This window comes from Ascaphus truei, chromosome 12 (genome assembly GCF_040206685.1).
Source record: "Ascaphus truei isolate aAscTru1 chromosome 12, aAscTru1.hap1, whole genome shotgun sequence".
NCBI classification, from domain to species: domain Eukaryota; kingdom Metazoa; phylum Chordata; class Amphibia; order Anura; family Ascaphidae; genus Ascaphus; species Ascaphus truei.
The window spans coordinates 24,588,397-24,729,503 of record NC_134494.1 but is presented as its reverse complement, the minus strand read 5'-3'; the positions used below and the strand labels follow the sequence as shown (position 1 = coordinate 24,729,503).

Here is a 141,107-nt window from a genome sequence, read left to right as displayed (position 1 = left end):
CGCAGTGTCCATAGCGCGATATGCTAATGGGGGCTCTGGGATCTCTGCGCATGCGTGGACACTCGTCGGAGCAGTGACGTTAGGAGTGATGCAGCATTCGCGCCGTGGGACACCTGTAGCGAGGTTACAGGTGAGTACTGGGGGTATATAGACTTCACTTTGGTGCATGTTATTTAGCCCTCACCTTGATAAAGACTGCGTATGCAGTCGAAACGTTGGTACTGGATTTGCTAATAAAATAACTTTTTTTGTGAGACCGAGTGCCTGGTTGCTTCCCTTCTGCTTCATGACTTCCTTGGGGGCAGTACAGGATCTCCCCCATCTCCATGTGCACCGGCAAATTGCCTTTATTACCGCCTTCAATTGTGTGCCTGTAACCCTCTCTGCGTTAGCGGGGATAAAGAAACAGACCCAAAACACAAGTGTACTGTAAATGTGACCAGAACTGTAAAAATGTGCTCCAAATTGAGTCTGATAGTAGTGTTGGGATAACACCTGTATGTCTATACTCCGTAATAAGAGGAGGGGAGACACGGGTTTCCTTCGTGGAAATAACCTGCAGAGGCAAAGTTTATTTTGGTAACTTTTTGACATTCCTTGTTAGAAACATATTGTAAATGATTTTAAAAAGCACTCACTGTTTCAACATGTAATTTCCAGTTAGCAACAACAGATGCACTTGAAAAAATATCTCCTAAGCTGATCCATATGCTTGCATATGGCTGTGCATTGACTAATACATATTGCACTTTGTAATAGCTTTATAAATATGCTTCACGGTAGCTCACACTTTGCTTGACTTCAGTATGATTTGGTGTTACTTTTATTTCCATAGATCAGTTGTATTAGGATTTATTTAATAGAATTGGTCATTCTGGGATGATCGTTTTTTTTTCATGGCCACTGGACCGGCACCATTAACTGACCTCTCCTTCAACAAATGGGTTCATTGTGTAGCAACGCTGCATGCTTTAATTAGAGAAACAGATCTATTTTCTACATAAACATGTCCCAGAGCACGTAAGTAATATGGAAGCACAAGGAAACTTTTCAATTCAGTCTAAAGGTTAATGGAGGTTATGACTCAGGGTGATGCAGTTTTGCATCTTGAGCAAGTTCAAGAATGTCCCCATTACGGAACCAACACCACGTACACCATCTGAATCACACAAGTAAACATTCCCCACGGGAAAGCGCTTCAGTAAAACTTGAAGGGACCCAAGTTCAGTAACCGCTTATAGTTTATTTCAACAACAACACATCAAACACAGAGACCACCGACGCGTTTTTTTTATCCTTCGTTGCTTTCTCCAGGAGAACCATCTGAATACCTTTACCCCCAAAGGGACTGTTAACGACTTGGCACCATTTCTTTTAATGTGCTTTAGCCATACAAAAGGAAAGCAAATGATATTTGATCAAATGTCAGTGCATTATGAATCGGTGTCTATAAACCTAATTTCCCTAAGCCTGATGTCTATTATAAGGGTAGATGTATGGCCATAGTCAGTCTGTAATGTATATTATTTATTTAGAGAATCAGACATTTCTGTCATGTTTACAAAATAAACTTTTTTACTCTTTAACAACTAATAGTTTGGTGAATTTATTAATGTTTTTTTTTTTTAACCTACCATATCCATATTCCAGAATTGTATTTTGTTTTATATTTTTGTTCATTACGGTATGTAAATAAATGATGCTTTTCAAGATTCTCCTAGGAAATTGGCATTATCACACTTAATGCACAGGATTTAAAATACGTTGTTGAAGGAAACAAGAAGGTTTCAATAAAGCTCCTTTTGTCCTTTCCAACTCTGCTTTTAGTTTTAAAACATGATGCTCAGCTCAGGAGATATAAGCGCTTGAAATAAGGTGTCCGTGAGGTAAAAATGGAACCAGAGATTAAGAAGATCATGCTCATGGGGCACGAAAGTAACATTATTTGAGTTAAATTCATATAGGCTTCTGGGGGAATTGTTGATTTAATGGAAGTTGAAGTAGAAAATGGTGTAAAACAACACACATCATTTTGACTTTCATGCCAACGCCACCTTCAAAGTCAAGTTGAGTCATACAACAGTGCAGTTGACATGCAAGCTTGCATTCGTGTTAAAGCTCCAGTTCAAGCGATATCCTACTGTACATGTGTTTTTTTTAATAAATCAGTTCTGTACCACGAGAAAATACTTATAGCATTTAAAAAATGTAGTGATTGCCTGGTCACATGACCTTCCCCACAGAACTTTGCATCTTGGGCCCTCTTCTGCTGCACTGACAGCCATTTAGTGAACCCCCGAGCTGAATCTTCGCCGATTGATCACAGGAGAACGGGCCGATCAGCAAATTAGCTAATAACTTAGCATTGTGTGGATTGTATTGATGCATTGATTGAATGGGGAAATATATATATATTCTTTAAAACGGCACCTTGAACTGCTGCTTTAAGGGTATTGCACTGATACACAGGGACGCCGACAGGGGGAACAGCTAGGACTTCTGTCCCGTGCCCGGTGAGTAAAGGGGACAGGGCCCCCTGCCGGCAAAGCTAAGCTGGCCTGATTCGCAGAGGTGACCTGCTGGAAGATGTCTGTGGGGGTGCCTGTCCAGGCAGCATGCTGTAGACTGGTAGAAGGGAGGCACCTTCCAGCAGGCAGCTCGCCAGGCTCCATCCACAGGCCTCTAACTCTATCCTCCAGGGCAGCCGGTAGGAAGTGGGGCATACTCAGATCCTCTCCTTTCTTCCAATATCCCTGTTCTTTCTCTCCTCTCTTCCAATATCCCTGTCCTGTCTCTCCTCTCTCTTCCATCGTCTCTCGCTTCCACCACTCTCTCTTTCTCTCCCATCTCTTTCCTTCCTCTCTCTTTCCTTCTCCACTCTCTCTCCTTCCCCCTCTCTTTCCTTCCCCTCTCTCTCTTTGCACACCCCTCTATTTCCTTCCCCCCTCTCTGTTCCCCCCACTCTTGCTTCCAATTCTCCTCTCCTCCTTCCCCCTTTCTCTCCCCTCTGTCTATCCCCATATCTCATTCTCCCACCCCTAAGGAACACACAATACGCTGTGGGGATTCATGGGGGTGGGGGGTGAGATGTGGGGGATTAATCAGGGGGGGGCCTTGCTCCTTTAATTTGTCCTGTTCGGCAAACTGGCATCGTTACGTTAACTATACTAATGGGGATTTTTGTTGAGCAGAGACGCGTTAAACAATACACAGCACACGTGCATTGGAAAAACTATATTATTCGTTCCAATTAACGCACATGCGTAAGGCCGAGTCCATAGAAGGACAGGCCGTGCTGAGGCGTGCGGACGCTCCGCGCTGAGCTCCTGCATCCTCAATGAGGATGCCTTGAGAGGGGGCTCACGCGAGCGTCCGCAGGCGTGCTGACAAGATGGAGGTTTCAGCCGAGCGCCAAGCTGTTTTTCAGCGCGCTGTCGGCTGAAAACCTCCAATCCCAGCACAGCAGTGTCGACATCACGACGTCAGTGCCCCGCCTCCAACCACCTCCCCCCGGCTCCGATCGCGCCCGCTGGCTCGCCTGTATGGGCATTAAACCACCCAGATTTCAGCAGGCGAGCCTCAGCGTCAGCGTGGTTCGGATTGCCTCACCCCTCTATGGCCCGGGCCTTACAAGACGGCGTAGTGAGCCTGGCAGCTCTGCTCCAAAAAAAGAAGAGGAGATGATTTCTTGTACATAGTTTTGATGATATTTCCCCTTACCATTATTTCTGAATTTATTTTTCACACAGTGAATTAACGATATGTGAATAAAAGTTTTGTTCACAACTTCTGTCTCTTGATAATTATTGTTATAATATGAAGGCGCATTATTGTACACCCATACTTCATAGTCAAGAGGACATACCATATTAGGTGAGACAAACATACGGCATCTTACATTCACTTTGATCACTAAAACCCATGGTATACTTTATTACATGAACTTCATGAGACATTATCAGATGCATCTGTTCATGTGTTTCAGACATTTGTATGATCCATAATATATTATCGTAACGTTACTAACATGCGCTAACATTAACGGGGGTTTTGTGGATATGCCATGTTAGGTTAATGGCTCATTATCATATGATTTGCATATCAGTAAGTGTAACGGGCAAAGCCTGTTTACTTTGGCTAGAGCTTTTGGGTGTCGGCCAGGCAGTGGTTTATCCCTGCCAGGAGGAAGGCAGGACTGCTAATGAGCCCAGCAGAGTCTAGAATGGGGTTTAAAGGCAGGAAAGGGAACTCACGCAACGCCTACAGTAAGCCAGTTCAAAAAGTTAGCTATCTGGTACGCGAGGGCATCGTAACGCTAACCACCTTTGTGGATATGCGTTAGGACTATCGATATGTTAAAAGGGGGTAACGTCACAATAAAACAGTTATGGACATCTGAGGATCTACCCCTAAATGTTTTCCTTCTGGCCCCTTTGGAAAACTAGTTAAAGAGCGCTGCCCCTCACATTCCTAAGCAGGAACGAATTCTGCATTGACAATTCCCAAACAGAGAATACAGTTTGTCACTAGGTGGCAGCATTGCTGTTTACAATATAGTCTGCGCTGTGTGTTCAAACTAGTAAGAGCAAAAGTAAGGTTATCTACCTGACACAAATCCTACTTGATCTATATGAATGAGCCGTGGGAGAATTGGGTTGAGCCTGTTTGCCAAGATCTTGCTATAGAGTTTTAGATCGGTATTCAGAAGGGAGATTGGCCTATAGTTGCCAGAAAGGAGAGGGTCTCTACCCTCCTTGTGGATAATTGCCAGGTTTGCCGCGGTGATTGTAGAGGGGATCGGTTCCCCTTGCAGGAAAGAGTTGAACACATCTAAGAGGTAGTGGGAGAGAATCGACAAGAATGTTTTATAATAAGCGTTGGTGAAACCATCCGGGCCGGGCGTTTTGGCTAATTTAAGGGAACCAATGGCTCCCGATAGTTCCTCCTGGGAGATTTCTTTGTTTAGGTTATCTAGTTCCTCATTCGAAAGGGATGGGAGGTTACAGTGCTCCAGGTATTGTGTAATTGTCTCGGGGGACGTCGGGTCATGGTTAGGGGGGTGTAGGTTGTAGAGGTCAGAGTAAAAATCCGCAAATTCCTGAGCTATCTCTTTCGCCATATATGAAATTTGACCGTTTTTAGTGCAGATTTGGGATTTGACTCGGGTGCCTCTGAGTTTAGTGGCCAAGAGCTTATCGGCCTTGTTGCCCTTGTCATAAATTTTTTGTCTGGACCAGCTCAGTGCTCTCTCTACCTCTTCGAGTTGGGTGTGTTTGAGGGCTACTCTAGTTTGGTTTAGTTGTTTGAATATTTTTTTGGAGGCTGTGTGCTTATGCTGTTGTTCAAGTTGCGCAATCTTATCTGTAAGGTCTTTTTGAAGCTTGAGTTTCTGTTTTTTCTTATGGGCCGCGACTGAGATTAGGTCGCCCCTGATTGAGGCCTTATGGGCCTCCCACAGCATTACAGGGGCCGAGACTGACCCCTTATTAATTTGAAAAAAGATAGAGTTTTTCTCTGACTAACATCTCTGTTTCTGGGCAGTGGAGCAGGGAGTCGTTTAGCTTCCACTTGTCTGGGTTATTCTTTACGAAGGGCAGAGAGAGAGTGAGTTCAATGGGGGCGAGGTCAGACCAGGTGATTGGGCCTATATTTGAGTGGGAGGATGCCTGGAGGATGTTGCTGGTGCCTAGAAAGTAGTCGATCCTCGAGTAGGACTGATGGGGGGAGGAGAAGAAGGTATAGTCCCTTTGACAAGTACAAAAAAAGTGATAGTGCGCATCTAATAACATGGTCTAATGGTATAGTACACAAAAAAGTGAATACAATTTCTAATAAACAATAATGATGACCTAATAGGTATAAGTGCACAATAAACAATAAAGGTGACCTTATAGGTGTAGGAATAGTGCGTCTGCAGCCTTTCTTGGGGGGTGGCTCGACACCCCTAGAACTAGAGAAACAGAGAAAGAACAAGGCGCACAACACACATAGTGAAATACTGTTTAAAAAGTTAATTTTACTAGAAAATAATAAGTTCTGCGTACATCAAAGTGTATAAAATCAAGCATTTGGATAAGTGGGGTTACCACACAGGGAGACAGCTGGACTCGTCAGACTTCATCTGCTATCAGGAGAGGAACAGGAAACCCACGATCATCCGACCAGGTAGGGGGTGGCCCTCTGGATCCGAAGAGGGCACTCACTCCGTTCCTGGATACTGAGGTGTTGAATCCGCAGTGTGAATGATCACCCAAGTCCCAAGATCAGTCGTCTCTGCTGGTGCCTTCCGCTGCTGCACGCCGACAGAACGCCGTTGCGTGGGACGCCCGCTGATGACGTCACTGGTTGCTCCTTCAGTGCAGAGCCCAGGGCAAAGTTCACAGTGTCCACAGCATTAGCGCAAAGTGCTGATCAGCAAACCCGGGTTTAGGGGAGGGGGGGAGATCAGCAGAGCAATGAGATATAAGCAATGCTCTGCTGATCTTTGATGTACACAGAACTTATTATTTTCTAGTTAAATTAACTTTTTAAACAGTATTTCACTATGTGCGTTGTGCGCCTTGTTCTTTCTCTGTTTCTATAGTCCCTTTGACCCTGGTGCTGAGCCCTCCATATGTCTGTGAGGGAGAATTCTGCCATTATGTCCCTAAATTTTTTGGCTTTCTTTTGGGCTTGAGTAATGTGGGATGTAGCTGGAGCAGGGGGAGGAATGCTAGGGGTTGTTGACCTATCCTGCGTGTGGGAGGCCACCATGTTAAAGTCCCCTCCGATAATTAGGGAAGAGATGGCCTGTTGCTCCAATGAGTCAAGTAGTTTCTGGAGGAACAAGGGTTGGCGACAACACCCGCAAAATTGTGGATATAATAGACCATGTGCACCTCACAGGAACCAGAGCGATGATTCTTAGCCTCGACGCAGAAAAAGCGTTTGACAGAATCAAATGGTCCTTCCTAGATCAAACAATGCTGAAATTTGGATTCAGTGGCCCCTTCCTGCAGGGGGTTAGAGCCCTCTACCAAAACCCAACAGCATACGTAAAAATTTCAGGTGGCTACTCGGACCCAATTAAGATCAGAAATGGGACCAGGCAGGGTTCGCCCCTATTCGCCCTGACAATCGAACCATTAGCGGCCACAGTTAGAGAAGATCAGAGCATTAAGGGTATTCGGATTGGTGAAACAGAATACAAAATCTCTTTATTTGCTGATGATGTGATCCTGGCCCTCGCGGACCCCCACATCTCCCTCCCCAATCTCCAAAGATTGCTATCCCAATTCGGCACAGTATCTGACTACAAAGTCAATATGGACAAGTCAGAAGCTCTAAACGTATCCCTATTAGACCAGGAATGGAGACTCCTACAAGCTAACTATAAATATCGATGGAGCACTACCCATATTAAATACCTCGGAATCAGAATCTCAAGCACCTATAGCTCCCTATACCAATTCAACGACCCCCCCGTTTGACCAAATCAAAAAAAATCTGGAAAAATGGAAAAAGTTCCAAATTTCCTGGTTTGGAAGAATTATCTCAATAAAAATGAACGTCCTGCCGAGACTTCTTTATTTCTTCCAAACACTCCCTGTCCCCGTCCCAATCGCAGCCCTGAAACATATCCAGGCCCTTATGTTCCAATTCATCTGGAATGATAAACGGCCAAGAGTGCCAAGGTCTGTGATGTTGTCCCCCAAAACAAGAGGAGGTGTGGGAGTCCCCGACGTGATTAGATACTATTCGGCGGCCCAGTTGAAGCAGGCTGTAGTTTGGAATTACGACCCGGCCTCCACCTGTTGCTAGCGCTCGAATCACATCATGCTGCACCTGCCACCCTCCAGGTCCACCTCTGGTCTCCTGCAGGAAGGGAGGGAGGACCACGGCGATTTGCTCTGGGGGCAATGAGATGCACATGGGATGTCTGGCTCAAGAACAGAGGGAAATACGGCCTGCTAGCTACCCCATCCCAACGTACCCCCATCTTTGGAAACCCACACTTCCCGCCTGGGTGTTCCAAAAAACAATTCAACCAATTCCAAGGTCTAGGAATAAGGCTGATTGCCGATCTGCTGAAAAATGAGGAGATCCTCTCCTTCCAGGAACTCCGCGACAAACATAAACACCAGGGTCTCCAGCTGGTCAAGTTCCTGCAAATTAGGCACTTCCTTTTATCCCTAGCCCCAAACGCTAAATTCCCCCCATAAACCAGGTTTGAATCCATTTGTATCAAAGGCTCCGACCAGAGAGGTTTGATCTCAGAGATCTATAGGGGGATGGAGTCGGCAACCAGCCCCCCATCCCACCAGTATATGCAAAAATGGTCCGAGGACCTCAATGTACAGATTTATTTATTTATTTATAAAATATTTTACCAGGAAGTAATACATTGAGAGTTACCTCTCGTTTTCAAGTATGTCCTGGGCACAGAGTAAAACAAATAATACATGGTTACAGTTACATAAATGAACAGGGTATACATTATATACAAGACATTGCATGCACAGTTAAAGAAAATATATATTATGAGCGTATGAAACAGTTACAGGCCAGGTTAAAATGTGAGACAGATAGATATGGACGGGTGGGAGGATATCTGGGAGTTGGCTACAAAGACCTCAATCTGTACAGTGACAAAAGAGAACATATATAAAATACTATTCCAGTGGTACCTGACCCTGGCTAGGCTGAGCCAGATCTTCCCCGGCACTCCTGACCTGTGCTGGAGGGGATGTGGCCAAAAGGGAGACACGGCCCACATTTGGTGGTCATGTCCGGAGATTCAGAGGTACTGGACCAAGATCCAGAAGCTCCTACAAGAGACTACGGGGCTTCTTTCCCCCCTGGACCCCTTGACCTTTGTGCTGAGCAAACCCATAAATTACCTGTCCCCCCCTTGAGTAGACAAGTATCAGCTATCCTAACCGCAGCCAGATGCTCAATAGCGGCGGCGTGGAAACACACCAAAGCCCCAGCGAGAAACACGGTGTTGAGAAGAATAGACAAAGTCATGGCCATGGATAAACTTACAGCTATGCTCAATAAAAAAATGCCACAGTTTCGGGATACCTGGGACCCCTGGGGCGGCCCGCTAGGACTAGGCCTGCATTAGGCCGTTCGTGAACAGATGGAAAAGGAGGAAAGAAACAGAGATCCCCCCTCCCCCCAAACCCTTTCCAGTATGTCTTCCCTCCCCCCCTTAGACCTTTCCCCCCCCCCCCCCCACCAATTGAAAAACACCTATTGTGGGACAACATGTTGTTTAACTCAGTTGAAAAGTCATGTCATGTGCCTATGACATTGTCGTTATCATTTGGATGTATGTTGTTCTCAATAAAAAAAAAAAGTGATACAAAAAAAGTAAGGTTATCCAGCCGACACCTATGCGGTAAATGGAGAAAGCTATTGCGATTGTTAAGAGCATGTATGAAAAATATTTATAACCAAGGTTGTGCTCTTGCATTCTTTATGTTTGATGTCTTATAACAGGGGCGATCAGGCATCTTCGACTGTCTTGCGCTCTGCGAGAGGCTGAATAGTGATTCGCTCATATACTCTTGAATGTCACATACTGTAGTGATGATAAATGTATGAAAAGTCCATCCAACTATAAAATACTCAAGACGGATTCTGGTGGAAGATATGGAATAATATTACCTCCTATTGTAAACCCGAAATTGATAGTGCTTAGGTGGTAATCCGCGCAGTGGTGTCTGCTTGCTCTGCAGCGGTCTGGACTCCTCGTGATATCCCCGATTGCATGCGTCTTGGATAAATAACGACGTGAATAAACAAGGAAGAGAATCCGGAGCAACAGCAGTAGGAAGCAAGTAAAAATTAGCACGGGAACCCAGGTAAGTGACAAAAATCTAAAAAGCTTTATTCGGATATACACATGTGGTCTCAAAAAGAGAAAAAACTCCCACGCGTTCTGCACCTAAGTGGCGCTTTCTCACCTTGACTTGCTTCATACTGCAATTGCTCCGGAATCTCTTCCTTGTTCATCTTTGACTGAGCCCCTGATTGAGCCACTTGTGCAGAACAAGGGACTGATTGAGAAACTTGTGCTGAAGCAAGGATATCCTGAAAACCTGACCTGTTGGACGCTGGTACTCACCTCTCACGGGGCCCAGCACTAGAGTGCCCACTGGCTCTGCAGCCTTGCGAGACCCCATCTCTGTCTCCTCCCCCCCCCCCACACATCTCTCTCTCATCCTCCCACCTCTTTCTCTCGCACCCCCCACTTCTTTCACTTTCACCCCTGCACCTCTTTCCCACCCATCATCTCCCCACCTCTCTTTCTCTCTGACCCTCACCTCTCTTTCTCTCTGACCCTCACCTCTCTTTCACTCATCCCCATCTATCTTTCTTTCCCACCCCACCTCTCTTTCTCTCCTGCCCCTCACCTCCCCACCTCTCTTTCCCTCCCACCCCCCCAACTCTTTCTCTCCCACCCCCACCTTTCTCACCTTCCCCCACCTCTCTTTCCCTCCCCCACCTCTCTTTCTCTCCCACCACCCTACCTTTATTTCTCTCCTACCCCCCACCTCTCTTTCTCTACCCCCATCTGTCTCTCTCCCACCCACCCCCACCCACCTCTCTCTCCCCCCACCACCTTTCTCTCCACCCCCCCACCTCTGTCTCTCCAACACTCAATAACCCCCCTCCCCAATTCACATTAACCCCCAATACACAATAACCCCCAAAACACAACCGACCTCCCCCAATAACTAACACGCATTTATTGTAGAAACCTGTTGCTTGACACATATGCCTAAACTTTTCTGTTCTCTACTGACTCATTCTATTAATACAGCCATTACCAGCTTCAGAAAATAAATGGATGCTTATTATTCTGCCAATAGCTTCTTCATTACAAACTACATTACTAATGGGAAGATTTACTGTTAATAGATGTAAAAGCTATGTGTATTAAAATAAAAATTATTAATATATAATAATATAATGTATTAATATATATATATATATATATATATATATATATATATATATATATATATAAACAGTGCTTCCCCCACCCTGTGGGAGATTCTTCCATTACTACGTATGTGGTGCATGATACCTGCTGGTAACAGGAGGGCTGAGCTGTACGCCGATGGTAGTGGGGACACAGGATAAGGTTTATGGGGTGCATTAACCACGTGGTTCTCTAGCAGTACAGCGCCTCCATCTGCTGTAGGCTCCAGGTAGGGGAGATGATCTCCTACAGTAGAACTATCACCTCTCCCCCCAGTAAGATCACACACTAGGCGGGAGTATAACAACAGGAACGATTTATTCTCTCACTCTGTGCAGCATAGTACACGGCAGTGCAGCAACTGTCAGCTACTCACTAATGGATGGTCCCTGGACCTTCACTACAGGCCAAGGGCACCCGCAGCAGTCCCAGCTCTTCCCTGCCCCTCTAACAGGGACAGAGGTATGGTACACACTCACTTTCCCCCCGAGGGGAAGAGGCCCAATTATCAGGCTCTTGGCTGTGTGACCTGCCCATCTCAAGTAGGTAGAGGCTAAATTTAGGGCGGCACTGCCCTTAAGAACAGCTAGGAGGGCACCAGGACTGTTCCAAGATTGGACATGCTCAGGCCGGGTGTCACCACCTCCCACTGTCACTCAAGTGCATCACCAGTGAGTGTGGAAAACCCATATTGACTACTGTCTAGCAGGACTTAATGCCAGGAGTAGGGCAGGTTAGTAGCCATTGGTGGCATGGCTACATATATACTGCTGCGGCACAGTTTATTCGAGCATTTGCCCGTTCTGTGCCGCAGCAGTAGCCTGGCGCGCGCCCGAGTGTGACGGGCGCGCGCCGAAGCAGCGGAAGAGCGCCCTCCGATCGGGGCGCTCTCCCTCCCGCTGCCGGGTCCGCCGGGTCCCCCGGAACCCCCTGCCGCCGTCCCGCAGATCGCGGGACACCAGGGCTCCCTCAGGGAGCCCTGGACGCGCGTGCAGGGGGCGCAGGCTCCCGAAGACGCGTGACCGCGCGTCTATGACGCGCGGCACGCCGAGGGGCGGCCACTAGCAAGCCGGGAAATCTCCCGGCTTGCGGATCTGGCCGCACTGCGATAAAGTGTGTCGCCAGTGTATACTTAGACATTATTGAAAGCTTCTTGCAGAGGAAGAGCAGAAAAAGAGGGTGGCGTTAGGGGTTGTTCCCCCTAACACACACACACTTCCCCCCTCTAAGGCCAAGCTCACGGTGGTGGCGCCGCTAAGTGCGTCCGCACGCACTTCAAGGACTCTTACCTGATTGTCTAAGGTAGTTCCTCAAGTGCCCGCGGCGACGCAGCTACATTTTTCTGCCACAGCAGAACATGAAATTGCGGGCTGCAGTCGCATGACGTCAGCGTCACGTGAGCTGGTTCAGCCAATGAGGGCGAACCAGCTCTGTGACGCATCCGTGACGTGGTTGCCACGCCCCGACACGCCCCTGATTGCCGCGACCCATCTCCTGCAGCTAGCGCACGCATCGTGGCTGCAGGAGTGCGCGCGGAAGCGCTCACGCCACCACCGTGAGCTCGGCCTAAGAATTATACCTGGGGCGGGGAGGTGGGGGGGATAGGACTGCTCTAGTCTGTTTGGAGCTGCTCTGCAGAGCTCAGCTATGTGGGGGGGCAGGGAAGGGGATTGGCTGTGTGCAGTGATGGCCCCGCCTCCTCAGCATGCAGGAAAAAAACCTGCAGCAGCGGAAACAGACATGCTGTCACTGAGTTCCTGACAGTAGCATCACAAAAAAAGCCCTGGTATATTATATATTAACCTCCTATGTGCCAGAAACGTCTGAAACTCATTGCGCTGCAGGGCTGCAACAGAGACAAATCTAATTGGGGCCGACGAACTATAAGGTGGATATTCTATATTCACTGAAGCTGCTATTTGGTTGGTTTCCAGCCGAAAATTCCCATTCATTTCAATGGGGATTTTCAGCTGAAAATGGCATTAACTGCTATTCCGGGCTACATACAGTACTGTAGAATTAACCCTCGAAACGGGATACAGGTTTGCTAAAATCACCAAGACCATATCGTTGTTGTAGAGGTAAAACTGATTAAATGCACTTTTGGCAAAAACACACTAAATGCACTTCCAGACTTGGAATGTCTTGTTATTTCTATTGAAAGAAAAATTAAGTGCCTATTTAGTCCTAGTTCCAAGTTACCAAAACATAAAATTCATTAAGTATGATTTTGAAATAATGTCAAAAAGAACATTTAATCGTCTTTTCCTCAGTACTCAAAGAATTTAGTTAATGACTTTTACCACTACAATGACGATATTTTCTTTTAAATAATAAAAATGCCACTTGTGAGCACATTCACGTCTCAAACCTGCCTTTCCCTACAGTATAATATCTTAGCATACAATGCTTCCACTGCAGCCAGGGTTTCTGGGTAATGACATGCAAATGAGCCCTCACAGTGTGTCACTTTACAGCCATTCTCCACAGATCCTTCATCCCAATGCACGTCAATCTTAAAATAAAGAGCTCTCCCTCATTTTCCTCCCTCAAATCTCCCTGAATGGAGTGCTCACCCTTAGCCAGTTAGTCCGATGTGGGCGTCCGGGCCTCTTTTAACCAAAAATTCCTATTGAAATCAATGGAGATTTTCACCCGAAAATAGCCCAAACTGCCGCATCGGACTATATACAGATGTAGCTAACCTTACTGTCTCCGGTGCCACTGCTACCCACGGTCAAGCGACTGCTGTACTCGTGGCATTGGGGGTCCCACTTTGAAGCATGGAGCCCTAGCAGCGCGATCGCTGCAGGCCCTGTCTCAGGCACCGCAGACTTCTGCTTCTTCGACCATGGCGCCGGGTACAATGTGTCTTACTACATCTGCAGAATTATACCTGCTCTGACGGGGGCGGCAGCACGGTCCGGTGACACCATCCTCACTGTAAGGAATCCACTATCGGCTTTGACTATAGCCTTGCAGACCTATGCAGTTGCAAGCTTTCTCTGGCAATCAATGGCAAAGTGCTGCCTCTCATTGCAGCTTCTGACCTGTGCTCCATCATTGGAGGAATACTCACACACCCTCCTCCTGTGATTGGATCTCCGCCCTTTATATCCTGGGCGTTGGCACTGAACCAGTGCTGAGCATAACTCCTACCTTGGACGTTACCGTCTCTGCCACAAACCGTCCAGGCCTCTCTCCTAGTGTTCTAACCTTCCTAGTTTCTGAGTATCCAGAGGCCTGTTCCTGTCTCCTGTGCTGAAGCGTGGTTAGCCAGCACTGGTACCTGCTGCATTCTCTCCTAGCAGTGGTTACCCTTAATTTCCTGGTACCTGCTGCATTCTCTCCTAGCAGTGGTTACCCTTAATTTCCTGAGGCCTGCTGCTAATCTCCATGCAGTGGCCTGCCTTGGACTTCTGCGCTGAAGCGTTGGTTTCCCCGACGCTGCCCTGCGGTGTACTTCGGCCAGCCTGCTGTCTCCCCCTGCTGAGACCGGCGTCATGGGCCGAGGCCGCTCCTCTCGCAGAGGCCGCTCACGCTCCTAAGCTGAAGCGGGGAACTCCTGTCTGCCTGTTGCCGATTCCTTGCTACGACTACGACCACCCAGATGTCTTCTATCCTGACCCAGCTTCGGCCATCGATTGTCCTGTCTTCTCCTACCCCGACTTTGGCTTCAATAACGACGATGCTGCCTTCTCCAATCCTGACCCTGCGATGTACGACTACGAACTGCGCACTCCGGATCAGTCTGCGCGGACTAAGGTCGGTGATTATATTACCCCACCCCAGCCCCGCGGTCCGGTCCCGGTTTGTGGCGAGCATCGACGTAACACTCACGATGTAAACTGCAGGCAGGAGACAAGCAGAGGAGACGGAGGCATGGCGGAGGCGTGGCCGTGAGAAGTTCACCCTCATTGGCTGAACCGCTCACGTGACGCGGCCATCGCCTGAATTACACACATTTTCAAGTCTGCTCACCAGTCTGCCGCTTTGCAGTTTGACGCTGCGCGTGCCTCGCGCGCAGTATGTTTGCTTGAATTGGATTTCTGTATTTTGTTTTTCAGCCGGGCGGCCGATTTTGGTATAATCACGGCCTAAGTCTCATAAAACGTGCCACAGTACCACTGATGGTTGAAGACATAGAAGATTTGATATCAACTTCCAAATCAGTGCAATCTGAGGCATCTAGACCCCAAAATGTAAATTTTCTGGGGCAAAACTACTTCAATGAGTTAAAGTCTATCCCCTCTCCTCAATATGGCCCATAGTTTGCGTAGCTAATGATGCAGTGACATCTGTTCGCTGGAACGGAATTGTATGCATTGTTTACTGCGCGTTACTTTCATTTTCATAAGAAATGGGGATCCGTGAAAATGAGGATGCTAAATAGGAGTGAGACCGACTCCAAATAACTTTGGCTATAAATAAGTCAGACTTGGAATATAGCTACTTTTTTAATTTACAAAATGACAGCTCCATTTTTCCTTTTTTTGCAAAAGGGATTTATTTTAGAAAGAGATTCTTTACCTTAACAACAGCATTAAGGATTATAGCGGCTGTCTTACACATCTTCCAAATAAAACAAGTAACACCCCCCCCCAAGAAAAGCTCTGTAGAAAATCATAGCTGATTTTATTAATGCATATCTCCTTCTCTCAGCAGAGCAATCCATGCCCCATCATGCAATGGATATAAAACACAATTCTGTAATCAATAATAATTCAAATGATGCTGCATCTCACTAAACCACTTAATAAAAAACAATATAACCCACTTTTACTCTAATTACAAACCCCCTTGAAAATATATAGATGGCAATTACAGCCAATGGTAATCAAGGCTTGCAATGGGCACCTCGCTAACGTCTTAGTCACATTTATATCAATATGGTTGATACAATACAGTATCAGGATGATTACTTAACCTGTCCGCACTGTTCATCATGCACCAGCAGACACCTTTCAGCGTAAGTGATAGAGTTCAGGCAGCAAGTGCAGAAAACAGAGAACAGGTGTCATGTGGCAAGAACGGGTCTGGTTAAGTAACAACCTGGCCGCAGTCGTCTGCACAAACTGCAGGCGACGCAGATCTTTCCCCGGAAGACCAAGGACCGAATTGTCCTAGAAATACTGTTTTTAAACTTTTTTTTTTTTTACCATGACATGCCCCCTCTGTGTATATTTACAGGACTGGACACTGTTAGTAAAACTACAGGCATACCCCGGTTTAAGGACACTCACTTTAAGTACACTCGCGAGTAAGGACATATCGCCCAATAGGCAAACGGCAGCTCGCGCATGCGCCTGTCAGCACGTCCTGATCAGCAATACTGGCTCCCTACCTGTACCGAAGCTGTGCGCAAGCGGGGAGACTATAGAGCCTGTTACACATGCCTTATTTACATCAGTTATGCACGTATATGACGATTGCAGTACAGTCCATGCATCGATAAGTGGGAAAAAGGGAGTGCTTCACTTTAAGTACATTTTCGCTTTACATACATGCTCTGGACCCATTGTGTACGTTAATGCGGGGTATGCCTGTATCCCCAAATATCCTGGTCTTGATCCTGCCCCATTGGAGTAATTTAGGGAATCTCTTCGGCATTCACTTTTTCCACCACCAAGAATGCAGACTCCACTTTTTTTTTTTTAACTTATTTGTTGTTATAATGCATCATGGGTTAAGGTGTATTGCTGTACTGGACACAACCGTCCCACTTAAAACTCTTCACCTCTAGTCTGTTATTCCAGAACATCCCACACGACCCCTCAGGTCACGTGCCCGCTTTGAGGATCGGTCACGTGATCGCTCTGTCCCTGGTGATGCAACGTAAGGGGAGGAGTCATCCCCGTTCCGTCCGCGATCTGCTGTAGCAAAACTTGCAGGATTTTGGGAGCCTACTGGGTTCAAATCTCACCTTTCTCTCTATATATTTACCGATTATTTTAAAGGTTCGATGGTGAGAATTTTCACACCATAAAGCGAACTTTAAAAAAAAAAATTAAAAAAAAAAAAACGTCAACAAAATAGAGACGTGGTTGGGATTGCAAGGATTGTGCATGTTTTTCGCATTTATTTTTGCAGGTTACTGAAGAATTTGAAAAGTTAGTAAAATATTTTGCGATAAGTTCGCCCATCATTCATGGCGACCACTGAGAGGGGGGGAGGAGAGGGGGAGGGGGGAAGGCGGGGAGGGGGGGAGCGGGATGGGAGGGGGGGAAGGGGGATGGGGTGGGAGGAGAGGGGGGAGGGGGTTTATGATTCCTTTCTAAGAATGTTTGAGCCGCCTGTGAGAGGCTGATCTGCTGCTGCAGTACACTTGTAGATTCTTGTCAGAGTTCAGCTGTGGAGAAGCCGCGTGTCTGCCTCTGCTTTGTTGCTTCTCAGCTTTTATATTCACTCAAGTTCTGGTGAGTTTCTGATGGTGCGGAGGGGAGAATATTATGTGTAAAAAAACCCCCAACACATATATTGTCACGCTGTGCAGCCCATAGACCAGGCCAGTCCCCTGTACTGAGGTGGGATGTTGAATATACACACCGACAGCAGAGGGAGCGGGTCCGGGATGTGGTTGTAGCGTGGCCAGGCCTGGGTTAAGATTTAGAATAGTCGTTGTACTTGCCGAGTTCAGGAGTATAGAGAGTTCCGTAGTTTAAATCCGTTTCCGTGTCCAAGGGTCTGAGAGGTAAGAATCGTGATGGGTAAGCTGAAGTCGGGAGCCAGAGGGGTAAGTCAGACAAGCCGGTTCAAATCTGTAGGAGAAAAGACAAACAGGAGCACGACACAGTTTCCAGGCTACACAGGAAGCAAGGAGCTATGCAGAGCAAGGAAGTGAAGTCACAGCCGGATATTTAAAGCGACAGTGACCAATCCGGACGAGGGGCATGGCGGAGGCGTGTCGAGGAGCTGCTCGTGAGTGGCTGAGAGACCAGGAAATAGTAGAGCCCAGCTGAGGGTCTGTAACACCAGTGCCAGAATCCAAGATGGCGACGGCAGAGTTCAAGGTATGCACTGGACGGCGGCATGGGTAGCGACGGGGGGCAGGGGCAGCAGCCGCTGCAGTACTGGTAGTGGGTAAGGAGGGGTCACGCCGCAAGGGACGTGGCCCCCGATTCCTTACAGTACCCCCCCTTCAGGATCGACCTCAGGACGATCCATCCAAGGCTTCTGCGGAAATTTCTTGTGGAAGCGGTCCAAGAGAACTGGAGCATGGATGTCCTCCTTGGGTACCCAAGAGCGTTCCTCTGGACCATAACCCTTCCAGTGAACAAGGAATTGTATCTTTCCTCTGGATACACGAGAATCCATGATTGTCTGGATTTCGAATTCAGGTTGTCCTTGGACCGTGACTGGTTTGGGTCTTTGGGTCTTAGCAGGGAACCGTTTGCTCTGGACGAATGGCTTGAGCAGGGAAACATGGAATACGTTTGGAATCCTCATGGAAGACGGAAGTTGCAGACGAAATGCCACAGGATTGATTTGTTCCTGGATCAGAAAAGGCCCTAAGAATCGAGGTGCTAATTTCGGGGTCGGAGACTTCAACTTGATATTTTTAGACGAAAGCCAAACTCGGTCCCCTGGCTTGTAATTAGGGGCCTGTTGACGACGGTGGTCTGCCTGAGACTTGAATTTCTGAGCGGCGCTAAGAAGCGCGGACTGAATCTTGATCCATGACTTCTGAAGAGTAGTTACCCGTTCATCAGCCGCCGGCACTCCTATCGGAATGTTTGAGATTGGCAGTCGACTTGGGTGGAAACCATAATTCACGAAGAATGGGTGTTTCATGCGTGGATTCATTACGAAGTGAATTGGTTGCAAATTCTGCCCAAGGTAGCAGGTCAACCCAATTATCCTGGGAATCGGAAATAAAACACCGCAGGTATTGTTCCAGCGTTTGATTAAGTCTTTCTGTTTGCCCATTAGTTTGGGGGTGATAGCCTGATGAGAAGGATAGCGCCATGCCAAGCCTCTTGGAGAAAGCCCGCCAAAATTTCGATATAAATTGTGTGCCTCGGTCCGAGACTATGGATGTAGGTATCCCATGGATGCGAAACACCTCCTTGGTGAAGATACACTGGCGACACACTTTATTCGAGCTTGGCTAGTCCCACGAATTCGGGTATACCCGGGTGTATTGAGGTTTGTGACTGTTTTCTGCCCGAGTGCATTGAGTTATTTTCCAAGCAGGGATTGAAGCATTTTATTCCCTCTGGCTGCAATACTGCACAGTATATATATATATACTGCATTACAATTCAGGAATTTATGCCATCTGGTAGACACGCGAAGCATTGCAGCCTATTAAATCCTAATCATTATCATTTAACAGATCAGCCGCCCGTCAGCCAGGCATGAACCCAGGCTGGGAAGGCAAATGCAACGGGGCTTGTCAGAGGTGAGGAGCGGCGCATTCCAGGTATCTGCCAGGTACATACCGGGTATTTGCTCGAATAAAGTGTGTCGGTGCAGTATCAGCTAGGGTGGGCGAGGAGGGAAGTCCTTTGAGTGGAACAAAGTGGGCCTGTTTTGAAAAACGGTCAACGATGACCAAAATGGTATTCATCCCTCTGGAGGGGGGTAGATCCACAATGAAATCCATTGAAATATGTGACCATGGACGTTCGGGTACTGGCAAGGGCATGAGCAAGCCTGAGGGTCTTTGATGAAGAGTCTTGTTTTGTGCGCATACTGGACAAGCACTAGTAAACTCATGAACCATCTTTGCCATATTAGGCCACCAAAAAGTACGTTTGATAAGATCCAAAGTTCTTTTGAAACCGGGATGGCCGGCTGAACGGACAGAGTGACCCCATTCTAATATCTTTTGATGAAACCTGGGTGCGGCATAAAGAGTTCCCTCCGGTACCTCTAGACCACTCGGAATTTGTGTTTGAGCTTCAACGATCTTTTCGAGAATGTCAAATGAGTTGGCGGAAATTATAAACTTAGAGGGTACGATAGTTTCAGGGGTTTCTTTTTCCTCCGGAGAAAATTGTCGGGACAAGGCATCAGCTTTTGTGTTTTTAGAACCAGGAATATAGGACAGAGTATAATTAAATCTTGAGAAAAATAGTGCCCAGCGAGCTTGACGAGACCCCAGACGACGTGCATTTTCGATATACAGAAGGTTTTTATGGTCGGTCAATATAGAAATAGGTTCGCGGGAACCCTCCAGGAGATGTCCTGTAAGGCCATCTTGATAGCCAAGAGCTCTCTATTGCCAACATCATAGTTCTTTTCAGCGGGCGAAAACTTCTTTGAAAAAAAACCGCATGGATGAAGCTTATCTTGAGGGAAGAATCTCTGGGACAGGATGGCGCCTGCACCACAATCAGACGCATCAACTTCTAAAGTAAAAGGAAGACTAACATCGGGATGTCGCAGGATGGGTGCCGAGACGAAAGCTTGTTTCAGGGTTTCGTGGGGTCCGTCGGCGGTGCACTGCTGTAGTAGATAGTGGGGGCTGCACACCAATTCCAATAAAAACTGCTTTATTAGGTGGTCATCAAAGGTATAATACAAACACTCTGACGCGTCAGTCCTGAAACGCATCAGAGTGTTTGTATTATACCTTTGATGACCACCTAATAAAGCAGTTTTTATTGGAATTGGTGTGCAGCCCCCATTATCTACTACAGCAGTGCACCGCCGACGGACCCCACGGGACCACCCCCCACTTACCTGAGATGCAGGCGTGATGCACGCACTACTCTGAGTCTGAGCAGCTGTTCCATTGAGGCTCCATCAAGCATTTATGGGTATGTACTTAGGTTTTCTGGGGATGTAGACAGTGCCTTTATGGTATATATAGAGTTCTGTGTTTGTCCTCCAGCTATACCTGTACACCTATTATTGTATTATACTATATAGAGCCTCATACAGCTTAATACATGCTCCCATGACCAGATATATGCCTATTGAGACTTCAATCAAGTCATTTCCACACACAGCTGAGCCCTGAGGATTGGGATTATTTCCCTTACATACAACTTGTTTCAGGGTTTCGAAGGACGAGACGGCCTGCGGAGGCCATACAGACGGGTCAGCTCCCTTCTTGGTAAGGGCCGTAATGGGAGCCACAGTGGTGGAAAAATTTCGGTTGAATTTCCTATAGTAATTGGAGAAGCCCAAAAAACGCTGGATGGCTTTGAGAGAGTTGGGCTGAGGCCAATCCAAAACATTCTTAAGTTTTTCAGGGTCCATTGAAAATCCTTTATCAGAAATTATATAGCCTAAGAAGGCAGTAGAGGTTTGATGAAAAAGACATTTCTCGAGCTTAGCGTAGAGATTATTGACACGAAGGCGAGCGAGAACGAGCCTGGTATGCTGGACATGATCTTGAAGATTTTTAGAAAAAATTAGGATATCGTCCAGATAGACGATTACGAAAGAATTGAGAACATCACGGAAGACATCATTCATGAAATCCTGAAAAACAGCAGGAGCATTGCATAAGCCGAAGGGCATTACAAGATACTCGTAGTGGCCGCTTCTGGTATTGAAGGCAGTCTTCCATTCATCGCCTTCTCGGATGCGAACAAGATTGTAAGCTCCTCGGAGGTCTAGCTTGGAAAAAATCTTTGCCCCTTGAAGCCTATCAAAAAGTTCGGAGATCAGCGGAAGGGGGTATCGATTCTTGACTGTGATGAGATTGAGCCCTCGGTAATCAATGCATGGTCTCAGGGATCCATCTTTCTTTTTGACAAAAAAGAAACCGGCACCAGCGGGGGACGAAGAATTACGGATGAATCCTTTTTCAAGGTTTTCTTTGATGTATGCTGCCATGGCTTCAGTTTCAGGGAGAGACAAGGGGTAGGACTTACATTTTGGAAGAACAGCGCCGGGAACCAGATTAATGGGGCAATCATAAGGTCTGTGAGGAGGTAGAACCTCCGATTGTGTCTTGCTAAACACGTCGATGAAATCCGCATATGCTTCAGGAAGACCGGAATCATTAGCCGGGGGCGTTTCCACTCCCGCGAGGACTGTGGTAGGAGAAATGACCGGCAATGGTGAGGCGTCTGACTCTGGCTCCCACTGAATTGTCTTGCCATCCCTCCAATCAATGCGTGGGTTGTGCTGCTGTAGCCAGGGTAATCCTAGGATAACTGGAACGGCAGGAGAGTGCATCACGTCAAAGGATATGATTTCGGTATGAGTACCGGCAGAAAGGGTGAGAGGAAGAGTCTCTAACGTGATGAAGGCAGGTTGCAAAGGGCGACCATCAATAGCCTCGAGGCCAATCGGTGATTTCTTAGCGATGAGCGGAATCTTGTTAAGAGTAGCAAAATCTTGATCCACAAAGTTACCACCGGATCCTGAATCAAGAAAAGCGGCTGTGGTTACGCGAAAATTCGGACCCTCAAGCGAGACTGGAAGCATAATTCTCTTAGGGAGTTCCTCTTCAGAGATAGGGTGAGAAGATATTGACCCCAAAATGAGTCCCTCTTGCCCCGTTGGTCGTGTTTGTTCTTTGGGCCTTAAAGGACAAAAACGTACCGTATGTTCAGGAGATCCACAATAGTAGCAAAGGCCCTCATTCCGGCGACGAGCCCTTTCGGCAGTCCGGTCAGGAGTTCTATCGGCAGTCCTGTCGGTATTACGGAACTCTTGACTGGCAATCTGCATGGGTTCCACAGTGTCTAGAACAGAACGAATAGCTGGGAAGGATCTGGGGAGAATAGGGTCAGAAGAGAAAATTCTGGGACGCTGGCGTTCATGACGGCGCTGTTGAAGGCGCTGATCCACTCGTATGCATTGTGCGATCAATTCGTCCAATTCCTGGGGCCTGGGCTGAACTGCAAGTTCATCCTTTACAGAGTCGGACAAACCTTGCCAAAACACAGCAATAAGGGCTTCTTGGTTCCAATGCGTCTCCGCCGCGACAGTCCGGAATTCCAATGCATATTTGGCTACGGCCCTACGACCTTGAGACAATTGAACAAGAGAAGCAGCGGCAGTATCACTGCGGGCGGGAATATCAAATACCTGCTGGAATTCTTGGCGGAAGAGCTGGTAATCCTGGGTGGTTTCTGCACGCAACTCCCAGATGGGAGAGGCCCACGCCAAGGCGTCCCCTGTTAAAAGAGAGTAAACATAGGCTACCTTGGTGCGTCCGGGGGGGAACAGGCTGGGAGAAATCTCAAATTGTATTTCACATTGATTCAAAAAACCACGACAGGCTAGAGGGTCACCCGCATATGCTTTAGGCGTAGGAATCCTGAGTTCTGATGGCCGGTCGCCACCCTGCGCGGCTGGGGCCGGAATAGGCTGTAGTGAAAGCTGGGAAAGCTGTTGTACCAGGCTTGTGATCTGAGTTCCCAAAGTACCAATGCATTGCGCAAGTCCCCTGATTATTTGGCCCACCTCAGTCATTTCTGTTGGGCTCTGCATAATGTCACGCTGTGCAGCCCATAGACCAGGCCAGTCCCCTGTACTGAGGTGGGATGTTGAATATACACACCGACAGCAGAGGGAGTGGGTCCGGGATGTGGTTGTAGCGTGGCCAGGCCTGGGTTAAGATTTAGAATAGTCGTTGTACTTGCCGAGTTCAGGAGTATAGAGAGTTCCGTAGTTTAAATCCGTTTCCGTGTCCAAGGACAGTCACATTTTTTAGGGCACTGTCATAACTTTTTCGGCTGCTGTCCTGGTTTTCTGGACCCCTGGCGAGCGCCAACTGCGCATGCGTGATCGGCAATTGACGACTACTCTTGCGCATGTGCGATCAGCATTTGCCGGCTGCTCGTGCGCATACGCAACCGGCAAGCTCTGATCGCGCATGAGTAACCAATAAACGACTTCGCATGCGTGACATTTTGTCCCAGTTTTTGCCGGGACAAATATGGTTACTCTAGCCAGGAGGGAGAGATCTGAGGGAGATGTGAGAGGGACTGGTGGAGTTTTGAGAGGGACTGGGGGAGGTGTGAGAGGGATTCTCTCTGCCCTCCCTGGTCTGTCTCTGCCCTGGACAAAAGAAACGGTATAATGACAATCAAGTAGCAATATGTAAATATTTTACGAAAGGCAAATAATTAATTTATTTCAATCAAATATTGTTGTTTTTCATTTTTCACTATAAAAGGGCGGTGCAGTCTCTCTTCTTCCCCCTCCCCCCATCCCCGTTCCACCCTTGCCATTCACTGTCTCTCTCCCCCCATTCTCTGTGTGTCTCTCCCCCCCATTCTCTGTATCTCCCTATCCCCAATTCTCTGTCTCCCTCATTCTGTGTCTCTCTCTGTCCCCATGCTGTGTCCCTCTCTCTGTCCCCATGCTGTCTCTCTCCCCACGCTGTCTCTCTCTCCCCACGCAGTCTCTCTCCCCCCATGCTGTCTCTTTCTCTCCCCCCATGCTGTGTCACTCTCCCCATGCTGTCTCTCTCCCAGTGCTGTCTCTCCCCATGCTGTCTCTCCCCCCGTGCTGTCTCCCTCTCCCCCATGCTGTCTCTCCCCCGTGCTGTGTCACTCTCTCCCCATGCTGCGTATGTCTCTCTGTCTCTCCCCATGCTGTGTCACTCTCCATGCTGTGTGTGTTTGTCTCTCCCCATGCTGTGTGTGTTTGTCTCTCCCCATGCTGTGTGTGTGTTTGTCTCTCCCCATGCTGTGTGTCTGTCTCTCCCCATGCTGTGTGTGTCTGTCTCTCCCCATGCTGTGTCTCTCTCTCTCTCTCCCCATGCTGTCTCTCTCTCTCCCGATGCTGTGTCTCACTCTCTCTCCCCATGCTGGATGTCTCTCTCTCCCCATGCTGTGTGTCTCTCTCTCCTGATGCTGTCTCTCTCCCCCATGCTGTGTCACTCTCTCCCCATGCTGTGTCACAAACTCATTAAAAGTGGCATTAAGAGTTGAATAATAAAAATTAAAAAATACAGCAAGTATTATCTAATACTACAGAACTGATTTATTTAAAAAAACATAAGATTTCACATGGAAACAAACGCATTAGTAAAATGTTTACCATTTTGTTCTACTGATTTGGGACGGCCCTTTTAACCAGCGAAACCCCCTTTTTGTGCGATGACATTCTGCATTGGAAACCACTTTATTAGCAGTGTATAAGTGCATCTGGGTTTGGCGATGCTCAGCAGTTGCCGCCGGCCCCGCTGCAGGCACTTTTCTCACCATGCTGCTCCCGTGCTTCCCTCTCACACCGAGCAGCGGTTTCTTTTGTGTTTTTTTTTTTTTACATTAACTGCCCAATGATAGCGAGAGGTGTGACCGGCGGCCAATGAGCGTGCACAAACCCACAGGCCAATCACAGGGGGCACAAACATACAGACATACATTTTTTAACATATATATAGATTCATGAATTACGGAGAAGTATATGGCTACATTTAAGCTAAAGTGATCAGACCATGTTGATACATACACTCATTGAGTGGTGTGCATCTTTAACACATTTGCTGGTCATTTTGTTGCAATTTATATCGCTGCTACATTTCTGGAGAAGTCTCCCTTATAGTATCTATCTGTGAGATATTTTAAGCCAATACAAAGGCTTCGTTTTGTGACTTGAGAAAGGGCATACTGCCAAAACGCGTTGGTGGACCCCTGTTGTGACCTAAGGGGGGACTTTTGATCCACTTAACATGGAATAAACACTTTTTTGATGTTGCATGCCGTGAGCCTCCTTCTATTCCTTTTGGCAGTGCACTGCCTTATCTTTTACCTGTTCGTTTTGTGACTGTTTGCTATTCACTCTATAGCGATATCTACAATTTAATCAATATACTGCTGCTAAGTAATGAGTATACATATACTTTTCTAAAAGGTAACATTGAACCAGCACTCTAAGATTGAGGTTACTATATACAGGCATACCCCGCATTAACATAGGCAATGGGACCGGAGCATGAATGTAAAGCGAAAATGTACTTAAAGTGAAGCACTCCCTTTTTTCCACTTATCGATGCATGTACTGTACTGTAATCGTCATATACGTGCATAACTGATGTAAATAATGCATGTGTAACAGGCTATATAGTATCCCCGCTTGCGCACAGCTTCAGTACAGGTAGGGAGCAGGTATTCCTGTTCAGGACGTGCTGACAGGCGCATGCGTGAGCTGCCATTTGCCTAGTGAGCGATATGTACTTACTCGCGAGTGTACTTAAAGTGAGTGTCCTTAAACCGGGGTATGCCTGTACATGCTACCTATATGGTACAACAGCGCACCTAGTTAGCTGTTTTATTCTTTTTCTATATGAGTTTGTCCGGTCCTCACCACTGGGGTTTTAATATTCACACACTGTAAATAATGTACACATTATAAGTCAAGTATATATGTTACTCAAATTTGATTCTTTTTTTATTACCCCCTTAGAGGTAGTTATCATGACCGGTCTCTTATTGGCCCTAATATAGCCCATGGTAGATGTTTACGTTCTGAATAAGACACCAATACCAGGTTTGTTTAAGACTTTAATAGGTTGAGTGCAGCATTTGGGTACCTTTTTTCTGATCTTCTCTGATCAGACTCTGCAGTTGGAAAATAGCAATCTGATGGTAGTCTAGGACATTTGACTCCGCTGGTGTTTTACCACGACCTCGCCGCAGCTCCACCTAATGGCTGGAGGAGAAGTTGTCAGACCCTGCTTTTCTCTCTGCATTCGGCAAAACCGGGAGATAGAAGAAGACAGGTAGGATGACCTGATATCCCAGTTTAGCCTGGACAGTCACAGTTTTTAGGGCTCTGTCCTAACTTTTTCGGCTGCTGTCCTGGTTTTCTGGACCCCTGGCGAGCGCCAACTGCGCATGCGTGATCGGCAATTGACGACTACTCTTGCGCATGTGCGATCAGCATTTGCCGGCTGCTCGTGCGCATACGCAACCGGCAAGCTCTGATCGCGCATGAGTAACCAATAAATGACTTCGCATGCGTGACATTTTGTCCCAGTTTTTGTCGGGACAAATATGGTTACCCTAGCCAGGAGGGAGAGATCTGAGGGAGATGTGAGAGGGACTGGTGGAGTTTTGAGAGTGACTGGGGGAGGTGTGAGAGGGATTCTCTCTGCCCTCCCTGGTCTGTCTCTGCCCTCCCTGGTCTGTCTCTGCCCTGGACAAAAGAAACGGTATAATGACAATCAAGTAGCAATATGTAAATATTTTACGAAAGGCAAATAAATAATTTATTTCAATCAAATATTGTTGTTTTTCATTTTTCACTATAAAAGGGCGGTGCGGTCTCTCTTTTTCCCCCTCCCCCCATCCCCGTTCCACCCTTGCCATTCACTGTCTCTCTCCCCCCCATTCTCTGTGTCTCTCCCCCCATTCTCTGTATCTCCCTATCCCCCATTCTCTGTGTCTCCCTCATTCTGTGTCTCTCTCTGTCCCCATGCTGTGTCACTCTCTCTGTCCCCATGCTGTCTCTCTCCCTACGCTGTCTCTCTCTCCCCACGCTGTCTCTCTCTCCCCACGCTGTCTTTCTCTCCCCACGCAGTCTCTCTCCCCACGCAGTCTCTCTCCCCCCATGTCTCTCTTTCTCTCCCCCCATGCTGTCTCTCTCTCTCCCCCAATGCTGTGTCACTCACCCCATGCTGTCACTCTCCCCATGCTGTGTCACTCTCCCCATGCTGTGTCACTCTCTCCATGCTGTCTCTCTCTCCCCGTGCTGTCTTTCCCCCCTGTGCTGTGTCTCCCTCTCCCCCGTGCTGTGTCTCCCTCTCCCCCGTGCTGTCACTCTCTCCCCATGCTGCGTATGTCTCTCTGTCTCTCCCCATGCTGTGTCACTCCCCATGCTGTCTCTCACCATGCTGTCTCTCCCCATGCTGTGTCTCTCTCTGTCTCTCCCCATGCTGTGTGTGTTTCTCTCCCCATGCTGTCTCTCTCCCCATGCTGTGTGTGTTTGTCTCTCCCCATGCTGTGTGTTTGTCTTTCCCCAAGCTGTGTATGTTTGTCTCTCCCCATGCTGTGTGTGTCTGTCTCTCCCCATGCTGTCTCTCTCCCTCTCCCCATGCTGTGTCTCTCTCTCTCTCTTCATGCTGTGTCTCTCTCTCCCGATGCTGTGTCTCACTATCTCTCCCCATGCTGTGTGTCTCTCTCTCTCCCCATGCTGTGTGTCTCTCTCTCCCGATGCTGTCTCTCTCCCCCATGCTGTGTCTCTCTCTCTCCATGCTGTGTCACAAACTCATTAAAAGTGGCATTAAGAGTTGAATAATAAAAATTAAAAAATACAGCAAGTATTATCTAATACTACAGAACTGATTTATTTAAAAAAACATATAAGATTTCACATGGAAACAAACGCATTAGTAAAATGTTTACCATTTTGTTCTACTGATTTGGGACGGCCCTTTTAACCAGCGAAACCCCCTTTTTGTGCGATGACGTTCTCCATTGGAAACCACTTTATTAGCAGTGTATAAGTTAAGTATCATTTCTCCTGCGTTACCTCATGTTCTTGCAGTCTCCCTCCCGATGTGTCCCAAGCCGAAGACGCCGTTATATAACCCAGCCTACCTCGGGCACTCGTGCACTAGCCCGCATGCCAGCCAAGCTGCTCAGTGAGTCACAGAGATGGAAAGATCTTAACCTTGTCAATGCTGCAAGACACCTCCTGTAAAGTGTTGCCTTTGTACAGTAGCCACCCAGTAATGAAGGAAGTAACCCTCCCACTTGGCATCTATTATCTCATGCTAAAAAAAATACAAATGCATTAGTTATATCTTAAGAATAAAAGGATGCATTTCAATATTTGTGTCTCAAAAAAAAAAACTTAAAGGAAAGAGATTTTATGACACGATCACATGCTGAGATGTTGACTATTTCTTATCGATTGATTTGGATCACTGAAGGCAGGGGTGCGCAAACTGGGGGGCATGTTCTTTGGGGGGCGCCATTCAGAGGCCCTGTGCTCTTCCCTACAACATTTTAATTTGATTGCCGGTGGAAAGCGCAGGGTGTCTGTAACGACCTCTTAGGCTGCGATTATACCCAGAAACGCTTGTGGTGTCACCCGTAGAGACCCCGCGTGGCGCAAGCTTCATACACACATGATAAGTGGCTATACCAAATTCAACTGTCTCCCCGCTTGCTACTGCAAAGTGGGAGACAGTTGATGCGTTTTGGCGACACCACTGGCGTTTTGGGGTATAATCGCAGCATTACTCTCTATCCTCCTGCATCTTCTGATAGCGACAATGCGTCGCCATGACAACGCAGCATCGTAAAGGAGGAGAGGGAGCAGCTAACATGTCGGGGGGGGGGTCACAACATAAAAGGTTTGTGTACCCCTGAGTTAATGGACTTAAGGTCGTTATGAGGCTTCATACACATGTCGCATAATTCGTTGTTTGAAGTGAATTTTGACGCATTGCGTCATGTTGAATACCTGATTTATACAATTTAAATTAAATGTAGAATATTGTGGAGTATTTTAGTTTATTTATAACTAATGTTAATACATATTATATTAGTAAAATATTATTTATATTAGCCATATTGTAATAATATTACTTTTTATTACCCTATATAATGAAACATCTGTACTGCGTCAAAAACATTTTAGGTTGATACATAGCATTGTAACTTTATAAACAGACTTTTTAGGGTTTACCCTATGTTGAACTTGGCAGATAATTTTGACGCACTTTATACTTTTTTTGCCACAGGGAAGCTTTCTTTTTCAATACATATTTGCATATGTACAATTTCTATGCGGTAAATAATTGAAATAACATGCTGATGGTGCAAATGTAGAAGTATCAGGTCAGTACAGAGACGCACATAAGCACAATCTAAAATGAGATTTCTATACATCAATATTACGTCCAAAAAGCTACTTGCAGCGCTCAATACATAAGAATTAACAGGTTAAATTGTCACATTGCTGAAATAAAGCATTAAATTAAGCGTTCCAATAGCCTGGACTCATGGCTCCTGTCCCACACCCACAGTCACTCATACCAACCATTGTGGCCAAGCGCTGTCATCTACTGTACTTATTCCCTCACCTGCTGTCTCTGCAAGTCTCCCAATATTCCACTTAGATTGTAAGCTCTCCGGGGCAGGGATTTCCTTTCCTATTGTCTAATCTTGTTTGTTGCACTTATTGTATTATTATACTTCTCTGTACTGTATTGTCTCTTTTGTAAAACTGTGAGCACTATATAAATAAAAATATACATACATACGGGTTGTATATATATAAAATATACATACATACCTTTGGGTTCACTGCATACTGATTGTATTCTAACAATGAGCGATGCCATAAAAAGATTTATACATTGAAGCAATAAAGCTTGAGAGCCTTAATTAGTAAGTAAAACATAAGCAGAGGAGAAAAACGTTCAAGAATAAATATTTGACTTTACAGTATAAGGTTTTATTTTATTTACAATGTAATGTCAACAGATTTCCACCAGGGGGCGATATTGTGCAGTAACTGCAAACAATACCCTTATCTCTGCCTTATGATTTATAGGGTGTATAGTGCTAGGGCCTTATTATTTATAGGGTGTATAGTGCTAGGGCCTTATGATTTATAGGGTGTATAGTGCTAGGGCCTTATTATTTATAGGGTGTATAGTGCTAGGGCCTTATTATTTATAGGGTTTATAGTGCTAGGGCTTTATTATTTATAGGGTGTATAGTGCTAGGGCATTATTATTTATAGGGTTTATAGTGCTAGGGCCTTATGATTTATAGGGTGTATAGTGCTATGGCCATGCAGATTCTGCCATATTGTGTGTGGTCCTTGTTTACAATATTCAAATCTTAAAAACTCTCCCTGGTCATACCCAAAGAGGGCTTTTCTTTTCAGCTGAGATCGCGATTTGGACGAGGAGGATTCGTCTTCTCGTTTCCCAGGTCAATGGTCGTGGCTGTCACGTGACTGCTTTCAAGAGCGCTCAACGGATTAATATCATCACTCAATAGGGGGTCAAAATGATGCAATTCTCGGGAACAAATAAACTGCACCTGATATCAACGACAAAAAATCCTATTGATTTTTAATAAGATATTTTTTTTCCCTTTGCCTGGATGTCACAGAATTGCCCCTTTGCCTTGATACCTGTACATACTCTGGGCCCCAATGTCCTCATCCCCAAGGTGAGTGGAAGGTGAAAGATGTCATCAAAGCCCCGCCCCGTCTCCTTTAGCCCCGCCCACACCCAAACCCAAGCCCCTCCCGCCCTGACACCCTGCAGATATCGTGTTTAAAGAAGCAGGCGGAGCGGTTTGGAGGAGGAGGACTCTTGAGCCATCGCGCCACCCGTAGCTTCGCCAGTTTCTCTCTCTGCACGGTGCTAAACTTTTCACCAAGTAGTGCCTGAGACCGGCGGCGGAAGGCGGGGACTGGGAGAGCTCACGCTGCGGGTCACGGAGGACAGGCACGGGGGGCTGGCAGCACCTGGGAGAGCGACGGTAAGCGGTGAGAGTGGGAGGCCGGGGAGAAGCGGGCCGGCTGAGTTGTCACGTTGCTATGGTAACCGTGCGCAGCCCTGCTCTGCATGGGGGGCTCGGTGCAACTTTCCAGGCGGGATCCCAACATCCTCTCTCCCTGAGCCAGCTGTGCACCACAGCAATATATATAATATATATATAACACACACACGATTAATTTATGCTACTACCCATGTATGTTTAAATAATGACATCTGTATGTACACACGTACACTGCACAGGATATGTGTTTGAATGTATTCTCACTCCTTAAGGCTGGGGCCATGGTGCCTTCGCCCGTGCGGATGCTGGTCAGTGAGCAGGCGCTTACCTGGCCATGGTGGGCTAGCTGTGGGGGGCGTGCTTGGGGGCGTCACGGAGAGGGAGAACCGCTCACGTGACCGGCTTGTCGCGCCAAGAAATCAGTTTAAATGAATTTCTTGCGCAACGCGTGCCGCTTCTCCGCCTGCGCACACGCCGCATGTACGCAAACACCACCTTAAGGCAGTCTGTTTGCTCGGCGTGCGTACGTCTCTGCATGGTCTGCGGTACCATGGCCCCAGCCTTAAGGAGTTAAGACTACTTTCGACGTGTATAGGGAATAAACCCAGACCAGCGCTCTGAATGAATGATAACCACGCATGGATGTAATACATGAATAAAACTGTACTCGCAGTCCTGGAGGTACAGGACTTTTTTTTTCTTTTAATATACACATTCATTCGTATGCAATTTTTGTAGATCAACAGGAGGGCATAGAGCCAACAGTGGTTGTTTGTTTGTACATGAATCGGAATAGCAAATAAAAATCAGGTTTTATGTCCTTCCTATGACTAACTATTTTTAACCACTGCACAGTTTTATTAGGAATTCATTTTAGCCCTTGGTTAAAAGAAGCCGGTTATGTGAAATGAAACCTTTTCAATCAACCGCATATATTGTTTATAAGATTGCATATAGATATATTTTACTGCAATATTTCTTGCGCGCTTTCGCATAAGTGTGGGTAATGACGTCTGCTACATCTGTATAGAATTGTGTTGCATAAATGTCAAAGATGAAAGGAGCACTGCAATACTCCGTTGATCCTGGCACAGGTGCACATCAGTCCAAGCATACGATTGGTGAAGTACATTCAATCACAGAAAAAACAGTGAACTTTTGTAGCAAAATATATTGCGTGGTTACAGAGAAAATCAACGTTTCGGTCCCTGCATGAACCTTTGAAAAGGTACATTTAATTATTTTTCCGTAAGACCACTGGGTTGCTGGTTTTCTGTGATTTGAATTTCTATAATTTATGCTGGTCATGAAAACTGTCTATGTGAGATTGATATCACACAACAATCAGACTCAGCCGTCAATCCTTATCGCGCTGACTCGTATTACTGTATGTTCTGTACGTGACGTGCACCCTGTGGCTTTCTTGATATTTGCTTTGTACGGTAAACATATTTAATGGGGCAGGACATGTATTGGATATCAGTGACCTTCTGTGATAGCGGAAAGTCTTCTAATGTACACAGGTTTTAGTTACCTTTAATTATAGAATAGAAAATAAACGTTAATCCTTATCAAGAATGCTAACGCTGATCAGTAAGTGACATACATTTAATCTATGAATGTAAACATATACATTTTAGACAAGTATCGGTTATCTGATGTGTAACTTAAGAGTTATTAGGCCGTTGGTTGTCTTCAGTTTAGTCTGTGGCATTATAGTGACAGTATTTGAAGTCGCTATTACATTAATTCTTCATTTCAATTCCCTAGTGCTGAGATCTATATTGTATGTCTTTATTTATATAGCGGAAAAAGAAGTGTTACTGTGTGGCGCCTGGTCTGTTATTATACTTTGCGTGATTGCAAAGTGTAACAAATAAACCAATCATATAGTAAATACAGCCATAAGCAATGTCCTTTTGTAATCAATCCAAATTAGTCCAATGCTGATTTGGGGATCCAGATTGAATTAAGAGGCAAGTAGGTAATGCGCATAGAATGATATTTTTCACAGGGAGCTGCCTTTCTTCGCCAATGACCACCTCTGGAGTCCTAATGACTTCTCCTCCAGACCCGCTGGGGTGCGTTGATCCTCCGCTGGTAGTTAGACTGCTTACTCTGCTCCTTTACCCTTCTACTTGTGTCGGAGCCTCAGCTATCCTGGACGCTCGCGTTCTCGCCAGCGCCAATGATGAAGATAGGCCGGTTCCCGGGTATGCTGTAATTGGCTCTGAGTCACTCTTTATGGGGAATGAGTGCACGTCCTTTCTCCTGCGTAAGGATTAAGTAACTCCGCCCTACGCGTTTCACAGATTTACTCCGCTTCGTATGGGGCATTTAAAAAAAAAAAAAAAACACACCCCCAAAACCCAATTTTCTATGCAAAGTGATCACTGAAGTGAGTCTGTAAGATTTTCATTTGAGCCCCAAGTGGAAAGTAAAAACAAAGGCAAACTGCTCTCTTGTATGTATGTCTTTTTATTTATATAGCGAAATTAATGTACATAGCGCTTCACAGTAGTAATACGCGACAATCATATAAATAACAGGTCATGGGAATAAGTGCTTCAGACATAAAAGTAACATTTAGGAAGAGGAGTCCCTGCCCCGAAGAGCTTACAATCGAATTGGTAGGTAGGAAGAATGTACAGAGACAGTGGGAGGGCATTCTGGTAAGTGCGTCTGCAGGGGGCCAAGCTTTATGTATCGTATAGTATTATATAGTATTGGCCACGGTATATCTTAATAAATGCATCTAACTAGTGTGCTGCTTGGTGTTGGCTGATCTTGATTTACAGCTTTTATTCCACATTTCTAACTCTCTTAATATCTCTTTTACCTTCCCATTTACTGTCTTGCATGAGATCATTCTTACCTGGATTTTAGAGTCATTTTAGGATGCCTGCAGAATCAGGAATTTTAACAATAATCTCACTAACTATGCACCTTAATCATATACATCGAAGTAGGGTAAAGTTGAATAGTTTTAATGATGTGTCCATTACACCATGCTGTTTAAGCGTTAAGCATTTACATATCTTCAAATCCCCCTACAGTACAAACCTTTCCTGTGTTATTGCAGTGGGAAGGCAAAAATGATGTATAAGTGCGCATTCATTCAAAAAGTCCTACAAGATAAGCTAAAAATCCTATTCAAATTGGTTGTAAATTACCTTTTCACACTAATGTGGTTAAAGGTACATTTTAATATGTAGCTTTATTTTAAGTAGAGCAAAGTGAATGGGACAGTGGGATTATTTCCAGAATTTACAAAGCACATGCAAGATGCAGAAAGAGCGGAATTTGGGAGAAGATGATGATAAAGAGATTGTATCTTAAATTACAGAAGCAATAAACAGGATCAGGTTGGTGAATGGCAGAATGCTAAACATTATCAAACAACTGGTGATTTCTGGCTTGTTGGTTAATATAAGTCTAATTCTTGTAGTCGTGCGTTCTGTACAAGATGGCTGTTCTAATAGGCCAGGTTATTAACAAACTCCAGAGCTCTGGAATAGGGAAACATGCTTTAAACTGGTTTCAGTCCTACCTATCAGGAAGATCCCAACATGTGTCCATCTCAGGCTCTAACTCCAACCCCCTGGATATCACCTGTGGTGTCCCGCAAGGTTCTGTTCTGGGGCCCCTACTCTTCTCAGTGTTCATTAATGATCTTCCCACAGCTTGTAAGGAAGCCTCAATACACATGTATGCAGATGACACAATCCTATATGCACACAGCCATAGCCTCTCTGACCTTCAACACATATTCAGTCTGACTTTTTGAGGCTCGAAAACTGGATTTCCCAAAACAAACTGTTTTTAAACACTGACAAGACTGTAACAATGGTATTTGGGACCAAGACTAAATTTGTAAAGCTTCCAGTGACTGAGCTCCTGATTAGAACCAACGCTAACACCTGTCACTAGTTTTAAATACCTGGGCTTATGGTTTGACTCCCACTTAACATTCGGGATGCACATTGATACCCTGACAACCAAGACCTATGCCAAACTAAGGGTACTTTACAGGAACAAATCCTCCCTAAGTCTGCTGGTCAGAAAGCGTATCGCACAGCAGATGCTAATGCCAATTATTGGCTATGGAGACATAGTATATGGCTCGGCTCCTCAAACCCACCTTAGCAAACTTGACACCCTCTACAATTCAATTTGTCGTTTTGTTCTCCAATGCAACTACAACACACATCACTGCGAAATGCTCAAAGAACTAGATTGGTCAACACTAGAGTCTAGGCGCAAAGTTCACCTTTCCTGTCTTGCCTTTAAATTCTTTATGGGCAAGCTACCTAGCTACCTGAACAAGCTCCTCACCCCTACCACTTGCAGCACTTATCACCTGAGATCAGACTCCAAAAGACTATTCATGGTCCCAAGGCTCAACAAAGTATCCGGACGTTCCTCCTTCTCCTTCCGTGCACCCCATAACTGGAACAACCTACCAGAGACTCTCACATCCACCACCAGTTTAAGTTCTTTCAAATCTAAGGCTGTCTCACATTTTAACCTGGTCTGTAACTGTTTCATACGCTCATAATATATATTTTCTTTAACTGTGCACGCAATGTCTTGTATATAATGTATACCTTGTTCATTTATGTAACTGTACTTGTAACCATGTATTATTTGTTTTACTCTGTGCCCAGGACATACTTGAAACCGAGAGGTAACTCTCAATGTATTACTTCCTGGTAAAATATTTTATAAATAAATAATTGTGAGCTTCCACCTCGGGTTACATGTGATTCGTTTGACTTGCTTTTAGGTATTTTATTTGGCTTCTTTTCAGAGAACCGCTTGGTTAATTAATCTTTGGCTAGAATTGTCTGTCTGGATTTTCATGTGTTGATCTACGAAGTGTTGGGGAATGTTAATTACGCCAAGTCTGACAGCTAAAGTACATAGCGATACTGTTTATCAACTTGTACCTGGATTGTTTTTGGCTCTATGTGAAACACAGGATTTACTGGACATACTGCATTCATTTATGGACAAACAAAACAGTACTATGAGAATCTATTTAAAATGGTCTGCTTAATTAAAAGGGAATAGGAGGTTTCTCTCAGAACAGGTAATGGATATTGGGGGAGGGGGTCATATTAATGTTTCACCCAGTTACAGTACATGGGTTACCAAGGATGAATGGAAAACATTACGATGTAGCATTCAGTTTATCTCCTCCCCCCCCCCCCCCCTATTGTATATTCGGATGTACACCAGGTCTTCTTTGTTTCTGTTTTCTAGATGGATGTAAATGTCAATGGAATCTTCTAAGAAAAGTTTGACCCTTTCTTTTCTTTTTTTTTTCTTTTTCTCTTTCAATGGCTGAATTGTCAATTAAATGCCATTTTCCATTAAAAACAAATTATTTTAGCTGTATTGGTCCCTTTTTTATTTTGTGTGTGGTGGAGGGCAGGTAATATGTAGTATAATACCTTTCATTGGACTGATGATGGTTTACAGTGTTCAAGCTTTCAAACCTCACAGGGATAGCAGCTGTACATCAAGTTGGGTATTATATGCAGTTTGTAGTGTGACGGTTTATGGCGGGAGTTGGGAGAGGATTTGCAACTGAGGTACATTTTGTTGGTAGATCTGTGTCAGGAGAAGAAGTGACTACTATACTTGTAATGACACTACAGAGGAACTGGAGTCTAGATTGGCAGGAATCATCTGTATACCGTATTCGGAGCCTCGCATGTAAATGTCCCTTGGATTTTGAGTGGCTTGTTTTGAGGTATTACATTCCTGAGATAACATGGAGTCTTATTCGGTAACCTGCTATGTCTCGCCGATGCAGCAGTAGGCCCTGTTTATGCCAATGGAGCTTTCCTTGCAATAGTGCCGATCCGACGCTAATCGCAGCTCGCTGAATTACTCACTTACCTGATCTCTGGCGACAGTTGGTCACGTGATGCCAGTTTGCCATGGCAACGTTCAGAAGACACCGGGACAAAATGAGAGCAGGCAGGGGGGCGCAGACTAAAACGTTTGCGCACCCCTGTATAAGACACTGTTTTTGTATGCCAACATTGTCTGCCAAGTTGAACCTGGCATAAACCCTAAAAAGTCTGTTTATACTGTTGTCGCACAATTAAGTTGCTATGTAACCAAAAATTGTATTTGCAGCACAGCCTTTTCTTTCTTAGGTTAAGAAAACGTGTTTTCATGGTATGGCTATTCTAGATGGTATTACAGTCATCACTTATAACCGAACCATGTATCATGTATTAAGTCAGATAACGCCCTTCAGACATACAAAGCACATTTTTATGAAGGTTTTACTCCTTAAGATAGTCATGCTAAAGATTGGCACCCTTTTTGCAGATCTGGGCCGAAGTAGATTTGCATATCGTCGTTTTGTAGAGCTAAAACTCATTAATTGCATTTTTGGCAAAAACGTACCAAATGCACTTACTGACTTGGCATTTCTTTATTTCTATTGAGAAACTCATTAAAGACACCTCCTCTTCAGAACTTGTCATATCAAAATACCTTCCTTTTTAAATACAGAATTGTTCCTGTCAAAAAGAACATTTAATTGCCTTTTCCGCTACTCAATGAATGTAGTTAATTACTTTCACCCCCTACAACGACGATATGTCCTCCTTTCTGTATAAATACCACAGAGCCAGAATGAAAATGACGACATGTTATGGGGATTTATACAAAGTAGCACCTAACATGTTTAAAACGTGTTCACTTGTGTGCGTTTATCTAGAACAGAGGTGCGCAAACTTTTAAGTTCGCGTTCCCCTTTGCCTACGCCCCGCCCCTCCTTACCTGCTCTCTGGCTCCACGCGTCATATGACGTCACGGCGTCATGTGATGCGTTGCCATTTGAAATCACGCCGCGTTATCATGGCGACGCGTCCGGGAGAGCAGGTAAGTGAAGTTGCAGAGGCCTCGCACCTCCCCCGGCATTTAATTTACATGCCTGAGGGAGAAGCGCCAGGGCCCTGCAACCGCGCGCTCCCCCTTTAGAAAATCCCACGCCCCCCAGTTTGCGCACCGCTGACCTAGAACAAAGTGCCCTTGGTGTGGCAATATTGTAAACAATATTCATCATGAATTTGTAAGAACAATGTGTGGTTTTGATTTTTCTCCCAGCTGGCATGTCTTCTTAATCAAATCTGTCCAATTATCAGAAGACCTTTTTGCACATGTTGGACTGCTCCTTGGCTTATCTAGACACTTGTGAGTTAGACCTGCATACCAATATGAAAATAAATTCCACATTTAAAGTTGACAACATGGATTTGTAATAATGTGGAGACATTCAAACATGTCACATCTTGTTTAATTAATTTAGGCATTTTTAAATGTAGTCTTAAAGCCTAACTGCAAAAAAAAAAAATATCGCTGTCCACTGGATATACAGTATATCCTGTTTTCCATATTGAGTAGCCCTGCCTTGCGGATAGTTTTTATTTTTGTATGGGGCAAGTGGCAATATATGCCGGGCAAATCATACAGGGACATCGGCAGTGGTGGGGGTCCACCCTAGCGATCCGAAGCCGGAAGTTAGGCCTGTCGAGGAAACCTCGGCTGCTGCACCACTCAAATGAACACATCCACAGCCAACTTGGCATTAATATGGAGGGCTTATTAACGCAGAGTGATGATGCAGTGGCACAATGTTTCGGGACATCCCTTTGTCGTGCTCATCTTCTGCCCAGGTGAAGCCCCCCACCCTGCCACCGACTAGGGTCTGGAACCCTGCTTAACATGTAGGGCTTGGGGAAGGGGTGGAGGAGGTATTGGCAGAGAGAGAAGAGGAGGAGGGGGGGGGGGGCTGTTGAGGGAGGCTTATGGGTAATATTGAAATGACTGAATATCTCTAGGTATCCAGAGGTGGCCTGGTACACCACTTTTTTTTTTTTTTTTAATTATTTTGGTACTTCTTCAGCCACGCAGAGTAGCCTAATTTCACAGTGTGATGGGTGTCACGGGAGACCAGTACTTTTAACACCTTTTACCTTCCGGGACCAATTCACTAGGCAGGACACAATAGTGGAATAAGATGGGGTTTATTCTGGTAAAACCAGCAGGCATACAATAGAACACAAAATACAGGGAATACACGCTTAACTGGGTCTGGGGGGAGTCTCTAGCCTCACTAGGTGCAGGGCGCCTGCTTCAGGAAGGCTTACCCTGTCCGCTCCACATCCAGGAACACCACGGTACTATCCATGGGATAGCTACCTGGCTTACCCTGCTGACCGGGTCCTCGTTCGTATCAGACCTTGGCCGCGTTCCTAGCACTTGTCCTAAGCTTGGATAGCCTTATCAATGCCCAGTGCTCTGCTATTGCGAGCAAAGCCCCTTTGAAAAGCCCGTCACTGCTTCGCCGGACCAAGCCTAGGAATAATCAAGATGGTCTGGTTCTATGATCGGGCAGTCCCCCTACAAAGGGCACCGAGGTCTATATCTAACATGGAACAGCTGACCAACCAGCGCACGGACCACTCAAGCGGAAGGCTCGGTTGATTGCACTCGTCAGAGGAGAGGGCGTAACGAGGGGCTCAGGTAGCTGGTGATCGGGAAATTCGAACTGGCCAATGGGAACCGTAACATTTACTGTACATTGCAAACCATGATGGAGCGCACTGTGCAGTTAAGTTTGTTTATAGAGTCCGATTCATCACACCAACCCTGTGGTGTAGCAGCTAGAGAATCGCAGGTCTGCGGTTTAGAACATGTGGGTTCATGTCATTTCATATATTGTTAAGATTACTTGAACACTTACGTTGTGCATAATGTGGGTTTTAAAAAGGCTTTATCTGTTTCTGTTGATACATCACAAAGCCTAGCCTTCAGAAACGGGCCTTCATGGCCTGGTTTCCACTGTAAAAGTGTACATGTATTGGCAATTTAGTTTGAAGCAGCAGTCCAGTCATTTTGGAGTACTTGATGTTTAAAGCTACATTACTTTTGTGTATCCAGGGATGTGCCTTTGCATCCTCATCTAGACTCAAATGTTTTACATCCGGCAGAATGAAATGAAAATAATGTAAGCCAGGGGGGCGCAATTCTTCCTCTTCCTCCCCCCCCCCCCCCGTCTTACCTTGATTGAGGCGTGATGTTGTCATGGCAACGTGAGGTCACATGACCCTGCGACATCATTTGACGCCGCGTTGCCATGGCGATGCGTCAACAGGAGCGTTTGAATCAAGGTAAGTAAGGTTTACAGAGGCCCTTCTGCTCCCCCGGCATTAATTTAAATGTATTCGGGAAGCGTGCGGGAGGCCTCTGTAAACCCAGCAGCGAGTCGGGAGGGGGGCGTGCCACACTTTGCGCACCGCTGATGTAAGCAACCAGCAAAAGTAAAATAAGTAATTTGGAAATGCCAAAAATTCAAAATACAACTTTGATTACTGAGGGCACGCACTGTACCATTGAAACTTGTATCTGTGGATTGGAGGCCAACCATTCTTTTGCTTCTATAAAGCAATACATTGCGTGTTCTGGTCCATTTTAGTTGATGTGGTTCATTAACCACCTGTCTATAGCTAGAGTTGAAAAACCTGTATTGCTTTTATTTATTTTTTTCTTTTACATCTGGCCCAGCGTGGACTTGAAAAACTATGATCACGTTACCTTTGATAATATTGATAAAATATTTTTGTTGCTATATGTATGCTTGTTGCCTAGTTCTTTGACCAGTGTTTTGGATTCCTACCGTTCATTGCAACCCCCATGAAAAGGCTTTCTCCGTACATGTGAAGTCGCACAGGGATTTTTGTTCTTTGCTGTGTAATCGCCTTCTGCAAATCTTTGTTTCATCTCTCTAGTCGTAGGCGCTTTTCCTTTTCTTCCTTCGCTACATTCAGTATTTGCGGTCGTTGTATATACTGTGTGCATGTCACGCATCAATTTAATGTTACACCTGTGGTGGGCAAAGTAGGAAAATGAGAGAGCCACGTGCTTTGGTGACATCTCAAAGCTATGAAACATTAACGGATATATCCAGTAAAGTGTGACTTCTTCCTTAACGGTAGTACACTTGAATGATTATTATTTTTTAATGAGATACACACCCATAAGAATGTAGCAGTCTATCTTTCATTGTTTTAAATCAAACTTTTTTGAAGTCGGGCTGTTTATTAAACTGCATACTGCCGATCGGGGTACTATCGCATGGAAACGCCCATTGACTTCAGTGCATTGATTGGCACTATTCCAGTTTAGCAAATTACCCTCATCGCATTACATTGTAAACATGTGCAATTGGGCATTTATGAACAAGAATACCAGCGGGTCCATCTATACGAGTATACGTTAACACTGATCTTTTGCTACTCTATACTAGTGTCTTTTTACTGTTTTTCAGCATTTCGCTGCACTGTGGAATATGTCGGCTCCTTTAAATCTAAAAGTTTAAACAGGCTAAAGTTTGTAGGTCATCGGATCATGGAATCCAAAAAAGAGCTAGAAACCCAATATAGCACTCAATTCCCTAAGCTGAATGGTTTGTGAGTAGTATTAAAAATAATGGTTTATTTCTTTATTCATCATAGTTTAAAAGAATGGGGATTAAAATCCAATTAAAGGACACACACATAACAATCGTATGTTGAATGCTGTGCGCACTCTGGATTGATAATGAACAAAACAATTGAGTGGTATTGGATCATTGTTTCGAAAAAGGGGCTGGTATACAGTACAGCTGACCTAATAAAGAGGTGTTACTTCAACAGTGATGTGTGGGTTTAGACTGAATGAAACATGCAGCAGCCTATGTAGTATGGTTTGGCCCCTAGGGCTATGTGACACCCAGTAAAAGGGGGGAGGGGGAATTAACCCTCCAGTATTGGTAACCAATAATGTAGTATAAACTATGTTAGAGCTAGAACAAGTGGATACTCTAACTAACATAGCAACTTAACTGCACCAGTGTAATCAATTACACAGAAGTAAGGTACAGAAAATGTAGTGGTATAGGCCAGGGGTCTCCAAACCTGTCCTCAAGAGCCGCACACAGGCCAGCTTTTATGGATATCGCTGTTTCGGCACAGGTGGCTCAATCAGTGCCTCAGTGCTTGACTGGGCCACTGATTGAGCCACCTGCGCTGAAACAGGGATATCCATAAAAGCCGGCCTGTGTGCGGCTCTTGAGGACAGGTCTGGAGACCCCTGGTATAGGCAAAAGTGATGTTATAGGGGATCCTATCGTCGGGCCGATCAAGATGAAATGACTCGGCTATAGCTGTTGACAGATACCAAGATGCGGTGTGGCTGTATGAATGCCTGTGTCCATATTGATGAATGGACTAAACCGTTGGTATTCTGCTTAGCAGATAGAACAGCAAGGATGACCCTTTGATCAATTGATGCCACTAACAGAGCTGGTATACTACAAAACAGACTGGCTGTAATGTCACGGTTTGGTTGCGGGTATGCCGATGTCAATATTAATAAATGGACTCAACCGTACAGTGACAGGGGTACATGAATCAACAGACTGGTGCACACTTACTATGAAGAGAATGAACACCTATGCTCCTACTCGAGTGAGTATTTGCAGTTGCGAGGTCTGGCAGCTGATCGCTATGCGATGTTGAATGCTGCCACGTCAATGCTGACCGTGCACGTGAATGGCCGACGCTCGCGTTTCGCGTGAGAAACGCTTTCTCAGGGCAGTAATCGGAGGTCATTGGATCAAACTGCCATTACCACATTGTATTTTTTTTTCTTCTTTTCTTATACAAAAATGAGTACAATTTAATAAATGGCTGTTATGGTCCACATGAAGGTGCATATTGTGTCTAGAAAACGTGTACTTCAAATGAGCGAATGATCAGTAGTTGGAAAATGTACAGAAACTTACACTTGCCAAATGGAGTTAGAAAAAGGAAAAGTGGATATGTAGGCCTATGTGTTTCCTCCATATTTAAAAAAAAATAATATAGATATAGATATAGACCTATAGATAGATATCTCTTCTCAAATGAAAATATTACTGCATTTGCATGTCTTAGAGAGGTCTGCAACCTTGCCTCTCATCATTATTGAACCAGCATACAGTGCTTCCACTACAGCAAGGGATTCTGGGAAATGACATGCAAATGAGCACACAGTGCCACCTTTTGCTTTAAATCCATTTTGACATGGACCCCTATAAGCTTATGCTTGCTGCATTGCACAGCTTTTCAGCACAGCCTGGGTTAAGATGCCTAGCCAGCAAACCTACCCACAGGCAGCCGTTTCGACATTTTGGGTCTCATCAGTGTGAGGCTGGTTATAATGGCTTTGCAATTTGAAGCTTGGATAGGTATCCACCACACATTAGCTACGTTATGGTGGGTAAAAAAAAGTGATCGAGAGATAGATACTGTAGATCTCTATATCTCCTTCTTTTTATTTATTTATTTAAATTGTACAATCGAATTTCACTGTAGTAGGGTATAACTACTTATACATAGTGCTGCAGCAGGTAACGTGGACAATAAAAAGCTGTGCTTATTACAAGAAGCCATTAAATGCTAGATGCAGTGGGTACAGAGCATATTCCTTGATGTCGTCGTCATCGCAAAGACTTTCAGACCTAAAGACAAGGCCCATTGTGGTCACTACAGTATATGAACTGGCGAATAGCATTGTAAGCTGTACATGTTGGCTTAATGAGTCATTAAAAACAGGAGCAGCAATTACCCTGGCAAATTCCTGTACTGTAGGCACAGGGGCACAGTACAAACCTTTAGAAAGATATTGTACATATGGTAACAGTGTCTTCCCACTGTGTGTTTGGTATTTAGAGTTCTTTTATACAGGAACACTTTGCTAATGGATTTGTTTTGTATGTTAATAGCCACTAAGTATTGTGTTTCTTTGCAGACTCCTACACGTGTCTTTTGTTGGTCACTAGTGAAGCGTTGTGCTCACTGCATCCCTTTTTAAAACCTCACGTTTTTAAGCGAGGATTGTGGAACAATGTTTTGATTTTGAATAGATCTGTAAGAAAATACTCACTACAGCACTTTCCATTTTATAATCGAAGAGTAGGACTGTTGCTAAAACTGGGGATTAAAGACCCTCTTGGACTGAAGAGGTAACACAAATTTATAATAGCATTACTTCCACTTTAAACAGATTAGTATAACAAATCTTAATCACAATTGTGCACATGAATACTAAAGGAGTATTGCTTTTTATGCTATGGAATTGGGACATTCTAACTTTGTGTGTCCTGTAAAAGAATGTTGTTGGGTTTCTTTATATTGTTCCAGCCTATCACTGTTTCATCCTCTCGTAGAATATTTTACACTGGCAGAAAGTGGTTGGACGGCATAGCCAGCCAGTCCGTGGAACAGCAAACTTTTTAATTCTACCCAATGAGAAAAGATTATATGTATAAACCATTTTTTTTTTTAAATAAACGAAAAACAAGTTGTAGTATACTGTAAAACAAAGTAAAGTGCACTTAATCAGGGAGAAGGTAAAAAAAAAAAATCAATGGTGAGGGTCACCAAGCAGAGCACCCTACCTGACACCCACCGGGAGACAAATTCGAAGACTGTACCAGTGTACTCGGCGTGGGTGTACTCTGCCCGGATACAGGAGTGCACCACTGCCTGAACCAGTCATTTTCAACCATTTTTTTTTGGTTAAGGAACCCTGTGAAATTCTGAGGAACCACAACCCTCTCTAAGGGTGGGGCCATAGAGGGGTGAGGAGTTCGGAGCCACGCTGACGCTGAGGCTCGCCTGCTGAAATCTGTGCGATTCCATGCCCATGCAGGCGAGCCAGCGGACGCGATCGGAGGCGGGGGGAGACTGAGGGAGGTGGGGCAGTGATGTCACTGGGCCAAATCGCCCGCGACGCACCGACGTCAACGTCACGGCGCCGACGTGACGTTGACGCTGCTCCGCGCTGATTGGATGTTTTCAGCCGACAGCGCGCTGAAAAACAGCTTGGCTGTCGGATGAAAAATTCAGCGCCTGCGGATGCTCGCGTGAGCCCCCTCTCAAGGCATCCTCATTGAGGATGCAGGGGCTCAGCGCGGAGTGTCTGCACGGCTTAGCGTGGCCTGTCCTTCTATGGACTCGGCCTAATAGTGCTTCTGAATTGCTTCTGAGATAAGATGCGTTGTAAAGAACCCCAACCCTCTCTAATAGTCGATCTGAGATCAGATGCATTGTAAGCACAACCCCGGAAAAAGTCCTGACCTATTACAAAGCAAACATATATGGTATTTTAAACCCCCAACTTGTTGCACCTTTAACCCCTGAAGCACCAGATGGATTAAAATGCATAATTTCTCAAAATATTATCAAAAAAAACTGAAAGCTACCACTGTGCTTATTTGCATGTCATTACCCAGAATCATTGGCTGCAGTGGGAGCAGTGTGTGATAATGGAGAAAGACAGCTCAAGTTCTATTTTTATTTAGTGTACATTCCCTTTTGCAAATCCAGATTCTGTTTCAGGGGTGGCCAACTCCAGTCCTCAAGGCCACCAACAGGTCAGGTTTTCAGGATTATCCCTGCTTCAGTCAATGATTGAGCCACCTGTTCTGAAGCAGGGACTCACAGGAGACCAGTACTTTTTTTTTTTTTTTTTTTTTTTACACCTTTACCACCGGGATCACCATCACCAGATGGGACAAAAGTTGAATAAAATGGGGTTTATTCTGACAAGCCAGCAGACAGAAGAAATGCAAGATACAATACCAACTAGGGGCCTGGGGAGCCGACTCTAGCCTGGACTAGGTGCAGACGCCTGCTTCAGGTAGGCCTACCCTGTCCACTTCTCGTCCTAGTTCTCCAAAGTGCTATCCACACAATAGCAGCTTTGAAAACCCCGCCAGCTGGATCACCGTCAAACTCCAAACACTGGTACTCTGATCGGCAGCGCTCCTTACATAGCCCTCGTGGCTATCTTTGCTATGGAGAAGGTGCTGCCGACCAACCAGAGCACAGATTGACTGCACCATCTCAATGTCAGAGGAGTGGTCGTGCGGAGGCACTCAAGACCGTCCTGTCGCGACGGAGCTGCTGGGAAGTGGGAAATTCGAACTGGGCAATGAGAACCGTGCCTAGGGGCTCCTACCCGGCAACGGCTCCTGTTGGGTAGGCTCCTCAGTCTGCGGGGAACAAAGGCTCTGAAAGCCCATCCCCAGGAACAGTGCCACCCATCCCCACTCACCAAATGTCTTAACACCTCGCCACTCCCAGCCTTTGTCTCAATCCATCATTTCTATGCAGGCATTTCACCTGATCTAATCAGAGTCTTCCCTCGTAGAAATGAATCCACATTACCTGCAATAAAAGTCTGCTAGCTGGGGGTAAATACAGGCTTGGCAGGAATAAAAGTACTAGATACATTATATACATGTCCCGGTACCTTTCTCCCCCCTCCCCAATCCTCTCCCCCCCAATATATACATTATTAATCCCATTCCTGAGTTCGCAGTTCTGAGGCTCTTTTTCATTAGAGGTCAAAACATGCAAAATGTATGCACCATGCAAGCGCACATAGGCGGCCAAAAACGCACGGTTATAGGGGTAGCTAGCCGGGGTTTCACCTTTATTATTTGAGACCAGCTGCCCCTAACGTTACACTGACCTGTTGGTGGCCTTTGAGAACTGAAGTTGGCCACCCCTGTCATATTTGCAAATAAAGGATGCTAACATCACATCTTTCATTAACTTTCCCCCTCTCTGACTTATTGTAATGGACTTTTGAACTCGCTCAGCTTGATGGTTAACCCCTCCATCCACACATGTTGCCAGAGGGGATAGCACCACATTGCAGAGTCTCCTAGTATTGTGCTCATTCTTAACTAGGGATTGAATTCTGCAGCAACTGCAAAGCTAAATTGGCTATCAAGGGTTAAGAAAATAAACTACACAGGCCCATGAGGACGATGTCGAATAATATTCTTGGGCACTCAACATTTCCCCAAGCTAGAAGACTGCTGAATAACGATCATGGTGAATAGTGAGGTTGCGTTTTTTTTGTAAAGTTAAAAATGTCTTAGTAACCTTATAGTTGCAGAAGAACTACACACTGAGCATAAAATGGGAGGTTTTGGAAGCTCTGCACATACAATTATACCTTTTTGAAGCACTATCTTGTTGAGCCATTAAAATGTATTCCAACAAGCTATGAATTGAAAGGAGAATAATGGACGTATTATTGTAATGCACCTTTTAATCCCCCTCACAGCCTCATGCAGTAAAGGGGGTTAACTTGATTTGCTAATGTGCAGTGTAGAGCTGTAGACTTTTGTCTGAGATGTGAACTTGCTCTCAGGTTTTCATGTGTTAGCTATTTGTTTTTGTTGTTTTTTTTTTTTTTTTTTAGGGCTGAGACGAGTGCTTAAGTAAACTAAATAAATTGGCTGGGGTTTAAAATGTGTTGAATTCTGTCTCTAAGCAACAGCTCGGAGGCAGCTGTAAATAAGTACTTGACATTCACCTTGTTTTTGGCAAAATTGTGGTTCCCATGCGTGACAATTGCATTGCAAGGTGCGTTAAAAAAAGCGTGTTCTGCAGATCAATGCTTTAACATCACTGTTCGACCAAAATGGGGAGAAAAAAAAGACTGGGTGTGTGCCGAGCACGTGCGGACTAAGTGAAACTTCTTTGTGTTTTGTCACTGAAATTGTATTTTGATTGTTGTGAGGTTTGCTTATAAAAGTACTGGTACTGTGGCAGGTTTGCCTATAAAAGTACTGGTATTGTGGCAGCTTTGCTTATAAAAGTACTGGTACTGTGGCAGCTTTGCTTATAAAAGTGCTGGTACTGTGGCAGCTTTGCTTATAAAAGTGCTGGTACTGTGTCAGGTTTGCTTATAAAAGTGCTGTTTGCTTGCCTGACTGCATTTTCGTCTGCATGAAGGACTTTCAGTGCTGTGGGAATTTTGAGCCATCGGGGGCTCGTGCATGCGCCTGATCGCTTTTTCGTCTCCATCGACTTTCAGTGCGGTGACAATTTAGAGCAAGCTGGGGCGCACGCACCTGATCGTGACTTTTTCGTCTACACGAAGGAGTTTTAGTTCTATGAGAATTTATATAGGTGCCAGCAAAGAAGTTTTCACTTAACAAAATACTCTACATAGCTGGATTTTGTTATTTGATTTGTAATTTTGCTTTTCACCGTCTCTGGACCTCCGGCATAATTTGTGTATTTCAGTTTACTTGTAAGTTATACAGTAAATATGGATGCCATAAAATTGTAAAGAAAGTGTCATCAACCTCCTGAGACTGAGGCTCCGCTGCCTCAGTCAGCGCGCTCGCACTGCATGCAGGCGGCGCATTGAGAGGCAATTGACCGCTACCTTCGGGGGGGGGGGGCGTGGTTTGAGTGGAGGGCTGCAGCGGGGGTCTCCCGGGCTGCAAGAGGGTGAAGCGAGCCCCCACCCATGCCCTCTGCTGTGAGCCCCCCCAGTCGGTCCATTCGCCCCCCCCGGTCCATCCGTCCTCCCACACACAACACAACACACATACACACATACACACATATACACACACACACACACACACACACACACACACTTCCCCCCCCCCCCCCTACCTTTTTGGATTTGGGGGAAGCTCCGACACTCCAGCCCCCGGCGCTGGTAGGCTCACCAGCGCACCACGTGACGCGTCACCGCTCGGGATCGCAATCCTCTTGCTTCCCCTGGCGGCTGACGTGTCACAGCGCGTAGTGAGCCTCGCCGGAAGGAGGCAGCGGGGACAGATGGGCAGGAGGTAAGGGGCTGGTGGCACGCGCGCACCCGGCCGTCTGCAGCGGGTCCTCAGCTTTAGGCCTGGGACATAGTGCCCTTAGACAGTGCTGAGGCGCGCTGAGGCTCAGGGAAAGCGGTGCTTTCCCTGGCCTTACACAGCGCGCCATCAGGGGGCGGGCCAGTGACGTCACGGAGCTGGTTTGCCCTCATTGGGCAAACCGCTCACGTGACCGGCCCTGCGCTCCGGCAAGCGGGGAAAATTCAAAACGCAGTCAGACACACGCTTCCCCAAGCGTGCTGACGCGTGCGCGAGCCCCTACTAAAGCCGCTCTCATTGCGGCTGCAGGGGCTCAGTGCCGAGCAGCAGCACGGGTCAGCGCATAAGCGCTGACCATGTCCCAGGCCTTAGGCTGGCAATTTCAAGTCTCAGACAGTGTAATCAGTGTATTCTAATTACAAACCATTGGGCTTGCAAGGCAACAAATTAAAAACCCTCAAATACCAACAAATGAAATGTAAGATTTTGTACATGGAATATAACTGGTGGGTCATTGAGTTGTGTATCTGCCAACCACCTGAAATACCTAATGGTATCTGTGAACTCCTGAAAAGAATGTGTATCCTTTTTAAGCTAAAATAAATTATTCGTTGCATATCGTAAAAGTACCTTTATGTTATGTAGTCGGGTTGGAACAGTGAATTCATTCTTCATGTACAATTGCTATGGTAGGCTCCATTTGTTTTGTATGTATTGTAAACGTTTTATAACCAACTTTTTTAATGACGTGCAGTACTGTACATGTTCGTATTTACAAGTGTAAGATATCCGTTCTCAAGCCTTGTTAATGCTGTTGGAACGATCCTTTGTGGGAGGTAAAATAATTATTACATAATTTACGATTGTTATTGGCCCTAACTTAGGTGCTCCTTGTAACATACCTTTTTCAAGTAGTGTCTCTTACAATTAGAGTTAGAGTTTCAACACAGAGCTACTGTAGGGCCTTGATTGTTAATACATGCCAGTAATCTTATGAGGTGTTGCTGCCTCTACAAATATTACATCCTATTTCCACACCCTCCTTTTTGTGTTTTATTCAAACATTAAAAGTCAAGTTAGGGAAAGAAATACCTAGTTAAAAGTGTAACAATGGCAGATATCAAAGGATAGTAACACAAATACTAAGAAAACCGAATGTTGGACTGGGTCCTTCATCTGTTCAGTGCGATTTTAAGCCATCCATGAGGGAAAATTGAATAGAGCATGATGTTTTAATAAGTTGAATTTTGGTGAAGATTTTTATTTTTTTTCCTGTGTAGATCCCAGGAAGATGCAACAAAAATCACTGGAACAGTCATTTAACAAACCGTAGTGACTACTTAATTTCTAGTATCTGAGATTACCGGTGGGCTCTGGAGGGATATCCAATTTATTCTCCTAGACACTTTATTTATACTGCTCAGATCTGAACAAAGGACAAGAAGTTACATTAATTAAAAATTATTATTTTTTTGCAGAAAAGTGGCGGCAGTCTGTGCTGATCTAAATATTGTCAGGCCATCGGAGACACTAGTGTACTGCCATGCTAAACCACATTTAATAAAAATGCTATATAGGTTTATTTGTTTAGCCATCAGTCTTATCCTAAAGTGTTATTAATCTGGCACCATTATTAAGTAAAATGTTCATGTATACTTAAGACCAGCAAATGTCACATTGTGCAAACTATTTTCTCTTGGGGTACCCAGGCTGCACATCTTGTTTCACATCATAAGGTTTGGTCCCCTGTGGCCACGGCTCTGCGCGCCACACGCAAGACACGATTTTTGTCTCTTGGTGCGGCGGCTGAGCATTGTCCACGTCATGGAGGCGATTCAGCCAATGAGGGTGGGCACCAGCCACGTGACATCATGGCTGCGCCCCCGCCACGCTCCCCACCCCCCCCCCATCTGATCTCCTGGTCTAAACTGCAAGCACAACCGGAGACTACAGGTTGCGGCTGAAACGGGTGCACGCGCGCCAGCAGACGCTCCGGCGTGCTTCCAGCCATGACCACTGGGGTCGTCGCCTCAGAAGGTTGAGAGTGCGTTTTTTTCACACTAGAGACCTAAAAGGCCAAAACTGTATTTTTTTTTTTAGTGAGCATGCCTACTGTATATACCATTACTTCCCTTCTCTCCTCCTGCTAAGGGTTTGCATTTTTAGAGTAATCATTGCTACCTAACTTCAACTTTAAATGGGATGTTGGGCGTTTGTACTCCTTGGCACTAGTGTGGTATAAAGGCAAGTCAAATGTAATTTGCGGTCTTGATTTTAAGATTGTTACACAAAGCAAGGTCGCCCTTATTCAATTTACTTGTGCATGTTACATAAGCATGTGTGTGTCGGTACATGAATAGCTTTTGTAACTTTGTGTTTATAGCAGAAAGAATTAAGTATTTTAATCAATCTGGCACACAAGGTTAACGTTGGTTACAAATTGTCTTAAAAATACATGAATTGTTTTACGGCAGGACCAAACACATTATTATTATTATTATTACAATTTTTTTTTCTTGCTTATCCAAGGATAAAGGATTCCTGGTTTTGCAGGTGGGGGGTTGAAATATGGCTGTCCTGCCACTAGAATAGACGTACATCTTTTAAATGTAACTTGAAATAGATGACTTTGTTTACTGCGGAAACTATCAGGGGTGTGGCCAAGATGATGGCGTAAAGCAGGCATGTCAAACATGCGGCCCGCGGGCCGCATGCGGCCCGCAACGGATATTTTTGCGGCCCGCTCACAACCAGCACGGCGGTCGTGTGTGTCGGCGAGCGCGTGTCGGCGGTAAAAAGTTTTGGCCGCGGGAGAAGCGAGCGCGGGTGTGGGGGAAGCGAGTAGCACGGGCGGAAGTAAAATCTGTCCTGCAGCGGCTGGAGGCGTACGGTGGCCGGGTGCAGTCAATCTGCACTCGTGCCGTGTGTGGGAGGACACGGGGGCGGAGTCAAAACCCCAACGGAGAGACTGCATTCTCCCTGAAGCCTGGTAAACCAGAGAGATCATGGCCGCCCCCCTCCATGAGGTGCAGAGAGTTCAGCAGTTCAGTGGAGAGCCCACGGACAGGGGTATGTCTTCACAGCAGCCCCCCTCCCCCCTGTCAAATCTCTGTGTGAGCTGCACGTGCAGAAGGAGATCTGTGTGTGCATCTCTATATCTGTGTGTGTGTGTGTGTGTGTGTGTGTGTGTGTGTGTCTGTCTGAGTGTGTGTCTGTCTGAGTGTGTGTCTGTCTGAGTGTGTGTCTGTCTGAGTGTGTGTCTGTCTGAGTGTGTGTCTGTCTGAGTGTGTGTCTGTCTGAGTGTGTGTCTGTCTGAGTGTGTGTCTGTCTGTGTGTGTGTCTGTCTGTGTGTGTGTCTGAGTGTGTGTGTCTGTGTGTGTGTGTGTGTGTGTGTGTGTCTGTGTCTGAGTGTGTCTGTGTCTGAGAGAGAGAGAGTGCCTGTGTCCCTGTGCCCCTGTCCCTGTGCCCCTGTCCCTGTGCCCCTGTCCCTGTGCCCCTGTCCCTGTGCCTCTGTCTCTGTCCCTCTGTCCCTGTCCCTCTGTCCCTGTCCCTCTGTCCCTGTCCCTCTGTCCCTGTCCCTCTGTCCCTGTGCCTCTGTCCCTGTCCCTCTGTCCCTGTCCCTCTGTCCCTGTGCCTCTGTCCCTGTGCCTCTGTCCCTCTGTGCCTCTGCCCCCGTGCCCCTGTGCCCCTGTGTCCCTGTGTCCCTGTCCCCCTGTGTCCCTGCCCCTGTGCCTGTGTCCCTGTGCCTGTGTCCCTGTGCCCCTGTCCCTGTGTCCCTGTGTCCCTGTGTCCCTGTGTCCCTGTGCCCCTGTCCCTGTGTCCCTGTCCCTGTGTGCCTGTGTCCCTGTCCCTGTGTGCCTGTGTCCCTGTCCCTGTGTGCCTGTGTCCCTGTGTCCCTGTCCCTGTGTGCCTGTGTCCGTGTCCCTGTGTCCCTGTCCCTGTGTCCCTGTGTCCCTGTGTCCCTGTGTCCCTGTGCCCCTGTGTCCCTGTGTCCCTGTGCCCCTGTGTCCCTGTGTCCCTGTGCCCCTGTGTCCCTGTCCCCCTGCGTCCCTGTCCCTGTGTCCCTGTGTCCCTGTCCCTGTGTCCCTGTGTCCCTGTGTCCCTGTCCCTGTGTCCCTGTGTCCCTGTGTCCCTGTCCGGTCCCTGTGTCCCTGTCCCTGTGCCTCTCTGTCTCCCTCTCTCTCTCTCTGACTCTCTCTCTCTGACTCTCTCTCTCTGACTCTCTCTCTCTGACTCTCTCTCTCTGACTCTCTCTCTCTGACTCTCTCTCTCTCCCTCTCCCTCTCCCTCTCCCTCTCCCTCTCCTCCCTCTCCCTCTCCCTCTCCCTCTCTCCCTCTCTCTCTCTCTCTCTCTCTCTCTGCGCCTCACTCTCTCTCTCTGCGCCTCTCTCTCTGCCTCTCTCTCTGCCTCTGCCTCTCTCTCTGCCTCTCTCTCTCTGCGCCTCTCTCTCTGCCTCTCTCTCTGCCTCTCTCTCTCTCTCTGCGCCTCTCTCTGCGCCTCTCTCTCTGCCTCTCTCTCTCTCTCTGCGCCTCTCTCTGCGCCTCTCTCTCTGCGCCTCTCTCTGCGCCTCTCTCTGCGCCTCTCTCTGCGCCTCTCTCTCTCTGCCTCTCTCTCTCTGCCTCTCTCTCTCTGCCTCTCTCTCTCTGCCTCTCTCTCTCTGCCTCTCTCTCTCTGCCTCTCTCTCTCTGCCTCTCTCTCTCTGCCTCTCTCTCTCTCTCTCTCTCTGCCTCTCTCTCTGTCTCTCTGTCTCTCGTTTTTATCTTAACTGCCCTATACCTACACCGAAATAACCTATTCTGCTTTCTTCCGGATCTGACTCAAGTTTCTCACGGGGGACATCGGAAGACAGGTAGGAAACATCTCCCCTCCAGTATAGTACCTTGTGGGACTACGGATCAGGTAAGATTCCAGGCGGGATTGCTGCTTTGGAAATCAAGAGGGGCATCCTTACACTGGTTAATGGGTTCAGAAGTCATTCACATCTGGCTTTTTTAGTTTTTATTTTCGTTTTGTGAGACACACACACACACACACACACACACACACACACACACACACACACACACACACACACACACACACACACACACACACACACACACACACACACACACACACACACACACACACACACACACACACTACTTTTCGAAATAAACCTACGTTTCTATGAAAATTTAAGTTTTTTTTTTTTTGCGGCCCACCTAGACTTAAACCTTGTTTATTTGGCCCTTGTTAGCATTTGAGTTTGACATGCTTGGCGTAAAGCTTTGTGTAAATGTTATTAAATATGAAGTCCTGGGCCTGACCGCAATTCCCAAGAATAATAAATAGATATTTGTAACCGTTGCGGTTAAATGTATCAAATTATACAAAAATAAATAAATGGGATTTATATGTATAATCTCTCATGCAAAAATAGTTATACTGTCATACTGCATATCCAGGCGAGTATATTAAGTACACAGACGCAACAGTGAAAAGTGTTTGTCTAAGTACTATAGAGACACAGTTATGACGTCTTTTATATATTGAGGCAAAGTTTTTAAACCAGGGGAGCAAAAACCTTTGCTGATGTGCCCCCGTCTTGCCTGCCCCGGTGCTCGCACCCCCCCCCTACCATGCAGCTGCGTCAAAGGTCTGTTGACACGTGTTGCCATGGCGACGCGTTATACAGCCACCTGAATCACAGAAAGTTGAGTGTTGCAGAGGCCTCACGCGATCCCCAGGCATTTAATTTAAATACCTTGTGGAAGAGCGCAGAGTCTCTGCAACTGCTGCGCCCCCCCAGAAAAATCTCCAGCCCCCCCTCTGGGGGGCGCGCATCCCTGGTTAAAACATTAAAAGATTTTTTTTTTCCCTTCGGCGGAAATATGTCAGCTAGAGAGAGATGAAAAGGGGCAAACTTATGTTCTCAATGAAGGGAATTTATAATACAAACTCTGCATTTTAATTATGAAGTAGAATTTAAGCAGAGGAGTATCTGATGTTAATAAGATATGTGAATCATCGTATTCCATTCCATGACCTCTTTGGGAAAAGATCTGATCAAGGTTAGGCGATAACATGAGTTTGATTATGTTTTTAAGAAACCGTCTTAATTTTATACTGTATATTTTGTAGTAATCGTTCTGTAGCCTAAACACTGTACTTTTGTATATTAAATCTAAACTTTAATAACTAATACTTTGGGCTCTAATTGAACTGTTGCATGCTTTGTAGAGCGTAAACTACATTTTTGGACACTTTTTGCTACAACAGATTTGTGTATTAAGTGCATAGTTTTCTTAAACCAGGACCAGAGATTCTGCAAATTTAAATATTTAGATAATTTCTTTGGTGGTGGAAGCTGATTAAAGATATATATATATATATTGTGACAGATTAAAGTGAGGATATTATTCATTTGATTGACTTTTTTCACCTTCCACAAAAGGTCCGTCAGCTAGATGTATGTGGGAAAGGGTTCATATACACAGCCATGTCACATGCTCACAGTTGTGCCATATGTGTCACTTTTTGTATTGTGATCTATATTCCCCATCCAGTTTAGGCCTTCATTCGGTAAACTGTGAAGTAGCCTTTCCTATCTATGAATGAGGAGAAGTTTTGTCGCATTCATTTGAATGGTGCTAATCTCTCCCTTTTTTAAAATTTTATTTTTTATTTTATAGCTTGCGGAAGACATATTTGCGGCATAATTAATGGGGGACCTGGCAAGAAGTGTGGGTAACACATGTAACAGTGTTTATCCCACCCAATCGCAGATAGGGGCCATTACCGCCGATGGTAGTGGGGACACAGGAACAGGCATCTGGGGTTCATACCCCATATATTTACTTAGCAGTGCAGCGCCTCTATCTGCTGTGGACTCCAGGAACGGAAGGTAATCTTCCACGGTATAACTTATTACCTCTCCACCCAGTAAGGTCACGCACCAGGCAGGAGGTATATTGCAAAACCGGAACGGGTTTATTACTACACTCTGCAGTAACAGTTACACAGCAGTCTTCTGCCGGGTACAGTCTCAGGTTATCTATCACTGAAGATGGTCCCTGGACCGTCACTACAGGCCAAGGGCTCCCGCAGACGTCCTAGCTCTTCCCTACCTCCCTAGCGTTGGCAGAGGTATGGTCTACACTCACTCTCCCCAGCAGGGAAGAGCACATGGGAAGGCCCCAATCTCGGACTCTCAATTTTGTGACCTGCCTTCCTCAGAGGGAAGGAACAACCACTAACTTTAGGGCGGTCCTGCCCTTAAGTACAGCCAAAAGCCCGGCACCCCGTTGTCCCAGTTACAACAGGATGTACCACCCCCTGCTGTCACTCAAGTGTAGTACCAAAGGTGAGGGGGAAACCCCCATACCAACTACTGGCAACCTGATAGTACCAGGGTTTACTGCCAGCCCATTGGGTAGAATAGTAGCCAGAGGGTACCCCGCTACATACATTATAAATGATGCATTACCATCCGTTCATTTGAACAGTTGTTTGTGCATTTTTAACGGTTACCCCACTTTCCACTATATTGAATAGGTACCATTGAGAAAAAGTAATGTCTTGGAGTGAAGGTAAAATCCCTATACAAAATGTTGCAGTATATTAAATGCAGAATGAGAATTTACAGTAAGACTTGGACACGCACAAATATTTCTGCACGTAATGGTCATTTTGGCAGGTGTTGCATTCATATGTCTAAATTGTATACCACAATTGTATCTATGTTGGAGCTCTTTCCAAAAGTTTATAGAGCATATTGTGGGGGCATTACCTAAACTATTACATCAAAACGTGATGTTAAGCTACAGTAACATTATATACAGACTAAGAAATTAGTTTAGTGAATATCCTATTAGCACACTTTTATTTAAAAATAAGTAAAATGTTGCGTTCTCTTCAAAAAACATACTATTCCTGTAAGTCGTGAGGGTACTCCTATCCAGACCCTGAAATTGAGGGAGGGGGAGGAAAGGCGATAGGGAAATGTTGTTGAAATCATACCGAATTCCCGTGCTGCATCCATCCAGGAAATTCCCCTTTTAGGGCCTGGATGGCTCCACATTTAGCTATGACTCTAATAACATTGTTATTTCCCTGTGCTGAAGAAGGGATATCCTGAGACCTGTCCTGTTGGTAGCTCCTTGGAGTTGCCTACCCCTGCTTTAGACTGAGTTTAGCGAACCTGGGCCATATCTCCAACTATTATACTGTACACGATTTCAAAGAATACATTAGTTTGTATTATTTAAAGTTCTTCAACTTGCAAGGAGCTAAATGAATCAGCAAAGCGTTAAAGTATGTTGGTACTCTTGCTTAACGTAGATTTAAATCGGGAGATACTGTATGCAGAGCTCTCTGCTCAATGGAATGCAACATTCGGGGCAAAGAAAAAAAAACAGAAGAATAACAAATAGGTTTAAATAAGTAATCTGGGTTTATGGAGTACAAGTTCTAGAGTTGCTTTCCCGTCTTGTATTTAAATTGGGGTGCTATGGTATCAGACACCAACAAAGGCAACAGCAGAACAGCACTGCAAAAAAAAGAGAAGGTAATTTAAGACCTCTTGCAAAGAGTGACGTCCGTCAGTGAACTGGATTTTTCTTGTATCTGGTTTACTCGACTTGGATTTGTCACATCTTTATGCACAACTGATCAGAAAGGACATTTTCCTCCACTTGGAGGAATTTTAAGGCTATATTTTTGTATGCTGGCATAAAATAGGCCAGTAAAATGTTGTTCAGTTATCGCTGCATCGGTGTATTGGATTGAACCCATCCTAGTTTTATTTTGGGGTGTGATTGCTATTCTGACATTTGGGTCAAATGTGCTTCTTAAAAAAAAAAAAAAAAAGTGTGTGTATTTAACCTTTCAATAACAAAAAACCCTCAACAGTGACCTGGGCTTGAGCTGAAGGACACAGGTTGGGTACTGAATGGTTGATTCCGTAATCATTGGCAATGTTGTAACTTGAAGAGTTCTTCATATATGTTTTTTAAACCTGTGAGTTTTGAAATGCACCGTGCAGACTATAGCCACAAAGACCTCTCTTGATGGCCCATAAAAAGTTATCACGGTTGTCATGGGAGACCAGGACTAATACCAGGGATCAATATCGCCAGACAGAACACGAGAGTTTATAAAATTAATTTATTGGAAAAACATATCCACGACTATACAAAAGACACAAACATCACACATACCCAACTGGGGAAACTGGGGAATACCCTGCCTAACTAGTGGCAGGGACCTACTTGCAGAGATTTCCCCTGTTCTCTCTTTGCCCTACAGGCCTGAGACCAGCACTGGATTGGACACTGCAGTTTCTCCCTGTTACAGCAACACCTCTGTAACTCTCTGCAGGCTCTGTCTGCTAGGTGTCTCCCTCCCCACCTTTTTATACACTTTAAACCATAATATTGCAACACTCAGGGCCAGGAGCTGCCTACATGCCCAGACCCTGGTTGGTGGGTAGGAAGGTGCTGCCTACATGCCAGGCCCTGATTGGTGGGTAGGAAGGTGCTGCCTACATGCCCAGGCCCTGATTGGTGGGTAGGAAGGTGCTGCCTACATGCCCAGACCCTGATTGGTGGGTAGGAAGGTGCTGCCTACATGCCCAGGCCCTGATTGGTGGGTAGGAAGGTGCTGCCTACATGCCCAGACCCTGATTGGTGGGTAGGAAGGTGCTGCCTACATGCCCAGACCCTGATTGGTAGGTAGGAAGGTGCTGCCTACATGCCCAGACCCTGATTGGTGGGTAGGAAGGTGCTGCCTACATGGCCAGACCCTGATTGGTGGGTAGAACTGCAACATAACATTTGTAACAATTCTACTGCAAACATATTAACCCCTGATTCCTGAGGTGCTGGAACCAATCAAAGACATACATATATACATTACATATATAATACAATACCAATGTATTACTGACAGGTAGGGGTAATGGCAGACTTAACCTTTATTAACAGCATCCATATTCCCCCCTACCGTCACAACGGCATGCAACAAATCTATACTACTTCTGGTCCAAAACAGCTACAGTACTAAAAGTTTGCATTATATCGAATTTATTATATGGATAGTCCCACCTAATGACAGTAAGTAGCTTGTAATAAATGTCAGGTAAATATATTTTTCTGTCACAGCTGTTCATTTGGGTTCATTTGGGGTGATTCCTTGGCAAAAATCAGCCTCTACATTGGCCTTCTAATCATATTATGCGTAAAAGTGCAGTCTGACTTTTTTATTTTGGTAAAATACCGTGAGGATTCGTTGTCCCGGCGTTCAAGGATCATCTCCTCACCTTACTGGCCCTCCGGTGACAAACACTCAAGATGCGCATCCTGTTGGTCCTGTGACGCTCGCGGACCTTGCGCAGTCTGCTCCGGCATCTGCGGATCCTGATCCCGCCCCTCGCCTGGGTGTACGATGCGGGCGCTCATCCAGCCTTCCCGCTGACCCGCGCGGTAAACTCGGCCCCCGCTCTGTTGATCAACAGAACCAGCGTGGCAGTGACGCGCGCTCTAGGCTCCGCCCCCGCTCTGTCGTCTCGCAGAGCCGGCGTGGGAGTAACACTCTCTAAACCCTGCCCTCTGAAATCTGTGACGCGTGGGCTGCAAGCAACCTCCTACCTGATCAGGCTGCGTCATCGGCACACCTGCGTGCACCAGCAGCCTATGAGCTTTCACTTCCTTGTTAGTCCCGTGCTTGCTATTGGAGCCCCCTGCTTTATATACCCTTCACTTACAGCTTACCTTCGCTGAGCATAGTCGTTGTGACGCCATGCCTTGCCACTTCTAGTTCCTGAACTTGTCTTGCCTGACCTTGTTGCTGTTAACCTCTTGTTGCCTGAACCCTGCTTGGACTCCGACTCTCTGTACTACTGATCCGGCTTGTTGACCTTTTTCTCCTGGCTCCTGTCCTGACCTTGGCTGAAGTACTCCTACGATCCGACCATCTCCTATCCTGCACCTGGCTACGTACCCCGACCATCCGATACTCTCCTATCCTGAACCTGGCTACGCACACTGACGATCCGCAACTCTCCACTCCTGAACCTGGCAAGTACCTCAACTACTCTACTATCTATAATCCTGAACTGGCCGGAACGACTACTCTACACTTTAGGCGCGCCCGCGTGGCTGTGGGTCAGCGTATCTCAATTCCCTGCCTCAGCAGCGCGGTCGCACTTCGTTTGTGGTGAGCCTAGCGTTACTAATACTGTAGTGTGTTTTTATAGCATTGAAAGGAGATTTATCGTTAAAATGTGTGGTTTTTTTTTTGGTAATTTTATGCTTGTCTAACGTAATCTTACGTGCGCCTGTAATATGTGTTTTTAATAGAAAAGGCGTTGGGTATCAGTGGTCGTACAATGTAGTAAACAGCTGCTTATTGACAGTCCTGGAATTCAGAACTTTATGAATCTCATTTTTATTATTTTAATGGGTCAGATTACTGGAGACGTATTACCTTCTTTTTATTTTTTGCGCAACTGTACATTGCGGGCTGGTAGTTTAGTTAACTATGGATATATCAAAGCACAACAATCCATTAAGCAAAGTATACTGTAACTTTCTCTGTACCATTGCCCCAATTCACTAGTTTGGTAAACAGACCCTCCATGCTATACTTGGCTAAGTGAATGTAATGAAATGCCATCAATGTTGGTCAGTCCCTGTGAAAAAGCATGTGCCTGTATAACATGCAGTATAAACGATAGAACGGTGATGCCACCTTGTGGGAGAAACACATACTGTATTATAGTGGCATAACCTTCTTATGTTTTAAAGCTGCAGTTCAAGCTGGCGTTTTTAAAAATAAATGTTTTTTCCCATTCAACATGTGCATCAATACAACCTGCACACTGACAAATGATTAGCTAAGCTGCAGATTGATCCTTTCTCCTGTAATCGACTGTAAATAGATTGCTTGCTCAGGGTTCTTTAATTCAGTTCTTGCACAGCATTTTGGGCAATGTAGTTCCTACAATATGATTGACTGGGCAGTTACTAGATACAATTGGTGCACTGCTAGAGAGAGGGCGGGGCTCAAGAGACAGAGCCTATCAGAAGGGGAAGGGGGCTGTCACTTTGGAAATGCTTCCTACATTAGAAACATTAAAACTTTCATTATTATTATTATTTTTTTATATAACTTTTTTTTTTTTAATTGAATTTCTGAACAATGAGTACATGACGTTCCATTTAATCCTATTTAGTAACATATGATGGTAAACAAAGCAAATACAAATCATAAGGAAAGGAGGGGAGGGGGTATATTGAAGGTCTTTTTTCTGTCTCTTTTGATGTCTTCCAGGATATGACCCTTTCATTTTGTTGCAGTCTACCTACTCTAACTCCTGTGAGCGAATATCCTTCAGCACCACCGGCACTGGAAGAGTTTGGAATAAATAGAGAATCCGAGGGAGTAGTTTCATCTTGGTACAGTATATCCTGCCAAACCAAGAAACACTGTACGATGACCACCGTACGATATCTCCTTTCAGCGTTTGTAACAATCTAGGGTAATTCGCTCTGTACAGAGTCCTAAAGCTATTGGTGATGTGGACGCATAGATACTTAATGGCTGAGGGTTGGCAGTTAAAATTGAAATTTTCTAGAGATCAGTTTTTCCATTTCTCTAGGTAGGCTCACATAAGAAACTAAATAGATTGGGTAGGGAGGTTAGGGGTAGCTGTATATGCTGATGCTATTTTATGCGTTTTGGTTGTTAATTTGGATGCCAGATATATCCGGATTCTTCCAAATTTGAGCTGCTAGTGGCTCCATACACAAGGCAAATAACAAGGGCGAAAGTGGGCAACCCTGTCTAGAACTACTCTTAATTTGGAAGATATCAGATGGGAAGCCCTGATGGGTTACCTTTGCTGCCGGATTAGTATATAGTGTTGTGATTGCCTTTAAAATTCTACCCCCAAAACCAAATGCTCAGTGTGGCCTTTAGGTATGGCCAATCTATCCTATCAAAGGCCTTTTCGGCAACCAGACTTAACACCATTACCGGAATCTTTTTGCTGTTGGCCAATTCAAACAAATCAATTATGCGTCTGGTGTTATCTGCCGCCTGCCTATTTTTTATGAATCCCACTTGGTCCCGATGGACCAATCTAGGTAAGATATGACCCAGCCTATTCGCTAGTAATTTTGAATAAATGTCAATGTCTGAATTTATTAGTGAGATTGGTCTGTAGCTTTTACAATTTGTTGGGTCCTTACCCTCCTTAAAGATTTAAAGAGGAATGAGGCACCTGCCAGCACTGCATTATACATTCGTAGCAAATGGGGGGCCTAATAATGTGGCATTTTTTTTTGTAATCTAAATTGGAAAAACCATCAGGGCCTGGAGCTTTAGAGGGTTTCAGATGCTTAATTACTTGCAACACCTCTTCAATAGAGAAGTCCCTTTTTGAAGCTGTTCTCTCTCTCCTCCCCATTCAACCTAGGGAGTCCAGAAACTCCATCAAGGCCTGATTAGTTTTGCCATTGTGTGAGACCTTCTCTCTGTTATAAAGATCCTTGTAGTACCTTTTGAACTCTTCTACAATAAATTTAGGATTGGAGGTCAACGCCTCCATCTTTCTACAAATTGTACTATTGTTGACGTGTCTATTTCTAATTTTGTGTGCTAGCATGGTATCTGGCTTGTTTGCTTTTTCAAAAAACTTCCTCTTTGACCAGCTCAGGGAATTCTTGGCCTGGGAGGTAAGAATAATATTAAGCTCTATCTATCCTAACATCTTCTAACTCCTTTAGAGTGTCTGCTGTCTTGGTTCGTCTATGTAGGGCAGAGAGCTCTTGTAACTTAGCCTGCAATTTCGCTACTTTTGCATCTCTCTCCTTTTTTGCACCCTGCAGCTACATTAATGTGTACCCCTGAGCGTTGCTTTGAGCTTCCCATAGGGTCAATCGTGACTCCAGACTGCCCTCGTTTATTCTAAAGAATTGGTCTATCTCCACATTGAGAGTCTGGAGTACCTCTGGGATTTTAATAATTGATTTGTTCAACTTCCAGTGTGCTCCTGGCCTGTCTAGATTAATTTGAGAGCACCGTAGTTCAATTGGTGCATGATCTGATCTTATCATGAAATATCATGGATCTGTGTTTCGGAGATCTTTGGGACCGGTCTGCTAGAAACAAAGAAGTAATCTATTCTGCTAGAGTGTGGGTGGGAATAAAATGTGAATCCCTTGTCCGTAGGATACTGTACAGCTCCCTCCAAAGATTAGATAATTGATTGTCTAACAATCCGTGTAGGAGTACGTCTGTGCTTTTTCTCTTTGCCCTTTTGGACTGGGCCGGATTATCTAGCTCCGGATCTAGTACTAAATTGAAGTCCCCTGCCAAGATTGTGTATCCTTTTGAGACTTTGCCTAATATGCTGAAAAAGGAAGCAAAAAATGTTGGATTGTGCTCACAGGGAGCATAAACTGAAGCTACTGATACATATTGGCCCTGGAGCTAGCCCACTAGAATTAGGAACCTTCCATCCCTATCTTAACCTGTTCAATCAATAAAGGAAATCTGTTATGGAGCAATATTGCTACTCCTCTCTTTTTGACGTTGGCTGAGGAGAGATAGCACTGTATACTATTTATCAAAATATTTTGGGTGGCTGGATATGCTAAAATGTGTCTCTTGTAGGAGGATGACATCCGCTTTTTTTCCTCTTGAAATCTGTTAATGTCAACCTCCTCTTGCATGGGTTACTAAGGCCTTTTCACTTTGTGATACAACTGTTATAGACATGGGTGCGTGTGTTTTTGCTTATCACTGCTGCATCAAAGATAAGACCGCATAGGAGCCTCCGCGACCGTTGAAGACCTATTTTTTTTCCTGACCTTCAAGACAAACCGTGGGGCACCAAACAGATAGAAAGAATTGGGAAACAGAAAAACTCCAACCGAGTCAATGAAGGTCAAAGGTGACCTAGACTCGTTTGCCCTTTGGTAAAGACACCCCCTTGCCCCCCAGGCCTGACATAATAAGGCTCAGGGTTGAGGACATCCGGCGTCCCAACGGACTTTGTTGGTGCCATGGGTACTCCCCATATCACCAAGAGAATGGGGCATGGAGGCAACCTGGGCAGGGCAGCTCCCGCTCCAATCCCAGCCATGTTTCACAAATCTCTTATGTTATCAAGACTGACAATATGTAAATACAGGGTCTAAAGAAAACCACAACAGTGATAATAAAAAACCTTTTCCAAGATTGTGAACAATCCCCGAGATAGGAAACATCATGTCAGCCAGAATTACCACTCTGTGTCCATTTCACTTTCTGCCCCAGGGATTAATCCGGTACCTTTCTTGGAACACCTCCTTGATAATTAATGCATTCTATTCCCTGACTTATTCAAAGTGTATATACAGTGGTGTGTGGCCTGTTAACCTCACGTTACCCAATGATCACAATGTCCCTCTAACTTAACCCATAACTTACCCTATGTTAAGAAGCTTACTTAACCAAGCAATAGGTGAATCACCTGAATCAAAAAACCTAACTGTTATAGAGCCAAAGTTGCATCTCCCACCATTATTTCTCTTTTTCTTTTGCCCTTCATCGAATTCATGCCGGGGGTCTCCGGAGCTGATACCCATGAATACCAGCACCGGAGACCCCGGCATGAATTCGATGCATGAAAAGTGCATTTACAGGCAACTTCATTACCTTAGCGTCTAACTACTAAGGCAACGAAGGGGTTAATCACCAGTGCCATGCTTATTGTGGGTAGCGGGGGTGGGTGAAGGTGGTATTTTGCCCTTGGGCTGTGTTTTGGCCTTGCGGGGGGGCTTGCGGGTGGACTTAACCCCCATCATTACATTAGCGGTTTATACCGCTAATGTAATGAAGGGGTTATCCCCTCCCGCTACCCACCCGGTGGGCCTAAACACCCCTCCTTGGGGCTAATACCCCTTTCATCCACCACCGCTACCCACAATAAAAAAAAAAAATACACCCAACAGCCCTACTACCCACCTCCTAGGCCACCTGTGCCCCCACATAAAACCATTATTTATTTTTTTTAGACATAGGATTAATACCACAGGCTGGCGGGGGGTATTCTGATTGGCTGGCTTCACATCCTTTACATGACGTCACATCCTAAAAAAAAAAAAAGGCACATGATTCTCGGCCGTGGGAAGCATTTGCCAATCAAATGAGACGTGTCGGGCCATATTCAAGGCCGTGACGGCTCATTTGAGCTCAAGAAGCTGACGGGTCAAGATCGTGGATTTAACATGGAGTTATTGGATTAACAGATGAAGAAAGAAGATAAAAGCCAGAAGATAAAGAAATAATCACAGATGTAGAAAGAAGATTTTGGTTACCTGTTCCTGATCTTCACCGTGGATGGCATTGGAATGTGTTTCGTTACGTCACCGGACGAGAGATTCCTGATTCCCCGGGATTCGGAGGGCCAACTCTTCTAAAGGTAAGAGAAATATTGAATGTATGTACTTTTATTTTTACATGTTTTTTGATTGGATTTTTAAAATGTTATTTTAATGTTTCATTGCCCATTGGCTGCTAATGCATTAATCTGTGCCTTTTTAGGGTACAGATGAATATAGGAAAAGCCCATGCATTTCTTCTCTTGACTGTTATATGTTCTATTTCTTTTTATTGTTTAGATTAAATTGTTTTGAATTGTGATGGCTTGAATGTTTTATTTTCAGATTGTTTTGCGTTTTTTATTTCATGATGTATTTTGTTGGCTATTACATTTATTTTTGGGCTAGAAGTGTTATTGATTTATTTAATTTAATATATATTTTCTTTAACTGTGCACGCAATGTCTTGTATATAATGTATACCTTGTTCATTTATGTAACTGTACTTGTAACCATGTATTATTTGTTTTTCTCTGTGCCCAGGACATACTTGAAAACGAGAGGTAACTCTCAATGTATTACTTCCTGGTAAAATATTTTATAAATAAATAATTGATTTGTTAGTGGTTTTATGTATTTAATTGATTGGCTAGTGGTTTTATTTAGTTAATTGCTTGGTTGGCTAGTGCGTTTCATTTTTGTTTCTGGGTGTTTAGGTGCTTGTTGCATCTGTTTTTTATTATTGTGCATTTTGGACATTCATGCTTTTGTATTAGGGTGTCCATTGACTGCTATAGTAGCTTATCATGCCCATATTATATGGCACTATGCCACTCAATGGGTACAGGGTGGGTATATTGGGTCCGGGGTGGGTGGTTAGGCCTCCGGGGTGGGTAATGGGGAGGATGGGTAAACCCACTTAATTACTTTAGCGGTTATTAACCACTAAGGTGATTAAAGGGTTAGGGGCCATTAGATTGTATTTTTTTAATGTATTCTTTCTGGCAACGGAGGACATGGCCCTGCAGTATGCAGATGAGGACGCCCTTCATATTGACAGAGGTAAGTAGAACGGTTTTTATTTACTTTATTTGCCCATTATTAAACAACATTACCCAGCCAGCATAAATAATCTGTTATCCATATCTGGATTATAGTTATTTGGCATATTACTGTACTGTATGTGTTTGGGCGGGCGGGGGGGGGGGGGATGGAGGAGGTGTATTTATTGAAATGTAGGCCATATTTATTTATTTTAAATACAGGAATGGTACTGCAGGCGAGCGGGGACCACCTGAGGCCCCACAGGTACCACTGGAGGACCCACTGACACCTGCGGGTGGACCCCTGTGGGATCCGCGGGGACCACCTGAGGGACCCAGACATCTGTGGGAACCACCCAAGGGAACCCAGACACCCGTGTGGATGACGCAGGGACCACCCACGTTGGGACCTGCGGACACCCGAGGGGACCACCTGGGGATCCCCCCCAGTCTGTGGTATTAATTCTGTGTATAAAAAAAAATGAATGGTTTTATGTGGGGGCACAGGGGTTAGGTTGTGTATTGGCAGGGGTCTCCGGAGCAGAACCTTGTTGATTTGAGATCCGGGACCCCCTGCTTCCGAGATACAGACCTCGTTATGGGGTGCTGGTATCTCCTATGCATGTAAATATCCCGGTCACGTGACCTGAAATCAATGCGGTTCTGCTCCGGAGACCCCCTGCTCATCTACACTAGTAATAATAAAATGTATATTAAAAAACATTTATTTCGGGCGAGATTTGCGCTGGGAGAGGAGGCTCTCTCTGAGCAGCTCTCTCTGTAGCAGAAAGAAATCACCGGGTAAGGTCTTTTCAGAGAGGCGATCTTCACGCCACCGGCAACTCACCCGTTTTGTGAATTTTGCTATCACAGGTTATCGACGCTTTCTGAATACCGTGATGGCACCGCTCCAAAAAACAGCGATTTAAATGGCCCGGTGTTTTTTTTATTTTTATATTATGAACCTGTAGTGTATAGGCCCCTAAGTATTCGATCCTCAAATAAGGAGAACAATCCAGTTTCTCTGAGGTGATTTCCTGGTACTAGAAGATAGATGGGACTGTCCGTATACCAAACGGACTATTAATGCTGCATTAAAGATTAGTCAATTACAAACCCTCATCCATCTCGCCGTTCGTCACAGAAGAAGTTTTTGTTTGCTTATACTTTTGGATCTAAAAATAAAAAGCCTGTTTGGGGTGAAGATAATTCCATCTTTACAGGTAATACAAATACACCGTATAGCTCTTAACACGTTATGAGCTAAATGACTCTTACTTTCTCTTACTAGAGGAGCAAAGTGATTTTACAAATCTAAAGCATTTTTTTATTTTTTTTACATTTTTTTTTTAAAGAAATGTGTTTTGATATTTAAAATTGCATGGAAATGGCACATAGAGCCTAAGGCCTCGGCCAGGCTCCCAGCTGGCGTGCTGAGGCGCAGGGAAAGCAGGTGCTTTCCCTGGCCTTGCGGTTGCTTACCGCACGCGCTGTCAGTGGGCCGTCAGGGGGCGGGCGCGTCACTGGGCGAGCCAGTGACGTCACGGAGCTGGTTCGCCCTCATTGGGTGAACCGCTCACGTGACCGGCCTGTTGCGCCGGCAAGCGGGGGAATTTTAAATTCCCCTAAGATCTGCGCTTCCGCGCGCTTGCGGAAGCGCAGGTGAGCCTCCACTAAAGCCGCTCTAATTGCGGCTGTAGGGGCTCAGTGGTGAGCGGGAGCGCGTCAGCACGCTTCAGCAAGCAAGCGCTAAACATGGCCGAGGCCTTATACTCAAACTGCATGAATATCTGAGTTATTGGTTCTTTTAGAGAAGGGCAGGGAGAAAATAGAAAGTATGATTTAGTTCTGTTTAGTATGTTGTAGCCTGGTTTGTGTGTGGTCTAGTGCATAAATGACACACCTTATTAGTCTACTGTAAACCTCTTCAGATGCTTACGCATAAATGTATGTTTGGGGAATGTGAATTATAAGGTGAACTACTATTAAATGTAATTACCTTTCCCTGTAATGGGACAATATAAATAGTAGGGGAAACAGGTGAATTACTTTTTTACAGTCTTAAGAAAATGAAATGCCTTGAAATAATCTCACAACATGTTGTGACAAGCTTGCTAGACAGCACTTTGTCAACATGTATTGCTTAATGGAGTTGACCAGTTTTCTCTGGATGGATATTGAGTCCCGGTTGCTGAAATTTGACTTTAAGGTCAAATTAACTCTTTGAACCAGAACTACTGTATGACCGTTCGTCAACCTTACGTCAATTAAAACAGGCAAGTTAAAGTATGCTGCTTTTTTAGACCTGTTCTACACATTATTGGCCCTCATTATTTGCCTTGGCATCAAGGAGAAAGTCATTCATCTTTGCTTTATTTCCCTTGAGAAAGGAAGACCTTGATTTTAACCGCAACTTAGTCATGTTCACAAAACCGTATATGCTCTCAACACAGCACAGGGGTTCTCAACTCCAGGCCACAAGCATCCCCCCCCTCCCAACAGGTAAGGTTTTCATGAAATCCCTGCTTCAGCACAGGTGGCTCAGTCTTCGATTGAGCCTATGATTGGGCCACGTGCTGAAGCTGGGATATCCTGAAAACCTGACCTATTGGGGGGGGGGGGGGGGGCGCGGAGTCTTGAAGACTGGAGTTGAGCTCCCCCTGTCTTAACCCATTCTCACACTGAGACAGGAAAACCAATGAATTAACTAATACAATTTAATTTAAGGAGCCTTGTGGGCTTGCTAATACAGTGGTACCATATTAAAACCTCCCAGAGAGAACTAAAATCTACATTGTTACAAAAGCACACTACACCAATATGTTTTGGATGATCTACTCTATTTCTAATTTATTTTATTGTTCTAGTATACAGCTCAACCCCCTTATAATGCTGTGCTTGGGGTCCAAAGAATCACATCACGTTATAAGCGGATCGCGTTGGAAGTAATGTACAATTGTAGGCATTGTACAATAAAGTATTTAAGATACCAATAATCGTGTTGTGAAGTATTCATAAATACGAAAATTGGGAGCCACGCGTGCATCGCGTTCTTAGCAGATTCGCATTGTAACGGATCGCGCTATAACGGGGTTGAGCTGTATAATGCTGAATAGTTTTACCAGAAGTTTGCAGCATAGCAGGTTTATACAATCAAATGTTAAACAATCTTCTTATAAGTGTCCATACAGTAGTTGCATAGTAGATGAGATTGAAAAAATACATATGTCCAAGATCCACCTATGTTACATTTAAACGACAGAAACGTATCCTATATGTGTATTTGCAGAAGTTTAATCCAGAAGAAGGCAAAAAAAATAAAATAAACTCCAGTGAAACTTTATCCAATGATGTCTGATAAGGGTGGAAAATAAATGTATTCTGGACTCCAATAATATCAATCAGATTTCTCCCTGGATCAATATCCTTCCCATGTTTTACGTTTTTGATATATTCTTGTATACCTTTCCTGTCTAAAAAGATGTCCAACCTTTTTTTTGGAGATATCAATTGTATCTGCCATCAGTCTCCATGGCTAATGAATTCCACATTTCAACTGCCCTTTCGATCAATGTTTCCAGTATCCTTGATTTTGCTGTTGTTGCAGTATTGCCATTAACCATTGTTAGGCCATATTTACTGAGCTGTGCCATTGTACAATATAGCTTCCAGCACCATAGGACACCTTGGGCCGCAGCCCCAGAAACTTCTACAGCACACGTGTGTTTAAGCTCTGCCCCCCAGTCAGTCCGGTCCCAGTTACTGCCCTGTCACACACATTTCCCCAACGGTGCACGACAGGTTTTCCCTGAGGCAGGGGAATTTAACCTCAGAGTTTGCGATGGAGGCGTGTCCACGCCCCCGCCGGCGGTTCAGCCAATGAGGGTGAACCAGCAGCGTGAGGTCATGGCCATGCCCCTGCAAACCCCCTCCGCCACACCCCCTCCCGTCGCAAACTCTCCCTCTGTCACAAGACCACAGATCACGGTGCAGCGCTGTGCACGCGCCGCCCCCCGCCGGGTGCGCGTGCTCCAGTGCTGACTGGGACCGCAGCCTTAGGGCTAATTCCACTGTCTTTTCACGTGGATAGGCTCTTTTCATCCATGCTGCAACATGTCTTATGGAATAGAACTGCTTAGTATATATTGCCATTTATGTAGTAAGGTAGACAATATTTCTTGCAGAGGGAATCCCTTGGACCTTCTCTCGGTCCACCATGATCTGCTGAGGCTTCTTACTATTGCCAAGCTGATAGTCTTTTTGAAGTCTGTAGTGCATCTGCTCGCTTGGTAATTATTGCATAGTGGGAGGGCTCTTCTCTTTTACTTGAAAGGACATGTTGGTTCTAGACTGGTATATCAATATTCCTGTGTGCACATTCTATTTTTCCGTATCCTTGTTTTTGCAGACGATATTGCCATTAACTATTATACCATTGAATGAGTAAGGCATATTTTCACTTCAGTTCTTCTATAAATGGAACAAGACAAATTTAAACAGCGCTCCTTTTAGTAATACAATGAATAACCCGTGGAGGGAAAAAATGTGATACATTATCCAATGAAATGGTGCTCTTAAAGTGATAAATGTATTCACGGTGATAAGTGCAGTGTTAAAATAAAAGTGAATACATTTGTGACTCCAAAACCCATATTAGAACCGTCCAAGTAGTTCTCCTTTGAAAAAGTCCTCTTGTTTGGGGACGTGAGATCTCCATCTAGATGTCTATCTCGTATACAGTTCCAATTCAATATTACAATAAGGACTATACTATATTGGTTTCCTTGTTTTTTTATTATTTTTGTTTTTCCGGGTTGGAACTTTGCGCTCTCTTCATGTTTTAAGAGACTTCTATAAATGAAACCTGAACAGTCATTTTAGATCTATTCAAGGATAAGCGTATACTTTTGTATTGTACAATATGTACCAGAAGGTGTTACAGCGGTTATTTGTATGGAGTACGGTTGCCACATGGTATGTAGCTATTGCTTTTTTTTTTTCAACCAAAAGTTTTTTATTTTTGTTGAGTGCATGGTACAATAATCACATTTTCTTCCAACCCATTGTCTTATACAAATGTATCCACAACAACTCATATTATAATTATACTTACAAAAGACATACTGGGGAGACTAACAGACCAACAAGACGTACCGACATACTACACCAGGGGGGGGAAGGTAGGAAGGGGGGGGCGGGGAGGGGGTTGCCATCGAACGATTCCAGTTCGTAGCTATTGCTTTTTTTATGGCTGAAGTTTAGGTGACTTTGTTATGACAATTAAAAGTATTGGAAAGAGAATTTTCCCCAAGAAACAGATTTGTTTGTATTTGTACCTCACTTTCTGTTTCTATAAACCATATCTTGTTTTGTCTGTTTTCTGTAAAGAAACAGCCACTCCAGAACTCTGGTTGCAGTACATCAAGCAAAAATGAAAAAGCCACTGCGAATCCCAGATTAAATACACTGTTCCAAATGTTGCCAGATGACAGGACAGAAATGGGCTGCGCTTATAGTGATGGCGACGCGACGTCGCGTCAAAAACAAATGCATTGTCGGCGCTTATAGTGCACGCAACGTCGTGACCAAGCGACAGCGCCAACAAAAATGTGGCAGTCGGTGTTATTTGATTTTTTTTTCGGCGTCTGTCTCTCCTTGTGGCCAATCAGAGAGCTTCTCCGTCCCTATGCCTTTCCCTTTTATGACGTCACTGGCCTTCTAGCCAGCGACGTTGCCTAAACTTGAATTGCAACTATTGCGACGGGTGACATCATCGGTCACTTTGCCGTCGCGGGCACTATAATCGCAGCCCTAGGCTATGATTATACCAGATGCCGTTGAGCGGCAGCGCTATCCGGTGACGTCACCGTGCGCTGCCACCGAGCGGCATCTTGATTATACAGGGGAGAGAAGAGTAGCAGAGGAGGCATGGCTGTGAGCAGTTCACCCTCATTGGCTGAACTGCTCACGTGACGTGGCCATCGCCAGCCAGAAACAAATTCCAAAGACTTCAGGAGCCTGCCGCCCTGCAGCTCCAGACGGCACGCACGCCACTACAGGTATGGTTACTTTCATTGTGTGTTGTTTTTTTCGGCCGCTTGCAGGCGATTTTAGGTATCATCATGGCCTTGTTATTTAGTCCTGGTGTCTGAAAAGCTGCTCAAGCTGGCCTTTTACTTTTGGGAGTAGGCATGCATGCATTTGTGATGTCACGATGTGGAGGAAGTAAGGTGCAGATTGCTTGAGGTGTGGGCAAAAACATAGTTATGTACTTAACATTTTGTGTTGCAGGATTATTCATTGAGCAGAATAGTACCAGACACAAGCTTACCCAGGTATCGGGTTATATATACTGTAGGTGTAATTATCTTCGTATTTCTTTTTTTTCAAATCTGCATTCTCGCGTAACTCTGGGTAATGGGAAAACAATAATTACCATTCCTAGCAAGTTAATGAAACTTCAGTAGATCTCAATCCTGGGGATGTGCAGACATGGTTCTTAATAAGTAACTTTTATAGCTGCTCCAGAAATATTTTATGGTCCTCAGACCAAGTCTAAACAAGACTCTCTACTTCAGACTTAAAGTCTTTGTCTTTATGTAATAATCGATTGTGCTTGCATTGCATTACTACCTTTTTTTTAATTAAAAGGCAAACTACAGACTTAACCCTTTGGCTGCAGTGAGTGGAGTGGAGTTGCAGTGAGTGGGGTAATTAGGGCCTGGGCCCAGCTGTGAAGCATAATAAATATACACTCAGATGTTTCAGTCTTTACACCTTGATAAAGGTTCATGTAAAGGACTGGAATGTTGATCTACTGCAAGGGTGCGCAAAGTGGGGGCGCGCTCCCGGGGGATGGGGGGGGGGGGCGGCGTTGGATTTTCTGGGGTGGGACACAGCTGTTACAGAGGCCCTGCGCTTCGCCGGGGATTGTGTGAGGCCTCTGTAACTTTTATTTACCTTCCAGCGATGCGTCTCCATGGCAACCCGGGGGTCACTTGATGCCATGGCAACGTGGCGTCACATGACCCTTTGACGCTGGGGCCGTGCAGGGAGAGGGGGGTGGGTGGGGTCGCGAGCCGGAGGGGGAGTGGAGACCTGCAGAGTGCCTGCAATTGTTTTAAAGAAAAATCATCATTAATGATATACAGTATGGAGCACCCAGCCAGACATTCCTTTGATTCACAAGAATGTGCCTGTATTTTTCCCTAAGTTGAATTAATACAACCCAGTGACATTCCTAAATACAGTACCACTTCAGACCAGGTTGCACTAATAACCATAATTCTTTAAAGTAACCAATCCAATAACTACTATTTAATAAATTGACGTGTCTGTTAAATTCAATTGTTACAGAACCTCAAAGTATCCGCTCGTGATTAAAAAACAAACAAAAAAAACATGCTATGTAAACTAGATACTTAATTTGAGGGTTGATATTGTTTTTAAGATGCTGAAATCAGAAGGGATAGATGCTGGTCGAAAAATGACATCGCAATGGCCCCGCAGTAACAGTGCAGAGAACAAAATTCCCCATACACGAATGGACGATGAAGCTGCAATCCAGGTATGCCACTGTTCTCATTGACTCTCCGGCCCATGCCTCCATGTTAAACCACATGCTTTGATTTACAGGTAATCCAAACATCTTAAAATGTGTTTAAAAAAATAAATAAATATATGCAGCTTTTTATTGAAAACGAATTGCCTAAACTGCCGATCGATTTGGTTCTCCCGTGATTGATCAGCAAAGATCCTGCTTCCCAGGGTTCCCCAGATGGCTGCCTTTCAGTTTAAACTAATCCTTCAGTCAGTGTAACTCAACAGCTACAATGTATTCTTATAGTAATAAGGTAACATTATCTATTGTTACAGTTTGCAGCTCAAACTGCTGGGAACATTGTAACACTTTCCTGTATATGATCATTTGTTCCCAAAGCTCTTGCACTGCTGGGGCGGTGTGCTAAAACCTACTATACAAATCAAAAGATGCTCCGTATATTAAAACTCATTAAAAATAACAGCGTTGAATAATAATAATTAAAAAAAAAAAAAAAAAGTACGAAGTATTATCTAATACTACAGATTTGATTTATTAAAAAAAATGTAGGATATTGCTTGGATTGCTCCTATAATATATGGAATTAATCTGTAATGCAAATATTTGCAACAGGACTTGCACAGTGTAATACGATATACAGCTAAACCCCGTTATAACGCGGTCCTCGGGGTCCACCCCGAGACCACCGCGTTAGTAACGGGGTCGCGCTAATTTTTTTTTTTAAATGGCCGCCGCGCGCCTGATCGGGAGGGAGGGAGTTAATTAAATAAATAAATAAAAAAAAGTTTAAAAAAAATGGCGGCGATTCATCCCTCCTCCCTCTCCCTCTCCCTCTCAGCCCCCTCCCTCCCTCTCAACTCCCCCCCCACCCCCGAGGTATGCCCCCGCAGGGCAGTGCCCCTCTCTGGGTGCAGGAGGGTGGGTTACATGTCAGCCGCACGTTGTACTCACGGTCACAAGTACAACGCTGCAGAGGCTGCAAAATGGAGACGGAGCCCCCAGGAGGAAAGCTGGGACCGGAGCCAGATGCTGCTAGAAGCAAAGCATTCTGGGAGTGGACGGGGCTGCCTCTGTCCAGCCTCATCTGCCCCTCACAGGGAGGGGGGATCCCCCATAGAGACCTGCCCCCCTCACTCCCAGCCAGGGCACAGGGGTGACCCCAAAACAGAGACCTGCCCCCCTCCCTCTCCCTCTCAGCCCCCCTCCCTCTCAGCCCCCCTCCCTCTCAGCCCCCCTCCCTCTCAGCCCCCCTCCCTCTCAGCCCCCCTCCCTCTTCCTCCCAGCCTCCTGGTTTTGCGGTGCGTGGTGTGTCTGTGTCCTCCCAGCCAGATCTGCTGCTGCTGCTGCTGCTGCTGCTGCTGCTGCTGCTGCAAGAGGGAGGGGGGGGGGGTTGGGCTGCTGACATGTGAGTGCTGCTGACATGTGAGGGGGGGGTGGGCTGCTGACATGTGAGGGGGGGGGTGGGCTGCTGACATGTGAGGGGGGGGGGGTGGGCTGCTGACATGTGAGGGGGGGGTGGGCTGCTGACATGTGAGGGGGGGCTGCTGACATGTGAGGGGGGGGTGGGCTGCTGACATGTGAGGGTGGGGTGGGCTGCTGACATGTGAGTGTATTGTGAGGGCTGTGTGCAGTGAGTGTGTGCAGTGTGTGTCAGTGTGAGCAGTGTGTGTGCAGTGTGTGCAGTGTGAGCAATGAGCAGTGTGTGTCAGTGTGAGCAATGAGCAGTGTGTGCAGTGTGCAGTGTGAGCAATGAGCAGTGTGTGCAGTGTGAGCAATGAGCAGAGTGTGAGCAATGTGCAGTGTGTGTCAGTGTGAGCAGTGTGTGCAGTGTGCAGTGTGAGCAATGAGCAGTGTGTCAGTGTGTGCAGTGTGAGCAATGAGCAGTGTGTGTGCAGTGTGAGCAATGAGCAGTGTGTCAGTGTATGCAGTGTGAGCAATGAGCAGTGTGTCAGTGTGAGCAATGAGCAGTGTGTGTGCAGTGTGAGCAATGAGCAGTGTGTCAGTGTGTGCAGTGTGAGCAATGAGCAGTGTGTCAGTGTGTGCAGTGTGAGCAATGAGCAGTGTGTGTGCAGTGTGAGCAATGAGCAGTGTGTGTGCAGTGTGTCAGTGTGTGCAGTGTGAGCAATGAGCAGTGTGTGTGCAGTGTGTGCGCAGTGTGTCAGTGTGTGCAATGAGCAGTGTGTGTGCAGTGTGCAGTGTGTGTGCAGTGTGAGCAATGAGCAGAGTGTGTGCAGTGTGTGCAGTGTGTGCAGTGTGCAAAAAAAAAAAAAATGTTTAAATGTAAATTTTTTTTTTTTTTTTTAAAAACGGGAGCCACGGGAAAACCACGTTATAACCGAATCGCGGTATAGCGAGGCGCGTTATAACGGGGTTTAGCTGTATACAGTAGCTGGGGTGGGCAAACCGTCTTCAAGAGCCACTTGCAGGTCAGGTTTTAAGGCTATATCTGTTTCCAACATAGGTGATTTATCAAAATGACTTGGCTACTTGTTTTCAAGCAGGGATATCGTTTAATACCTGGCCTGTTGGCGACTCTTGAGGACTGAGTTTGGCCACCCCTGATATAAAATGTATGCGCTATACATCTTTCTATGTCACCTTAATTTGCAGTACCTTTTAATTTCAACACAAAATCTACCCATTTGTTGCTCTAGACATTATATATTTTTGTATACCTTTTTTAAATTCCATCCAATTCAAACCCCCTTTCCCCCACCTCCCCAAACTAATTGACCTCTGTGTAGGGTAAATGTCTCCAACACGTCTGATATTAAAGCTGCAGACCAAGCAATATCCTACATGTTTTTTTTTTTTTAATCAGTTCTGTACTATGAGAACACTTGTAAAATCAAGTTACACTTGTAAAATCCACTCTGAATTACATTTTTAATGTATTATAATGTAACAAGCATTTTTGTTTCAATAGCATCCATTTACAAAGTCACATCCCCTTCCTCTTCTGAAACAGGTGCAGGCTCACCCCTTTTTGAGCCCTGCCCTCTCTAGCAGTGCACCAATTCTATCTACTGAGTGCCTGGTCACATGATCTTCTCCACAGAACTTTGCATCTTTGGTCCTCTTTTGCTGGACTGACAGCCATTTGGTGAACCCCCAAGCCGAATCTTTGCCGATCGATCAGAGGAGAACGGATCTATCGGCAACTTGGCTAATTACTTATCATTGTGTGTATTTTATTCATGCACATATTAAAGCAGGGGGGGGGGGGGGGAACAGTAACTCTTATTGCTGCTTTAATATTCTCTGTCTAAACCAGTGGCGTGACATTTGAATACAAATATATATGCGGATAATTTTATTTTATTTTCTATGTAGAACATACAGGACGCCTATAAGCTCACATTGAACCCCCAAAATAACCACAACATATATATAAGCATATAAGTGTCACAGAGGAGTGCTACTGAGCATGGCAATATATATTTAAAACCAGAGACAGAACATGAAACACAGACAGAGCTCAGTGCACATTCCAGTGAAATTTATACATGGTACAGTGCCTAAATATATATGTATAAATATCTATTAAATAAAATGGTCTTTTATTTTAACATTTTGGCCAAAGTGTTGTAAGCCCCTTAGCCACTACACGGCAGACCATGTTCTGTCTCTGGTTTTAAATATATTTTCTATGTAGGCCTATAATATTTTTTAAATATGTATCATTTTTTATTATAAATAGCCCATAATTGTCCAGTCATTTCTTTAAATCTTGTTTTTGTTTACCATGCATTAAAAAATCAAAAAATCAAAAAATCAAAAAATCAAAAAATCAAAAAAACAAAAAAACAAAAACAAAGCTATAGTTTGCAGTTATGGGTTCCAGCAGTTTTGAAAAGAAAAAATTTGAGCTCTTTTCATACTGTAATTCAATTGAACATTATATAAAGTTACTGTGAATACTATTCCAATCTCTCTGGTGGATTATGAAGGTACAATTAGGGATGCGATAGAAGAAATAAGTAAAACTAGGAGACTCTCTGACACGTAACTGGTGTCCATTGACCTATAACTGATCATTTCCTATCTTGGTAACTAGAAACTTTCTTCTGGCATGTAGTTGAATATATTCCCAGAGATATACTGCAAAAACTTGTAATGGTTTACAACAGACAGTTGTCAGACAATTGTACCTACTGTATAATCTGGCCACATTCCTCATCTACGGAAATGAGACCTGATTACAGGTTAGAACCGAAACAAAACAATTTCTTTTGTCCTTTCCAACTAACATCGAAACTCTTGATGGTACCAGATAAAAGGTAATGGGTTCATTTGATTAAGTTCAGTACAGAATGATGGAAGAGGTTTAGCCAATTAAAGATAATGAAGGTAACAATGGGCAAATTATCATGGTTTTATTGTCCTACTTCACTGTTTGCTAGATACATTGAAGAAAGGCCTGTGGCTAATTATTATTATTTTATTTATTTATTTATTTTAACCTTTCTTGAATGACATCCTGGAATAAATCCTTTGTCTATGCGTTGTAGTTTAGGCAGAAAAATCATTAGACTTCGGTGTTTTTTTTTTTAAAGGGCCATGCTTGTCAGAGTAGTTCAACACCAGCCCATTCTGTTGAGTAGAATTGTACCATCACACAAGCTGTCTTAATCAAACATGTGGAATGCGACAACAGTGCTTTTGGGACAGTCCTCTGGATGGCCTCATTTTGCAAGCTGCTCTAAAATTGATGCTGTTGAAGCAATTGGCTAAGATAAGAAAACAATTTTGTGCTGAAAAATCTTTACCTGAGGTTTACATAAGTCAGAAATGTGGAAAATGGTCCTGTTTTGTGACCTGTGGTTACATTTAGCCACCACACTACTACAGTAGGTGGTTGTGTCTTACATTACAAAAAGTCCATCAGCCAAGTAGTAACGAAACCGGTGTCGGGTCACAAGTTTTCATGGACCATCTCCGGTTAAGTGTATGATAAGGAAACATTTGTATGTCTATTCAAAACGATTACTAAGGTCAGTACCTAATATATGCAAAAGGTAAGTAGTTGTAGCGCTACTCTACAGCAACAATCTACAAGGGAATATCTAATCTGAAGAATTTTATCAATTTATCTAAAGTGATAATTATACAAAATCGAAATATAATTACATTTCAAAGTGCAAACAATCTCAAATATTATGTATAATAAACCATATCTATCCCTAAACACCACCACTGATGCAGACCTCCAAATTTGCCCTCCAATTGAGCAAACAATGTCTAGTCCCTACCGTTCCACAGTGTGCTACTCTGCAGCAATACCAGACATACAAGACCGAACAACGCATAAACTACATAAAACATTGAAACAAAAAATACAAAGGGGGAGAAAAAAAAAACTGCAATTCTTTAAGAAAAGGTATCTCACTCGCAAACAAACTTCAAATATAGGCATAGCAATGAACAGCCGCGTAAAGTTGTGAATCCTTCCATTCACGTTTGAATATACTTGGCGGATGTGCTAGGCAGATAACTCTGCTGCTCCAAACTGCAGTTTGGCTTCCCCGTGGCATCTACTCATTCTGCGCCCTCCAACTGGGGATGTGCAGCCAGCTTTACTGGCGAAACACGTTGAAAGGAAAAGGTGGAGCGCTGACCAGCGAGCAATGGGAGGACCATTTCAGTAATGCACAGAGCGGACATCAAATTCAGAGGCTTGGAGCGCAGGTCCAGTGAGACGCACACTACACACCCCCAGTTGAAGGGGGTGGAGTGAGTAGACGCGTTGCTGGAGAATGAGCAAACAGCCTCTGGTTATCTGCCCAACACGTGCGCCAAGTATATTCTAACGTGAACGGAGGCATTTGCGATTCTACGGGGCCCTTCATTGCTATGCCTATATTTCAACTTTGTTTGGGAGGGAGATACCTTTTGCTACCAATATGCCCTTTTTTTAATTCACGAATTACACTATTGTTTTTTTCTTTCTTTTCTCCCCGTCTACTCTTTATGCCATACTGTATATAGCTTTAGTTCTTGTTGGCTTTGCCTGGTATTGCTGCAGAGTAGCACTCTCTGGGACCGGCACATTTTTAGAAAGTGTTTTAGTTTCAGTGTTGAAATGTTCTTTAGTTTCTGACATAACTTCTATTTTCCAGCAAATCTATACTTTTGGAAAGAAGCTCGGACAAGGCAGCTTTGGAGTTGTGATTGAAGCGACCCACAAGGAAACTGACAAGAAATGGGCAATTAAAAAAGTGAACAGAGAAAAGGTTAATACTTTGGGATTTAAATACAATTCCTGTTTCTTTAAAGAATGAATGTCTGTATTTTACTTGCCTTTGCCAATATAAATACAATGTCTATCCACACTTGCCAGGTTAAGTTGCTAAGCATGGAATGATTTTTTTTTTTTTTAAAGCAACCCAATGTTAGGGTCGCATACTTAGCTGCGTGCTGTCCAGGAGAAAGACCTGCTAGGCAGAGGTGGAGAGTAGAGTACCTGGGATCTGAATCCCAAAGGGTAGAATAGTGCGGTCGGGACAGGAGAAGGCAGGACAATTGTGGTCACTGTTCCGGGCTGGAGAAGGCACAATAGTAGGGGTCACAGTTCCGAGGTCAGGGCTGAAGAAGGCAGGGTAGAACGGCACTAAGTAGGGCAGGACATGGCTTCAGCAGGAGTCCAGGAAAACTGAACCTTGTACGGGCAAGGAAGAGAGGGGAATTAAGCCTTATAAAGGGAGAAGGCAGGTGAAGGCAATAGATGTCGAAGGAGGTTGACTTCCTGCCTCGCTTGCATGTTGGTAGAGGCAGACGTCCTGCCTCGGCAGCCATGTTGGGAGATCCTTATACCCAATACCTCTGGTACTCCAAACGTGTAAGAACTATGTGCTCCAATAAAAGCAGAATGTCAAACGACCAATTTACAGTATTGCCATTCTCCTTTGTCACTACTTTATTGCTGAATTCTGAATGTTGTAGGGACAGTACCTGTAAGTTTTTGTCTGACGTACGTTTTTATGTCTAAAACAAAGGCTGGAAGCTCGGCAGTGAAGCTGCTGGAACGAGAAGTTACTATCCTTAAACGAGTGAACCACGAACATATCATCCATTTAGAGGAAGTGTTTGAAACTCCCAAGGTAAGGCATGTGTTTTTCTTTTTGTTGCTCTTTTCCTATGTTCACTTAAACTAGCATCTACACTAGTGGGACCTGCAGCACCAGATATCGTAGGCCCCTGAGAGCATGAAAAGTGTGTCTTTCCCTAAAAGTGGATTCGCTTTTGCAGTTCATTGCCAGATAGTGTGGTAACTTATTTTTTTATTATTATTTTACTTTATACAATTATCACTATATAATTCTTGACTGAATTTGCTAATTAAAATTGTTTTTTTTGTTTTTTTTTATTAGAAAATATTCACGCTCCAAAACAAACCTGAACAGAGTAAATGATTCTTCTTTGTTTACCTAGCGCATGTATCTTGTAATGGAGCTGTGTGAAGGCGGTGAACTGAAAGAAATTCTACAGAGGAGAAAACGTTTATCAGAAATGGAGACCAGGCACATTATCCACAGTCTGGCTTCTGCAATAGCATACCTTCACAAAAAAGGTAATGTTTCCTACCGCAGACCAATAGTAACATCATTAGTCATTTGTTTGTTGATCTATTAAGTAGATCAGTTTGTGCAGTGCAAGTAAATACTTTGGCAAAATGTAAGGGAATAATTGTAACTATCTCACAGATGAATGTGTGTGTGCACCAATTTACAGACAAATAATTAGCAGTGTTGTAACCATGTTAATATTGGAAATTATTAAGAATCTTCACAGATTGTGATCCTTAAAAATATAAAAAAAGTGTTTTGTTTTTTTAAATTTGTAAAAACATAAAATTTGGATGCTGTGCAGGATCTTGCAAAACCTTACATGTGTAACGATGCTGGTTCTCATAGCAGGAAGCAGGCACGCAAGGCTGAGGATATAAATTCACCTGATCTGAACCGCGAGAAACAGAGTCCTGAATGAGTATACTGGAGTTAGGGGGCAGAGGTCAAGGCTGGATGCAAGAAAACAGGAACAAGCTGTAGACTCACAGGAGCAAACATGAACCTTCCAAGGAACCAATTACCGGATCTTGCCACGACGGCTCCAGGAGGCCAAAATGCATTGCATCTCGAATTCCTCCCGACATTCCACCATGACGGAACTAGGAGGAGATAAAGAAAAAGAAAAATAATTTTGAATGTAGGGTTGAGGAGAGTCATGGGGGGAAAAATGGGGGGTATTCTTAGGCTGAACGGAAGCTCCAACGTAAAAGGTACTGGATTAATTTGCCTCAATTTTGTAAGGCCTGGTGTACTTATGACAATTGTCCTGCTGTTTGGACACAGCGAATATACTGCTCCAATGACTTGTTGATCCTCTCTATAATGCATTAGTGAGGGTAGTAAGCTGTGGAGAAGTGGAGATAAATTCTCATTCTGTTACAAAACGCTCTCCATAATTTCGACATAAATTGTGTACCGCCGTCAGACAATCTCCGAAGGTACTCCATGTAAACCAAAGATTTCTTTGAAGATTTTGGAACATTCCGAGGCGGAAACTCATTTTTTTTAAAAGAGGAATGAAGTGAACTTGTTTTGTGACGCGATTAACCACTACTTGTGAGGATCTGTCGCAGGTTCCACCCCCGCTAAGCTCCAGTCGCCTCATTGGTTTCAGTCCTGTTCCTATCTGCGGTGCAGCTCTGCGCCTGAATGGTTAACCCTGCTATTTAGGCTCAGCCTCTTCCACCAAGAAGTTGGGTGAGCATGGTCTCACTTGACGTGTACTGGTTCAAAGCAGTTCTGCCTTGCCTTGACTCCGCTGCATTCTCCAACCCTCGACTCGGCTAGTGACCTCTTATGATCCGCACCTCTTTACTCTTCGACCTTGGCTTGTCCTTCTACTACTCCTCTGCTCTCTTTCCCTGACCCGGCTACCCACGACGACGAGCCCCGCATCCGGATGCTGCTTTGCGGCTCCAGGCCAGTGTATTACTATCATCGACAGTGGTAAAGGTACCTGAGGAGGAACTGCCAGCTTGAAGAATCTTCAAAAGGGAAGATGACTCAGGAGATGATGCAGGAAGGACGATTGTGTCTTTATTGGTCTCTAAAGTCTCTTCCATCGAACTATATATAGGAGGCATCGCCTTGGTAATCTTTGACTCAGGACGAAAATAGATGATAATAGAACCGGGTGAACAAGGCCCAACTGGCCTGATCGGTCCCAAGTCTCCCGGCTTCTTCGATGTAATCTGTGACGTTGTTCCATCTAAATGATGACGCCATTTTGATGGTGGGGAACTCCCGGTTCCCGATGTTGTAGTTACTCTCCACAGAAGAAACATTTTATTGGAAAAGAAGGTGCAGGGTGTAGTCTCCCATGAACAAATGGGTTGGCTGCCTTTTAAGTATTACCCTGAAGGATCCATTGCCCTTACAAAGTAGATGAACTTTTAACAGTATAACCGTTTGAGCATAGAAAGCTTGGGGTTTTTTTCTCTCTGAAGTTTTAGCTCTCCTAGAGTCCACAGTTTGTTTCGGGACAGAAAGGCCTCGGAGAGGTGCACTCTTACTATTACAATTTAAGGCCGCGGATATTGTAGGCGCATGCGATCCGTGGCCTTTGCGATGGGGAGGCGTGGCCATGATGTCACGAAGCTGATTCGCCGTCGGTGACCGAGTCGCTCACGTGACCAGGCCGTCGCACGACCAAAAGAAAATCTTTTGTCTGCTTGAAAATCGGCCGCACTGTCGCCGGCAATATAGCCTGCCTCATAGAGGCAAGGCCTTTTGTTTGCATCGTGCGGAGTATGGGTGTGGCCTAACAGTGCCACCTGGCGATTAACCAAAGAAGTGGAGTTTCCCTCAGACAAAATATTCGATCTGTCCTATTGTTGCTATAGGAAGAACCTTGAAGCACGGACAAATTCCTAATCTCCACTGCTTGCAGAATGTCTCTGTTGGTGCATGAACAGAAAGTTATTATAGCAGACAATCTGTTTGTGTCTCTATTAAGGCAAATCATGCACTTTACTCCTGCAGTGAATATTCTGCTTATCTAGGACACGAGGTGAGTTCAGTGACGTATTCCTGCCACACAATGAAGCATTTTATTAAAATTAGAATGATTCACATTGCCTTGTGCTTTACAGCAGGGGTGCGCAAACTGGGGTGCAACCTCTACTTACCGAGGTTCAGCCGACTCAGGAGGCGTCCCCATGGCAATGCGGTGTCGAATGACGCCACAGGTCATGTGACGTCGCATGACCCCGCTGCGTCATTTGACACCGCGTTGCCATGGGGACGTGACGTCAAATGACGCCGCGGGTCACGACGTCACACGACCCCACAACGTCATTTGACGCCAAACTGAGGTAAGGGAGGGGGTGTAAGAGCGGAGGAGAGCAGGCAGGAGGGTGCAGCAAGAAAAGTTTGCGCACCCCTGCTTTACAGTATTCCTTTATTCTTAAAAGGTTACAGGTGGCTGAAGATTCAAAGAGATTTACCTTGAATACTGCAACAACAATAATATAATAATCTTATTCTAGGCCCTTATGGCAGGTATTCATTCCCTGTCATGTGTAATGATTTCAATATTTACTGGCCATCTAGAAGATCCGGACAGCTCAGGCAGAATTTGGCCGTACAGGCAAGGAACTGCTGCATTTATCAAAACAAAAACGGGCAAGTGGAAAGGCTGCTTTGAAACTGGAGTATCTGTTAGGAATATACTTAGGCAAGATATATTACACATGCTTCCAAGAAGTACTTATCTGTGTATTACCTTGTGCTATGGTAAATTGTTACATTTAAAAAAAAAATTGTTTGAGAACGGTCAAGCACAATTGCAATATCTTCATATGTATTTTTAATAAGAAACCTATGCGGTTTTGAAAGCTTTGTACACCACAATTTAATCTACGAAGAACCCTGTGGTTGGTCCTCCAAAATGATTTGCAAGCAACATCTTCATACTGTATGTACCGGAATCTGACATTTTGGCCACGGCCGTTTTGCTGTGACCACGTCGATGCCGTTCAAGGACCCTTAACTGCATCCGTTCTGCCGCTGGACACGCCGGCCGTTTCGCCAATGAGGTAAGTTAAATGAAGGGTGTTAGCGGTTAGGGTAGAGGTTTAAGGATAGGGTTTTTAGGGTAGTGGTTAGTGTTAGTATTAGGAGTTAAGATTAGTGGTTTTTAGGGTAAGGTTAGGGGCTTACCTTGGCAGCGAAGCGGCCTGAGGAGAAATGTCCCGGCAGTAAGGTGAGTGCCGGCTATACGTTAGTGGTTTTTAAAAAAAAATTAAATTTTTTTTTTTTTTTTTAAATCGCGGCAAAATAGAGCGACCAAATTTCCTACACCGGTATGTACTGCATGAAAATGCTAGAATTGCAAATAGTTTTAGCCATTTTTTGTGCTCCTAAATAACAGTCCTTAAAGTGAACAAAAACGGTCATATTTATGTTGGAAATTGCAAGTAGTTTATGTAAAAACAAAAAACAAACAAAAAAAAAAAGTATTTGTATTCGATTTTAGGACTTGTTTTACTTCTCCTAATATTGGGTACACTCCTTTCTATAAGAAATAAGTGCTGCATTTGAAAGCTGCAAACATACTTATCACAGCAGTGTACAGAGAACGGCATACCAAACTGTAATAGAGTTAATGCTTAAGTCTTAAAATAATTTTATTCATCGGCGTTTTGCTGTCACAATCCTGTTATCCTAATATTACCCAGATGCCAAACATGGCATCAATGTTATACAGTGCTATACAATGTATTTCAAACTCCTAAACTGGGCAAAATAATGTGGGGAGTGCTATTCTTTCTCTACCAGATTCGATTCCCTTGTTTTAACAAGAAAATTATTGCAGATCCTACCATAAAAACGGTTATACATTTGAACCTTTTTGCTGCCCGAACTGCTTGAAAAGCACCCCTGGCAAGTAAGGGGTTAAAACTGTTTATTGTGTGGGAAATTTAGCGTTTTGTTTTTTTCTCACACTTAAAATGGGAAGCTCTCATATACTTAAAGCCGCTTCTTCATACAGAACATTGATTTGAAAGTTGCTCCGATATAACCGCCGTTGGAGTATGGATTTGTGGGTCGTGAGCACTGCTAGTTTCCTGTAATCTGCTTTATTTGATGACTTTGTTTGAGTTTACCTCCCAGAACTAAATCCCTTACTCCTGTTACACAGAATAAAGGGCGCAGGGAGCAGGAAAGGGGTTGGCAGCGGTCATTATTGAAAACAAAACATGTTAATATTTCTATTGGGCAAAAAGGTAGGGGCTTGCAAATGTTTTTTTTTTTTTTTTTTTAAAAGTCTTCACATGTATGGGTCATAAACAGAAAGAAAGGAACAAATGAATATCCATGTCACTTAGATCCAAGCAGTTGTGTCATCTGTGCCTTCTGTGCTTTTGCAGATATAGTCCACAGGGATTTGAAACTGGAAAACATTTTGGTGAAAAGCATCAACAGCATAAACCTAGATGAAATGATATTAAACATTAAGGTAAGACATAAGAATTTTGTAACATCCTGTCTGAAATGGCAGGTGTATTCTACATAGGAGCATGCTCACTTTTTTTGTGTGTGCTGCGATCGCTGACGGCATTGTATAGAAGACTCTGTGAAGAGAGCACTCACGTGGACTTGCTTCAAAACGGAATAAAAGTTTATTATTTACAAATCAACTTTTTGGTCCAATCCATGGAGAACGAGTGCTCTGTTCTGTTCAGTAAATGTAAAACAAATATACATATTCACTGCGCTTCTCGGTGTAAGGAGCATGCTGCGTGTGAAAAGATTGGCCATACATATGTGAAAAAACAAAGTGAATCCCTGCGTGTCTCCCATTGGGCTAATAATAAATGGGGAAATAAATATACATAGTGAAACCCAAGTCTGTAAGACAAAGGAGACTTTTGGTTACATCCTTTGATCAAATAATGTTAAGCCCGATAGCGTTTTGTCATCTGAGAGACTTGCATATCTTGAGACGAGGTGACGGCATAGTCACTGGCTAAGGAAAGTTGTAGACGGCGCCTTGAATCTCCACTAAATATGGAGAAACCCGATCGAGGTTATAAATGAAAGTGCAATAGTGCACTACTGCATGGACACTCTCATTCAGGTCAGTGTTACTTGCAGCAATACTCGATCGTCGGTATTGCTCTTAAATTTATAATGACCTACATCTAATTTAGGTGTTAGAAAGCAGTTTTCTATCTGTAAATTGCATTCTTTCATCTTCCAAATGGGATGAACCTTTAATGAAAACAATCTAAATCTTGTACAACAGCAATTCTAACACACAGTGTCTCTGGTGCTTCTAATGTGTCAAAATAGTGGGGGACCAAAAAATAAATAAATGTGCAATAAATCCTTTATTTGAGTACCTGTTGTTGATTACTTTATTTTTACTGCAATTTTTTTTATAAAGCATCCAAATCCTTCTGTGTTTTGCTGAAAGTTGTTAAGTTAAATAATTTCATTTTTTTTTTTTAAATATTAGAATGATAAACTAAAAGATTTATGGGCCTAATCTGTAAGCCTCGATAACCCACTTATCGAGGCCTTTTCGGCCAAAAGGCCTGCTGATATTTGTTAAGCCTCGATAAGTGGGTGATTAAAGGCATAAATCGCCCATTTTTGCAGCCGTCAAAAAAAGATCACATAGTGAGCGGCGATAAGCCACTTATCAGCAGGTTCTGAAACTCGTGCAATTCTAGTAGCCTCGACTAGCTTATCGAGGCTAATCGTGGCGAGTTTCTCCCAAAATACTCAGGCCAGGAAAAGTGGACGTGAAGCTGGGGAGAACCTGCAGAGAAGGCCGCGAGAGAGGACTTAGGAAAAAAAGAGTGCATTTTTTCCTGCATCGGATTGATGCCGGGAGTCTCCGGAGCTGATACCCATTAATATCGGCACTGGAGACTCCCGGCATGAATCCCATGCAATAAAAATGCATATGCTTTTACAGGCAACTTCATTACCTTAGTGGCTAACTTCTAAGGCAATGAACGGGTTAACCACCAGTGCCATGTTTATTGCGGGTAGCGGGGGTGGGTGAAGGGGGTATTTGGCCCTTGGTGGGTGTTTAGGCCTTGCGTGTTGAGTTAACCCTTCATTACCTTAGCAGTTAATACTGCTAAGGTAACGAAGGGGTTAACCCCTCCTGCTACCACCCGGTAGGGCTAAACATTCATCCTTGGGGCTACTACCCACTTCACCCAATCCCTCTACCCACAATAACAAAAATACACACAACAACCCTACTACCCACCTCCTCTACCCCCAACAACCCCCCACAACACATACTGTACATTAATGGGCAAAATTACTATTATCCAGATATGGATAATAGCTCATTTGCCCATTATAAAATCAAACATTAGCCAGTGTAACACTTGCGCTACCCACAAGCAAGACAAGAAGGGGAACCCAGGAGTGAGGTGAGGAGGCCGCATGAGATAAGAGAAAGTTGCTGGGGAGCGGTGCACGTCATCACGTGAACGCGCGCGAGAGAAGCTCGGCGCGTCCGAGGAGTGAAGCCGGGCTCCGTAGCACAGCTGCAAGTACGCGTGAGCACTGTTAGCAGAGCGGAGGTGTGCGTACTCTCACGCGCATGTGCGGGGGTCTTGCTGTGCCACAGGTGAGGAGGTGAGTGTCAAGAGCGCAAGGCTACAATTAGTGGAATGCTTCCAGAAGGACGACCAGCCTCCTTAAAGGCAGAGAGCCAGTAACTGAAGAGAAAAGCAGTACTAAATTCAAAGTAAGGTTTCTTTAGTTAAATGCTTTGGCCAAAGTATTATAAGCCTGCTACCACGTCAAGGTAAACCCTATTCAGCATGTCCTACACTACCCGCAACGGTAAACTATACCTCAGTAAAGGAAAGAATAATGCCCCAGTCTTCCGGAAAGCTAAAGGAAGAAAGTAGAGGTCCCAAAGGAAATCCAGGCAGGAACAGCATGCTAAGGAACACAAGAGGCATAGAGTACTAGAGTAGTACCTTGCATGACCCAGGGCAGGTAGTAACTGTCTGTATTTAAAGGGCAGCGGCAGCTGTTGGTAATGATTCAGTGAGGCTTACTTCCTGTCAGGAGGAAGAGGGCAGGGTTTGCCAGAAAGCAAGATGGCGTCGCTTGTTTCAGTATGCTTGAATTCACTTCCTGTTGAAGAGATAAGGTAGGAGGCGTGGGCGGAGGCGCAGCCTCTGTAAGCAAGGAAGGGTTCAGGAAACAGACAGACATTATATAGTCTCGACTCGCAGCTGGAGAGCGGTGCACGCCATCACGTGTACACGCCGCGCATGAGGTGCGCGTGGCCGGGCTCTGTGGCACAAGTAGAAGAACCGCGGGTGCGTGCGTACTCTCTAATGAGCGGGGATCTGAGTTGCGGCAGGTAAGGAGGGAACACGCCGCAGCCAGCATAAATAAAGTAAATAAAAAAACGTTCAACATACTCCTGCCATCATGAAGGGCGTCATCATCAGCATACTGCAGGTCCATGTCCTCCGTAGCCAGCAAGAGTACATAAAAAATACAATCTACTGGCCCTTAATCACCGTAGCGATTTAATAACTGCTAGAGTAAAGGGGCACAGATTAATACATTATCAGTCAATGGGCGACTGTCCTGTCTTTCTCTCTCACTTTGAATCCTGGCTCCCCTTCTTTCTCTCCTCCGACTCCCCTGCTCTTCTCCTTGTGGACTTCAACTGCCATATTGATGAACCCTCTCTCCCTTGGGCTTACCGCTTTCTCTGACCTTTTCTTTTGGCCTTCACCAATGAACTGCAGCCAACACCCACAAGAATGGCCACTATGTATACCTGGTTTTCAGAAAAAAAATTCTGATTTCTCCATTTCACCCTTTCCTCTTTGACCATCTCATCTTCTCTCACTTCTCCCCTTCTCTACCTCCATCTACCCTTCATTTCTGCAGAGCCTGTGCCTCTATTAACCTGCCAGCTCTTTATTCCACTTTGCATTCCTCCCTCTCCTCGCTCTGCTCCAGACTCTAACATCCTGGTCATGAACTACAACGCTGCCTTATCCTCTTCTCTTGATCGACATGCCCTTCTTTTTGTCTGACTTTTGTCACCCTTCTCACCCCCAGACCCTGACTAAACTGCCACACACACATTCTGCGATCCTTTGCTCGTTCCTCTAGAAGAAATCTCATGCTCTCGCAGATTTCCTTCACTACAAATGTATCCTATCCTGTTTCAACTCTGCCCTCTCCCAGGCTAAACAAACCTACTCTTTGACACTAATCAACACTCGCAAATCTACCTCGCGCCACCTCTTCTCTGTTTTTGACTGTCTACTCAGACCACCGTCTGTTACCTATTGTTCTTCTTCCATTTCACCTGAGGTCTTTGCTGACTATTTCTAGACAAAATTGGATTCCATTCGTCAAGACCACCTCTGTATCCTCCTCCACATTCCACACCTCTTCCTAACTCTCCTTCTGCCTTCCTCAACTCCTTTTTTTTTTTTTTTTGTCACAGAGGATGTCACTGCTGTTTTCCTCTTCTCCCTCTACCACTTGCCCTCTTGACCCCATTCCCTTCCATCTCCTCAAGTTTCCTACATATTTGCAACTCCTCCCTCTGCTCTGTTGCATGTTTGAAGGAGGAGGGAGAGGTACCAGTTATACCCTTACTCAAAAACAGCAAGCTTGACCCTACCGGTCTCTCTAATTATCGTACTGTCTCCCTCCTGATTTTTGCTACTGAGCATCTTGAATTCTCTAGCTTGCTCCATTTTCTCACTGCCTGCTCTCTCAATCTGGCTTCCGCACTACTCACTCAACTGAAACAGCCCTCACTATGACCTCCATGCTGCCAGAGACAAAGGTTATTACACTCTGCTCATATTGCTTGACCTTTCTGCCACCTTTGATACTGTTGGCCACCCTCTTTTCCTTCACATTCTCCCTACGTAACAGAGCTCCATCCTGGATTTCCTCTTGCCTCTCCCATCGTACTTTCAGTGTCTTGTTTGCCAACACCACCTCCTCCTCCTCCTTGGTCGATCTCTCTGTGGGTGTATCCTTGGGGTCTGTCCTGGGACTTCTCTTTTTGCTTTACACACTCTCTAGGATACCTTATCACATCTCTTGGGTTCAAATATCACCTCTATGCTGATGACACACAAATGTTACCTTTCAAGCCCTGACCTTACACCTGCTGTACAGACCAAAGTCTCTGAATGTCTCTCCATTATATCATCTGGGATGGCCCTCTGCCGACTCAAACTTAAAATGTCAGGCTGAGACCCTCATACTTCCTCCCAAACCTGCTCCTACTGCCCCCTTCTACATTACTGTTGACAGTACTAACATACACCCACTATCACAAGCACGCTATCTACTGTACTGTAGGTGTCATTTGACTCCTCCCTCACATTCTCCTCTCACATTCACAATGTAGATAAAACCTGTAGTTTTTTCTTCCGCAACATTGCAAAGATACGCCCTTTCCTCTGTCCCTCTAATGCTAAAGCTCTAGCGCAGGCCCTCATTCTCCCTGTCTATTGTAATCTTTTTTGTAATCTGCTCAAGGATGTCTTCGTTCTACCCCTTTTTGTATCTAAAGCTGTCTCCCACCTAAAACCTTTCTCACTCGCTGCCCCACACCTCTGGAATGTCATTCTCCTCAATATTCGACTGGCACTCTCTCCACCTTTAAGATCCACCTTAAAACACCTCTTTAATGAAGTATATGGGTAGCTCCGTGGCTGATACTATACACTTCATACTTCGACCTTGACCCCTTGCAGATGCACTTACCAGAACATAGTCGTACTGTCTCTATGTTCTTGCTACTTGCCACTTAGATTGTTGGCTCTTCTGGGCAGGGACTCATTTTCCTAATGTTACTTGTATGTCAAGTGCTTATTCCCATTATGTGTTATTTGACGTGTATTACTGCTGTGAAGCGCTATGTAAATAAAGACTGGTACATACAGTATATATATATCTATATATCTATATATATCTATATATCTATATATCTATATATCCCTATACCATGCCAGAAGACATAAGTCTCTTCTTGTCCTATTTTAGTTTGACCCAAGACATGGGTCATGGGAAAAAAAAACATCAGCTATGCTTTGAATACATTGATATCATTTAATTGTGTCGTTTTGTAAATGCCTCTCGCTTTGTACCCCGTTTTTTTTCTCCCCTGCAGGTAACCGATTTTGGTTTAGCCGTGCAAAAGGGGGGAGTTGGCAGTGAAAACATGTTACAGTCCACCTGTGGTACCCCTATATACATGGGTAAGAGCACGCTCAAATGTTTCTGTAACAAAATCTTTGCATATAGGATTAACCGCCTTTAACTCTTTAACCCACTTATTGTTATAAGGATCCAGGATTTGTAAGTGTTTATTAGGGTGCTTCCATTTCGGTTTCTTTTTACAAAATGCCTTTATATTTCTCTTACATTCATCATATTCCTCATTTATAGATACATACTTTTTTAATTTTATTATTATTTAATGTCTTTGCTCAGCAGGCATTTAACATTTCTCCCCCCCCCCCCTGCCCCCATGCTTGATCTCTTCCATAATGACATCACCATGGACTGGAAGTACAACCGTTTAATTTTAAAAACAGACCTCTTGCAAGTAATTTTGCCCAGACGCCTCAATTTACATTGAATAGATGTCAGAAAGGGGTTATTTTTGCAAGGAGCTCTTATTTTACGCTTCGTTCCAGGGTTTTGTTTTTGTTTTTTTTAATTTTTTTTAATTTTAGACAGCACTTTAAAGTACCAATTTATGATGATGACAAACGCCAACTTAGAAGTATGTATGTTCCTGAAAGCTGCTGCAACATCAGCTGAACAAGTCAAAACTTTAGGAGATATTTGAAATCCTGGAGTATTTTTACTCCATCTGCTTCCACACTTGCTTCTAACAATTAAAAAGTCACCGATCATCTCGTTATTCAGCTAGTCATCATTTCTTAGAGAGGACAACATGAATTGCTAAAGCCTTTACATAATTCATTTAAACATCTGCTGTTCTCTTTTTCTCATCAGGGAATAAATTATACTACATCAGCACATTCATTGTGATGTGTGTTTAAGCATTTATAAGTGTTTTTGTGTATTATTAATATTACTGTTTTCTGCTTGGTTTGCAGCCCCTGAAGTTATCAATGCTCATGACTACAGCCAGCAGTGCGACATTTGGAGCATAGGTGTCATTATGTACATGCTGTAAGTAGCCTGTCTGTCCAAAATCCATTCTTCTTTATAGAAAAATATAAAAACCCAGAAGGATTACAGGTGACTACCTTTTTTTTAAAAAGCATTATCCACACAGAAACTTAATGGGATGCCTGTGTTCTCTTGAATGTACATATTATATCTGACAAATGCATATTAAATGATGCGCTTTCATAGAAATAGTTGATTCATGTATATATTTGCATGTGGAAATTAGACTTTTTCTTCATGTTAAAGGCTCTGCAAATAAGAATAATATAACTGCCGTCTCTAGTTTAATTTGAGATCACTCTGTTGTGTAATTTCCATATATGCGGGTTCAATTAAAATCAGCCTGATAGGACTAATAGCTTACACATGTAATTGAAGAGAGATTATTTTAGCATCCAGATCATGAAGTGGAACAAAGCTAACATATACATCAGTACACATTTTTTTTTGTCCTTTCAAGTGATGAGTTGGGATTTTTTTCATTATTCAGACTATAATATCTTTATACGTTTGCAAAACAAACACCGGAATTAGCATTTTGATGACCATCATTATGTCAGCTGATGACAGTTGTGAAAATGTGGGCTACGCCGAAGAGAAAAATTACATTTTTGAACTCGTATTTACAAGTAAAATAAAAATGCTAATCAAAACCACAATGGTACCACCTACAGACTTTATTTGAAATGCTCCTGTGGGGGGAAAAACTAATATTCCTGTCTATGAAAAGCAGTATTTTTTTGTTTTTAAATTCCCACTGTCTGTGTCGGCTTCATTGCCAACTTGCAACAGAATGTAGTGGAAAACAGATCAGCCATATTGATAACATTTAATTTGTCTTCCTACTATACTGGGTCCAAAGCAATGCAATTCTCTGGTAGGTTGGATTGCAGTATAACAAACAAGTGAGGAAAAAGTTAAAAAAATACCTGTGCATTATGGTTTGCATGCAGGAAAACTGGGGAAAAACAGCAACTGATTTATCAAGAAAAAATAAATAGATCAGTGACCTGTTTTATTTTTGCTAAATATAATAATATTATTAACAACTTGATTTTTACATACCGCTTTTCTCCCAATGAGACTCAAAGCACTTCAGTTAAAAAAAAGGGGGAAAAAGAAGAAGGCATTTAAGTTGTAAAGAATACAAAACACAAGGAAAGATACAATACAGAATGGGACGTTACTGTAGCGATTTAAATGTTGGATAGGTTGTGGTTCATTAATTAAACGCCTGGCTTAACCGGTAGGTCTTAAGCCTGCTTTTATAGATTTCCGGAGAGATGGTGTCTCAAACTGTACGAGGCAGACCCTCCCATAGGGTGAAAGCAGCGTGGCTAAAAGCTCTGGTCCAAAAGGAAGTCAAGGAAATTCTGGAAACTGTTAGGAGTCCTTCACCTGCAGATGGAAGTGAGCGAATGGAAGTGTAGGAAGCTATAAGCTCTTTCAGATAGCTGGTACCTTGGCCATGTTATGCGTTTTAATGTCAACAAGCCAATCTTGAAATAAATTTGCCATTTTACAGGCAGCCAGTGCAGAGAACGGAGAACAGGTGTCATGTGGCAAGAACGGGTCTGGTTAGGTAACAACCTGGCCGCAGTCGTCTGCACCAGCTGCAGGCGACGCAGATCTTTTCCCAGAAGACCCAATTGTCCTGGAAATACTGGTTTTAAACTTTATTGCACTATTTGTATTCTGTTTATTTGTACATATACTTGGAGGATTTGTTTCCTGTTCTACGTCTGCATAGCTTCCTAAGACCTATTTGGAAAGTTTTGAAACTGGAGCAACATTCCGCTGGGGTTTTATATAGAGTGGTGTGAAAAAGAAAGTACACCCACTTTGAATTGTATGGTTTTACATATCAGGACATAACAATCTGTTCCTTAGTAGGTCTTAAAATTAGATAAATACAACCTCAGATGAACAACAACACATGACATTACACCGTGTCATGATTTATTTAACAAAAATAAAGCCAAAATGGAGAAGCCATGTGTGAAAAACTATAGTATACCTTATGATTCAATAGCTTGTAGAACCACCTTTAGCAGCAATAACGTGAAGTAATCGTTTTCTGTATGACTTTATCAGTCTCTCACATCGTTGTGGAGGAATTTTGGCCCACTCTTCTTTACAACGTTGCTTCAGTTCATTGAGGTTTGTGGGCATTTGTTTATGCACAGCTCTCCTAAGGTCCTGCCACAGAATTTCAATCGGGTTGAGGTCTGGACTTTAACTGGGCCATTGAAACACCTTGATTCTTTACTTTTTCAGCCATTCTGTTGTAGATTTGCTGGTGTGCTTGGGATCATTGTCATGTTGCATGACCCAATTTCAGCCAAGCTTTAGCTGTCGAACAGATGGCCTCACATTTGACTCTAGAATACATTGGTATACAGAGGAGTGCATGGTCGTCTCAATGACTGCAAAGTTCCCAGGTCCTGTGGCTGCAAAACAAGCCCAAATCATCACCCCTCCACCACCGTGCTTGACAGTTGGTATGAAGTGTTTGTGCTGATATGCTGTGTTTGGTTTTCGCCAAACGTGGCGCTGTGCATTATGGCCAAACATCTCCACTTTGGTCTCGTCTGTTCAAAGGACATTGTTCCAGAAGTCTTACAGGTTTGTTCAGATGCAACATTGCAAACCTAAGCCGTGCTGCCATGTTCTTTTTAGAGAGAATAGGCTTTCTCCTGGCAACCCTTCCAAACAAACCATACTTGTTCAGTCTTTTTCTAATTGTAATGTTATTAACTTTAACATTTAACATGCTAACTGAGGCCTGTAGAGTCTGAGATGTAACTCTTGTTTTTTTGCAATTTCTCTGAGCATTGCATGACCTTGGGGTGAATTTGGGAAGATTGGCAACTGTCTCGAATGTTTTCCACTTTTGAATAATCTTTCTCACTGTAGAATGATGGACTTTAAATTGTTTGGAAATGGCCTTATAACCCTTCCCGGATTGATGGGCAGCAACAATTGCTTATCTAAGATCATTGCTGATGTCTTTCCTCCTTGGCATTGTGTTAACACACACCTGAATGCTCCAGACCACCAAACTGCTAAAACTTTGGCTTTTATAGAGGTGGTCACACTTGCTGATGATCAATTGATCAAGGGCATTTGATTAGCAGCACCTGTCTGCTACTTAGCATCTTAATTGCTATGGAAGCAGTAAGGGTGTACTTAGTTTTTCACATATAGCTTCTCCATTTTGGCTTTATTTTTGTTAAATAAATCATGACATGGTGTAATATGTCATGTGTTGTTCATCTGAGGTTGTATTTACCTAATTTTAAGACCTGCTAAGGAACAGATGATTGTTATTATGTCCTGATATGTAAAACCATAGAATTCAAAGAGGGTGTACTTTCTTTTTCACACAACTGAAGGTGCCGCTACCAGAGTTCACAATATTTCTGCTATTTAACGATCTCGGGCCAATAGGAAGCAGGGACCACATCAGTGTGGCTTCCTATTGGCCTATGTGACGCGGGAGCTTTAAAGTCCTGTTTGCTCAGCCGGAGCGGCTACTGGCACCTACTTTTGGAGGTCTGTATCTCTGGAAGTAGGGGGTCCCTGGAGCTGAAATTAATGTGGTTCAGCTCCAGAGATCTCCTGCATCAATGCTAAATAAACATATTTTTTTTAATTTGCCCAAAAAAATTGCTCTTTTGGATTGCTCCTTTTTAAAGTGGCAATTCCAACTTCTCATCATTGTACTGAAAATGATGTGCTTCTATCTCTGGAGGGACCTCCGGTTTAAATACTGTACAAAAGGAATGTCAATTTTCCTCTGTTCCTCCTTACATCTCAGCCCTGATTTCTCACTATACACCATCCCAACTCTTGCGTTCTGCTCATGGATGTCGTCTCTCTACCCCTTTTTGTATCTAAAGCCCTCTCCCGCCTTTAATCCTTTCTCACTGACTGCCCCACACCTCTGGAATGTTATTCCTCTCAACATCCAACTAGCATCCTCTCTTATCAACCTTTAAGACCCAACTCAAAACACGCCTGCTTAAGGAAGCATACAGTATGAGTAGCTCTATGATAGTTTTACACCGTATGCATAAACCTTGGCCCCTTGCAGACACACTTACCAGAATGCCCTCCTACTGTTTATACGGTCTTCCTACCAACTAATTAGATTGTAAGCTCTTCAGAGCAGGATCTCCCTTTCCAAAATGTTACTGTTATGTCTGAAGCACTTCTCCCCTTTTATGTGTTATTTATATTATTTGTTATCTATATCAACGGTGAGCAAACTGATTGTCTGCGGGGGGCGGGGGGCTTACAGAGGCCCCGCGCGCTTCCCGAAGGCACTTAAATTAAGTGTCGGAAGCGGCGAAGGCCTCTGAAAACTGCACTTACCTTTGCTCCGTCGGCTTCTTAGATGCGTGACCATGGCAACGCGGCCGACGTTGCGGGGTCGTGGCGCTATGTACATTAATGGCGCTATATAAATAAAGGCATACAATACAATTTTGGGCAGGGTTGCTGCTTTAAATGTTTGAACCTGTATTTGTCACAATAATACAACATATTTGCATGTCTTTGTGGTACCCCATACATATTGTAAACAACCGAGGTCCTGTTTTCTATGCATGCCTAAGAATGCTCCATTTTGTTTTATTCTTAGACTATGTGGGGATCCACCGTTCATGGGAAGCTCTGAAGAAAAACTCTTTGAATTAATAAAGAAGGGAGATCTGAACTTTTCAAATTTAGTGTGGCAAGCCGTTAGTGACTTTGGTAAGTGCTTGGAATGAATTTAAAAGAAACTGTTTTGTGTACTTTTCAGATAAATTGTTAGGGCTAGAAACAGCAGGTAAGCCTGAAAGCGGCTTTTAACATCAGTAGCAATAACTGTGCTACAATGTGCCCTAGGGACAACTGAATCACTGCATAATAAAAGGCCCTTTGCCAGTCACGCTATGATAGTAAATGCTATTGTTTTGGTTAAAAAGAAATGTTGCTTAGAAAAGGGTCCGATATTGATTGACTGCATTAGTTAAGTCTCCGTACAAAGATGAATGGTCTAGCTCAGGGGTGGTCAACTGCAGTCTTCAAGGGCCACCAACAGGTCAGATGTAAGGAGATCCCTGCTTCCGCACAAGAGGCTTGGTCAGAAACTGAGCCACTGATTGAACCCCCTGTGCTGAAGCTGAGATCCTGAAAACGTGACCTGTTGGTGGACTTTGAGGACTGCTGTTGGCTAGCCCTGCTGTAACTCATTTGCTGTCTAATATCATTATGAAACCTGTAGAGATTGCTGCATTAACTAAATGTTAAAAATCATGTCACCACACTCAAAGTGAAATGCACTTAATAGAGGAGAGCTTGACATGTTGATAGAACCGAGATGTTTAAGGCCAGGGTTTTGAATATTCATAGTTCAAATTATACGCATGCAGCATTGAGTGATTGCATGTTTATTTTATTTATTTTGTGTTTTTTTGTTTTTGTTTTTTTAATTGTGAAGAATATAACGTGCTCTCCCCATGAACATGCTGATGCTGAGCATTTCTACACCCCTACGACTACTCAAAGCTCCTTTCTTTTAAGAGAATAATAAAGGCACTGAACACGTGAATCCTTGAAGTGAATAGGCTTTCTGTTTGCTTCAGCTAGGGTGGCCTTCTGAAAAATGCAGTGCAGTAAGCAAGAAGTAGCAGACTATGCCAGCATTTAAAGAGTGAAGAAGGCTTTGAAACCGTTCCATACATTAAACAAGTTTGGAATAACATTTGTAAGAGATGTATGGCACTGGTCTGCAGACGTACTTATATCAGAGAGAGTAGACGCACGGTTATCTCCCAGGCTACCACAGTAACAAGGGTACATCCATGAATAAAGAAATGGGTTATAAAGAAAAGTGTCACAGTCACATTGCCGATTTTTAATGCACATTTTTCTATAGCCAAAGATACACTGCAGCGGCTTATGAAAGTGGATCCTGCTCACAGAATCACTGCTAATGAGCTGCTTGACAACCCTTGGATAACAGTAGGTTTCCTTATATTGATCACTCTTTTTGTAAATTCACATTTCAGAAACCTGCATGCATGGCTATTCAAAGCATGTTAACAAATGGGTTCTGAAACGCGGGATGATAAAAAGTTAGATAGCAAGTGTGTCCATTTGGTACAGGATAGAAGTATTTTTCGGAGAGCGCACCTCTAGACTAAGAGCTCATGCATTGAAACTGGTGAATGGTAGGTGTGGGGAAAACAGAAACATTAGACGCTCTCTTGGTGGTGGAATTCACATACAACCAAAGTGAATCTATTAATAGTGGTTAAATAGAGTGCTCGTATTATCAAAATACATAGAGGTGTGTATGAAATGTGTAGATGAATGAATATAATGATACGCTGCTCAACCAGAGAGAATTGTCCTTCGATCCTTGCAGGAATTGGATTTGTGTTGTTAGGGAGCGCAGAATAAGATGTGGAAATAAAAAAGAAGTAACAACGTGATTGGTGAAGAAACTGGCGCTAATTAAGTGCTAGTGATCACTTAAAATACAGTGAATATATATAACACGTATATAGTGATATAAAATAAAATCGTGACTCAAAATAGTGCAGTAGTGAAAATATAATAAATGGTGTAACCCCCCTGCTCAAACCCTCTGGAAGGGACTGTCTTGGCTGGTCCCAGAAGATCAAACGATATTTTCTCAACCCAGGGGGAGCATGTAGGAGAAAACACAACAGACAAAACACACTAAGTGCAGACTATATGGTTCAGGTGTGAGGTAATAATGATGCTTGGCCTCTATGTGCTGCCTACTCACAGGATGTAGGTAGGATAAGTACAGTGGCGTGATCAGTAGAAAGTGGTGGGTCTCTCTAACCATACACAGGAAGCAGCTGGGACTGAGGTATCAGTAGCAGGTGTACATGTAAAGATAAAGACAGACCTCCATGGTGCAGATCAATGGTAAACAGATAAACTTTATGAAATATTATAAAATGTGCGCTCGCAATATATAAAATCAAAATAAGCGTTTTTTCACTATATACGTGATAGGAGAGTGGTTGCCGCAGCTCACCGCACCGCCGATATCCCGGACTGTTCACCTCTGCAGGCTCCCTGTGCTTCTCTCACAACACCATGACAGTATGGGGATCTCCTGCTATTTGAAATAAAAAAGAAGAACACAGTGCAGGATTGTTAAAAATCCAATTCAATCTTCAGAAAAATAGTTTTTTGAAAGTGGCTCATGTCACAACTCGCAAGGGCAGATGGCACTAAGCGGCATCTTTGCAGGTTTCTTCCTGTCAGCCTCTGTCCCCCCTGGATCCCATGTCAATGGAAAATCCGACAGCCCTCGCAGATCCTTGTGTTGTACAGTCTTCACAAATAGTGATGGGATGCAGCCCTCGCAGAGGAAAGTATTACACCAAGATGTGTGTAAAAAAGGTTTATATAGTAAAATGATGAAAACAAAAGAAACAGCGCACAACGCCAAATAGTGAAGCAAGTAAATGCAAATATATATTGATAAAATGGGTAATTATTCTGCGTACATCATATAGGTGAAAAAAGTGCATTTAGTGTGTATAACACTTGTTACCACTCGTCAGCTGTTGGCATGGAGGTCTGATGCTTGCTTCTCTCAACGGGAACTGCGGTGATAGCACACGGTTATGTAATATTTTCTACATTTTCTTTCACTGTGGTTTTTTGGGTTCTATGTGCCACGTATTTTAAAGGGTTTCAGTCACAGCACTGTATCATTTATATACTTTTAGGCTTAAATAGTAGCGCACAGTATTATTTTTGTTTTATATAGTAAAACCATTGAAAACAAATGCACCCTTGCATATTAGTGTGCGGCAGCTCGAACAGAGTGAACATTCGGCATGGACGGCACAGCGTCTTCTGAAGCACTGTTTCAGCGCGTTTCGCCAAAATCGCTTCCGGTTTCCTGAGGAAAACATTGAAACCGTGCGTCAGTTTCAGGCAGCAGACGTAGGACGATTGTATGTGGGTTCTCGATCAGCTGCCACTGCGACCTGCAAGTCGGGTCCGGAAGTGAGAGCTGTAGGCACCGGGAAGACGCTGCGCCGTCCACGCTGAATGTTCACTCTGTTCGAGCTGTCGCACACTATCTAATATGTAAGTGTGCATTTGTTTTTAGTTCTTTTACTATATAAACCTTTTTGACACGCATCTCATTGTGTAATACTTACCTCTGTGAGGGCTGTCAGATTTTTCATCGTCATGGGACCCAGGGGGGACTGAGGCTGACGGGGAGACACCCGCAAAGATATCTCTTGGTGCCATCTGTCCTTTCTGGGCCATGTAAGGTGTGGGGATAGTAAGAATAACACTTTTTTTGAAAGGAGGTTCATGCATGGAACAGTCTCCAATCAGTGATGATAGAGGCTAATCAAGTAATGGAATCAAAACCATCTTGCAGCAAGAACAAGGATATTCTAAACATGCAAAAGAACCGGCATCCTTTAAGAAAATGAACAGACACAAAGTATGACAGAGTTCATTTTTTATTTTATATTTGGGCCATGTACTCCAGTAATCAATAAGCATTGTTTTTTTAGGGGGAAACCAACACTGTACAAAGACCATCCAATGTCTTGGAGATGATGAAGGAATGGAAGAACAACCTGGATACTGACGAAGGGGACAATGTGTTTGAAGACCCTACTGACTTGTCTGTTACACAAACCAATAACTTGCACATGACACAGGAACGGGCAAGTCCAATAAGCAGTAATGGGATTTCTGAGCTGGGTCTAGACACTGAAACTGATAGTAGCAGCAAACCGTCTACACCAACAAAACAGGTAAAAATGGTAGCTTCCAAAATTTTAACAGGGTTGTTTAAATGTGTGAAATCTTCCAATCTATTGCTCTGCTTATTTGGGATTTTTGGTACAAGCCTAGCCTCTCTCCTTGATCAACTTTTTTTTAAGATCTTAGACTGCTAAAAAAAAACCCCACCTTTTTCTTGATTGTTTCACAGCTATTAGTTTGTGCCGTTTAATGGATAATATAATAGCTTTAAGATGTCTATTGGATATACAGTGCATTTAAATGTCTAAAGACATTTGACTGTAAATGTCACGCTCTACCTAAAGGATTAAGGTGTGTAGTACATCACAAATTTTTCATTTAGTAATTGCATGTGGGTTAATGTTTTGTCCTTTAGGGAGCACTGTAACATTGCATACATTGACTTGTAGATGAAATTCACACCAAAATAATTGTCAAAGTTTACAAATCCTCTTTTTTTTTTTTTTTTTTTGTATGTTACAGGTAAACAAGAAGAAAATGCTTTCCTGTTCTCTACCTAATGGCTCAGTTAAAAAGAAAGGTGTAAGTCTCAAGCCATCTAGTGCTGTAAGTTTGCACCTAGGTATAATTTACTGAATTGCATCAATTATACTGGAGAAGCATAAACAAAAAAAATAAATAAAGTGTGTGTATGTGTCGATGGGAGATCACAGAAACAATTAGTTTATCAGATAGCATTTATCATGACCACCCTAAGATAATGGTGGGATGCTATAAAAAATATAGCAGAGCTGTTGACGACTAAAGGAATTAAAAATATTTAAAATCGATCTAACAGCAAATAAAGAAGTCATGCTTACAGGGCCATATTTAGTGGGGCAATGCAAACTCTCACCAGGGTGTCGTATGATGTCACGAGGAGACCTTTGGCTCGGGAAATAGGAAACATAGGCGCATATTTACGAAGTGGTGTTATGCAGTGAAGCACCTTACGGTGATGGAAGACCCCTTATGGTCCATTCACTTGAATCCCCCTTTATACTTTTAAGAGCATTAATCCACTTCTCCCCTCTACTTCAAGGAAAGGCTCTGAATCATTTCAGACAATGCCAAAGCAGTGGCCTACCTAAAACAAGGAGACTGGGAATTCAAAGGCATTGAAAAGTTTCAACGTTTTTGTCTTGGGCAGAAAATTGTGTCCTCGCATAAAGGCACTAGACATATTGTGGGAAATCACTGACCTCTGCAGATTTCTTAAGTAGTCAGAGTCCACACAGGAGAGTGGTCCCTGACACTAGAGGTGTTCAATCAAGTGACTTCTAGTTGGGAAGTCCCAACTATAGACCTGATGGCAACAGGAGAAAATACAAAACCTCCAGGTATTTTGTTCTCAGAATCTCGATCGAGAAGCAACTTTTACAGAAACAATATTGCTGGTGTGCAACTTCCCACTAGTATGTTTTTCCTCCTGCCCATGATTTGGAGAGTTTTGGAGGAAAAAAAATCAGACGGGAAAGGGGAGACTATTGTTATAGCCCCATTCTGGCAAAAAAGGCCATATTTTGTGGACCTACTGTACTAAAGATGTTCATAACATCTCCCTGGAGGTTACCTCCCTTACCGGATCTCCTCACACAGGGACCATTAAGGCATCCATATCCAGCATTCCTCACCTTGACGACATAGATTGAGAGGTAGCACTTAAAGAACAATGGACTGTCGGACAAAGTAGTTCAGACTAGGCTCTGCACTAGGAAGCAATCTACTAAAATATACCATCAAGTATGGAACATTTTCCAATTGTTGTGCCTCACTAGACTTAGACCCAATGAAAGCTACAGTAAGTCACCTCATGTACTTTTTTTTTTTTTTTTTGAGTGGATATAAGACCTTAGCCTTAATTGTCTAAAGGTCCAAGTGACAACTTTGGGGGCATTTGAAAAAATGAAAACATCTTTGTCATTAGCTATTCGAGAAACTCATACATTGTCTCCGTCCCCTTGTGCCTGCTTAGTATTTCAATATTGTTTTGGAAGCATTATCTAACGCTCATTTTTGAACCATTCCAGATTTTGCCTAAATGGCTTACTCTTAAGGCCGTATTCCTAACAGCAATTTCTTCAGTTAGAAGAAGTGGGGAATTGCAGGCCTTGTCTTGTAAAGCACCTTATTTTAGAGTTCTCAGGATAAAATAGTTATGCGGCCTGTAGCTCAGTTCCGACATAACGTGGTCTTGGCTTTTCATACTGCACCGACACACTTTATTCGAGCAAATACCCGGTATGTACCTGGCAGATACCTGGAATGCGCCGCTCCTCACCTCTGACAAGCCCCGTTGCATTTGCCTTCCCAGCCTGGGTTCATGCCTGGCTGATGGGCGGCTGATCTGTTAAATGATAATGATTAGGATTTAATAGGCTGCAATGCTTCGCGTGTCTACCAGATGGCATAAATTCATGAATTGTAATGCAGTATATATATATATGTACTGTGCAGTATTGCAGCCAACGGGAATAAAATGCTTCAATCCCTGCCGGAAAATAACTCAATGCACTCGGGCAGAAAACAGTCACAAACCTCAATACACCCGGGTATACCCGAATTCGTGGGACTAGCCGAGCTTGAATAAAGTGTGTCGCCAGTGTATGAATCGAGATATAGTGGTTCCTTTATTCTGTTCAAACCTCAAGGGTAAAAAGGAGCATTTGCATTGCATGCGGTTAGAACCTTCCCATTATGTTAAATCACAAAGGTTATGGAAATTCAGACCAGTTGTTTGTATTGTTCTTCGGTACCAGAAGAGGCTGCCCTGCCTCTATTTCTTCCATCGCTAGATGGATCAAACCATGTATACAAGAGGCCTAGAAGTTTAATCAGTTAGACTGGGCCTTAATCCTTAATAAACATTTGACACGGGCAATAGTTATTCCATGGGCCAACAAGCCCCTGGCTTAATCAGAAGACCTATCTAAAGCTGTTACGTAGTTTTCACAGAATATATTTATGAGACCGTATAAGTTGGAGATATTGACCTCGATTCTAGATTTAGCAAGCCATCATTCTAGACTCTTCCCATCCTTCATTTTAACTGCTTTGTTACATCCCCATCGTGTGTACCGTCATGGGGGACGATGACTGTAAGAAATGTATACCTTCTGAGTCCAACAACAGTATACAGACTTCCCCCCCATACCAAAGAGTTATTTGTGAGGACAGTATTTGAGCTCTATGATGTAATAGAGTTTGAGGAAAGTCGTTGCAGCTTTTTAAACCCAATCGTGTGTACTGCCATGGGACTCTGAGATATATAGGTATACATTTATTACCATTATTTATCAATATCATGTATGTATTCAAACATCTAGTAAGTGGCATCATTTAAACTGCTCTTCAAGAAATGTATTGAGAACAAAGGTCATACGCTATGTTCACTACATTATTTTTAACATGGAATGAGATGAGAGTTCTTGTTACTACTGTATGTACTGTCTTTCCAAACAAGTTTGAACCGATAGGTCCATTTTGACCCAGTAAGTTTATTGCTTGTGATCTTGAATTATTATATGCATTTGAACATGTTTACCTTTAACCTTTCTCCCCACTCCACCTCACCCCCCTGCAAACGTAGCCCCCAGCGGGCGGAAAAGGATCACCACTGTCAAATCTCAGACGGACCCAGGACAATCAAGATCATTCTGTGGCACCCATCACTCATACATTCAAACAAGCTTCAGCTGCTGGGAAGTGTGAGACGGGCAAACCTTTGGTGCCCACAAGCCATGGACTTGGACACAAATTTACGCACAGACAGTCTGCCACCTCAAGAACCAAAAAGACAATCTAGAGATGGCGTCCTCTGCAGAGAGTAACACACAGATGGGACTTTATAATTGTGCCAAAATGAGGGGACCGATCCCAAAATGGGAAGTGCACGCAGAAGATTGTAAATTATCTTCTAAGCTGTGTATTTAGAGTACTTCATATTTATTTTTACACTGAAGAAACAAACCAGTGAGTGCAAATGGCGAAAGACCTCATCTAACATGTACCTATTTAATGGATTTTCATTTTCTGAAGGCATGTTCCAATGACCACCTTGGTTCCCTTGACTTGGATTTGACCAAGGTTGTGTTTTCTTTTAGTTAGTCACAGACGCATAACAGAAGTAAATCAAAAGACCAAACTGGTGTACATTACTGATTGTGGTAGCACATAGTTACCATGAAAACCTGTTATTCTTATTTATATTTTCCTTAGCAGATGCCTTAAGGGAGTTAGACATACAGGGAGCCTACAGCCCTATAATCTATGTTTGGAAAATTAAAATGGAAACGCCAATTGTATTTTCTTTTAGGAGAAGAGCAGTGGGCATATTGTTACTTACTAAAGGTTGTCCACTTCCTGTCTTCGTGCCTACTAGTTGAGTTACAGGTCTAATTACAACTTCTTACAATTCCATTATGGTATAAGTAAGAGGGCACCTTTGTGTTCTTATCAGATAACTCGGCAGTTAATTCACTCCGACATTCCTACCTGATATATCAGCCCTGACGTTTATTGGATACTTTGGTATTTTTTTGATATTTTGATTATTCATGTCCATGCATATTTTCCATTTCTCCTTATGTACAATTTGGTTTTGATCTAAACTACGCTTCTGGGGAAAAAAATATTGAGGCATTTCTGCTGTTTTGCAATGTTTTTACTGCAAATATATAATTACTGTGCAGTGTGTTCGTACAGTATGCTGCTAAAATTATTAGCTCAAGTTGGAATCCATATATGATTTATTAAACGTCATCACAGTATGAGTAGAGTATGTTTGAACTCTGATTTAGGGTTAAACTTTTCATGGTATTTATTCTAATCCGTTTTATATGACTGCTTTTTAAGTTTTCCCATTAAAGACCTGAGATTTTACTGCAACTCATTTATAATCGGTATAAGTGTTTTGTTAGTATCTGAAATATTTCACAATGTTTGGACGAGGATTAAATATACCCATTATTTTCTCACGTGATACATTTCCTTGTAATGTTTAAAACATGGATGTCAAGGCAAGTTACTTTCAAAAGCATTAAAAGAGAGAATAATTTGTATACTTTTGAACTTCTAACTGTTTTTAAGGCATTGAGAATTTGACCTCCATCTAGTTTTCAATTCCAAACTATGCACTTGTTAATTAGAAATAATGAATATAACACTAGTCGTTGTGAATCGAGTCTTCAAAGAGACACAATAACTGGCTAACTGATTTTGTTTTAAAAGATTTCAGTTCTATTTTAGACATATCTTCAGATATGCGTTATAAGAAAAGATAAAAAATCTGAAACTAACATTTTTACCAATATATTTGATTTTTACTGTGGGGTTTCTTAATAAACTGTGTTCTCTGGTGCTTAATACATCACTTTTTTTTATTTGATTTTGATTGGAAAAAGATAAAGCATCATCCCTTGAGCAACATTTGAAATGTTAAATATATAGTTCACACCCTCTCCAGTGTCCAAAAAGCTAGTGACACGTCTCTTCTACAAGGCAAGTCCTGTACTGCCTTGTAATAGGTCCATGAAGGTGAAATGGAATTATTCATTTAGTTGGTCTTGTGAGCATAATTGTGTCCCGTCCATTATGATTTGAGGAAACCAGAGATGGATTACAAAACCTGCTACAATAACTCTATAGTAAATGTTTAATTGTTGCACACGGCTGTACATTCTTGGCTGTGACAGATCGTTAATGAATCTTGGAAAGATTGCTAATGAAGCCCCCACAGCCCTGGTACAGATGAGCATAAAATACTGCTCATGGGAGATAATCACCATTTTGTTTCCCCTAGAGAGGACTGAAATGCCAGTACTGTTTTAACTTGACGCTAGTTACATGGCGCTGCCAAAGTGTGTTTACCCTGGATGCCTCCTTTTTCTATCTGTTCCAGAGTATCCCATTACCAGGGATCACTGCTTCTTTGTCCACAGTTCACTTTTCCAGTTCACCTCTAGTCCCCGAGTCCAATAATGAACAACTGTGTAGCCCTAATCGGCATCAGTTTAAATAGTTTCCGGGCTTCCATCTGAAAACATGGAGAACCGGGTGCTGGCCAAGCAGCTCAAACCTTACCTCCGCTGAGCCAATCGGGAGCTAGGGCCTTGCTCAGGAGGGACCAATAGGGGTTGTGGGTGACGCCAGTGTTTAAAGACTGCCTTTTTGGGACAGCTTGGGAGCATGGGAAATTGGAACTGAACAGTGACAATCGGCCAACAGGGTTAATACCTAGGCTTCTGATTTACAGATTTCTGCTCCCAGGGTGTACCCTGCAGGGGTAGATACCTACTGTAGCTGCTTGGGAGAAAACAATACTCCACTTTTGGAGTATGTATCTCTCCAGCAGGAGAGCTTTCCCCACCTCATAATTTCCACAGGCCCTGAACCTGGCGCCACACCAAGGGCTGATTATCTGACTTATTGTATGCCAACCACTTGACTGGCCCAAGCATAAAATGAGTCGCATAGAAACACATCACCAATACATTTTAACATACTTTTAATACAGATACCTAATCGAGGGTTAGGCATTAACCCTCGGTTAATGTCTGGCAGCCATTTTGCAGCCTTATGATGGCCTATAAATAGGATGAATAGAATAGATGATCCAGGGCACAATGCGGATTTTTAAAAAGATTTAATTTACGCATTTGGTGCTATTTTGATAAATTAAATCTTTTTGAAAATCCGCATTGTGCCCTGGATCATCTATTCTATTAACTATCTCAGGATCAATGGGCAGTTTTCCCTGAACCAGGAGCACCGGTTGTTGCAAGTGTATTATATTTCATTGGTGTGCAGCTTTGCTACTCATTGTTCTCCATAAATAGGATTGGCATCTTGACTGGTAGGGGCAACAAGCGGGCTTAACCTTTAAAATACTGTGCAACGCTGCCCCTTCCGTCAGTCATTTCAGACAACATACTATGCGTCATATGTAATAAGTCACAACCTTCACACACCACACACACACTTATTAAGGTTTTCATTTATTTTTGGCACTACAATTTCAGCACAAACGATGACAAAAATCATGTTTAGTACGTAGGCCCCATTAAACCAGCCCACATACTCACTTTGCGTCATCGCCACGGCCCCTGCAAACTCCATATTCATACCTGAAAAAAAGTATTTTTTTTTTTTTTTTTAAATATATTAAGTTTGCTCCCTTAATCCAAATGCAGTTCACGCGCACAGCTCAGTGTATATTTATTCTAAAAAATGAAGGCGGACACGTTTTGTTACCTGATGTATCAATGCCTAATAAAAATGTTTGGAAAAAAAAAATGTAGGCGGAAAATGCTTCTTTTAGTGTCAATTTTATTAGCAAAAAAATGCATATTTTTACCCTGAAACACTGGTGCCTGACTTTTGCAACTCCTTTACTGACCAGCACATACGTTTTTGTTGCAGACCAATTCTCCCAGAACCTGAATCGGGCAATTTTTATTCTGCAATTTAAAATACAGTCATGAAGTCAGAGGGAAAGGCTGTGGTAGCATATGGTATTTATTTTCAAGGCAAGGACTATCAATCTCTTAATGACGTTCCTTATTTTAAACTACTTTGTATTCAGGACTTTCGCAATTATAATAAATGAGTTCATTTAAACTTCAAATCAATCAGTAATTTCACAAGAGGGGGAAAAAAAATGTAAGTACCAATTAAGAATGAAAAAGTGATCTATATCATCTAATACAATATTAATGTACTGTGATGGGTGATGTCAACTGTCCAGACAAATATGCAGCTGTGCATATGCTGAATAGCAAAGATATTTCTACTGCTTAAAATAATTTTGTGAATAATATTGCATTAGCACAGGGAGGTGCCATCAAATCCTGATGCAATGACACATGACACATTACTATTCTACTAATAGAAAACTCATACAGTAATCATGATGCTTTTGATTGTTATGCAGGCTGAAAATGTTGAGGGACCAATCCACACGAATGAAAATCAGGCAAATGGGATTGCACGATTATGTTTATAGGACAATATTCAGAGAAGTATAGAACGTGCCGGCTGTAGCAGATTTTACGTATGCATCGGATCTAATAAAGCCAAGTCTAAGGAACGTTTTTTGTTTCATACATGTTTGATTATCATGCGCGCAAACTGGTAGGTGTACATGAACTGGTAAGATTGTAATGGGATAAGCCTAACTTTTACGTGTGTGCCACTACTTTTTTCCTGTTGTAAACCTACATTTTCTCTTCCCATTTAAAAAACAAACAAAAAAAAAAACCTTTTTGGCCCAGATCCAGAAAAGGGTGCTATGTTTTGGCACACATTTACACCTATTGAATAGGTGTAGTGGGGTGTTAAAGTGTAGCACCCTTTTGTGGATCTGGGATTTTACAGTATGCTCTTGCTAATTTAAACATAAACCTTTAGCGCACACTGTCTAAAAAGCTTTGTGTAAAACGATCATAAAGCAAAGTACAACTAATTTATTTTTATTTTTTAAAGAACTGCGCACTAATTTTGTGAACTCTCTTTTGTTCCATATAACCACTTCCTTGTTTTGTGATTAAAGTGAAACAAAACTGATGCAAGGCACTTTAATACATTGATATGGGGCTTGTTCACAATAGAGTGTTTCTCCTTTGTGTGTTAAATGTACCGCTTTTGCTGTTAGGGAGTAATCCATGATGTAATTGGTCTGGGCTATGTCCCCTGCTTACCTAAAATGCCAAAGCCCACCCTAGCCCAATTAACACCATGACACAAACTTGGGGTTTACATGGCCACAGCTTTTATTGAAATTACACCATTGCCAGTCAACACCTTTATCAGATTGCATCACCCCTGGTTCACGACCCATTTAAACAGCACCACCAACCGACACCTTCCAAACCCACTCGCTGTGCCGACTTAGCAGGGTACAAATTGTGACTGTTCTATGCCAAATGGAAGGACTGCAACAAAGATAAGGATGGAACCATCCAATGTGCAATCCAATCAAGCCCCACCACCACCAGCTGTGATAATGAAACACTGCATCATATCCCCTTGTTGATCGTATTTTCTCACTTTTTCTTTTTTTCTATTTCTTTTTCTAATACCTCTTCATTTTTATTTCAAACAAAATACAGACCCCATACAAACCAACCCAACATACCCCTCCCACGACACATAACTGTTTGGGCAGAAACCTTACTAGCAGGAAGGACAAAGAGGGTGAGTTGCCCTATTTTCCCCCCTTATACCACCTAGGTCTTCCCTTCCCCAACTTCTTAGCCCTGGCATCAGCCTGACCCCACCTATGACTATCTTAAAGGGACCTCAACCTAACATGTCCATAGTCTCTTTATTTGTCCTGGGGCCCATTTACATTGCTTTACAATGTGTAGTTGGCCTATCTGGTGGTGAAGGGGATATAGAGTACTCCCAACAGGTTTTATACAAGTCATAAGCATGAAACACTTGTAAAAAGGGATAACATACATTAGGTGATATTTAGTATCAGAGGAGCCAGCAAGTGCCCATTTCTCTGGCTGTAAAAAGGTGAAGGTAACTTGGAAATAAAAGCAATCCTATGGGTATTTTGAATGAAAAGTGAAGGGTTATGTGTACAATATCTGCACCTGATATTTGGAATAATAATAATTATATTGCAAAGCATATCAGAAAATACAATGTCTACCTACAGGTATTCCTGCTACTGTTAACGAGCTGTAGTAATATGAGAAGACAGCTGGTAATGGGGCAACAACAAATTCTGCCCCAAGGGATGGCAATAATACAATCATTACCAACAGTGACAGCAACCTGCAGAGAGCTGAAGTGGACTTGTAGATAGGCTAAAGCACTGTAGGGTATTGGGGAATCGCCTAGTATGGCGTTACCTAATGCTTGTGGGATTGGTGTAAATGAAATGATTGGGAACGGTTTCCCTTCCTCGTTCTTTTTCTATTTAAACATGTTTTGTTCACTTATTCCAGTTCAGTAAACTGCCAGAAAAGTCCTGTAGAGCCATTAACGACGGAACCCCACTGCAGGCATCCCACGCACGAATGTTAACCCCTTGGTTACAGAAGGGTCTTTGCTGACCGTGAATTAAATCTTCGTTTCGTGACACCCTTTCCCCCCCCCCATCTGCTCAGGTTGTTCAACCCTATTATGGCTGACTCTGTTTTTCCAACATACATGCTGCAAGTTTCGATCTCTCTTATCCACAAAGAGGGGAAAGACCATACAGCTTGTGGGAGCTACCGCCCAATATCTTTAACTCAGACATTAAAAAAGTTTCTAAGATTTTGGCCACTAGACTAGTAAATATTCTCCCCTCTTTGGTCCACGCCGATCAGGTGAGCTTTATCTCAGGCAGACAAGCCTCAGACAATATTAGGCGGATTATAGATCTCACGGCATGGGCAGCACAGAAAGGTGATCATGCCATGTTGCTCAGCCTTGACGCCTAGAAGGCCTTCGATCGTATAAATTGGATATATATGGAGGAAACACTGAGGACCTTTTGGTTTTTCAGGAATATTCCTCAAAGCGGTAATGGCCCTCTACTCAAATCCCACTGCAATAGTAAAAAGCCAGAGCTTTCCCTCTCAATTCCAGATAAAAAGTGGTACAAGACAGGGCTGCCCACTGCCCCCACTTATTTTTGCCCTCTGCTTGGAGCCGCTGGCGGCACATATACGCCAAAACCCTAATATATCAGGTCTCGAGGTGGGAGATCAGTCATATAAGCTGACCCTCTTCGCGGACGATATTATTCTAACGATATTAAAACCTTTAACAACCCTGCCAAATTTGTTCAACGAACTATCTACTTTCAATAAATTATCGGCCTTCAAGATGAACAATTGTAAGTCTGAGGCACTAAATATCAATCTGAGGCAGGAGATAATTAAGCTAATCAAATTCAACTTTGATTTCAGATGACAGCAATCCTCACTGAAATATCTGGGAGTCTTTTTAACGAAGGACTACAACTCACTCTACCAGGCTAATTATCCTAAAATATTGAAGGTATTAAAAGCTGACCTAGCGGCTTGGACTAAATGTAATATATCTTGGATGGGGAGAGTTCAATCATTGAAGATGAATTTAATGCCCAGATTGCTTTATCTCTTTCAGACCCTCCCTATACCTATTGTTGCATCCGATATAACCAAACTCCAATCTTTTGGTTTCCAAGTTTATTTGGAATAACAAAAGACCCAGACTCAACCGCAAGTTGCTAACCAGACCCACCGGAGAAGGAGGCCTTGCACTTCCTTGCCTTCTCTCGTATTACAGGGCTATGCAAGCAAGTCAGAGGGTAGATGGCACGCAAATCTGTCACTCAGGAGATGGGTCTCCTTGGAGGCACATCTAATACGCCCACCCCAATAGAAAATACTCTGTGGCTCTCTAACCGGATAGGCCTTTTGGGCCACCCCACCTTGCCAGCCATCACACACACACTCATGCTGTGGGACAGACTCAAGTTTAAATATACAGGGAAAAGGGAGACCAAAAAGCGCACCAGCACAAACGGAGCAGGAAGAACCCAGGACAAAAAAATGATTAAAAGGGCACTTTAATGTGGCAAAAGACCCATCCAATGCATTTCGAACGTCGCAGCGCTGCGACGTTCGAAATGCATTGGATGGGTCTTTTGCCACATTAAAGTGCCCTTTTAATCATTTTTTTGTCCTGGGTTCTTCCTGCTCCGTTTGTGCTGGTGCGCTTTTTGGTCTCCCTTTTCCCTGTATTGCATTGAGTAGCTGCACAGCCTGCCTGCCTGCCCTACCAGGATGTGAGTACTTGTATATTTTTCAGGGGAACCTGCCAATGAGACTGATGGTGAGTGGGTTGCACCACACACCACCTGTCTTCAGGAGGATAGTACCCATTATATGACACAATAGGTACTATATCAATTGTTAGTACCCTGGTACAGTGGTCTGGCTTATTATCATTTTGAGATATACCTGCATTTGAGCGCTTCAGCTATTTTCCATATATCAAGTTTAAATATAAGCTTAGCAACCTAAACTCTCTGATGACCCCTTTCTTTGGAAACGGGGATTTTCCCCCGGGACTACCCAAACAATCGTTTGCGAAATGGCGGCAAGCAAATATCTGTAGACTCCTCGATTTTAGCCATGATTTTAAAGTGACGCCTTTTGATAATTTGGTTAAAGATAAGTGAGTTCCACCGGGAGAGATCTTTCGTTATCTCCAGTTAAGGGCCTTCTACACTAAAGTCAAGCCCACTAGTCCTCTCTCTGTTTGAGAGACTGTCTGGGAGCACACTCCCACGAGTTACTGATATCGAAACTATACGGCCAATTTTTCCTGCCAGCTGAAGAACAAGTTAAGCTTAAATTTATAGAAAAATGAGAAACCGATCTGGATGAGGAATTGGAGGACGAGGAATGGGAGGATATTTTCGAAGCTGTAGCCAAAAGCACAATCTGTTCAACCATCCGGGAAAATGCGTACAAAGTAATGACCCGTTGGTACAATACTCCCGAAAATATAGCTAAATATGTCCCAGGCTACTCCCCTATGTGTCCTAAAGGTTGCGGTGGGGTGGCCTCTTTTCTGCATATGTGGTGGTCATGCCCTTGTGTACAGGCCCTATGGAGGCAGGTGAGATCCTGCATCCACCAGATCATGGGCTTGGACTTCCCCCTAGATCCATGGCTGTTTCTACTAAAACCACTTCAAGGCCACACTAGGGTGGAAAACAATCTAATAACTCCTATTATCACAGCGGCACGTGCGTCTTAGCAGGTCTTTGGAAACAAAATAAAATTTCCATCAATCCCTCTAATTAGAAACAAGGTATGGTTTGTATGTATCCAATGTGGAATGGTGCCGTTTTGCGCTCCGGGGTGTGTGATTAGTAGCTTGCTAGCTGTATGTGGAACAGGAGGAGAGACCGTGCGTAGTCCATCGAAAGAGATGTCTCCTGAGAATCGTATTGCAGCTACACTCTGTGTCGGGACCCTAGCGGGATCACGCCTATGAAAGCAGCTTTATGGGACAAAGTGTGGAGTAGTAGAGGTAGGAGAAGTCTTCTTACCTCCTATGTGTAACCTCATATCCAGCCCAGGGTCCCGCTGCTGGCTGTGTCAATTGACACTCGGATTCTCGGCGAATCCTCCTCTTTCCCCCTTCCGGGTACCGCCGACAATGGAAAACAAGTAGAGATACTGAGAAAACTGGGGCACTCACATGCTATCCACGGATAAATTGAAGAAAAAAGTAGGGTAACCAGGTATTCAGGAACACAAAAAAGGCTTTATTAGAACATGTATAAAGGTGTTCAATAGGGAACAGTACTCCCATGCGTTTCACTTAAGTAATGCGCTTTTTCAAGGAGTGTGAACTCCTTGAGAAAGCACAACACTTGCGTGGCAGGACTGTTCCCTATTGAACACCTTTTATACATCTACTATATATTTGTGAAATCACTATGTCTGCGTCCCAAGGGTCAATCGCATTGGACCTTGGGCCTGTCACTCCTGCTCAGGCCATGCCCGCCCCCGCACACCTCTCATTGGCCTACGTCCAACACCAATGCCACACTGTCCCACCCCTCACTGACTCTCATTGGCCTGCGTCCAATGCCCGCCCCCGCACACCTCTCATTGGTCTGCGTCCCACCCCTCACTGACTCTCATTGGCCTGCGTCCAATGCCCGCCCCCGCACACCTCTCATTGGCCTACGTCCAACACCAATGCCACACTGTCCCACCCCTCACTGACTCTCATTGGCCTGCGTCCAATGCCCGCCCCCGCACACCTCTCATTGGTCTGCGTCCCACCCCTCACTGACTCTCATTGGCCTGCGTCCAATGCCCGCCCCCGCACACCTCTCATTGGCCTGCGTCCAACACCAATGCCCTAATACTTCCACACTGTCCCACCCCTCACGCTTTGCTTTTGCAACACCTAATCCTCTAATCCTCAACCTGCTCTGGGGCCACGCTTCACAGCTATCAAAACCTTCACGTCTGCTACCACAGACTGCCGAATCAGGTACAGCAGTGTTTCCCAAAGGCTTGGCTAGAGGGGCGCCGCGATCAGGGCCGCCAGCAGCGGGAAACAAGGGCTGCTAGCTCATTTAAAAAAAAAAAAAAAAACCTCTGAGGGGAAGCAGAGGAGCGGTCACGTGACCGCTCCCATCCAATGGGGCTGCAGCCTGCCCGGCATTGCAACTGCAGAGCCACCAGACAGCACCAAGGTGTGTGTGTGTGTGTGTGTGTGGCAGGGTGTGTGTGAAAAACGGGCTGCAGGGTGTGTGTGAAAAACGGGCTGCAGGGTGTGTGTGTGTGTGTGTGTGTGTGTGTGTGTGTGTGTGTGTGTGTGTGTGTGTGTGTGTGTGTGTGTGTGTGTGTGTGTGTGTGTGTGTGTGTGTGTGTGTAAAACGGGCTGCAGGGGTGTGTGTGTGTGTGTGTGTGTGTGTGTGGGAGAAAAACGGGCTGCAGGGTGTGTGTGAAAAACGGGCTGCAGGGTGTGTGTGTGTGTGTGTGTGTGTGTGTGTGTGTGTGTGTGTGTGAAAAACGGGCTGCAGTGTGTGTGTGTGTGTGTGTGTGTGTGTGTGTGTGAAAAACGGGCTGCAGGGTGTGTGTGTGTGTGTATATATGTGTGGTGTGTGTGTATATATGTGTGGTGTGTGTGTGTGTGTATATATGTATATATGTGTGTGTATGTGTGGTGTGTGTATATATATATATATATATATATATATATATATATATACACATATATATACACATATATATATATACACATATATATATATATATACACACCACACATACACACATATATATACATATATACACACACACACACCACACATATATACACACACACCACACATATATACACACACACACACACCCTGCAGCCCGTTTTTCACACACACACACACACACACACACACACACACACACACACACACACACACACACACACACACACACACACACACACACACACACACACACACACATATAATACATATATATAATGTGTGGTGTGTATATATGTATGTGTGGTGTGTATATCTACTATATATTTGTGAAATGTCTGTATGTTTGTCTGCATGCCCTGTGTCCCTAGGGCCAATCGCATTGCACCTTTGGCCTGTCACTCCACCTCAACACTGTCCCACCCCTCACCACACTGTCCCACCCCTCACTGACTCTCATTGGCCTTCGGCCAACACCACTGCCACACTGTCCCACCCCTCACCTCACTGTCCCACCCCTCACTGACTCTCATTGGCCTTTGGCCAACACCACTGCCACACTGTCCCACCCCTCACCCCACTGTCCCACCCCTCACTGACTCTCATTGGCCTTTGGCCAACACCACTGCCACATTGTCCCACCCCTCAGTGACCTTTGGGAATGCTTCTAAGCACCTAACACTCACCGCACTGCCTCTTACAAACACCCCCCTCCACCACCCCCCCCCCCCAACCTCATGCACCCCCCTCCACCACCACCCCCCTCAACCTCATGCACCCCCCTCCACCATCACCCCCCCCAACCTCATGCACACTACAAACGCACGCCACAGCTCTCCCGCTACTGCAGCCCATCACCAACCCCCCTCACCCAAACATACAACGCACGATGCTCCATCACCCCCCCCCTCACACCAACAGCAAACGCACGCTGCTGAACATACAACGCACGATGCTCCATCACACCCCCCCCCCTCACCCGAACATCCCCGGAGCACACCCAAAACTACCCCACCCCCCTCACCCATACATCCACCGCACGATGCTCCTCCGGAGCCCCTCACCCCCCCCCCCCCACCATCCACCGCACGATGCTGCTCCGGAGCCCCTCACCCCCCCCCCCCACTCACCCGAACATCCACCGCACGATGCTGCTCCGGAGCCCCTCACCCCCCTCCTCACCCTCTGTCCGCCCCCCCCCCTTTCCTGGCCGCTGGCCCGCAACAACGGAACTACCCCCTATCACCACTCCGCGGGACCTCAACATCACCCGCTCTCCCGGAGCACCCTCTCCCCCGGTGCTCCCCCCCATCCCCCCCCCCAGAGCACCCTCTCTCCCGGTGCTCACCCGCTCCCCCGGTGCTCCCCCCCTCCCCCCCCCCCCAGAGCACCCTCCCTCCCCCCCCCCCCCCAGAGCACCCTCTCTCCCGGTGCTCACCCGCTCTCCCGGTGCTCCCCCCCCCCAGAGCACGCTGTCGCCGCTCTCACCTTCAGGCCTAGAGGCCGCGCCCCCAGCTCCCCATCCCCGCGCGCGCTGCTCCGGCTCTCAGGCCTAGCTGTCTCTGTCGGGAGCTGCACGGGCCGCGGCCCACACACCCCCTCACCTGAGCGTCTCAGCTCCGCATCGCCGGGGGGAACCGCCGAGGAACCCGAGGAGGAGCGCGGCCCGGTGCGAGGTAAGTAACCGCACGGGAAGAGATTTCACCCCCGGCCCGGCCCTTCACCCCACCCGGCGCTTCACCCCACCCGGCCTGGCGCTTCACCCGGGCCGGCGCTTCACCCCCCCCCCCGCCCTGGCCCTTCACCCCCCCCCCGCCCTGGCCCTTCACCCCCCCCCCGCCCTGGCCCTTCACCCCCCCCCGCCCTGGCCCTTCACCCCCCCCCTTGCCCTTCACCCGCCCTGGCCCTTCACCCGGCCCTGCCCTTCACCCCCCCCCCCCCTGCCCTTCACCCCCCCCCCTGCCCTTCACCCCCCCCCCTGCCCTTCACCCCCCCTGCCCTTCACTCCCCCCCCCGGCCCTTCACCCCCCCCCCCGGCCCTGCCCTTCACCCCCCCCCCCCGGCCCTGCCCTTCACCCCCCCCCCCGGCCCTGCCCTTCACCCCCCCCCCGGCCCTGCCCTTCACACCCCCCCCGGCCCTGCCCTTCACACCCCCCCCGGCCCTGCCCTTCACCCCCCCCCGGCCCTTCGCCCCCACCCTCCCTGCCCTTCGCCCCCACCCTCCCTGCCGTACACACACGTATACACACGTACACACACACGTATATACACACACACGTAGGCACATGTATACACACACATGTAGACACACACGCGTAGACACACACACGTACACATACACACGCAGGCACACGCAGGCACACGTAGACACGCAGGCACACGTAGACACGCAGGCACACGTAGACACGCTGGCACACGTAGACACGCAGGCACACGTAGACACGCAGGCACACGTAGACACGCAGGCTCACGTAGACACGCAGGCACACGTAGACACGCAGGCACACGTAGACACGCAGGCACACGTAGACACGTAGACACGCAGGCACACGTAGACACGCAGGCACACGTAGACACGCAGGCACACGTAGACACGCAGGCACACGTAGACACGCAGGCACACGTAGACACGCAGGCACACGTAGACACGCAGGCACGCAGGCACACGTAGACACGCAGGCACACGTAGACACGCAGGCACACGTAGACACGCAGGCACACGTAGACACGCAGGCACACGTAGACACGCAGGCACACGTAGACACGCAGGCACACGTAGACACGCAGGCACACGTAGACACGCAGGCACACGTAGACACGCAGGCACACGTAGACACGCAGGCACACAGACACACGCAGACATGTACACACACGTATACGTAGACACATGCACGTGTACACACACACATACGTGTACACACACACACACGTGTACACACACACGTGTACACACACACACACGTGTACACACACACGTGTACACACACACACACGTGTACACACACACACACGTGTACACACACACACACACGTGTACACACACACACACACACACGTGTACACACACACACGTGTACACACACACGTACGTGTACACACACACGTACGTGTACACACACACACACACACACACGTGTACACACACACACACGTGTACACACACACACACACGTGTACACACACACACACGTGTACACACACACACACACGTGTACACACACACGTGTACACACACACACGTGTACACACACACACACACACACACACGTGTACACACACACACACACACACGTGTACACACACACACGTGTACACACACACACACACACACACACGTGTACACACACACACACACCACGTGTACACACACACACACACACGTGTACACACACACGTACGTGTACACACACACGTACGTGTACACACACACACACGTGTACACACACACACACACGTGTACACACACACACGTGTACACACACACACGTGTACACACACACACGTGTACACACACACACGTGTACACACACACACACACGTGTACACACACACACACGTGTACACACACACACACACGTGTACACACACACACGTGTACACACACACACGTGTACACACACACACGTGTACACACACACACGTGTACACACACACACACACGTGTACACACACACACACGTGTACACACACACACACGTGTACACACACGTGTATACACACACACACGTGTACACACACACACACGTGTACACACACACACACACACACACACACACACACGTGTACACGCACACACGTGTACACACACACACACGTGTACACACACACACACGTGTACACACACACACACGTGTACACACACACGTGTACACACACACACGTGTACACTGTGACAGAAACCAGGGGTTGGTAATAAACTCCATATACAGGGCTCCCAGGATACTGAACAGTTTCTGTCCTGTCTAAGCTGAACAGGGCAGCCTCGTGGTACAGGCACTCCATTCCACAGTTTGTCTGCTGCCTGTTTTCTGTCACCTGTCATGCTGATTAGAGTTCAGGTATATAAGACCTGTTTCCTGTTTCCTCTGGGCCCCGCCCAAGAGCCTGGAAGGCTGCTGAACTGCAGAGGGGTGAGAAAGCCTCTTTCCCAAATCGCTTCATTCATTCTGTTAGTTTGTCTAAAGACTGCAAAGGTACTTATTTTGTTGGTGGAAGTGGACAAGCCACTTCCAACTCTGAGTCAGGGACATCTAAGTTTAAGTTATCGCTCAGACGAGCAGCTTTTTGTTTGGCTTTGTTTTCTGTTTAAACTGTGGCAGTCTCAGTGCCTGGGACTGAATAAACCAGGCATAGCCTGTTTAAAGGAACAGTACGTGACGTCTCATCATTTAACCTACCCTAAAAGACCGTGTTCTAACAGTCCCGGACAGACGGCGGAGCCCCGGAGTAAGCCGTTTGTCACATATGGTGGAGAATGCGGGCAGAACACTAAAAGGTCTGGGGGTTAAAGAACTTTAAAGAAAAAAAAAAAAAAAAGGTTTTTTTTCTCTCTCTCCAAACAAGATGGAAGACGTGGTGAGTGCGCTGGTACGCAATGTCGCTGTCCAGAGAGACGCGAATGAAGCCCTGCAACAGGCGAATGCAAACCAGCAAGAGACAAACCGCTTGCTGAAAGAGGGGCCACACAGCAAAAATCTGCCCACTAAATGAGGAGCCCATGCAATGCAACAGCGTGGAACCTTATTCGCTGTTGTCCCAATGTATGGGCCCTAGCCCAGAGGTCCCCTTGAATAACCATCTGTGGGCATTTGTAAAGGTTAATGGTAAGAGGGTTCGGGCACTTCTTGACTCTGGGAGTATGGTCACACTAGTGTCCGAATACCTATTGCCCATTAAGAAGAAACAGGTAAACAGTTCACAAAGAGTGGCAATTTGTTGTATACATGGGGATAATCATGAATATTCCACTGTTGATGTTTTTTTTGAAACAGAATTTGGTTCTTTAGATTTCAAGGTGGGTGTTGTACCCAAACTGGCACATGATGTGTTAATAGGGACCGACTTTCCCCATTTTCTAAAAATGTGGTCCCCAGCTCAGAATAGCGCCCAGAGTTCAATAGCAGACCATAACGAAGTGTTAGAAGAAACAAATCCTTTCCCTTTTTCAGAAATGGAGGTTGACGAGGGCCCAAATAAGAAAGGGGAAAAGGAGGAGTGCTGTGAAATTCCCTTTCCCATCACTACTTTGGTAGGGAATACCCCAAATCAAGATGTTGATCAGGCACTTACCACCCCAGTACAGGATAAGACCCTCGCTGACCTAGAGGTCAGTCCTGGGAGTTTTAAGAAGGCCCAGTGGGAGGACCCCACATTAGCGGTAGCAAGGGGAAATATACGGGACCAGAATAGTACTCATGGCCAACCAGATAGGTCACTTGCTTACCCCTACTTCGAGGTAGAGAACGACCTAGTATATCGGGTTGATAAAAGAAAATCAGTTACAACTAAACAATTGTTGGTACCACGGACATTCCGTAACGTAGTATTACACCTCGCACATAGTCATCCATTGGGGGGACACCTAGGGGTGGAAAAGACAAAAGAAAAGGTTCTCCGAAGCTTTTATTGGCCTGGGGTTCTGGCAGAAATTACAAACTATTGTTCCTCATGCCCAGAATGTCAGATCACCGCCCCGTTCAAAGCATACCGCAGCCCATTGGTACCCCTTCCCATAATAGAGGTACCATTTGACCGGATTGCTATGGATCTAGTAGGACCCCTAATAAAGTCTGCTAGGGGACATCAGCATATATTGGTAATATTAGATTATGCTACCCGATATCCGGAGGCAGTTCCCCTACGTAGCACCTCTGCTAAAAACATAGCAAAAGAGTTAGTACTTCTGTTTTCCCGGGTCGGAATTCCTAAAGAGATCTTATCTGACCAGGGAACACCATTTATGTCCCAAGTAACAAAAGAGCTATGTAAACTCTTAAAAATCAAGCATCTCAGAACCTCAGTCTATCATCCACAAACAGATGGTTTAGTGGAAAGGTTCAATAAAACCTTAAAGAGCATGTTACGCCGGGCGGTCGATAAGGATGGGAAAAACTGGGACTGTTTGTTACCATACCTGTTATTTGCCATTTGGGAAGTTCCCCAGTCATCCACAGGCTTCTCCCCGTTTGAACTATTGTATGGCCGACATCCAAGAGGCTTACTGGATATAGCCAAAGAAACTTGGGAACACGAGGTTACCCCTTAGAGAAGTGTAATAGAGCATGTTGCCCAAATGCAGGACCGCATTGCTGCAGTCCTACCCATAGTGAGGGAACACATGGAGAAAGCTCAAGAAGCACAAAGGAATACGTATAATAAGGGTGCTAGGGTCAGAATTTTTTTTCCAGGTGATAGGGTACTAGTTCTGGTTCCCACCGTGGAGAGTAAATTCCTTGCTAAATGGCATGGGCCATATGAGGTTTTGGAAAGAGTGGGAGAAGTAAATTATAGGGTAAGGCAGCCAGGTAGGAGGAAACCTGAGCAAATTTACCATATAAACCTACTCAAGCCCTGGAAAGATAGAGAGGTCTTGTTAACCCTAGTACCCCCAGGTCCGTCAGAGAATCAAGAAACTGACCCAGAGGTTAGCATAGCTGAAACACTGTCCGTGCATCAGAAACGAGAGGTCCAGAGTTTAGTGAGAAGGAACAAAGAAATCTTCTCTACACAGCCAGGTAAAACTAACGTAATTAAACATGACATAGTCTCTGAACCGGGGGTCCGAGTTAACCTTAAACCGTACCGAATCCCAGAGGCCAAGAGAGAGGCTATAAGTTTAGAGGTTAAAAAAATGCTAAAACTAGGCGTAATTGAGGAATCCCAAAGTGGGTGGAACAGCCCTATAGTTTTAGTCCCAAAGCCAGACGGTACAACAAGGTTTTGTAATGACTACCGGAAACTAAACGCGGTGTCAAAATTTGATACTTATCCTATGCCCAGGGTGGATGAACTTGTAGAGAGACTGGGCAAAGCCCGATATCTCACAACCCTAGACCTAACAAAAGGGTACTGGCAGGTTCCCCTCACAGAAAGGGCAAAAGAAAAAACAGCCTTCTCAACCCCAGACGGCCTCTTTCAATATAAGGTGCTGCCTTTTGGCTTACATGGAGCTCCCGCCACATTCCAAAGAATGATGGATAAAATTTTAAAACCACACGTTCGGTACGCTGCCGCCTACCTGGATGATGTGGTAATCCATAGTGAAGATTGGCAGTCCCACCTTCCAAAGGTCCAAGCTGTGCTCGACGCAGTTCGGTCTGCTGGACTAACTGCTAACCCCGCTAAATGCACTATTGGTCTGGAGGAGGCCAAGTATCTGGGGTATTCTATTGGTAGAGGGTTACTCAAACCACAAACACTCAAAGTAGAGGCGATACAAAATTGGCCAAGGCCAGTCACAAAAAAACAAGTAAGGACCTTTTTGGGGTTAATTGGCTACTATAGGAGGTTTATTCCCAATTTTGCAACTAAGGCAACCCCACTAACCGACCTCACAAAAGCAAGAGGACCGCTAATGGTAAAGTGGTCCCCCGAAGCCGAACAGGCCTTTAGAAGCCTGAAAGAAGCTCTCTGTGCCCAACCAGTGTTGGTCACACCTGACTTCTCCAAAGAGTTCGTAGTCCAAACCGACGCATCTGAGGTAGGGCTGGGGGCGGTACTCTCCCAGGAGTCTCAAGGGGAGGAGCACCCCATCCTTTATTTAAGTAGGAAACTAAATCCCCAGGAGAAAAATTACTCCATAGTCGAGAAAGAGTGTCTCGCAATAAAGTGGGCTGTAGAGACACTCAAGTATTATCTGTTGGGGAGAAAGTTCCGATTGGTCACAGATCATGCACCCCTTACCTGGATGTGTCAAAATAGGGAGAAGAACGCTAGGGTGACCAGGTGGTTCCTAAGCCTACAGCCCTTTAAATTTTCTGTGGAACACAGGTCGGGGCACAAACATGGCAATGCCGACGGGTTGTCAAGGATGCACTCCCTAATATCCATGGTCGCTCACCCCTCGAGGTCTGAGCTGGGGGGGAGGATATGTGACAGAAACCAGGGGTTGGTAATAAACTCCATATACAGGGCTCCCAGGATACTGAACAGTTTCTGTCCTGTCTAAGCTGAACAGGGCAGCCTCGTGGTACAGGCACTCCATTCCACAGTTTGTCTGCTGCCTGTTTTCTGTCACCTGTCATGCTGATTAGAGTTCAGGTATATAAGACCTGTTTCCTGTTTCCTCTGGGCCCCGCCCAAGAGCCTGGAAGGCTGCTGAACTGCAGAGGGGTGAGAAAGCCTCTTTCCCAAATCGCTTCATTCATTCTGTTAGTTTGTCTAAAGACTGCAAAGGTACTTATTTTGTTGGTGGAAGTGGACAAGCCACTTCCAACTCTGAGTCAGGGACATCTAAGTTTAAGTTATCGCTCAGACGAGCAGCTTTTTGTTTGGCTTTGTTTTCTGTTTAAACTGTGGCAGTCTCAGTGCCTGGGACTGAATAAACCAGGCATAGCCTGTTTAAAGGAACAGTACGTGACGTCTCATCATTTAACCTACCCTAAAAGACCGTGTTCTAACAGTCCCGGACAGACGGCGGAGCCCCGGAGTAAGCCGTTTGTCACAACACACACACACACACACGTGTACACACACACACACACACACACGTGTACACACACACACACGTGTACACACACACACACACGTGTACACACACACACACGTGTACACACACACGTACGTGTACACACACACGTACGTGTACACACACACACACACACACACGTGTACACACACACACACACACACACGTGTACACACACATACGTGTACACACACACACACGTGTACACACACGTGTACACAAACACACACACACACACGTGTACACACACACACACACGTGTACACACACACACACACACGTGTACACACACACACGCGTACACACACACACGTGTATACACACACACACGTGTACACACACACACACACGTGTACACACACACACACACGTGTACACACACACACACACGTGTACACACACACACACACACGTGTACACACACACACACACGTGTACACACACACACACACATGTGTACACACACACACACACGTGTACACACACACACACACACGTGTACACACACACACACACACGTGTACACACACACACACGTGTACACACACACACACACGTGTACACACACACACACGTGTACACACACACACACACACGTGTACACACACACACACACACACACACACGTGTACACACACACACACACACGTGTACACACACACACGTGTACACACACACACGTGTACACACACACACACATGTACACACACGTGTACACACACACACACGTGTACACACACACACACGTGTACACACACACACGTGTACACACACACACACACACGTGTACACACACACGTGTACACACACACGTGTACACACACACACACGTGTACACACACACACACGTGTACACACACACACACACGTGTACACACACACACACACGTGTACACACACGTGTACACACACACACACACACACGTGTACACACACACACACGTGTACACACACACATACGTGTACACACACACACACGTGTACACACACACGTGTACACACACACACACACACACGTGTACACACACACACGTGTACACACAAACACACGTGTACACACACACACACGTGTACACACACACGTGTACACACACACGTGTACACACACACACACACGTGTACACACACGTGTACACACACACACGTGTACACACACACACACACACACGTGTACACACACACACGTGTACACACACACACACACGTGTACACACACACACACACACACACACGTGTAGACACACACACACACGTGTACACACACACACACACACACGTGTACACACACACACACGTGTACACACACACACACGTGTACACACACACGTGTACACACACACGTGTACACACACACGTGTACACACACACACGTGTACACACACACACGTGTACACACACACACACACACGTGTACACACACACACACGTGTACACACACACACGTGTACACACACACACACACGTGTACACACACACACACGTGTACACACACACACACGTGTGTACACACACACACGTACACACACACACGTGTACACACACGTGTACACACACACACACGTGTATACACACACACACGTGTATACACACACGTGTATACACACGTGTACACACACACGTGTACACACACACACACACGTGTACACACACACACACACGTGTACACACACACACACACACACACGTGTACACACACACACGTGTACACACACACACGTGTACACACACACACACACGTGTACACACACACACACACACACGTGTACACACACACACACGTGTACACACACACACGTGTACACACACACACACGTGTACACACACGTGTACACACACACACACACACACGTGTACACACACACACACACACACACGTGTACACACACACACACATGTACACACACACACACACACGTGTACACACACACGTGTACACACACACACACACACACACACACGTGTACACACACACACACGTGTACACACACACACGTGTACACACACACACACACGTGTACACACACACACACACACACGTGTACACACACACACACACGTGTACACACACACACACACACACACGTGTACACACACACACACGTGTACACACACACACACGTGTACACACACACACACGTGTACACACACACACACGTGTACACACACACACACGTGTGTACACACACACACGTGTACACACACACACACACGTGTGTACATACACACACACACACGTGTGTACACACACACACGTGTACACACACGTGTACACACACACACACACACACGTGTACACACACATGTACACACACGTGTACACACACACACGTGTATACACACACACACGTGTATACACACACACGTGTATACACACACACACACGTGTATACACACACACACGTGTATACACACACACACACGTGTATACACACACACACGTGTATACACACACACACACACGTGTATACACACACACACACGTGTATACACACACACACACACGTGTATACACACACACACGTGTATACACACACACGTGTATACACACACGTGTATACACACACACACACACGTGTATACACACACACACACACGTGTATACACACACACACACATGTATACACACACACACATGTATACACACACACGTGTACACACACACACGTGTATACACACACACACGTGTGTGTATACACACACACACGTGTATACACACACACACGTGTATACACACACACACACGTGTATACACACACACACACACGTGTATACACACACACACACGTGTATACACACACACACACGTGTATACACACACACACACGTGTATACACACACACACGTGTATACACACACACACACACATGTATACACACACACACGTACACATACACACACAAACATGTATACACACATGTATACACACACGTGTGTATATATACACACACACACACGTATACACACACATACACTATCCCCAGCACCACCACATCAGCACACTGGTATCCCATGCCCCCCCCCCCCAGTACACTGGCATTCTCGGCTCCCCACCATTCCCAGCCCCCATCAACACCATCAGCACCCACACATTGGCACCTTCGCACCTCCCCATCGGCACACCCACATCCGCACCCCCACATCAGCAACAAACCCTCCCAAATCAGCACACCGATACAATCACCATCAGTACAGCCACAGCAGCAGTACCACCGCACACTGCCATGGGCCGCGTGGACCACTCCCCACCCAAATGCCACCCCCACACCACAAACATCCCGGGCAACGCCGGGGCTCTCAGCTAGTGTTCTAATAAAGTCTTTGTGTTCCTGGTTGCCCTACTTTTTTTTTTCAATTTACCCGTGGATAGCATGTGAGTGTCCCGATTTTCTCTGTATCTCTACTCATGGTTTGTATGTATGATGGAAAACCTCACAAGTTTTCTGAATGATACATACGACAATTTTCAGAAGGTATGGCTACCCTGGATAATGTTTATAGGCAGCCGAAATGTAGCCTTAAGTTCCCTCAGTTTGTAACACCGCAAAACCACCTTTACACCACGGCCAGAGGGTACATCTGGCTACCTCCCCTAGCCCACTTCTATATTCTACCTTGTGAAATTTATGTTCCTCCTCCCCACCCCGGTTTCCTCAGAGACAGACCCCATAAAGGGGCTTCCCCAGAACCCCACTTGCAAACACAAGGTATGTTATGTTGATGTAGAGTATTATGTTTTTGAAGCCTTGCAAAAATGTTGTTCCTTCCCCCCTGCCCCCCCCCCTTTTCTTTTTTTTGTATCCACCTCCCCCCCTTCTCCCCTGATAACCCACTTAACCATGCTGTACTTCTGTATATTTCTCCCTTTCTACCCAATCAAATTTTTTTTTTTCAAGGCCCCTTCTGTAGCCCGCGCCTGAGTAAGCGAGTGGCCTTGAAATGTTACTTGAACTGTGACATACCTGCATTTAACAACTTTTCCCTTCTGTATCAAAAGAATACTTTTTATTATAACCCGGATGATTCATGGAAGTAGATTTTTTTTACTTTTACAGAGTGTCGGTCCAGTCTGTATTATGTAATTTGTACTTGTACAATAGCGGTGAAGGTATGGGACCCCAGCACTGGAGTATAATACAGTACATTACTTGTTGGATTGAAGAAAAAGTGGGTGAATGGTTTTTTTCTTTTCACTTTTCTGTTTATCCAGCAGATGTCTCTTCTGAGTTACTATGTTACAAAGCAGCATCTCTTGACATACAATACAGTAGCTCAGTGAAATATGAAACTACAGTTAGATACAGACATATAGTACTGGGAACTAAAAATTGAGGCCGTACAATGATGACTATTGCACAACATTTTTTTGGACAGGTCTCTTATGATTTATTAGATCAGTGGTTTCTAACCTTCACCCGTATGGGCAATATGTTGAGTAATGCACCTTAAAAAGGTACCAACTAAGGTACCAGCATGATGTCACAAGGTAGTGATTTCACCTGGAACATTCCATCTGGGTCTGACAGATTGTGACCCTTCAACTATCTTGTTACTAGTATAATCTACCTGTAAGATCCATAATAGGGCAGAAGCTATTGCGCAAGTCCCACAATTATGTAAACAGGTTTGTGTAGTTATAATGTGGGTGTAAAATGTTTGTTGATATCTTAGCCTGACCCTTCTTAAATAAGCTTTTGAAATGGAGCTGAAATATTGGCGAGTAAATGGAAGATGTCCACAGCTTATGGAGTAGGGTTCCCCTGTCTGGTGTCTGAAAGTGCAGTCCCATTTTAGTCAAGTTTCTTATTCATAAACTGCATGTACTTTCAAATAAAGTCAGTATAAAGTAAATAATAATGGAAGCATTTTTGTGAGTTTGAAGACGCCTTTTAAAATGCCCTTTTTTTAACCTTGGAGACAGTCTTAGCAAATAAATATTTTTTATTAAAGTATCGGGTTATTGTGGGTTAAAAAAATGGCACCACAGATACAGAAGCTGAAATCACACTAAAACACTACAGGCATATTCCCCGCATTAGCGTACGCAATGGGTCCAAAGCATGTATGTAAAGCGAAAATGTACTTAAAGTGAAGCACTACCTTTTCCCCCCACTTATCAATGCATGCACTGTACTGCAATCGTCATACATGGATAACTGATGTAAATAATGCATTTGTAACAGGCTCTATAGTCTCCCCACTTGTGCACAGCTTCGGTACAGGTAGGGAGCCGGTATTGCTGTTCAGGACGTGCTGGTAGGTGCATGCGTGAGCTGGCGTTTGCCTATTGGGCGATATGTCCTTACTCGCGAGTGTACTTAAAGTGAGTGTCCTCACGGGTGCTTCCGGTGACGTCACCAAGTATGGTCGGGTAAGCGTGGAGCTCCGTGGACCCTTCTGTATAACTTAAACAAAAAACGCCTTTAACATTCAAAATGTCCAACTATTTTTGGTTCCTTACAAGCACCCAAGGACCAGGAATGTCCAACAGACGAAGAAAACCCGCAAGTCAAGGGGTTTAAAAATACTTTTCGCCGCCCCAGAAAAGAATGGAGGAGCCGACCGAAAAGCAAGATGGCGGAGGTGCACGAGGCTCGTCGGCAACATCGGGTGGACGAGCTCAGCTAAGAAAGAGCCCAGAGAAGGACGAGCCGGTAACCCGACTCTATATGGCAGAATTGTTCTCCTCTATGCAATCTATGCTCCACACGTCCTTACAGGCAGACCTCAAGGAAGCAGTAAAAGATATTCGACAAGCGATTGCAAGTTTGTCTACAAGAACGACAGAGATCGAAACCAAGCTGGAGGGCACCCTGAGAAGCCAATCTGCAGCGGAGGAAGAGATAATCCATCTGGTAGAAGAGATAGCGGCCCTTAAAGAAGGCCAGGAAGAGCAGGAGAAATCGGGACAGGCGGCAAAATCTGCGTGTCCGCAATGTCCCTGAATCGATCTCTCCTGCTTAAATTAGGCCATAAAACATCCTCTCTTGAAGAAAGTGATCAGCGGGCACTGCTTTGAAACAATGGCAAAAAGGCTGGACTGTGCAAAAAAATATATATATAAGCCTTTATTGATTCATGGCAAACATGGATAAAAAAAGGGGAGAAGGAGTCTCCCCTCAGCGCTCTATCGCGTTTCACCCGTGGGGCTTTGTCAAAGATGTCTGTCATCATGTTGCTGATTTAAATGGACTTTATATACTCCTGGAGTGAACCTCTGCAGCACAGGGATATTTGAAGGGGCTCCACCCTTTCAAGATTGTTTCTGTCAAATTAGGCCATACCTTCTCGAACTCTTCAATATGCTCTGCGGAGATACCGAGGAAAAATACCTCGAAATTCACAGAGCCCACCGGGTCTTAGGCCCGAAATCGGATGACCTGAAAAGGAGATGGGACATAATTGTGCGGATGCATAGTTATTCTATGAAGGAAAAGATCATGGCCTGCCGGGAGAGAGAGTCCCTGACCTTCCACGAGGAGCCCCTCCTGCTGTTCAATGACCTCTCAAAAATTACCATCAACCGTCGCAGGGATCTGAAGCCTCTTACCACTCTCCTACGAGAAAACGAGGTAAAATATCGGTGGGGATTCCCTTTTAAATTAATTGCGAATAAAAATGGAAGATTCCTATCCTTAAGGCACCCAGAAGATATGGTGCCGTTCGCCCAGGCGCTTGGTCTGACCCCCCCTACAACGTGGCTGGAGACATCGACAGACCTAGAACAAGGGGAAAGCAGAGGCGGCCCTGTGCGTGCCTCTGAAAGAATTGCTGCCCTCCATCATACCAGCATCAACAAAAAGTAACCACCGCATCAGCTTAAAGATGTTTTGCCTCAAGAGCTGCAGAGATCTTACCCTGTGGTCCGCTGCAACTTACACGGTCCCAAGAGTTCCAGAGGAGTCTTGCTTCTCGAATCGCCCATCTTGACTCCCCCTGCGATGGGAAGGAGAGAGGAGGGAGGTTTCTCAGGCTGTCTACCTGCTCCGTCCTTTTCTGTGAGCTGAGGAGGGAGGTCGCGTTGAGCGTTTGCTCCAGCCGTGGAGCGAGGGGGTGGCAGGTTGTGGTACCGGTGTTCTTCTTGTATTTTCCCCCTGATGTCTGGACCCCTGGGGAGTTCCCCACGAACCAGCTGGAAAGGAAAATGTTTCCCCGACCACCCCCATCGAATCCGGAAGCATCGAAGGGTCGGTAAGAGCACCGAGTGAGAAGAGAGAACTAGATCACAGGCCGACATAACCTCTAGGGAGGGAGCGACGCTCTCTCTCTACCTCCCTCGACCTTGCGATCCCCGGCTGTAGTTCTATCCCTCGTTAAAATGTTTAGCTCAACACTTAAAGCTTGTGCAAGTTTGGACGTTCACAGCGCCTAGTTTAATTGTTTTTATTAATCTAGTTCCTATTAACCCAGAGTGCATAGGTTGAATCTCCATCCCCCCTTCCCCTCCCATCCCTTCCCCTCCCCCCCTGTTAGACCGAGTTAGGAACCACAGAGAGGCTCATCGGTTTTACGCCTCGCTCCCGTCATCCCCCCCCCTCCCTGGCCAAACAATGATGTCTCGGCACCCCGCCAGAAGCTGGGGCCCTTGGGAGGTTTAGGAATGAAACGACAATAAAGATAAAAGTATGACCCCTTAGCTAGTACTCCCCAAGGAACCTAAGCCCTGAAGGTAATACAGATGGATTTAATCTAACTGACAAAGGGAGGTCCGCAGCCTAAAGATTTAGAAAATGTTTCCCAGATTCTATGTGTAAGGAAAATGTGTTAAAAAAAAAAAGTGTAAAAAATAGGTAAAATGTGTAAAAATCAAGGTGTAAAAAAAACAAAACAAAACGAGTAAATTGGATAATCTATATATTGTTTAGTTTGGGTTTTTACCAGTCAGTTGTCTCCAAAGTTAATGGAGTAACTTATCTGGAAGACACCCCCCCCCCCCCGCTTGCTTCTTTCCCCCTCCCTCCCCCCAACGAAGTAAAATTCTGAGTAATTCAGATTAGATACTCCTTATCAATGGTGTCATTTTACATAATTGCAAAAAAATGTAAATAAAAAAAAACCTGTATTATTGTCCAGACGTGTATGGACTGCTGTTACTGTTTAGAGTTTAAGAGGTTGTGAAGTATCCCATGCAATCCAGGGTCTACGCTATGTTATTTCCCCCCTCATGTTCTTCTCTCCCCTCGTCTTCTCCTCAACCCCTCTCCAGAACCACTCTGACTGATCTCCTAAAAAGGTGTATTGTGAGTCTTGTTTCAAGGTCCCCGTTTTCCCCGAGTGTTGGTGTCACCGGACCTACCCCCTGAGGGCCTTAAGCCCAACAACCGGTTTTTAGTTTTCCGGTTACAAGTTCACTAGGCCACACAAAGGCCTACTCTCTTCTTTTGTTGCCTGCTGATTCTGTCCCAGCAGGACCCTTTTGTCTACTTTCCCCTTTCTGTCCTCCCTTGACTCCCACTCCCCCCCCCCCCCCCTCCGGCCCACTAAGTGCGTCCTATATCTAAAGCTAGGTCGAGACGAGTTTCTACCCATATGTACATCTCTAAAGTTCGAGTTGGAGCAGGATCTCCCCACTGAAAAAGAAGGGACACTGAGATATTATACGGAGTAAAGACTCCATGGCTATCCAAACGGCAATCAAACTGATCTCTTTAAATGTAAAAGGGTTACAAAATAATAGGAAAAGGAGACTAGCTCTTCAGGATATGAAGAGTTCTGGTGGGGACATTATTTTCCTCCAAGAGATGCACTTCACTTCTCAAGATCCGCCCAAAACATTCCAAAATGCGTTCCCAATGGGATTCTACTCTTCATTTAGTAGTAAAGAGTGGAGTTGCGATCTTAATCCGCCAATGAATCCCATTCAATTTGTCAAAAGTAGTTTCAAATCCAGAGGGTAGATTTCTAGTGGTATATGGGTCTCTCTCTAGTAACGCGATCGACCTGGTCAATCTGTACTCTCCAAATGAGAACCAAACAGAGTTCTTAAAAAAAGTCTTAGAAAAAGTGGACCCTGAATATTTGTCTTCAATTATATTAGGGGGAGATTTTAATATGGTACTGAACCCCGCCGAAGATAAATCATTTATAGCAGGATGTCCACAAACCACACAATCCCAAAGGTCTGGGAAAAAATTTAAGGAATTAACTAAAGAGTTTTCCCTGATAGACATTTGGAGAACCCAACACCAGGGTCAAAGAGATTTCACTTTCTACTCTTCCCCTCATCAGACTTATTCACGCATTGATTATTTCCTAGTTTCCAAGAATGTTCTGGAGGCCTCTTCAAATTCGGACATAGGCCCGATCACATGGTCTGATCATGCGCCTATTTCTCTAACAATCTCCACCCCATTTGTGAAATCGACCACTTACAACTGGAAATTGAACGATTCTCTATTAAACTTCCCAGAGGTAGAGAAAGAAATGAAAAAAGCTCTCAAAGACTATTTTCTTAACAACTGTGGGTCCGTCTCATCTCCAGCAATCTTGTGGGAAGCCCTTAAGGCTGCAATCATAGGTAACTTTATCTCAATAGCATCCCATAAAAAGAAAAAGCTAAAGTGAAAATATTAAAGGAGCTGACGGATAAAATAATCAAATTGGAACAGCAACATAAATCCAACCCCTCAAAAAAAATTTACAAAGTGTTGTCCGCTACTAGAAATGAAGTAAAACATATCCAATTGGAAAACGTAGAAAAAGCCCTTAAATGTACCAGTCAGAGATACTATGACAAGGGTAACAAAGCCGACAGACTTCTAGCAAGTAAATTAAGAGGAATACAAAAAAGATCTCAGATAACAGCGATAAAAAACAAGTCTGGTGAGTTAGAGTATAGCGAGAAGAAAATAGCGGAAGAATTTACCAAATTTTACACCAAACTATATAACACGAGGACCCAGTGCGGAACCTCAGAATTATCTAGGTCAGAGGCAATATCAAACTATTTTAGTGATTGTAATCTGCCCTCGCTGACAGATGAGAAAAACCTTTCTCTCAATGCTAAAATCTCCAAAGAAGAACTAACTACTGCAGTGAAATCACCAAAACACCTGGCCCGGACGGCTTCTCCAATGTCTATTATAAGAAATTTCTTCCAATTCTGTCCACACATTTGTTAAATTTGTTTAACTCATTTATGGAAGGGAACCCAATCCCGCCATCAATGTCCCTAGCCAACCTAGCTATCATTCATAAAGAAGGGAAAGATCCGACACAATGTGGTATCTATAGGCCAATTTCCCTCTTGAACAACGACCTCAAATTGTACAGTAAGATCTTGGCGAATAGACTGAATCCCATTTTACCAAGATTAATAAATATAGAGCAAGTTGGATTTGTCTCGGGACGTCAAGCCTCGGACAATACACGTGAGATAATCAATATAATTGACCAGATCCACCTCACAGGGACCAGGGCTATGCTGCAGAGTTTAGATGCAGAGAAGGCATTTGATAGAATTGATTGGCTATACCTTACCAACACCCTGGAGAGATTCGGTTTTAAAGACTCTTTTTTTGAGGGCGTTCGAGCGCTCTACCAGAACCCATCTGCCATTGTTAGACTCCATGGCGGAAATTCTGAGAGATTTTCTATCAGAAATGGTACGAGACAGGGTTGCCCCTTGTCCCCCCTCCTTTTTGCTCTCACTATTGAACCTCTAGCATCTAAGATACGAAACAATATAGATTTTCAGGGCATAGTAATTGGACAAACAAATGATAAAATATCCTTATTTGCCGATGATATTATTTTGACCCTATCCAGACCTCAAACTTCCCTTCCTAACCTTCAAAGGGAACTTATAGATTTTGGCAAAATATCTGGATATAAAATGAATAACGATAAATCTGAAGCCCTCAACCTAAGCCTCTCGGAGTCAGAAGAGAAGCTACTCAAATTTAATTTTAGTTACAAATGGAGTTCTACATACATTAAATATTTGGGAGTAAATGTATCAAAGAACTACCAATCCCCGTACCAAAATAACTACCCGGCGCTTTTTAAAAAAATTAAAAAAGATCTGAGCAAGTGGGAAGGTTACCAGATTTCGTGGATTGGAAGAATGATTTCGATCAAGATGAATACACTCCCTAGATTACTATATTTCTTTCAAACACTTCCGATCCACGTTCCTGGCTCTGAACTAAAAAACATACAAAATAGGTTGTTCCAGTTTATCTGGCAGGGCAAAAGACCCAGAGTTGCTAGATCAGTATTATTGTCATCAAGAACAAGGGGGGGGGGGCATGGGTGTTCCTGATATAGGTAAATACTACCAAGCAGCCCAATTAAAATAGGGGGCATTATGGAACTCAGACCCAGCCCAACGTTGTTGGCACGAGATAGAGGCCCACCATGCCAAAATGCCTTCTCTGCAAGCTTGCCTGTTGTAACGCCTATATGCCCGCAGACCTGGCAAGACCCCAGTGGGAACGGTATTACACCACACACCCACAGGAGTGGGAGCAAGCCCGGAGTGTGGTATAGTGTTGCTGGGCCTGTAGAGAGAGTGGTTAACGATACTTGCCACGTCTGTTGGTGTAAGCGTAAGAATGGTCGTATCCATGTGCCAATGTCCAGGGGTCCAGAGAGTAGAGTCATCAGGGTACAAAGCCAGGTCTAAGGATTCCAGAGGTCAGCAAGGTAGAGTTCGTAGCAAGGTTCAAGGGGTACAGAGAGCAGGGTAGTCCAGGACAAGCAGGGGTCAAAGCCAGGGAAATCCAAAGTAAACACAGGAGTAGGATACAGCAGGGACACAGAGGGAGCACAGCATAGGTCAGCACACACAGGGAAACGGGAACTATGCAGAGCGACGATAGAGAGGACAGACAGGGATTTTAAAGGGAGTCACACCAATGGGAGAGGGGGAGGAGCAGAGAGAGAAGTGGGAGACAACAGGGATAGGTCAGGGAGAGAAGAGGAGGAGACAGAAGGGGCAGTCAGGGGAATGGCCTGTAGGGACTGGAAGGAGGAGTCAGGAACGTGGCAGGCCCGATAAGAGGAGCGTGTGCGCGCGCCCTCTGTAAGCTGAGGGTGCGCGCACACAGGCTGCGACAGGGAGATGCCACGCATAGCGGGTGTCTGGGAGCGGGGAGCATCATTGCAGGGGCACGGGGACCGCGTGGGCGCGCAAGACCTGCGGGGCATGCGCTGAGGCAGTGGGGTAGAGAGAGAGGTAGACGGAACGGGACAGGAGTGGGAAAGGGTAGAGGGATTGGAAGGAGATGGGACAGAGGGAGAGAAAGAAGGGGAAGGAATCCCCTGAACCGTCACACCTGTGTAGTATGGAATGTGAAGACATGAATTCACACAAATTTAAATTAGGTGCGATGAAACACACCTGGGAGATCTGGTTGAAGGCTAAGTTCAAATTTAGGCTCTCCTCCGCCAGCCCACAACTTACGCCAATTTTCAACAACCCCAAGTTTTCCCCCGGATGTGGATCCAGGCTATTCGACCAATTAAAATTGAAGGGGATCAGAACGATCGCAGATCTACTGAGCCTAGGGAAGTTACTGACTTACCAAGATCTGAGAACTAAAAATGAAATCCCAGAACTACATACATTTAAGTACCGCCAAATTAGGCACTTTGTCCAAAAAATATCGCCAAAACCAGAATTTCCCCCCCTCACTAAATTTAAGAAACTCTGCAAAGTAGACTCTGATCAAAAGGGTCTAATATCAAAAATGTATGCTGAACTGGAGACATCAGAAGTCCCTCCAAGACACAATTATATGCTCAAATGGGCTGCAGATTTGAACATAACTATTAATAAAGAGGATTGGGAGGAAATATGGGAGACAGCCCCAGGAACTTCTATATGTACCACAATGAAAGAGAATATCAATAAAATACTGTTCTACTGGTATCTTACCCCAGTGAGATTAAAACAAATCTACCCTCTGGCATCCGATCTTTGTTGGAGAGGCTGTGGGCAAAAAGGGGACATGTCCCATATTTGGTGGTCATGTCCTGAAATTACGAAATTCTGGACTATGGTCCAAAAAGTAATAAAAGAAGTCACTGACCTTGAAATTCCTATTGATCCACTGACCTACCTGCTAGCCAGGCCTTTGGAAAATATTGGCCGACCGGTCAGGAAATGAATCTCCTTCATTCTCACAACGGCAAGTTGTGAGGTTGCGGCCTCTTGGAAGAAACTAACCACCCTCTGCAAAGGAATGATTAAGAATAGGGTCAACGAGGTGATGCTTATGGAAAAGCTAACTGCTTTCCTTAGGCAGAATACAGGCATACCCCGCTTTAAGTACACTCACTTTAAGTACACTTGCGAGTAAGTACATATCGCCCAATAGGCAAACGGCAGCTCACGCATGTGCCTGTCAGCACGTCCTGAACAGCAATACCGGCTCCCTACCTGTACCAAAGCTGTGCGCAAGCGGGGGGACTATAGAGCCTGTTACACATGCGTTATTTACATCAGTTATGCACGTATATGACGATTGCAGTACAGTACATGCATCGATAAGTGGGGAAAAGGTAGTGCTTCACTTTAAGTACATTTTCACTTTACATACATGCTCCGGTCCCATTGCGTACGTTAATGCGCGGGGTATGCCTGTACAAAACCTTTTTACAAAGTTTGGGAACCCTGGTTAACCTTATAAGATGAATCCAGTTTCTCATACAGAGATTGTGAATGAGGCCCCCCCAGAACGGGTAGATCAAGATACCTCACCCTCTATCCCAAATTATTAGAGGTTGATACTCGGCGGTCGGAGAGGATTCCCTCCCCCCCCCCCGTCTTCCCCCCCTCCCTCCTCTTTTTCATCCCTTTCTTGCCTGACTGGGGCTTCCCATTGCCAGGGAGACCCTACCGTTTGACTATTATCCTGTCATTCTTCCCCCCCAAAATTTAAAAAGCTAGCGTATTAGGTTGTATATTTTGTGCTAACTGCCTAATAAAAATGTTTTTGAAAAAAAAAAAGTGAGTGTCCTTAAAGCGGGGTATGCCTGTACCAACAGTTTGTTGGACCTCTTGCCCTGAGTCTTGTTGTGAAATCGCTTACTATACAAAAACTCGATTCATCCAAATTCTATGTAACACTGCCATACATATTTTTTTAAATGGAGACAGGCTAATTCTAACACGTGGCAACTATATATTTTTCTCTATTTATGTTTAAACGGAACTAAAAAAAAGTGAAAACAAGTCGGACAAAGAGCACAAAGTACTTTCGAGAGATTAAAACCGTAACTCCAGTGGGAGATTTTCCTCTTGAAAAACTCAACCCCATTAATACAGTTCATGAAAACTGTAAAATGATAACATACCAGGTAAACAAAAAGCTATTAAGGGTGACCTTATTAATTATATCTGTAGTTCAGAGCAATTGTACAATCTGGCTTTTATTAGGTTGAAATAATAGTTCAGGGAGAAGCAACGTCAAAAGTTCATTATGATGAGACAAAAAGACTTATGTAAAATCAATACTACAAAGCCATTATTATTGACTTAAAATTAAATGAGTGGAAGTTGTAGCCCATTTGTTCAGATATGAATAGTTGGCAATCCTTTTTTCCCCCCTAAATAATAAAGGATTAGCAGTATCCAGATAATGGACAAAGTGTACTGGGAGTTGGACACTTTTATCTTAAATTAATATTACTTTATTCTTCCGTTTTATTTCTTGCAAGTTCACTAAAACATGCCTGAAATGTATCAAAGGGGAAACGTTTGGGTCTGTAGGATGGAAGGCCTGAGGGTTTTGACACTAAGCTACCCAACAATGTGTAGCAGAGCCTGGCCTTTAAGTCGGCAAAGCCATTTGTAACACAATAACATTCCGGAGGCATTTAAATATTGTTGGTGTATGTGTGTACTGTAGGTTAGGGAGCCTCCATAGAAATTGCTTGGAAGTACTTACCTCCCCACGAGAACTTCACTGATGCCCGTTTTTTTTTTGTGCAAAATTATATAGGGTCTGAAAACTGCCAACAAGTATCTTCTTGGGGAGCAACTATATATTGGTAGGATATTTAAAATATTGGGACATCCCTGCTCATCAGATTTCACTCATACCCTTTTGCACACATGCATCCATGATATCAGAGTGCAGTTCTTGTTTTCAAGGTAGAAGACCGTTACCAAGCAGAACGCTCTGGGACTAGTTGCGAAACAAGCATGGGACTACAGTCTCATGGTGACAGTTATGCTGGCAAGAACGTAATAGTCAGATGTACTCATCACTTGGAATTCATATGAATTCCTAAGATGCATACAGTGATGTAGCCCGTGACACCGTATTGGTGACTAATGTAACTTGCCCAAACCATGAAACATACATTTTTATTTATTTCCAGAACATGAGATTATGGATAAAAAAAATGAACAATAGGTCTTCGTACAGGACAGACTGCTGATTTAAAAAACAAACAAAAAAAAACCTCTTAGAGACCTGATGTAGCATGTTGACTATTTGTGTCTCCTTCATACTGGAAAAGCCAAATATTGGTTAATTGGGGAGGTGTAAAATGATGCACTTCAAGAGATAGAACCGCTCAACTAGGTCACATCTATAGAGTAAGGTATAATCACCTAATAAACTATTTGAGTATTTGAGA

General features: G+C 44.6%; 1 protein-coding gene across 10 annotated transcripts; it reads left to right on the top strand.

Annotated features, from left to right (window-relative positions):
- Nucleotides 1-31,116: 31,116 nt before the first annotated feature.
- STK33 (serine/threonine kinase 33) lies at nucleotides 31,117-110,201 on the top strand. 10 transcript variants are annotated; one of them, XM_075567042.1, is made up of 14 exons: nucleotides 52,080-52,165; nucleotides 53,920-53,996; nucleotides 73,940-74,056; nucleotides 80,170-80,283; nucleotides 81,046-81,150; nucleotides 81,482-81,620; nucleotides 86,490-86,578; nucleotides 92,267-92,354; nucleotides 93,225-93,300; nucleotides 97,946-98,058; nucleotides 99,227-99,312; nucleotides 101,877-102,122; nucleotides 102,595-102,654; nucleotides 110,042-110,201. In XM_075567042.1, exons 1-14 carry the CDS (start codon nucleotides 52,102-52,104, stop codon nucleotides 110,111-110,113), a joined length of 1,446 nt encoding a protein of 481 aa, XP_075423157.1. In that variant the 5' UTR covers nucleotides 52,080-52,101; the 3' UTR covers nucleotides 110,114-110,201. The 10 variants fall into 10 exon arrangements, with proteins under 10 accessions (XP_075423155.1, XP_075423153.1, XP_075423157.1 ...); XM_075567041.1 differs by having other exon boundaries at nucleotides 102,595-102,678; XM_075567043.1 differs by lacking the exon at nucleotides 110,042-110,201 and adding an exon at nucleotides 109,531-109,692.
- The last annotated feature ends 30,906 nt before the right edge of the window (nucleotides 110,202-141,107 follow it).

Excerpts from the sequence above, each read along its gene's own strand:
- STK33 (XM_075567035.1), top strand. The coding sequence starts at position 52,102 with ATGGCCGCCCCCCTCCATGAGGTGCAGAGAGTTCAGCAGTTCAGTGGA. Across the intron at positions 92,355-93,224 it reads TGGTACCCCTATATACATGG|CCCCTGAAGTTATCAATGCT; the intron begins GTAAGAGCACGC and ends CTTGGTTTGCAG. Across the intron at positions 98,059-99,226 it reads GCAAGCCGTTAGTGACTTTG|CCAAAGATACACTGCAGCGG; the intron begins GTAAGTGCTTGG and ends ATTTTTCTATAG.